We start from the raw sequence: 144,179 nt of genomic DNA on the forward strand, positions 1-144,179 counted from the left end.
AATACAGAGACCTGCCGTTTGCCCAGGGAACAAAGGCCAGATTTACATAACGGGTGCCCGTAGGCCCACTATGGGTATGGTATGGGTATGGTTGGTGCAGCATGCTGCCCCCTTAAATGCTGCCACACTAGGCACGGGCCTTGGTGGCCTTATCACAAATCAGGGCCTGCCAGGAACACAGTGCAGACTTAGTCAGAGCTTTATTGTTGAAATGTGGGAGAGACACTTAGGCATCCTCCCACCTCCCTTAACTTGTAGGGCATTCAGATGAGATATTTAAGAAAAAGCAGAGGGAGCATGTCGGTATTTTCTGGCTGCCTTATGACAGCTGGTAAAAACAGGTCTTGCCTGCACCTCCTGGTGCTGCTCTCTGGTTTGACACCAGAGTGCAGGGAGTTCCAAGCAAGGTTAGAGAAACCGCACACATTACATACCCAGTGACTTAATGATTTTCAAGGATGAGTTTTATCTACAGTTCCAAGGATGTGCCATGGGTGCTAACATGGCACCTGCATATGGCAACATTTACATGGACTACTTTGAAAATACTTTTATTTTTTCCAATACTGAATTTGCTCTGAACATCCATGCCAATATTCGATACATGGACAATTCTTCTGGTCTGGTACATTGGATAAGTTGAATGAGTTCCTTGTCTATTTGAACAATGTACACTCTACAATTAAATTTACCCTGGAGGTCAGTCGCACAGAGTTGCATTTTTTCGATGTAAGCATTAACTATACAGGGCATCATTTTACCACTTCAGTTTACACCAAGCCCACGGATAGAAATAATTTATTGAAACCCAAATCATATTATCCACCAGGTTTGTTCAAGGGTCTGTCCCGAAGTCAGTTTTTGCAGGTTAGGCGCATAGCATCTACAAATGAATTGTATGACAACACCTTAACACAGATGGTAGAGACATTTCTGGCAAAAGGGCATGACGAAAGTAACCTACAATGTCACAGGGAAGAGGTGCGGTCTATTCCCAGGCAACAATTGCTTGGAAAAAGGAACAAGAACACGAATAAGGCCTCAAGATTACCTTTTATTTCTTCCTTTGAATCTAACTCTAAGGCCTGCAGACAAATTATTCTGAAATATTAGGGTCTTATGAGCACGGATTCCAAGTATGGTCATGTGTTTCAGTCTCCCCCATTTTTTCATATAGATGGGGAAAAAGTATCAGTGACCTAGTGACTAGGCCAAAATGCCAATAGGACGGTCAATTCCCCATTAAATCACTTGGCACCTTTCCATGCAGGAATTGTGGGCACTATAATGGCATCATCTCTGGTGACCATGTCACAAACCCACTATAAGGTTCTAAACATCCTATCAAAGGCTTTTTTACATGTGACATCAGCAATGTTATTTATTGTTTGTCCCTGCGGTCTGGCTTACATAGGCCAGACAACTAGACTTATTAAAACCAGGTTATATGAACATACTGTAAATCCACAATAAGGAATTATTAACCGCCTGCAACATCCTTGACCCCTATTGGGACTTAAGAAACAAATAGATAAAAAGAGACGGTGAAAACAAAACGAAAAACTCTTTTAGCCAAACATTTTTTTTCACACACAGCCACCGGTTGGCGCAACTTCTTTGCCAGGTTCTGGAAAGAGTGGCAGGCAAACAAGGACAAGATGCTAAAAGGTTATTTTTACAGAGGGAGTGTTATTGGATCTAGTTGCTACAAACCAGTCCCCCAAGGATCTTAATGAGGAGTACAACATGTCCTGTTTTTTATGAAACAATATAACATATTAAGTATTTGCTAATTTTATTCATCTTCCTTTCAGATAACAAGCTTTGTTAGATTACCCTCCAGGGACAAGTACATTTCCCTTTTTCCCTTCCCTTATTACGTAGGGTTATCTTATCTCTAAGTACTTGATACTTTTTACCACTCATCTGTTAAGATTGTTATGTTCGTTTTTTTTAGTATTTTGTTATTTTTATTTCCTTCCTTAGGTACTTTGTTTCAATATTCAAATTTACCTCACTACACAAATATATCTCAAGGGATATGTGACCATGGACTGAATTTGACTAATTTCTATTGGTCTTTATGGACAAAACCCTTTTTCACTGCAATGATTGTTAATTATATGTTAATTTTGGCTTAATTGTACACCCTTTAAATGATGTCTGCACTACGTTGGCACTATACTTGACAAAGGGACGTGTCCCTGAAACTTTGTCCCTGAAAATTGCAAGGGCTTGCCCTGCTAACGCAATTCTTCTGTGCCAGTGAATTTCTTCATAGCTTGTTTAGTGAGCACTAAGGGCTATGCTCTTGTGCTCCATAGTGCCTTATTCCTAATGCCCCAGTGATCCCTAAATGAGTTATAAAGCAAAGGGAGCCTAAAATGGTTTTAGATTTACTTTTTCTTTTCTTGTGTTACAGCTCTTGGTTGCCAATATATGCTAAACATGTTTGGTAAGAAATCAAAAATATTTTATTCCTGAATAGAAACGGACTAGGTATTATGACACTTCTGGCTGATTATGATTATTGGTTTCAAGCTCTGAAGTCTTTGGGACTGGTGAATAACAAAAGAACATCTAGATAAATTATGTACTTGCACTGAACAGATGGTGAATCCATTATAGTGAATCATTTATTTATAATGCATAAAGCTTGTTCCAGAAATCTGCATCACAGTGGAATACCAACCATCTGGGTACTATATGACTTGTGTACCTGAAAATGTTTTAAATGTGTTGGTAGTGTGGACAATTTTCATGGTGTATCTACAATCAACAAGTCAAGTTGGTGTGACATGTTGGAGAACTGAGGATTTCTTAATGTGTAATGTAAGAACTAGGTGTAGCAACCCATAGTAACCAATCACCAAGTACCATTTACTGTTTGAAAGCAAATATCTACCTGGTTGTTATGATATTTAGTCCCAGTGCACCAATTTCCCTAATGTCAGGGGACTGGATCTTTCTCTTCACAGATGCATTGCCAATCAATATGATTTACAGTGTCTGCTGAAATTGTACACTCAATGCCATAGAAACATTGTTACTCTTTTGTCTAAGACCATGTGAACTTGGTTGCAATTAACTCAAAATTTAATATAATCCAGTTTTCTTACAATTAGTCCAGTCTAGAATTATCATGTACTGTTATTTTCTGTTTAACTTTGAATAAATAACAATACTACAACTGTCTTATTCCTTGGACAAGCGCAAGGGACTGCTTACTAGCCCCATGTTATAATCTGGTGATAGCCCCACCCCATAAGGGTATTAAGGTAGAAGCTGGAGGAATCCATTGTTTCTGCTCCCTAAATTTCAGGGTGGTGGGGAAGTGCAGTAGAATGCAAGGTTAGGAGACCGTAGTGACAGAGTCTTTATTGGTCTGAGGGATTGAACTAGGAATTAGCAACATTGGGCATCTTGGCAAAGAGAGATTATTGTAGTATGCACAGCAGTATTCTACTTAAATAACTCATAATTGGACCAGGTCAAAATCTTTCCTCACCATTCCTATGTCAGCTAGTCTGTGTCCAGCGCTAACTTTTCCACAAAAAGGCAACAGAACTGTTTGGCCAACCTCTGACTGGTCTTGAGACCATGTTGGAAACATTCTGGGAGCAAAAGAGAATGTCTTGATTAACATCAATCTAAGGGCTACAGTGGGGTAGGGAAGTTCAAGGAAAAGTTGAAGTTGCATGGATTTTCACATAATCCTTTTGTTGGACAGTTGCTGTATGAAACAAATGTAGATTTACATAAGGTGAAACCCAACAATTTACTGATCTTCCCATTCTGCTGGCTGGATATCCAGAGAAGGTGCTCAGATCCTGGTGACTCAAGACAGCATTGGGATCACTTTATAAGGCAATAACTTCTGCTGTGACTTTTGTGTGGTCAACAAAGTGCAGAGGATTTATTGAATTGTCTTCCGGTGTACTGTTACTTGAGTGGCAAGCTGGGCCAAAGACCAGCAACAAAGTCTTCTTTTTATGTCAGTTTTTGAGGATCCAATTTAGACGGGAGATGCCTGAATAGCAGACTCCAAATGATACAGGCTTAATTTACAAGTGCATCAAAATAATTTCTGGGCATAGCTTGTATACAAAATATACATTTCACTTCCTGACAAGCTGGCCATGGTCAATTTGGATCACAGAAATGCCTAAATTGTGGCAGTTTTCAATTTGAAAATGTTAGGAAGTATGTTTTTGGCAGTGTTGGCCACACCCTACCGCCCCCCCCCCCCCGTCACCAAGTACCTGCTTTTTCACATTCATCAATTGGAAGGACAAGGATGGGCAAAGATTCAGGCAGCAGCAGGGAGTGGGTCTGGGGTGTTTTTTCCTGGTGTCCCTTCGGGCCAGCTGGACCCTGGCTGTTGGCACAGGATATCTGAACTCAAGACATTTACGAATTTCAACACTGCAGTCTGTATTTATTGAGTTACTCAGGAGTTACTTGTGAATACGGGATATAGGCATTTCTTCATGGTCACTTATGTGGTATTTGTGGCTTCTGGACACTCAGGAATGTAATATTTATCATTGTGTAGAACAAAGAGCAGCTTCAAGTTGATATTTTTAAACTCGTGGGTATGGAAGGGTAGCAGAACAGAGAACAGCAAGAGCATCAGTAAATAATTGATCCAAATTAATGAGCAATAAACAAGACATCTCCTCAGCCAGTGGTATTTACGGGAAGTATCATCCATATTTCATGTCCCTGTGTTTCTCCCCTACTCTTGTCACTTTTTTATAGGCTTTATGATGCCAGCACATAAGAGAGTAGTGCCATGCTGATTGCAGGGATCAATTCTGCTTCTTTTTGTCCCCCCCCCCCGTTAAATATTCACTCCGGCACATTTTGTTTTCTCTGCTATTAATAAGAGCACTCTATCCTTAGACAGTATAAGTAAGAATATGTATCTTAACAATATAGGATTCCAAACACAGCTGGAAATGTGGAAATCAGACAGAAAAAAGAAGTTTATGATAATTGTACTATCATGAATTTGCAAATGTAAACTATTTCCTTTATTTATCATTCTTTGTATCTGCAAATTAGAATCAATATGCCTGTATGATTTTATTGATTGGATAAATTGGGGCATATTGAAAAACAGGGATTCTCTACTGGTAATATGTTTGGCATGAGCATTTTTACTGTATTTATGAATTTGGAAATACCACTGTGAATTTAAATTGTGTAATTTTCCTTAATGTAGAGAACCATTTCATATCAACAATTCAACAGGATTGTTTTGCAATTAATTCTAGCTTATTTAGCATCATATAGAAAGTACTGCATTATTACTACTTTGTATTACTACAGGTATGGGCTCCGTTATCCAGAAACCTATTATCCATAGACCACATTTTATCCAAATAATCCAAATGTATTTTTTCCCTTTTCTTTGTAATAATACCTTGATGCAAACTAAAATATAATCAATCCTTATAGGAAGCAAAACCAACCTATTGTGTTTATTTAATGTATAATTATTTTTGTAGTAGACTTATGGTATAAAGATCCAAATTAAAGAAAGATCCCTTATTGGTCCCAAGCATTGTGGATAACAGGTCACATACCTTAATTAATAACCATAATTATGTATTATATTCTTAAATTGGACAGTTCTGGGAAAGGTAATTCTTTATTTGAGAGCTTTCCAGAAAACAGATTTTCTTAAAAAGCTAGATGCTATACTTGTAGTAGTCTAGGCTTCCTTGGTAAAGGGAGAGGCGTGTTAGAAGGGCCCCTTTACTGTGCTTTTTATTTGTAAATACTGAACTATATATTTCAAATTAAATGGTTACATTTATTTAAGTATCTTTAAGCTGATTACGCGGCTACTAGAGCTTTGATGGATATTCACTATGTTGCCACAAGTGGTTGGCTGTGGTCACTGGAAAAAGATCAGATATAACTACTTTATTAAAGCAGCAGTATACACTCTCTTTCAACGTGAGTTCATGAAATCAGTCTTGAGCTGAACATACTTTGTGCAATTGTTCTTTCTTGAGCTAAACAGGGCAAACATGAATATTGAAGATACTTCATGTTTGGTCATTGCGAGGTATGTAATAAGATTACTATTATACACCCCCCACTCTTTGTTGTAACTGTTTTGTTAGCTGGGGTCTATTGTACAGGAATTATTATTTGTGCATTGGTATCTGATTATTTACCTTACAAGGACCAAACATAGCATAACTTTAAGTGGCATGAGCAGAAAGCAGCAGATGGGTGACTTCTGACTCTGTTGCAGATTGGCCCCATATGCATACCAAGTGGGGGCTGGGGTAGAAGTGGTTAGTAATCATGGAAAAGGTGGTCAGGCTTGGGGTCACTGCTCAGTGCTATACCTTTTGGGATTCTGTATCAGGCCAAGACCACCACAGCCCTTTAGCAGCAAAAGTTTCTCCTTCCAAAGATGCCTCTGTAGCTCCTAACTTTGTCTGTACTAATTCACAGCACCTCTAGATCTACAATTATGCCAACTGTGGGATGCTTGCTGAACTACAAATCCTACAGATCACCCACTATCATTACCACCTAGGTACTGTATAAAGGCTAAGGTTTGTGTCACACACAGGGTTTTCTGTATTATGCTTGACAGTATCATTATCATTTCTCTACATTGCACTCTCTGATGTTGTGCCCCCCTTATATTCTGTTTTTAGCATTGTTCTGCAGGGTGCCGCGTCTGAAGGCAGTGCCAACACACTGAGCCAGCCAGGATTTGGCCTCTGGGAGTTGTGGCACTGAGGAAGGAAGGAAGGAAAGAAGGAAGAGAGAAATGCAGAAAGGGAGAGACAGAAAGAAACCGGCTCTTCGCACATCACAGAAAGAAAGTGAATGATAAGACAAGTACTGGATGAACCCTAGAACTATGCGGCAGATAGAGCTGTGAGTCGGATCATCTATTAATGCCCTGTGTTTTCATGACAAAAGTCACCATGGATGTATGATTAGAGATACAAAGGTAAACTTTTTTCTGTCCGTAGCATTTTAAACAGGCTTTTCTGTTTGATGCATCAATACATGTCTTATTGGGCCATTTGTATAAAGTTCACCCCAAAATAGCACTGAATACTAGATTTTTTTCTTAAAAAAAATATTTTTTTAAATGTTTTTCTGTGACAAGAACTCCAGAATCTGAATCCTTGAATTTCTGCTAAGAACATGTTGGATGCATTTTCCTTCCAGTATAGAAAGTATGGAAATATGCATATGGACCAGGGAATGATCTTGTTGGGCAGGTGAATATTTTCTGTTTACTGCCCAGGCTTATGTCTGAGTCTGCTTTACCTCCGCTCTGCTGTGAGAAGGCTCAATACTTTCTGAAAATAGACCAAAGAAGCCACACCTGGAGGTTAAAGACATTTTGGAGGACACTGGGAAGACACAAGGCTAAATGGAAAATGGAGACTGCAGTGTCAGCATCACCAAATTAGCCACTAATACAAACTCTAACCTTTTAAAAATATTCCAATCTTAAACTTTGATTTAATGGACCCTCTGTTAAATATTTTAATTATTTTTCATGTCAACCTATCAGTTTTGTCAGTATTTGTTATTTACTTTTCAGTTTCTTTCTTGTATGGGTCACTATTCCTGTGTTACCCTCATGTTCTTGTATATCTTTCACATGTGTCCTATTGTATGCTTTGTGTTATAGGGTGTCAGCAGTGTGCTCTGGTCTTAGCTTTACAATGACTGTCAGACCATCCACGGGAGGATCGAGCAGAGAGTTTGTGCTTCACACAGAATCACGATCAAACTCCAACTCCAGGTCCCACTCAAGGGAAAGACCAAGACAAAGGCAAGATTATACTTTCCACTGCTATTTTCCTGCTTGGGGAACCATAGAAGGGCTCAGAGTGGTGGGGGAGAAATTATGGGTTTGCAAAACTGACAGTATATAATAGCTGTTATATTGCATATTTTGAAGAGCTGCTTGCATTGATATCTGCCATAGGCAATCCTGCATACTAGAGACAAAATCAGTGTGGTTTATATATAAATATATTCCTCTTCTTCTTATTTTAACAAGTCTGTCTTTTTATAATATTATTATAATATTATATTATGCCATCATAAAGCAGTCATAGAAAATGTTTTTTTTTTGTTTCTTGCACTCCCGTCTCCTCCTGTAAGCAGGGTCATTTTTAAAAGAGACATAATGAGCTCTGTATAAACCAACCCCATGCTGCAAACTTTGTCAGGCTTCCTTGTTTAGTGCAAGAAATTACAAACAAAAATATATTTTTATAGACAATTAAAACATCATAAATCATCATAAAAAGCTAAAAACTGTCCCTTTTTATCCTGTACTCTCAGTGATGTCTATTTACAGCTTTGGCTGCTCTCCATTATCTTATTATGCTGTACTTATGATTGCACCAGAGATAATTCTTCAGCATACACACTGGTCAGGAATTTATCCATCATAAAAGGAAATAGTATGAGACAGCAGTGAGAGTGCCTCTCTGACTTCAAGGGATGTAGCCATGTCTAGTTGAGAGATACTGTATTGTATCACTAATCTTAATACACGTTAGTAACTACATCCTTCCCTGAAACAAGGAATTGATTTGATAGGAATTGATCCCCAAATACCCTGTAAAGTATAGTACATCAGTGGCGTGAGATCATTCTTATTGATTTAACAGTAAGAACGATGCATTTAACTAAGGCTTTTCAAGTATCCCAGGGCAAATAGCAATATGATGTACATAGTATTTAATTGTAATAACATATTAACCTTAACATTGTTATGCCTGCAGGAGTTCTCTCATCATCTTCTGCTGCGATATAGCTGAAGTATTTAGCCTCATATGTGTTATCATATTATATCACTATTACATTACTATTTACCATAGCATTACCGATGTGGCTGACTGTCATGTGAATACTGGTGAGTATCAAAGTAGTGTGTAGATTTGGACCTCATAGGGTCTGTATGTAACAGTTAGACTGAGCTTTATTCCTCCTGTTTAATGTTAAACTGGCCATAGATGTTGAGATTTTTAAAAGATCCGATCCTCACCGTGAGACCATGATTTTCTCGGAACGATCGTACGATCGCATGAATTTACCATCAACTAAAAAGACCAATTTGCCAGGAAAACAAAGGGGAGCTGCCTGCTTGGCCCTGCAAACATAGATAGATTGCACTGGGGCCGACAAAGATTTTTTGACCTGGCCGATCAATTTCCTGACAGATGTCGGCCGAAAACTCATAAAATGTACGAATCCCACTAACCGCACGATAATTTACGAAGGATTGGTCGGACTTCTCTAAAATTGGTCGTTCGGCAAGAAGAATCGTCGCGTCTGTGGGGAGCTTTACTTTTCTCCCAGTTTTGGCTTCTATTGTATTAGAGGGATTCTTTTTTTCAAAAATTTAACACTTTTGCAAGTACCAGCTATAGCTAGGAGCATGACTCCAATCCACTTGGCCATTTGTGCCCCATGAAGGAAGACAATGGTCACAACACAACATAATCCTTTTCACAACATACCTGTCTCCTTTGTTAGACATTAGAGGGATTGTTTCTTCTTTTTATAGATTGTAGTCTGATTCTCTCTATTGTTTTGTTTCAGAACCCACCTTCAGTTTTCAGATATAAGACATACTAGACCATGGCCTGTTCCACCCAAATCAGTCCTAGGTACACTCGGACACTCCCCTGATTTGCTTTAACTCCACCTACTTAATCGAAAACCCTACTTTTGTCCCGCAAAACAATTGACCATTTCATAGCAATGTACTCCAATTGCTCCCCTAGGCAGGACTAGGGTTGCCACCTTTTCTGGAAAAAAATACCGGCCTTTCTATATATATTTATCTTTTTTTTACTATTAATAACATTGGGATCAACCATCATTTTTACCTGCCAGGCCGGTAAAATACCGGCCAGGTGGTAACCCTGGGCAAGACACTGTTACCTTGTTACTCTGTTTCTCAGTTAAGTGCCACACAAGTGTTTAGAGGGAGGGCAATGCATGTAAACTCTCTGTTATGTGACTGCCTTGAAACAAACATCCAAATAGACAAAATTAAGTACTTCCTTAGTACAACGATGATCCAAATATACTTAAAGGAAAAGGAATTCCAGCAGAGATTACTACAAACAAACTTTTATTCCGAGTTGTGTGTGTTTACCACTACTCGGAATAAAAGTTTGTTTGCAGTAATCTCTGCTGGAATTCCTTTTCCTTTAAGTATATTTGGATTGCATGTAGCAGTTGCAGCACAGAGCAACCATTAAGGAATCGGAGATAAAGGTGGCCATAGACGCACAGATAATCGTACAAAACTAATTTTCGTACGAAATCCGGTGCGTGTATTGTGGGAAAAGAGCCGACCAATATCGGCAGAAGACCTGAATATTGGTCGGCTCGTCGATCGGGCTGGACGGAAGATTTTGATCGGGTGCCTTTGAAGGCACCCAAACATTGTCCATTGTTAGTGCTGAATCGTCAGATACAGGTAGAATTCTATTGTTTCTACCTGTATATCTACCTGTATATCTGACGATTCTGCTCTACACGTGTGTATTGAAACGAACGATCTTTCTTGGAAAGATCTTTTCCAAGAAAGATTGTAATTGTTACGTCTATAGCCACCTTAAGTTGTGTGAATAATTTGTACTGACCACCATCCCCCTTCTCGACTAAAACAATGATGAGACATTTAGATACAGCAACACAAATATAACAGGCAATTTCACTTGTATTCGTACCACTGCCACATACTGTACTTCCCAGAATTTTAGAAAATGAAAAGCTAGTTGCCATGTTCAAGATAAACTTGTTCTCAGTTCAGTTGAAGAGGCAGGATGGACACAATGGTGTGTGGTGCCACTATACAGAAATGCAAGAGGCATATTTATATGCAGAAGTAATGAAAAACATATATAAATATAAGCCATGCCCATATACATCCACAAACAGTATAACATTGGCGTAATATGAAAGGGAAAGGGGTAAAGGTGACACTTGATTTTACCCATTTGCTTGTTTCACAAAAACTGTAGGAATACAATAATAAAAGTCTTATTGCTACTTGTAGAAAGTCCACAGCACTGCAGCACACTGACAAAGTGAATTTGTTATGTCTTGTGAAATTTATTTGGCTCCAATTCAAGTAGACAAAAGGCAACGTTTCGTGTGTGGGGGCACAATGTATCATGTCTTAGTAACAATGTAAATCTTTTTGCACTGTTTAGTTAAAGTGCACATATATACTGTAAATAATTATGTCATGATGAAGTAAAGACTGACCTTTATTGACTTCTCTTTGAGACTGCCTAGAAGAAGAAGTCATGTCCAGCAGCAGCCATAAGGGAACTACAGGAAGCTTGTTTATGATTGTTGAATAAAACTATCGTTTGCAGGCCATGCCAAATGAAATTCTCAATTTGAATTGTCACTTGCAGCACTAGAAGAAAGGGAAATGTCATACAAATGGGCTTAATATGTAAATGTGCCCAATGTGTAAAGGTCATAAACTTGGACACTTTAGGCTATGTGCCTATCCTGCCCAAACCATTTTCCAGCAAGCCTCACCCCATTGAAATGTATGGGAATATGGCTTAGAAATTGGCCTATCAAATCCAGCTCTTCCATATATATATATATATATATATATATATATATATATATATATATATATATATATATATATATATATATATATATATATATATATATATATATATATATATATATATATATACACATACCATGGCCCCAATCATGGGGTATATTTATCAAAGAGTGAAGTTAGAGATCGCCACAGTCCATTAGCGTGAAATTCCGCAACTCTCCATTTATTTTTTTAAAAGAGTATTTATCAATGGGTTAAAGTGAAAATCTACCTTTTGATAAATATGCTTTTCAAATGCCATAGAAATTAACAGAGAGTGGCAGAATTTCAACTGTGGTGATCGCTAACTTCACACTTTGATAAACGTACCGTATGTTTTATTACTATCCTTTTTATAGGAGAGACTGAATGAGATGCAGAGACATGTTATTAAGTTATTACATATACCTGTTATTATGTTATATTAGATTTCCATAATCTAAAGGCAATTCAGACTCCAGCATGGTACTCAGTTCTTTACCATGCCTCTGAACTTTCCACTAGGACTTACTGCACATGATACCCTCAAGGACATGTAAGATGCCAGATGTATTAGAGAAGGAGGTTATAGTTCAACAGGCTGGAACACACAACACAGGCAGTCAGCTTCTGGAACATGGATCAGTGTAGAAAGGATTCAGGGCAATTACTCAAGGAGCCTGCCCCGTGCCTGTAGAGGTAATGCCAGAAAGCCACAGAGCACAAGGGCCTCAAACTCAGTGGACAGTGAGCAGAGACGTTTACCATTTTGGGGTTCAAAAATAAGATTTTTATTATTATTATTTTCTGTTTTTCCCCTGTGTAAAATAATATATCTGCAGCTCATAAGTTACAGTATGGGACAGCAATATTCCATGAAAAAGTGACGACATCTAGACCCTGTACTTACTGCATAGACAGATGTCAGTTAGGGCACTTTTGCTGAGTTAGTATAGAACCCATGTGCCAGTATTGTTAGTATTAGCTCATTGTCTTTATAAACAGCTTGCACATGTTTGTAAACTGGAAATAAACTTACTTTATATAGTGGCACTCTAACTGGCTTTGTTAAATACTGCACTCCGGCCACAGACACTGAAGTTGTACAGCAGGCCTGGACTGAGAATCAAAATAGGTCCTGGCATTTCAGGTACACAGAGGCCCAAAAAGCCCCCCCCCCTCCACCAAATAGTGTCTATGGCATCTTACAGCAGCCCCTCTGGCATTTGCCAGAACCCACAGATAGCCAGTCCGGGCCTGCTGTACAGCCATTTTTTAGGGTTCAGAGGATATGACCACACATGCCTCAGCACACAATGCAAAGTACAATTTTTAGATACAAATCGCCAGTTTTTCCTAACTTATAAAGCATAATTGCAATCAATGTTGTTTTTCATCACATAATAATAATATATGGGCTGATGCTGAGTTCAGCCATTTCAATTGCTTGACCATATTTTCTGCCTCTCTATTTACTGTACTTAAAAACAAGTATAGAAATTACACGGTAAGTGCCAAACATTCATTGCGTAGATCTTTGTAATGCATAGTACATATACTATCCAATCAGACAGTCCTACAACAGTGATTTGTATGACACTTTTCTTCCTGCACTAAACAACCAGATTCCATTGTCTGGTGTATAGTTATTTATTGGTAAAGCCAAGGAAGCATTTTTACATTGCATTTATATTTTGTCTCTACTTTTGCATGCAAACTACCGTTAAATGAATGTGCATCACAGGTCACAGTACACCCACAACCCCCACCTTGCAGCACACTGGTGCCTATATAGAAAGCAATGGCTTAGCCTTGGTCAGAACTGGACATAAATAATGACTGTGCTTTGTAGCACAATGCACAAACTGGTGCTCCATAACTTGTATGTCTGAATAACATGCAAGTTAGGTGACTTGCATATCATTTACGGTACATTAAAGGAAAACTATACCCCCAAAATGAATACTTAAGCAACAGATAGTTTATATCAAATTGAATGACATATTAAAGAATCTTACCAAACTGGAATATATATTTACATAAATATTGCCCTTTTACATCTCTTGCCTTGAACCACCATTTCGTGACTCTATCTGTGCTGCCTCAGAGATCACCTGACCAGAAATACTACAACACTTGACTGTAACAGGAAGAAGTGAGGAAGCAAAAGGCAGAACTCTGTCTGTTAATTGGCTCATGTGACCTTACATGTGGTTTGTATGTGTGCACAGTGAATCTTACGATCTCAGGGGGCGGCCCTTATTTTTTAAAATGGCAATTTTCTATTTATGATTACCCAATGGCACATACTACTGAAAAAGTATATTATTATGATAATGGTTCATTTACATGAAGCAGGGTTTTACACATGAGCTGTTTTACTCAGTATCTTTTAATAGAGACTTACATTGTTTGGGGGGTATAGTTTTCCTTTAAGGGCAGAGACACATGAGCAGATTTGGGGAGATACAGTCGCCCGGCGACAAATCTCCTCGTCTTCGGGGCGACCAATCTCCCCGAACTGCCTTCCCTGCCTTCCCACCGGCTAGAATGAAAATCACCAGCGGGATGGCACTCGGAGCGCTTTGTTTTCCGAAGTCGCCTGAAGTTTCCTCGTGAGGCAACTTCGGGCGACTTCGGAAACGAAGCTCTCCGAGTGCCATCCCGCGTGATTTTCATTCTAGCCGGCCGGGAAGGCAGTTTGGGGAGATTAGTGATGGGATGAAAGCAGTGCTGCATTTATCGGGCAGACAAAAGTCTCTACACTCCATTTAAGCAGATACCTGTGGCCATTCAGCAGGGCAACGCTCATGTTTTTTTTGTGCACATTTCTTGCACTTGTCCTGCACTTGGTAAATCAACCCTCTTGTTTTTTTACATCCAGAGTGGAAAGCTGAAACACAGATGAGGATAACTGGTAGATAGGCAGCTAGGAGTAGGGTTTCCAGTGACAGAAAATTGCCTGGGCTAGTCATGCAGTCCCCAGATGCAAGCACTGTAGTTTTATGCTAAAAATAGGTTAATGGTGCTCTCAAGTTCTGGAATGTTTTATTATGCTGTCTGTGATCTTCCCATTTTCTAATGATGGGAGGTCAGAATAGAGGCGGAGACTCTGGCTTTAAACTAAAATGTGAATGTGCTACCTGTCTGAACATAGTCATCAGTCGTACTGAAGCCCACCAAAGGATCATTCTCATCTTTTACAGGTAGTGAATCCAACATGCATGCTTCTTTGCAAATCCTGCCTTCTAATGTGGTTTATAGATTTTTGTAACATAGTTTTTGGTGCTTGTTGATATAATCTGTTATATTGCCTTGTAACTTGCTTACTGTTTGATTATGAGTACTTAACTGTACTTGTGTGATTATGTATTTACACTGTATTTATGTATGCCCACAAATGTGTTATACAGTATGGTTCTTATGCATTACTGAATATTATTTACTTATGGAACAGTAACATCAAAAACTTAAAGTGTTTTAAAAAAATAAAAATATAATGTAGTGTTGCCCTGCACTGGCAAAACTGATGTGTTTGCTTCAGAAACACTACTATTGTTTATATAAATAAGCTGCTATGTATCAATAGGGGCAGCATTTAAAAGGAGAAAAGGCTCTTAGCTCATTTAAAAGCAGATAAGCTCTGTAGAATATAATGGTGTTATCTGTTATCCACTATTTAACCTGTGCCATATAGCGTTTTTTTTGCTACACAGCAGCTTGTTTGTATGAACTATAGTAATATTTCTGAAGCAAACAGATCCGTTTTACCAGTGCAGGGCAGCAGTACATGATATTTTCATTACTTCAAAACACTTTCGTTTTTTTGGTTACAAGGGTCCAAATAACCCTAGCAACCATGCACTGATTTTAATAAGAGACTGCAATATGAATAGTAGAGGGCTTGAATAGAAAGAACAATACATTTGTAGCCTTACAGAGCATTTATTTATAGATGGGGTCAGTGACCCCCATTTGAAAGATGGAAAGACACAGAACAAGAAGGAAATAATCAAAAAACTATAAAAAATAAATAATGAAGACCAATTGAAAAGTTACTTAGAATTGGCTATTCTATAACTAAAAGGTAAATATACTACTATAGTACTATACTATATAGTACTAAATATAGTTCTATATACGAAAAGTGAAACTAAAGGTGAACCACCCCTTTAAGGCCAATAGCACTCAGGGAATTTGGCCAATTATATATTTTCCTTCCTTTAAGAGTGGGCTATCAAAACTCAAGTAAAATCACCTTCCATTACATTCTATGAGAGCAATGTTAAAGCACAGGTACACTGTTGTATTTTCAGCTGAGAATCACCATTCAAGCACTTGGCAATTTTTATTGATTGTCATAGAAGGTGATGGAGAATGGTGTGGGGCTTTTTGAGCAAGGCAAAACACAGCAGGGAAAAAAGCCAAAACATCCCATTTACAATAAGTTGACTGGATTCATGTAAACAAAATGTTGAATGCTATCTTAACAAACATACTGGTGATGTAGACATCAAGACGCTATGCATAGAATTTTTCTTTATTATGACCTCGTTCAAGCCCTAAAATTCTTGTACATACATAGTGCCTTTTTGTAATTAACAAGAGCAGGAGAATAAAGTGAATCAAAAAACAAGTTTGGGAAAGAAAGGATTGTGGATTGGGGGGTGGCAGTAGGGACTTATGTCATTTTAAACATTGATGGATTTAAAGGTATTAAGACCTTTTTTTTTGTATATTAATCCAATTAATAATGGGTAATGTTACTAACACTAGGCCTTATGGTAGTTCTCTAAAACTAAGAATTTGAACCACTAATCAGTTTTATATGATTTCTCCTATTTTTATTACCCTTTGATACCCATAATAATGTGATAATCCACTTGGATAATGGTTTCATAATGTCAACTGCACTGTCTAAACTTTATGTTGACATAGCACTGATATGGGTTGTGCTTCAGTTCTGGATTGGCTTTAGCCTATAATGAATCCAAGACCAGAACCAAAGGACACAGACATCACTGTGCCTGTATCTTTTATTCTTTCTCACTCCTCCATGTCAATATATTTTTGTTATGACAGGCTTGTCGATGTCTCTTCGGATTTGATCAAAATGAGAAGTCGAAGAAGTGAGCGGCTGGAGAGCTCTAGGACTCTCTACTCAAGTTTCTCACGAAGCATCGAGTTGTCCCTGGATGAGATAGTAAGGCACATAGAGGGTCACTCAGCCCAACTTGCTTAATATTTCAGCAGCACCAGTGACAGACAGCAAGGGCCCCACTGAATGGGAGAGGCATTCATTTTGCCTCAGGTTGTAGTCCTGCAAGGGGAGATAATAGCTGCCGGTAAAGGTTACATAAGCAGAAAGCCTCTTTAGAAAGTATATGTTGTACAATTATGGAAGATCACAATGCACTTTCTTCATATGTCACCATCTAGCCCCCAGCATTCTAGATCCTCCGCAGAGGAAGGTTGATCTGAGAGGCTAGGCAACAGAGAATTATGAAGAGTCCAGATTCTGCTGCTTCTGGTGGCAGAATGGACTCCTCATATTATGCTCATACGCAATTTACTCCACAAAACTTTAAGTATTTCCTTTGTGGCTTTGAAATGAGCACCTCCAGTAAAAACAATCCAAATTCTATTATACATTTTCCACTGTCTGTTTACAGGATGCTGGCAAATTCATTCAAGAAAACTTCAAGAAGAGAGAATGCGTGACATACACAAAAGATCCCAGGTCACCGTAAGCACTGAGACGATACAGGAACCTGACACAATCTATCTCAGGAGAACAAGGGGGCATTCCTGCTACATAATAGAGACATAAAACATTACTCTTTGGACTGTACCATACAAGATTTTTTTTTGTATTGTGATACTGACTTGAAAAATGTAAATTTACAATTTTTAGACAAAGAAATAAGTATTCCAGTTAAGAGAGACTGACAGTAGCTGACACAAAAGACGTTTGATATGTAAGGTACATTTTTGGCCACTATATGACATCTGCATTATTCTCAATGTAGGGAGGGTGTCTGCAAATGTGGATATTCCCGGAGCCAGCACACTGAAGGCATACAGAGCAACCAGAATGAGAAGTGGAACTACAAGAAGAACACAAAAGATCTGCCCACAGATGCCTATGGGGATATCCAGTTTGAAACCTTTGGAAGAAGAGGAAAGGTGAGCCCTAATGAAATCAAAATATATTTTCTTTTGAGTAAAGCTTTGGTAACAAATCTTAATATACTGCAGCTGTATCCAAACATGCTCCATACTGCCTCTTCTGATAAATGGTGCACAACTACGCCTATTAATGCTGGAGAAACGTTGAGCTACTACCACCCTGGACTGGCCACCACAGCAGGTTGTGTCAACAGAATAGAATTAAAACGCACACTCCAGAAGTGAGGCAACCCACACTCTGAAAATGCTAACTGCAACTTGCACCTGAAATATGTTTGACACATTCGGTGCAATTTATACAGACTCAACTCGATTTGCAGCCGCAATTATTCTGAAATTCTAAAAAAAAAAAAAATCTTCTTTCTGGGTGAAACACATGTGAATTTGCATATCAATCAGCACTTTGCACACCAGTTCAGTAACAAATTATCTTTATTATATTAAAAATATAAAAATAAGCTTTCCCACAAAATCCCACCCTAATTAGTCCTGAAACTGAGCTTCAGTACCTTATTGCTGAGCCAGTGCCCTTTAACTGCTTGGAACCTCAATTGGAGCCTCTGTGTTAATTTGAAGTAACACAGGACTATTAAAACCTGCCTTAAAGTACATGGTATTAGAATGAACAGAGCTGTTTTGATGGCAGACAGAAAAATGTATTTTATCCCTGTGTTAAATAGAATTGAAGTTGCTTTTTACCACATCCGTATATGTCAACATATAATTCTTCCCCTTTCTTTAGTACATTCGCCTGTCCCGAGAAACTACTCCTGAAATTCTGTATGAGCTGATGACCAAATACTGGCAGCTGAAGACCCCAAACCTTATCATCTCTGTAACAGGAGGAGCCAAGAACTTCTCCCTGAAGCCACGAATGCGCAAAATCTTCAGCCGCCTCATTTACATTGCTCAGACCAAAGGTAACTCAAGGAAAGCTGAAGTACATAGTGGCCAGTAACATCAGTGTTACTAATTGAGCACAAGAGTGAACAAGCATGCACAAATAGAGTGTGGTCACATATGAACCATTTTTGTTACACCAACATCTGGATTGTATGATAAGGGGAAAGAAGTAACTGTTTGTGTTAACAGTTTATATGTTCAGTTAAAACATTCCTTCTTATCAAATATACCTTCTTCCTCTTGTCTACCAGGAGCCTGGATATTCACAGGAGGCACTCACTATGGTCTGATGAAGTACATTGGAGAAGTGGTCAGGGATAATACTATAAGCCAAAGCTCAGAAGAAAAAGTAATTGCTATTGGTATTACAGCTTGGGGAATGATCTCCAACCGAGAATCACTGATTCGTAGCTCCAATAATGAGGTTTGCACTCGGATATGTACGTTGTGTTTGACTTTTCGCTACTTATAATTAGATATAAGATATGTGATATAATTGTAGACATGTAATGCCTGCTTCAGTCCATGCTCATTGCTTAATGTAAGTGCTTAATACAGTGTAGTCATTGCCTTCCACTCTCTGTGAACAGATATTTCATGCGCTAGTGATGAGAAATACCTTGTCACATTTTCACAAGTTACTTTTTCATCATGTACCTTTTGTTCTAATAAATGATAGAGAAGGGGATGCCTGTTTTAATACAAATATGGTGTTACCTTCATGTAACTTTCCTTATAAAAAATAAAAAATAATTATCTTAGATGTTTCCATTTGTATTTAACACGTCTTACAGGGGAATGTAATAAAAGTCGCAAAGAGCAAAACAATTCGCACCAATAAGACTAAAAATCCACATCTCGCAATGTAATATTGTTCCTTAAACTGTTATTGCATTGCGAATTTTAATTGCGCATTGCGAATTTTAATTGCGCACTCATAAGAAGTGCTTGAAGGTGTCGTAATCTTTTGGAGCAAACATAACGACTTTTTCAGTAAGAAGTTTTATTACATTGACTGCGCATTGGCGCAAACTATAAAATTCGCAAACGGTCTTTCACTGTCGGAAGTGGTCGCTAAACAGTTTCCGGCCTCGCAAAAGCTATATTAAATTCGCACAAAGCAAAATTTGTTCGCGCAAAGGCATAACTTTTCGCATTGCGAATAGTTTTTCCATTAGCGATTTTTATTACATTCCCCCGTTATTGTTTAATCAAACTTTGCCTGTTTTATATACTACAGCTTTCTTGTGGAAGGATGGGACAAGAACAAAAGAACACGTTATGTCTTTTCTGCTTACACCACAATCATATAAATGTGTACTCGATAAGCAAGTGAAATATACTGATTTATACTAAAATATTTTCTTTACATTATAGGGTAATTATGTTGCTCAGTATGTCATGGATGAGCAGAAGAGAGATCCACTATACTGCCTGGACAACAACCACACTCATTTGATTCTTGTAGACAATGGCACCCATGGACAACCAACTACTGAGGCTGAGCTCCGTGCTTCCCTGGAGAAGTACATATCAGAACTCAATGTCCCAGGTAATTTTAGCCTTGTGGTGTAAACAGTGTCCAGTAATTATTTGTTGGTGCTATTACTCTTTGTAAATGTACACAATTCATTGCATTTTCTCTGTTATTGCATAAAAAATATCTGCTACATATTAAATCCTTTTCTTTCATAACTCCAAAACGACATTAAACCAGGGTCATAAAGGTCTACCAGGATTTCAATAACACTTTTGGTGGGCCCAACCATTAGTGCACAATGTAATGCACCCATCCCTTTTACTACCCTTGCCTTTCCCTAAAGCCACAATAAAAATTAGATTGACCCCCAGCCAAATCACAGCCTAGTGTCATATGTGGAGCTCAGTCAGTGGAGCTAGGCAGGCAAAAAAGAGAGAACCTAAGTGGAACAGCATTAAAAAAAATGGGATGCGGATAAGAATATAAAGGAGAGACAAAATGGGAACTGAAAATAAAAGAAATATAATAAAAAACAAATACATTTGAATACAGAAGTCTCCAAAGGTAACAGCACACGAAAGGAGACAAATAAAAGGAGAGAAAATAATAAGCATAACGGTAGACATAGAATTAAAGAATGGAGGAATATGCAGAAAAAGAGAGAATGGAGAAGAAAAGATACAGTATGTGGGAGCTTTAAGAAAAAGAAGTGAAGAGGTGGCGAGAAGGAGAGAACTACAGAAGCACAAGGCAGAAGAGAAAATAGGGGTAAAAAAAAGTTGGTGTGGCAAAATTTAAGAAGCATCACTCTAGGTTTTGCCATTATTAAAAAAAGATAGAGATCCCTGCTAGGTAACTAACAAAAGCTACACCATATACATAATTATCTGGTGCAGATCTAAATATGAGGTAGAAGGGTTAGTTCACACAAGGATATTCGGGGAGATTTTGTTGCCTGGCGACTAATTGCCTCTTCTTCTGGACGACAATTTCACGAACTGCCTCCATGTGTCTTCCCATCCGCTATGAGTTTTTAACAGGAATTCTGAAGAAAACAATTAAGGTAGAAATAAAGAGGGATATACCGAATCCTGAATTCAGTTTGGAATGTAGCCAAATACTAGCCTTTTTTGTCAGGATCCAGCTGAATCCAAGTACTTGGCGTAACCAAATCGAAACCCTTAAAATCAAAAGACTTCAGATCATATAATTATGTAAAGTGCATGCATTCCCCTAAATGTTGCTCATTTGCACATACAAATTAAGATTCAGTTTGATAATATTTTCTTATTTTCCTATTTATATAATTTCAGTGAAATGCTGATGAAGCATTTTTCTTACTTTTCCTTATTTACTGTGTGAAGAACTCAATGTGAAAAGTACTGAGGACATTTTATTGCAGTTTCTTAGTTTAGGAAATCCTTAAATTCTACTTGTCAAATGATGAAGGATATTTTTATAGCCAACCATTTTGTCAGAGTTGTTGAAATACCATTGAAAAAACAGTATTTTATTAACATTATTACTTGAACTAAAGTTTATTAATGTTATCCGCCAAGCTTTGTAAATGCTTGTAAAGGTTTAGAAAGAGGCAGTTCCAATTAACCTCTAAATGTTAGGTATAGGTAGGTATATAGTATGTTTATCCCAGGTAATTATCTAGATAAAATAAACAGAAATGCTTAATGTGGTTCATGCACATATAACACAGTTTCTCAATGGGATCCCTACAGATTCTAACTATGGTGGAAAAGTCCCTATTGTATGTTTTGCTCAGGGAGGAGGAAAGGAAACTCTCAAGGTATGTACCAGTGATAAAGATAAAACAACATAGTGAAAGATAGTATGTAGCAATGAAGTAGCGGAATGGCTTTCTTTCTCCTGTTCTATTTTTTATCAGGCAATAAATACAGCCATTAAAAGTAAGATTCCATGCGTGGTGGTAGAGGGCTCTGGACAAACAGCAGATGTGATTGCTAGCTTGGTGGAAGCAGAGGGTACCACACTCGCATCCTCAGTAATCAAAGAGCGGCTGCTTCGCTTTCTACCCCGCACAGTGTCTCGTCTGGCCGAGGATGAAATGGAATCCTGGATTCGATGGGTACAGCAGAACTGCTTTTATTAAATATTATTAGACCTGCTGAAGTAGTAAAAGAAATATATTCACACAAAATCGATGCAAGATGCTGGTTATAGTCATTTATCTCCATTTTGGCAACAAGATCTTATTTGCATTACCATTTCACTTGACTGCTATGTATTATGTATGCTATGTATTATTCTATAAAACCCGCTTTAATTGCAGATATAAATTCAGTCAATATATTTTAGTTCTTAATAACTCGTGGCACAAACAGTTTAATTAGGAAACCATTTAAAGGTAATTGTCTTGTCTTCCAGCTAAAGACCAGAAAGAGCAATGTATGTTCTATTCTAGGTGATGTAGAGCTGTAAAAGTTACAAAAAACGAAATGGTGCATTTACGTGATGTTAATGCTCATATGAATCAAATTGATTGGCATCTCTAGTTGGACAAACCTATAATAGAACATAGGAACGTGAAAAAATCCTCTTATTAGAAAAGGGTCATTTCAAACATCTGTACATGTAATGAAAAAATGCCCTAAAGCATTGTATACTGGATTGTATAATGGCTAACGTTAGAAAGAGAACAACCTGACATTCTCATTAGACAATATAATAATCTTAGCTATTTTGTACTCCGATGTTACTGGAAAACATCACATGATGGAAAAAAGTAATTTTGCAGAAATAATAAGCAGTGCAGATGGATACTGGCTAATATCTGCCCAAAACCTCAAGAGATGTTTCTCAATTCATCATTAATTAGATGAAAACTGGTATCTGTAAAAGCACAAGACTCTATAAAGTGTATGTGCACTCCCACAGCTATCTCTGTGAAAGGAAGACTTTATTAAAGAATGTTTTATCATCCAGACAGAGGCTACTTACATGTTTCCTGCAGGACATGCTGTTCTCACTATTTAGGAGAAATGATGATTATGAGTCAGGCGTCTAATGCTCATTACGTACATTGTTCCTTTGGCTTTCACTGAATATCAAAATAAGATCTTTACCCCTTAATGATTTTCAGCCCTGGGAGAGATCTAATATCTGCAAATGAATAATGTCTTAACTATAATTTCTTTGCATGGACCTGAATTTTGTTGATTTTCCAGGTAAAGGAGATTATGGAAAACCTACATCTTCTGACAGTCATCAAAATTGATCAAGCTGGGGATGAGATTGTGAGCAGCGCCATCTCTTTTGCTTTGTACAAAGGTGATTTTAAGGGATCAATACATATATTTATTTATTAAATAGACTGGTCAAATTATATCATATAGGATATGAACTCTACAGGTATGGGATCCCTTATCCAGAAACCTGTTATCAAGAAAGCTCTGAATTATGGGAAGGCCATCTACCATAGGGTCCATTTTAAGCAAATAATTATAATATTAAAAATGTTTTCCTTTTAATGTGTAATAGTAAAACAGTATCTTGTACATCATTGTAACAAAGTTTCATGAATCCGTATTTGTGGTAAAACAATCCTTTTGGGTTTATTTATATTTTCTGTAGCAGACTTATAGTATGGTAATCCAAATTATGAAAAACCCCAGGTCCCAAGCATTCATAATAACAGATATTATATCTGTACCTCAATACAATTACACTGTTCCCTCCCAATAGTGAAGCTATCTTCTGATGCAAAGTCTTCCTTCAATGCAGAGACAAAGATCCCTCATTTGAAAAACACCCCACTTCCATTGGATAGGGTAAATGTTTTGGAGGCAGCCTCTGGAAATCTATTTTTGATGTATGAACTTTTTATTATATAACCCCACTTAGTAATTTCTTTGCTAGCTGGAGAAGGGTTCTTCACTAAGGTGACTATAGGTGGCCATATACATAGAGATCTGCTCGTTTGAGGTGGGCAATATCGGACTGATCTGATTGTGGGCCCCAGGGCCCAATGATCAGGTCATAATGAAAGGAATACGGGCAGCTGGATAGCGGAACTGCATCAACGAACAGATGCAGTCCGCGATCCGACAGGATTTTTACCCCTGTCTGATTGACAATCTCGGCCTGATATCGATTGGGGAAGCCCATCGGAAGGGCCCCAAACATGGGCCAATAAGCTGCCGACTTGGACACCTTTAAGTTTTGTATAATGAGGCATGAGCTATGTTCATAGTTTCTGTTGTTCACAGCAGGTTGCATAAACAGGTATTATTGCAAGTTGCAAATGTTTCTTATGAAACTGAATGCTATCTGTTGTACAGTATATTAACTTGTACATGAATGTACTTCATTTCATATTAAAATAAGTAATTTAGACATGTATTTCTAAGTGCATGTTCCCTATCTATTTATCTCATTCCAGCTTACAGCACCAATGAGCAGGATAAAGATAACTGGAATGCACAACTGAAACTGCTCCTCGAGTGGAACCAACTGGAACTGGCTAGTGAGGAGATCTTTACTAATGACCGGCGTTGGGAGGTTTGATATATAACATATTACACATATTAGAAAGAAGTCTTTATGGAGGTACACTAGGGGGCCGATTCACTAAGGGGCAGATTCACTAAGCTCGAGTGAAGGATTCGAATGAAAAATACTTCGAATTTCGAAGTATTTTTTTGGTACTTCGACCATCGAATTGGTTAAATTCGTTCGAATTCGAACGAAATCGAACGAATCGAACGAAAAATCGTTCAACTATTCGACCATTCGATAGTCGAAGTACTTGCCCTTTAAAAAAAACTTCGACCCCCTACTTCGGCAGGTAAAACCTACCGAAGTCAATGTTAGCCTATGGGGAAGGTCCCCATAGGTTTGCTAACCTTTTTTTGATCGAAGGATTTTCCTTCGATCGTTGGATTAAAATCCTTCGAATCGTTCGATTCGAAGGATTTAATCGTTCGATCGAACGAAAAATCCTTCGATCGATCGATCGAAGGATTAGCGCTAAATCCTTCGACTTCGATATTCGAAGTCGAAGGATTTCAATTCGAGGGTCGAATTTCGAAGTATTTTTAACTTCGAAATTCGACCCTTAGTGAATCTGCCCCTTAATTCTTTAAACACCAGCACTATGTATTTAATAATTTGATTAAGCACTATAGACATTTTCAATTGAATGTAATACACAGCAGTTTTGCTGAGGTTTGCCAACAATTTGGCATATATTTAAAAAAAAATACAAATGCCAGTCAGAATGCTGGGGTGATGCTTGAAACATGGAGGTAGTGAAGTGCAGGGACTATACAGACTGGGGCAAAGGGACAGAGAAAAAGGTTACCTTACCTGCTCTGCATTTATAAAGTGATTCATATTGGTATAACACTAGATACGTGCTTATTATACACTTTATTTAATTTATTTTCATTATTTCAGGCATGTGTCACAATCACAAATTTCACAGCACTTATAGGATAAGCACAGTCAGGTACATAATAGATATCCCCAAGGCAGCACAAAATTAATGGGCATATATTTACAAATGTACCATATCACTACCAAGAGACTATATACCTGTATATATACAACCAAAATTAATCCCTAAAATTATATTTCTCAATACATAAATATGTTGATCAGGATGGACATAGAGCTTTAAATAATTTTCACCATCACCACTGATACAGTAAACAAGATTCCATTAATCCTAAGAAAATTATTCCGATGTGAATGGACACAAGGTATAAAGCACACCTCTTCTCTCTATAACCGCATTTTGTATGGTGTTTTGACATGTGCAGACTAGCATGCATTTTTGTGTGAAACAGTTGCGCCAGTAATAATACATGGGGTCCCTAAAGTCACAGAATATGACATATTATAATATTATTGCGGGTGCTTTCCTTTACATTTGAACATTATTAATTAATTAATTGTAGGCAAGTAACAATGCAGGAGGAGAAGAATACTTCCTTCGTGTTTTTAGCTGTTTCACTTTTTTTCTTTTGTACCTATAACACATTCATAGTCGGCTGACCTGGAAGACGCCATGTTTGCTGCACTGGTGAAGGATCGACCTAAATTTGTCCGTCTCCTATTAGAGAATGGCTTAAACCTGCGCAAATTCCTGACCAGTGAGATCCTTGGCGAGCTTTTCTCAGAACATTTCAGTACCCTTGTATTCCGCAATCTGCAGATTGCCAAGAATTCCTACAATGACTCTCTCCTTACCTTTGTTTGGAAGATGGTGCTGAACTACCAGCGTAGCCATAAGGAAGATAGGAACAGCCGTGATTATTCTGATATACAGGTCAGAGAAAAGGGCGGCTGCACATTCTTTTGCATTAAATCTGACATTGCCAAATAACATACCATATACAATATAATACCATCAAATGTACTATATTTCCTATCTAATCAAAGCGTGCCTTTTGAATGAAACTCTTCTTTTTTGCCAGGATCTTTCTCCAATCATAAAACACCCTATTCAAGTATTGTTCATATGGGCTATTCTGCAGAATAAAAGACACCTATCAAAGGTTATTTGGGAGCAGGTAATACTAGCTATTGTTATTGCAGCGCAGTACTGGTAACTGGTTATTTAGCCTTCTACTTTCTGAGATGGGCCATGCCCAATCCTTCTCCTGTACCCAGCCATGCCTCCATACTTAAATCACTTAAGAGTACACTCCCAGCTCTGTAAAGATCTGCTAGAATGATGCATATATAGGTACAATGTATAAAGATTATTATTTAATTTGATGTAGAATTTAGTCAGAATTCAGTTCCATATCTTACTCCCCTCAAATCTGATGCCTCCTTTTGTTTGAGATTTGTATGTTACTGGGATACATACATGTAAGCCCCTTACTCCCTTAATCATAACAATTAAAGCAAGCATTGGGATCCTTATATAAAATCTCTCCCTACTCCACTGTGTGCATTCAGATGTCTCTAATATATCGCCTCTATTAATCTACTCTCTAGACAAGAGGATGTACACTTGCTGCGTTGGGTGCCAGCAAACTCCTGAAAAGCCTGGCCAAAGTGAAAAATGATATCAATGCTGCTGGGGAGTCGGAGGAAATTGCAAATGAATATGAAACAAGAGCTGTTGGTAAGAGGGAGGCTTGGTATATTATTTGCAATGATGCATAATGATTTCAATTATTCTAAAGAAAAATAATCATCTGTTCCTTTTGCTTCATTGTAGAATTAAATTCTGCAGTAAAAAGTTATATTAACAGAAAACAAAATATGAGCTTTGGTAATACTTTAGCAAATGACTGAATGTCTGCATTTCAACAGGTATTGGAGTAGCTGAATATTAATAAGTAATTGCATGAGCACATAGTGGTTCATTTCACTAAATGCCTACCAGCAGTACAGTAGGCTTCACTGTGTGTATTTAATATAAGAATGGCAGAAGAAAGTTGTACCGTACTGTGCTCACTTCACTCCCTACTGCAAATCTATGCATCTCCAGAACTGCATGGAAGCACCCCTTAGTTTAACAAGAGTTTTCTTTATTTGTTTAATTACCTGTAAAGGCCCTCTAGTGGTAGAAATAACATGTTGCATTTTTATAAATATATTTCTCATCTTGGTCACTGTGTATCAATGCTACGCATAACAGGTTTGTGTTCTTGCCCCAGAACTGTTCACAGAATGCTACAGTAATGACGAGGACCTGGCAGAGATGTTGCTGGTTTGTTCCTGCGAGGCCTGGGGAATGAGTAACTGTCTGGAAATGGCAGTAGAGGCAAAGGATCAGCAGTTCATAGCACAACCGGGGGTGCAAGTGAGTAGCTTCAAAGGGGTGCCTTTTGGGGAAAAAATAGAAAAAAAGTGCCTAGGGTGGAAGCTTTGCATGCCAAGCAAGGTGTACCCTACTGTATATAGTACGTCACCCACAATCAAAGGGGGGTACACCCAGGGCCACTCCGGCCATGAGGCAAGGTGAGAATCTTGCCTCAAGCTGCACAGAGCAACCAGTTACCAGTAACTGCCTCTGATAACTTTAGGAGCCAAATTTCCGTTTTTAAGTGCAGCTAGCTCAATAGCACTCACTGCACTAGCAATGCGGCCCCTCCTCAACTCGCTCAGACACTACAAGTTAGAAGAGCAGAGCAAGAGGGGAGGGGCGGCGTCAGGGCTGCTGCCTCAGGTTGCAGCAGCCCCTTAAACACCTTTTAAAAGCAAAAAGAAAATTTGTCTCAAAACATTTCTAAATTATAATAATGGAGGAAGACAATGAGGGTGCAAATATATAATTTGTCCATGGAGTTCCACTAAAAGAGAAAATGAAAATGCTGGAATTTTTAATAAATCAAATGGAAGTTAGTGTAAGGCTGGCAATAGCACAGAGGATGCCCATGTTACTGGCCAAATTAACTATATTACAGTTAAGAGTTCATTGTCCATCTGGAGATCATGATTTACCTTTTGACCATGAATGAAATTAAAATTGCCCATAAGGGATACTAAGAAACTAAGATCATTTTATTGCAATACAAAAGTGCCTTTCATTTTCCACATACCTAAAATGTATATATTTATGGCCAAATATATCACAATATATGGTCAAACAAACCCTATTTTTTCTCAGTAGTTATATTATATATTGATAATATATTGAATTTCGTGGGCAAATTTTCACTTCCAATTCATAAGAAGAGACTTTGATAAATGTAGTGTAATACACAAGTGCATTTAGGTATTTAGATACCTATAATTTATATATTAAAATCCCTAAATAAACCACCATGGTATTGTGTGTAGATCGGAGCATTTTAGCAAAGCCAATACTATATATACATGAGAGTGAATGGTGGGTGTAAGTACAAATGAAGAACAATATACAATTATAAAGAAGGACATTTAGTACATAATGACCAGGTATCTTTGTCTGTTAATATATTTATCTGTCTGTACATTCCTCTTTCCATCTGTTAACATGTCTGTGTCTGCCTCTGCAGAACTTTCTTTCCAAGCAATGGTATGGAGAGATCTCTAGAGATACCAAAAACTGGAAGATATTATTCTCTCTCTTCTTCTTTCCTCTAATTAGCTGTGGATTCATCTCTTTCAGGTATATAACACTAAAACGATGACCAGTATCTCCATTAGGGCACCCCTCCATTAGAACATGAACAGTATCTACATTAGGGCACCCCTCCATTACACACTGGAGCATCCCTCCATAAATCTGGAAATAGATAACAGATTTTTATTGATATAGGATAGATAGAATTTTTTTTAACATATATTAGTGATTTCTTGTAATTCAAAAAAATCTACAACAAACTAATCTCTACACACAGTAAATGAATGCATCTGATATGCCTAAGAAGTTCCACTAATACTATTGCCTATAATGCAGGAAGAAACCATCAGACAAAAAGAGAAGCCATTTGTGGAAATACTTTGATTTCTTCACTTCGCCCTTTGTTGTCTTTTCCTGGACTGTCATTTTTTACATTGGGTTCCTCCTTGGTTTTGCCTACGTCCTTCTCATGGATTTCCAACCAGTCCCCACAGGCCTGGAGATAGCAGTCTACGTACTGGTGTTCATCTTACTCTGCGATGAAATAAGACAGGTATTTCCATAAATGTGAATCTAGAATCAATTATGCACAACATACAACAATTTTCCAAGGATTTTAAAATAAAAAAGTTGCTTAAAATTTTTGAGAAGATAGAAAATGTTTACAAGATGAAAAGAAGCTGCAATTCATTGCAATACTAATACAAATGGATTTCCATTGCAATAATGTGTGCTTTCTATATACTGACCTGCAGATGTACATGAGTGGAATAAAGTATTTTACAGACCTGTGGAACATCATGGATATTTTAGCCATCCTTTACTTCATTGCAGGGATTGTATTCAGGTGGGTTGATTTCAACAGTGTGGGAGCACGTTTAATTTTTCTATGTTGGATAGTCTAGTCTTTCATCTATTGCATATAACTAAAGTAAGAGGATTATGTGGTTGTAAAGCACCAATATTTATAGCACATTAGGCATCCCAAGGCCAGACCAGAGCAAAAATAAGTGTAAAATCCACTCATTCTAGAAAACATATGGGCTTATTTACAAACCACAATCACAATTGCAGTCATGCAAAATTGGACAGTCAAATTGACACTATATATTAAAGGTAACTGTATATGATCTGTTATCCGGAAACCCTTTATCCAGAAAGCTCCAAATTATGGGAATGACATCTCCCATAGAAACAATTTTAAGCAAAGAAACCTATTTTTAAAATGATTTCCTTTTTCTCTGTAATAATAAAACAGTACCTTGTACATGGTTGGCATGAATCCATGCTGGTTAGAAAAACAATCCTATTTGGTGTTTATATGATTTTAAGCAGACTTAAAGAATTTAAAGGATAAGTGATCCCCGCAATATTGTAGGCAATAATGAATAATATATGGTGCTGGTTGTACTTTAGGATAAAAATTAATATTAACTTTAAAAATGGCTTATTGGAGCTCCCTATAGGTCTGCTACAGTCCCTGTCCATGTTTCAAATGAAGGGTGGGTGTGTCCTATAGTCCCTGCCAAAACCACAGTAAGTTCAGAATAGCCAGTCATGGCCCTGTAGTCACAGTCACTGTCGTCAGTTCCCTCTCAAGTCAGCCTAGTTGCTCTACTAAAATTGGTTCCTATCCTACAGTGCAGTGTTCTGAGTGCTGCTTGCTCCCCTGTACAGCCTGGGAAAGGATGCAGAAGGAAGTGAAACAGATGGAAATTTCCAATAAATAATAGCGATGCACTGAATTCGCTATTTTAGGATTCAGCCGAATCTGGGCTAATACCGGACCGAATTGGAACCCTAATTTGTATATGTAAATTAGTAGGGAAAGGGAACCATGCACTAACATTTTTGATTTGTTTGTGTGATGAAAACTCACATGGATTTTTTGGATTCAGATTTGGTTCGGCCAAGCATTTGGATTCGGAAAATTTGAAACCTGCTAAATCCCGAGCTGAATCCTGGATTTGGTACATTCCTAATAAATAAGCCTGAAACACTACTTTTTAATGCACATTGAAAAGAGTATAATTTACTATCAAATTCTTATTTTTCACACGTCTCCTTTAAGGTATGAAGATCCAAATTACGATCCCTTATCTGGAAAACCTTTTGGATAATAAAGCCTTTTGGATAATAAATCCATATACCTGTACTTGCGTCCAAAGCCCCACCTAGCACCACCGTATAGTTGCACACTTCTTGTGCGCACCTCTGTATGCAGTGCTGCCTGCATTAAGCATTGCCATTATTTACAAAGAACTAGGCCAAAATGTGATATTCTATAATATATGTCATAAAGAGCAGAAACAAATGAGCAATTATTGTTTTTTTAAATAAAAATAAATACAAATAAAGGCTATAAGGATGTCTAAATTATAAAGTATAATTAAGAGCATTTTTATGCAATACTAACAACATCCTACATTTTATTCTGTAGACTGCACCGTTCTAATTCCAGTGCTCTTTACACGGGTAGAGTAATCTTCTGTCTGGACTACATCATCTTTACTGTGAGACTTATTCACATCTTTACCGTTAGCCGGAATTTAGGACCAAAGATCATTATGCTGCAAAGGATGGTAAGAAACTAAACTCTCAAAGCATAAAAATTTAAATATCTAAGTGGAAGGAGCTAGTGAATACAGCAATGTGGTGTCTCACAAAAGTTGGTTGGGTTTCAATGAAGAGCCTAACAAATGCTGTCGTCAGTTTTAATAGTAGAGTAGTGGAGACTTAATTGCTGAAGGGTATACGGTACACAAAGTCATATATTGCTGGTAATTGCAAATATGTCTGTAGGGGTCTGTTCTCACGATATCTAGACTTGTGACATTGAATAACACAATGACCAAAATGAATTTGTTGGCTATCTACTAGTTATATCAGTTAATAAATATGTTCCACTTTTTTAAAGGTAAAAAATACACATTCCCCTTTTTGACAGGAGCTTGTGCAATTGGATGTATGTAAAAAAGGTGCATAAACGCCTTCTGAACCTAGTTCCATTGTAAAGTGATGGATTGTAGGACTTGAGATCCCTTGCTTTCCATAGTGATGGTGCCCAGATTCTCTGAAAAGAATTAGGATTTCAAGTCCCAGAATCTATTCTTTCACAATGTATTAAGGCGAGGGAGGGGTTAAATAACTTGGCTTAATGCTGGGGGGAAATGCTCCCTATGAATCAGAGGCAGACTATGATGGTTTCATTTCCTTTATTTTAGCAAATTAGATTGCTTTTTTACATGAAGCTTAACTGAACAAACTTATATCAAAAAGAGCAACATAGTCATTGGTTTTTAAGAAGAGAAATCATGCAGTTGTATAATATGTGCTGCTAATGTTCTGCTGTTGTTTCTGTTCTCTCCTCAGCTGATAGATGTATTTTTCTTCCTCTTCCTCTTTGCTGTTTGGGTTATTGCTTTTGGTGTGGCCCGCCAAGGAATTCTGCGCCTCAACGAACATCGCTGGGAATGGATATTCCGCTCAGTTATATATGAGCCGTATCTAGCAGTGTTTGGACAATATATAGCTGATGTGGATGGTAAGAGTCCATCCTCTGTTGTTCTCTTTAAAGGAGAATGAACAAACCCTTTATAAACTTTGTATTTATATTATTGGGTATGCTCACTGTTTCCCTATGAAAAGTGAATTGACTTGTAAACTCTACATGATGTTATCACCTTTGAACACCATTTAACCTTTCCCCTTATAGGAACGACCTATGATTTTGACCATTGCACTGTAACTGGGAATGAGTCTAAACCACTTTGTGTGGAGATGGACAGTGACCATAACCCTCGATTCCCAGAATGGATCACCATCCCATTGGTCTGTGTCTACATGCTTTCTACCAACATTCTGCTTGTGAATCTGCTCATTGCCATGTTTGGGTGAGTTGTGTATAATTCATCTACTGTGGTATATATTTACATTGTATGTTTTAAATATTACACCAAAGTTCTGTTGATTAACAACATGTACCTTTTTCCCAGTATTGCTGTTATGGTTTATGATCAACTCTATGATTCACTGTTCCTGTACTGTTGACAGGTATACTGTGGGTTCAGTGCAGGAGAACAATGATCAGGTGTGGAAGTTCCAGCGATATTTTCTGGTTCAGGAATATTGCAGCAGACTCACCATCCCATTCCCGTTTGTCATCTTTGCTTACATCTATATGATTCTCAGAAAAATGTTTAGCTGCTGCTGCAAAGAGCAAGAGCCTGAACCCTCACACTGCTGTAAGTCACCACTATCACTTTTCTTTGTAGGCATGATATTTAAAGGAAAAGTAAGCCTTTTATTTTTAAATCTCCTAAAATTACTGTAAACGGTCCCCAGAATTCCACAATTTTTTTAGATGTATTTCTGTTCTCTATTACAGCCAGTTCAACTGCAGCTCCTTCAGTTACTTTCTTGTCTAGCGTGAAGCTCCATCCCTTTTTGCGTTCTGCACACTCCTTCTCTTTCTGACTATGAAAACCTCAAATTGGTGCCTACTGGGCATGCTCACTGTCTCTGCTGCAATGGAAATCAATCAGGCATCAATACATATATGTAATTTTGAAAAAAGTGCCTATATGTATTTCAGCTTTATTTCTTTTCTAATTTATTCTTAATTTGTCTAAAATAAGGGCAAGGCTGATATAGCAGACAACTCTTAATAATAACAAAACACTTTTAACCAGCTGATTTTTGCTTGTCATCAACCAGTTCTCTCCAGCTGCTGTAAAGAAATATGTTGTTTGGATCCTTATTGATTTCTAAATTCATCTTCAAATCTTTCAATTGTTCTCCAACAGGCTCCAAGAAAGAAGACAATGAAACTCTGGCATGGGAAGCTGTGATGAAGGAAAATTATCTAGTGAAACTTAGCAGCCAGAATAACAATAACATGGAGTAAGTTCACAAATAAAGATGGGGGATTTATATAGGTGGCTAGTCAGTAGGAAAGAATGTGTGAATAAGTAAGGTGGGCACAGCTGAAGAAATGAGAATGGTATGCTACAATGGGCATATATAGTAGGGAAAAGAGGAGGAACATTGACATTTAGTAGGGCCTGTAAATATGTATACTCAGAGAAAATAAGCCCAAAGTATAATAACAATAATAAGGAAATATGAAACAAGAAAAATAAGACATTTTAAGAAACAAGTGAGTTGTGTGGTAAAGGACATTTAAAAAAATGTACCACAGAAATCATAAAACTGCCCAACTACCTTTGGCTAACAATAAGTTTCACCTGTTATTTGATGACCACAAAGACATTTCTTCTTTACTGTAGATAAATGGAAGAGGGATTACAAACAGCAAATATCAGTTTCATACAATCAACCAGGTCCAGACTAATTCTAAAAATAGTCCCTGGCATTTCAAGAGGCCCACACATCCCCCCACCAACCCACTATATAGTGACTGTCTATGGAATCTAACAGTAGCTCCTCTGGCATTTGCCAGAATCCATAGATCAACATTACATCAAAAAGTTTATTTCCTAATGTCAAAGATTGATTTGTTATACCCTAAAGATATTTGTGAGAGACAAGAACAAGACAAAAATAAGAGTTCATTAACATCAAGGGGGTTATTTACTAAAACTCGATTTAATCTCAGTTTTTTATTAAAACAAAGTCAACTCCCATCCACGAATTGAACTCATTTATCAATCATTTTTCTTGAAAAAGCCAGAGAGAAAAAACGCTGCCACAAAATCGAGTGTCAATTAGAATAGTACAATTGATGCTCCGATAACTCAACTTTATCGAATTGTTGCCACGAAAACTCAAATTTATCTGTTGAAAACCCAGACTGATCCACGCGGATCACAATGTCAAGAAACAACTTCAGGGCTGTCTGCCATTGACTTCTATAGATTTGAGATTTTTGGATTTGGATTTGTAGCAGCTAAGGGGTATAATAAATCTCTAAAAATGTAGTTTTTTTAGATTAGATTTTTACCCTTTAAAAACCCGACCAGACTGCTGTCTGCTCTGCCAACACTCATACTCTATCACCTCTATTTGATATGCTTGCTAATGTGTATGCAAAGCTAAAAGTAAACAGAAGGCACCCACAAAGAATATTAAATAAACATATGAACACATGTATTTTCATACATTCTGGGGTTATTCATGGGACACTAGCTTTCAAATAAAATGCAAGTTACACATTTGTGAATAGGCATGCCTTTACCTGTACAGATATATAAGTACATTTTCAGTCCTTAAAGCCATAATGTATTTACAATAAAAATCCTTTTAAAAAAAAAGTACTTTATTTTGGAAAGGTTTTGTAACTTTGTATACAGTATGTATGTAAAGCTATCTCTTTCATGGTCCTCAAGTGACTATTTCTACTTCATTTCTGGCAAACAGCAGAAGCCCTGTCAGTTTACGGGAGTAAATAAACGTTCACTTTTAACATTTTATTCTTATTGGTCTTATTGAAAAACAATGTTATACTACAACAATGTATAAAAACGACATTATGTTATAGAGCATATCCAGGTGAATCAAATAAGAGGTCTTCCATTTTTGGTGGAAGACAAAGTTCTACTGGTGGGCCCACTGTTCTGGTGGTCCCTAGGCAAGTAAACCTGTACTGGGAAATTGAAACTGAATAGCACAATGTTCATGCACTCGTGTGCTCAGATCTGACATTGTCTGTTTTCACTAACAGGACGGAACAAAGGTTCAAGCTGCTGGAAGGAAAGGTAAATGTCCTTATGTATTATACTAAAGAGAATCTGTCTTTTTGTTCCTATTCTAATAACACATACTTTTCTACAGCTGAGTGAGTTGAAAGGGATGATAAAGGAAATCAGAAGCAAGATAAAGTGACAGCTGACAGCAAGTAAGTCTGTTGTTATGTGTTTCATACACCCCAGTAATTTCCTAAATGAAGTTCTCTGTCTGCATAAGCAGATTTTAAGTGCAAGCTTCTCCCTGAAAGGGCAAATAATGTTGGTTGCTCCAAGGAAGAGAAGAGAAGAAGCAGTCCCTTTATGCAGTTAGCCCAAACAAATTGAACAACCTAAAAGTGGTCACACACACCTACATGTCCAATACAGTATCTGTCCAATCAGTTGGAGTACCTTATGGGATGACCATGTACTGTATGGCCTCCTTTGCTCATGGAGTCTTCTTTGAGTGAGTTGGGTTAGACTCAGTTAGACTGAGAATTACAGAGAAATAAATGATTGCAGATATATTTTTTTCAGCACATCCATGGTTCCCTGAACAAAACCAAACACTTTTTACTGATTGTAGCATTGATATAACAAAGCTTTGGATTAAGCTCCCCATAGACGCGACGATTCTTCTTGCCGAACGACCGATTTTAGGGAAGCCGGACTAATCCTTTGAAATTATCGTGCGGTTAGTGGGATTCGAACGATCGTACATCTTACGATTTTTCGTCCCACATCTGTCAGGAAATTGATCGGCCAGATCAAAAAATCTTTGTCAGTCCCAGTGCAATCTCTCTATGTTTGCAGGGCCAAGCAGGCAGCTCCCCTTTGTTTTCCTGACAAATTGGTCGTTTTAGTTGATGGTCAATTCGTACGATCGTACAATCGATCTGAGAAGATCGATCAGGATCTGATCTTTTAAAAATCTCAACATCTATGGTCAGCTTTAGCTGTTCTTGCACATGTGAGCAACTCCTGCTTTATCTTAAATTTTATTTTATTTTTCTGTTTCCCCAGACCATTAACTGGAACTGAGACCATTGACCCTACATGGAGAACCCTGGGAAACTGTTTCTTCACATAACCTCTTCCATCCAGAAGCCTTTATACATTTCCTGATTCCTCCATTCATTTGCACACTTTTTTATTTACCATCAAAGGGCATTCATCATTCAGTGAGGAACCTACAGTATGCAGGTGGCAGATGCTGAAGCCATAAATAAGAAGCATCTGTCCATGCATTCTGTAGCTTCCGTGCTCTGCCAAGGCTGATTGTTCATACACATGCTGCTGTTTTTGTTTATTTTATTGAATATTTGTATTTGTTTTGCATTCACTTGTGTTCAGAGGATAAATAACATAAAAGCAATATTTGTTGACTCTTCAATCAGTATAAATCCATGTGCATTCCACTAGTGTTCAAGTGTTTCATATGGATTTTTATCAATAGTGTTGCTTAAAAAAATACTCACAGGCCTTTGCAAGTTAAAAAGCTGTAGAAACATCTTCACAATCTGTGTTTACCAGGTTCCACCCTATATGCTTAAATCTACAGATTGATGCCTACTTATAGGTTTATGTCTGTAGGCCTCTGTGCCTTAAACATACAGTATAACTTGGTGCCTATTGCAATTCAATTTCCATTTGCCCTCGATACACACTCTCAGTCATGGCACTGCTTTCTCCTCCCAATATGGGGCATATGCACCTGTCCTCCTCCTTTATTGAACTAATTTGGAATTAGTGGCAGAAAACAGGCTCTTTTATCTTCCAGCAGGTTTAACATCTTTAATTGTTAAATACTGGCACAATCATATCCAATAGAAAAGAGATGCACAATCTTATTTGAATTATATGGATTTGACAAACATCTTTCAAAATCACGTACAATTTCACAATATACCTGTTATAAGAACTTAAATATCTTCCTTGCCATTCCTGAGGTTTTTTTTATTCAACGCCTACATATATTTCCCATAGGTTACATTTGATACTGTGACAATCCTAAGCACCATCTCATCGGGTCTATGTGTTTTGTAATATTGTGTCTTGCACTTGTAATAAAAACAAATAAAGTAACCTTGTAATTAAAGAGATTTCTCAGTTGCCTTTTTCTAATGACATTTCTATGTGGCCAAGAAAAGTCACCTGGCACAAGAGGGAGAAAGGGTCTTATTGGCTACCTTACTGAGGTATATGAAAATATGTCCTACTTCTTTCTTGGTCTATAAAACATTAAAAAAAAACATATAGACGTTACCATAAGTCATGAAGAGCAAAGTAATAACAGGTGTACATTTTGCTCCAGATCAAAAAAACTCATACTCCTTATAATAAGGCATACAATTATGAAAGCTATATGTCCATTACACTTGGTCATACAGTTTTAGTTACACAGACTGAAGGAGGACTATACAGTTTGTGTTGACTATAGGTACTGGGAATATCACCATAGCTAGAGAGCTTGTGCAGTGATCCCCAACCAGTGACTCATGTTGCTCACCAACCCCGTGGATGTTGCTCTCAGTGGCCTCAAAGCAAGAGTTTATTTTTGAATCCCTGGCTTGGAGGCAAGTTTTGGTTGCATATAAACCAGGTGTCCTGCCAAACAGAATCTCTTGTAGGCTGCCAGTCCTCATAGGGGCTATTAAAGGAAAACTATACCCCCCAAACAATGTAGGTCTCTATTAAAAGATACTGAGTAAAACAGCTCATGTGTAAAACCCTGCTTCATGTAAATGAACCATTATCACAATAATATACTTTTTTAGTAGTATGTGCCATTGGGTAATCATAAATAGAAAATTGCCATTTTAAAAAATAAGGGCCGCCCCCTGAGATCGTAAGATTCACTGTGTACACCTACAAACCACATGTTCGGTCACATGAGCCAATTAACAGACAGGGTTCTGCCTTTTGCTTCCTCACTTCTTCCTGTTACAGTTAGTGTTGTAGTATTTCTGGTCAGGTGATCTCTGAGGCAGCACAGATAGAGTCACGAAATGGTGGTTCAAGGCAAGAGATGTAAAAGGGCAATATTTATGTAAATATATATTCCAGTTTGGTAAGATTCTTTAATATGTCATTCAATTTGATATAAACTATCTGTTGCTTAAGTATTCATTTTGGGGGTATAGTTTTCCTTTAAATAGCCAACCACTATCCATATTTGGCATCCCCGTGGACATTTTTCTTGCTTGTGTTGTTCCCCAACTCTTTTTACATTTGAATGTGGCTCAATAGTAAAAAAAAGGTTGGGGACCCCTGATCTAGTAGGAGAACACAATATTGGTCAAATGCATAAAGTCCAGTCATATTCACTTCTTTGCTAAACCCCATATAGCCTGACAAATGATACAGCTCTGCATACTGTTCTGACATGCTGTATGAACTAGCCTCAGGCTTTGCCCTGTATTACCGCGGCTGCAACATTCCACAAGTTTGCAAGACTTGCTAAACCTGTATGCTTTGCCTTTGCCTAATATATATTTTTTTTAGCATTATTACAAAAATACATAGTATTCATACTATGAATTATGTTTTGAACTGTGTATTACAAGTCATCCATCCTTTATAGCTAGGGAGAACACGTGAGCACCTACAAGTTTTTATTTAACATTTTCACAACAATTACATAACAAAACAAGAGTAAAATAAAGAAAGGAAAGGAAGACAAGAAGAAGTGAGTCCAGTTAGTCATATTAAGCCCCATCACTCAGGATCTAATTGGGTATAATTGACTGATCAGGCTCTGAAGTACTATGTTCTAGCCAAGCGCCCCATATCCCTTCAAATTTTCCAGGACACCCCTGTGCTATATATACCAGTTTTTGCTTGACAAGGGTTCCATTTACCATTTTTTTCCAGAAACCCAGTGTTGGTGGAGACACCGATTTTTACTGCAGCAGAACCGCTTTTTTTTTTGCAAAGTAGAGCACAGACTGGGGGAGAGAATATTAGAAACATCGAGTGCCTGCTGTATTTATGTCAACACTTCCCTCCAATAACCTCATATCTATGGACAGTCCAAAAATACATGATAGTAGGTTCCCACTCCGGCTAGACATTTTGGGCATGTGTCTGACACACCTTGATATATTTTGGCTATCTTATGGGGAGTAAGATATACTCTGTGGGGGAATTTTACCTGAACGTATCTGTCTCTAGCAGAGATTGTAAGCTGGGGTATTAAGTCCAATGCCTCTTCCACATTTCCTCATCCAGCTCTGGGATGTTTTCAGTCCACTTTTATTTTTATTTGGGTTGGTCCTCATCAATTATATATAGGGATGTAGCGAACGTCGGAAAAAAAGTTCGCGAACATATTCGCGAACTTGCGCAAAAATGCGAGCGGTTCGCGAACGGTTCGCGAACCCCATAGACTTCAATGGGAAGGCGAACTTTAACATCTAAAAAAAAAATTTCTGGCCAGAAAAATTATTTTAAAGTTGTTTAAAGGGTGCAACGACCTGGACAGTGGCATGCCAGAGGGGGATCAAGGGCAAAAATGTATCTGAAAAATCTGCCTGTGTGTGCTTGGAAGAGATAGTGTAGGGGGAGAGCTGTTAGTGATTTCAGGGACAGATGATAGTAAGTTTGCTGGCTAGTAATCTGCTTGATACTGCTCTGTATTGGAGGGACAGAAGTCTGCAGGGATTTGAGGGACATTTTAGCTTAGGTAGCTTTGCTGGCTAGTAATCTACTGTTCTCTTTAAACAACTGCCATACGTTGACCTTGTAGGCATTGTTTGCCCAGTTTTTTTGGACGCAGCCACTGAAGCACAGTTGCCATAAAAAATATGCCATATAAATGCTGAAAATAGTAATTTTTCGCCATACGTTGACCTTGTAGACATTGTTTGCCCAGTTTTTTTGGTTGCAGCCACTGAAGCACAGTTGCCAGAAAAAATATGCCATATAAATGCTGAAAATAGTCATTTTTTGCCATACGTTGACCTTGTAGGCATTGTTTGCCCAGTTTTTTTGGTTGCAGCCACTGAAGCACAGAGGCCAGAAAAAATTAAACCAGTAGGGTTTGCACCCTAGTTTGTAACGGTGGCGGAGGGAGGAGGACGCTAAAGGACAGCTGTGTGTGGAGTCATGAGGCTTGAAGAGAAGGACAGCTGCATAGAAGTCAGAACAAGTCTTCCGGCGTGCAGTAACCCTCCGAGATCCACCCCTCATTCATTTTAATAAAGGTCAGGTAATCGACACTTTTGTGACCTAGGCGAGTTCTCTTCTCAGTTACAATCCCTCCTGCTGCACTGAAGGTCCTTTCTGAGAGCACACTTGAGGCTGGGCAAGACAAGAGGTTCATGGCAAATTGTGACAGCTCTGGCCACAGATCAAGCCTGCACACCCAGTAGTCCAGGGGTTCATCGCTCCTCAGAGTGTCGATATCTGCAGTTAATGCCAGGTAGTCCGCTACCTGCCGGTCGAGGCGTTCTTTGAGGGTGGATCCAGAAGGGTTGTGGCGCTGCCTTGGACAGAAAAACATTTGCATGTCTGACGTTACAGACTGGCCAAAGGGCTTTGTCCTTGCAGGTGCGCTCGTGGCAGGATTACTGGCACCTCTGCCCCTGGAATGTTGATGAGTTCCTGAAGTGACATCACCCTTAAAAGCATTGTACAACATGTTTTGCAGGCTGGTTTGTAAATGCCGCATCTTTTCGGACTTGTGGTATGTTGGTAACATTTCTGACACTTTATGCTTGTACCGAGGGTCTAGTAGCGTTGCGACCCAGTACAGGTCCTTCTCCTTAAGCCTCTTGATACGGGGGTCCTTCAACAGGCATGACAGCATGAAAGACCCCATTCTCACAAGGTTGGATGCAGAGCTATCCATCTCCGCTTCCTCATTATCAAGGACTGCATCATCCACGGTCTCCTCCCCCCCAGCCACGTACAAGACCAGGGGTCCCCAAAAGGTCACCACTAGCCCCCTGGGAAGCCTGCTCCTGTTGGTCCTCCTCCTCCTCCTCCACAAAGCCACCTTCCTCCTCTGACTCCACTTCTGGCACCTCTCCCTGCGTTGCAGCAGGTGCCTGGGTTCGTTCTGGTGATTCCGACCAGAAATCGCGCGCTTCCAGCTCCTCGTCACGCTGGTCTACAGCCTCATCTGTCACTCGTCACACGGCACGCTCCAGGAAGAAAGCGAAGGGTATTAGGTCGCTGATGGTGCCTTCGGTGCGACTGACCATATTTGTCACCTCTTCAAAAGGTCGCATGAGCCTGCAGGCATCGCGCATAAGCACCCAGTAACGGGGGAAAAAAATCCCCAGCTCTGCAGATCCAGTCCTACCACCCAGTTCAAAAAGGTACTCGTTGACGGCCCTTTGTTGTTGCAGCAGACGTTCCAACATAAGGAGCGTTGAATTCCAGCGAGTCTGGCTGTCAGAAATCAAACGCCTGACTGGCATGTTGTAGCGCTGCTGAATGTCAGCAAGGCGTGCCATGGCTGTGTAGGAACGTCTGAAATGGGCCGACACCTTTCTGGACTGGGTGAGAACGTCCTGGAATCCTGGGTACTTGGAGACAAAACGTTGGACTATTAAATTTAACACATGTGCCATGCAGGGCACATGTGTTAAATTGCCCAGTCTCAACGCTGCCAACAGATTGCTTCCATTGTCACACACCACTTTTCCGATCTGCAGTTGGTGTGGGGTCAGCCACCGATCGGCCTGTGACTGCAGAGATGACAGGAGTACAGATCCGGTATGGTTTTTGCTTTCCAGGCACGTCATCCCCAAGACAGCGTGACAACGGCGTACCTGGCACGTCGAATAGCCTAGGGGGAGCTGGGGGTGCACAGGTGTGGAGGAGGAGAAGGAGGACCCAGCAGCAGAGTAAGAAGAAGAAGAGGAAGAAGACGAGGTAGAGAGCGATGGAGGAGTAGAGGTGGTGGCAGAACCGCGTGCAATCCGTGGCGGTGACACCAACTCCACTGTTGTTGTTGAGCTACCCATTCCCTGCTTCCCAGCCATTACCAAGTTCACCCAGTGGGCAGTGTAGGTGACATACCTGCCCTGACCATGCTTGGAGGACCATGCGTCAGTAGTCATATGGACCTTTGGCCCAACACTAAGTGACAGAGATGCGGTAACTTGGCTCTGCACATGTTGGTACAGGTGTGGTATTCCCTTTTTAGAAAAAAATTGCGGCTGGGTACCTTCCACTGCGGTGTCCCAATTGCTACAAATTTGCGGAAGGCCTCAGAGTCCACCAGCTGGTATGGTAAAAGCTGGCGGGCTAAGAGTGCAGACAAGCCAGCTGTCAGACGCCGGGCAAGGGGGTGACAGTCAGACATTGGCTTCTTACGCTCAAACATGGCCTTCACAGAAACTTGGCTGGTGGCAGATGACTGGGAATGGGAACAGGTGGTCAAGGTGGAAGGCGGAGTGGAGGGTGGTTCAGACGGGTCAAGGAGAGCAGAGGTAGAGCAGTAAGATGCTGGACCAGAAGGAGTGTGGCTTTTAGTTTGCCTGTTGCCTTTGAGGTGTTGCTCCCAAAGTGCTTTGTGCTTGCCGCTCATGTGCCTTCGCATAGAAGTTGTACCTATGTGGCTGTTGGGCTTACCAAGGCTCAGTTTCTGACTGCACTCATTGCAAATTACAATGCTTTTGTCAGAGGCACACACATTAAAAAAATCCCACACTGCTGACTTTTTGGAAGTGTGCGATCTGGCGGTAACAGTAGAAGTTGGCGGCATTGGCGGCAATGGCGGGTGCGTTGGCCGGCTGAACACAGGTGCCGATACATGTTGTTGCCCTACTGATCCCTGCGGGCTGTCCTCCCTGCTTCTTCTAAGTCTTATTCTCCTACTGCCTCTCTGACTCTCCGTCTCTCCATCTGAACTACCCTCCTCTTGCTCTCTTCTACTAGGCACCCACAAAACATCAATCTCCTCATCATCATTCTCCTCAGATGCATCAATTTCTTCTGACACATCACAGAAGGAAGCAGCAGCGGGGACCTCCTCCTCATCACTCATTATGTCCATCTCTATCGTGTTCTCTGCCAGAATTAAATCTGGTGTAAGGTCCTCATCTCCTTCATCTTCTTCTGGCAATAATGGTTGCGCATTACTCAGTTCAAGAAACTCATGGGAAAATAACTCCTCTGACTCCAGTGAAGAAGGGGCACCGGTGGTGGAGGAAGTGTTACGTGGGGTGGCCATAGCAGTGGAGGATGAGGAGGATGTTGTGGTAAAGTTAGAAACGGTAGAGGATGGGGTGTGCTGTGTAAGCCAGTCAACTACCTCTTCAGCATTTTGGGAGTTCAGGGTCATTGGCTTTTTAAAACTGGGGCAATTTGCTAGGGCCACAGGATTGCATAGCAGCACGGCCCCTAGCACGGCCTCTGCGTGGCGGCCTGCCTTTGCCTGGCATTATTTTTAAAAAAACAACAACAACAAAAACTCAGTTGGTTTTTCTGGAAACGATAATACACACAGCTAGATGGCAGTTTGAAGAAAACAGTGTGCAAATAATGCCTACAAGGTCAACGTATACACTACTACAGTGGTGGATACGGATTACGTAAAATATATGAATGCTGCTTGAAAAAAAGTAACTCAAGTGGTTTTTCTAGAGACGATAATATTATCAATATTTAGACAAAATGTGAACAAGCTCACACAGCTAGATGGCGGGTTGAAGAAAACAGTGTGCAAATAATGCCTACAAGGTCAACGTATACACTACTACAGCGGTGGATACGGATTACGTAAAATATATGAATGCTGCTTGAAAAAAGTAACTCAAGTGGTTTTTCTAGAGACGATAATATTATCAATATTTAGACAAAATGTGAACAAGCTCACACAGCTAGATGGCGGGTTGAAGAAAACACTGTGCAAATAATGCCTACAAGGTCAACGTATACACTACTACAGCGGTGGATACGGATTACGTAAAATATATTATGGCTGCTTGAAAAAGTCACTCCGGTGTTTTTTCTGGAGACGGTAATATTATGGATATTTAGACAGAATGTGAACAAGGTCACACAGCTAGATGGCGGGTTGAAGAAAACAGTGTGCAAATAATGCCTACAAGGTCAACGTATACACTACTACAGCGGTGGATACGGATTACGTAAAATATATGAATGCTGCTTGAAAAAAAGTAACTCAAGTGGTTTTTCTAGAGACGATAATATTATCAATATTTAGACAAAATGTGAACAAGCTCACACAGCTAGATGGCGGGTTGAAGAAAACACTGTGCAAATAATGCCTACAAGGTCAACGTATACACTACTACAGCGGTGGATACGGATTACGTAAAATATATTATGGCTGCTTGAAAAAAGTCACTCCGGTGTTTTTTCTGGAGACGGTAATATTATGGATATTTAGACAGAATGTGAACAAGGTCACACAGCTAGATGGCGGGTTGAAGAAAACAGTGTGCAAATAATGCCTACAAGGTCAACGTATACACTACTACAGCGGTGGATACGGATTACGTAAAATATATGAATGCTGCTTGAAAAAAAGTAACTCAAGTGGTTTTTCTAGAGACGATAATATTATCAATATTTAGACAAAATGTGAACAAGCTCACACAGCTAGATGGCGGGTTGAAGAAAACACTGTGCAAATAATGCCTACAAGGTCAACGTATACACTACTACAGCGGTGGATACGGATTACGTAAAATATATTATGGCTGCTTGAAAAAAGTCACTCCGGTGTTTTTTCTGGAGACGGTAATATTATGGATATTTAGACAGAATGTGAACAAGGTCACACAGCTAGATGGCAGTTGGTTGAATAACACACTGGGCAAAAAATGCCTACAGGGCAAATAATGCCTAAAAGGTCAACTTATACACTACTACAGCGGTAGTAAAATAAAAAAAAGTAATATAAAAAAAAACTGAATATTAAAAAAAAAAAATTAAAGTTGGTGCTGCTGAACTACTAGGAGCAGCAGATTAGCACACCAGTCCCACTCCCCAACACTAGTAGTAGTAGTAGTAGTAGTAAAACAACAAAAAAATAAATAAAAGCAGTCCTTACAAGGACTACTGTTATTGCAGCAGTCAGCAGATGAGATCAGAAGCAGGACAGCTGCCCACAGCAGCTACATACAGAGCACTGCAGTAGAAGGTAGATTACTAGCCAGCAAAGCTACCTAAGCTTAAATGTCCCTCAAACCCCTGCAGACTTCTGTCCCTCCAATAACAGAGCAGTATCAAAACGATTACTAGCCAGCAAACTTTCAACTGTCCCTGAAATCACTAACAGGCAGCAGCTCTCTCCCTACACTATCTCTTCAGCACACACAGGCAGAGTGAAAAAACGCTGCAGGGCTTCGGTTTTTATAGGGAAGGGGAGTGGTCCAGGGGAGAGCTTCCTGATTGGCTGCCATGTACCTGCTGGTCTGGGGTGAGAGGGCAAAAAAAAGCGCCAACAATGGCGAACCCAAAATGGCGAACGTCACGCGACGTTCGCGAACTTCCGGCGAGCGCGAACACCCGATGTTCGCGCGAACAAGTTCGCCGGCGAACAGTTCGCGACATCTCTAATTATATATACATATAAGTTAATATCTTTTGTAGGTCCTGCCTCCTTAGATATTTCTCTAACCCAGTTTCCATAAGTTGAACCGATCTTAGGTGGAATTATGCTCTAAAGGCGTGCTGCAGTTGTATGTATGAGTAATATAGTCTAGGGGGAATGGGAAAGTCTTCCCTAATTGTCTGGAATTGCATATATTTGCCATAGGTGGTAATATCTGCAAGCGTTTTTACTCCAGCTGTCGCCCATGTTGCTATATCTGACACTGACTTTAGATGTGGTAGGTATTTGTTGCCCCACAGGGGGGTCCATTTTGACCAGGTCTGCTTATTCCCCTGGAGCCCCTAAATTTAAACCTTGTGAATGCCAGATTTGAGTGTATTTATATTTGCCAGAGGGTTGAACATCAGGTAAAAAGGAGGTTGGAAATAAATGAAGTTCTGATATGTACAACACTATGTATAAAAGCATGCTTGGATACATACATACATCTGCATCTGAATTGTTTTGGATTTCATTTTCATATGAAGAGAGGTCAGGCTGGAGGCGGAGATTTGTGCTGTTAGGTGAGATACATATAGAGCAGTTGGAGCTGAGACTGCAGATATTGTTACTCTCCTGTCTCCAGGTAAGATCACCTATTTACTTGATCTTTTGCACGTCCCAGCATGCTAACTCTCCTCTAAACTTTGTAAAACTGTCCTGTTGTGTGACAAATACTGCATGTTTACTTTTAACAAGTACAGTATACATATGAACATCAGCGTTCTTCTTGATAAATGAATTCCTCCACCTGCAGTATATCTTAATACTGTATATACTATATGTATGGGATATTGAAGATCCACAACTGGCCTCTATGAAGGAAATATGGCACTATAAGGGTACTTTTTGTAACTATGGAACACATGGTTACTAAACAATGGTTGTCCAAACTGTAAACCCAACTTTTCACCAACAGTCAAAGGTAATTTCATTTTCATTGTACTCCTTTAAATCTTCCTTAACCCATTTTAATTTGTTTATGTAAATCTTCCACCCTTGTTTCTATCACTTTGTTTGTTTTCATCTGAAAAATATGTACATGGTTTAGTCAATGAGTAGCACTGGATAAAAAACGTATATTCCTGACGCACAGGGGTATGCCTGCTTTCTTCCAGTGATGGAGTTCTAGCTCAGTCTCACCAGGCAAAGAGTCAGAAGGTTTGAAATCCCTTTATCTACTACAATTGTGAAAAGTGGTGAAGTAAACAAAAGTATAATGTTTAGCGTCTCTTTTAGGCTTTTGTTATGTAATGATTTCTCCACCAAAAAGTGGTGGAGAAAATGCCATCACCTTATCATCCTAATGGCACTGACTATAAGGCTATATGTGTGCACACATATATAATATTTGTGACTGATACTCTACTTAATATATTCTATATCTATGATTGTTTATTTGATTGCTCAGCATTTTATCAGAGAATACCCAAATACACTGCAGCAACTGCACAAAGAGAAAATGGTTGTGGAGGGGATGTTATGTGTTTCCCTAGGTCCTCAGTATCCAGACTGTGTCCTTTTTATTGTCTGCACTTTCTTGTGGCATTTTGTAAGTGCAGTTTCCTGCATGACTAGTATATCTAAACAACAGATCTATTGTTGTGACTTTACCTGGAAAATGTGAGACTGATCCGGGTTCTTACAAAAAGTCACGCATGCTTATATACACAGATGAACCTGATACATGCCAAATGAAACACCCAAACTCAGGCATTGTATGATAAGTAAAAAATAAACATATACACACAGAAACTCATTATAGATATAACATGAATTTTTACTTATTCTCTTTGCTCTCTGAATACTCTATTACTACTCACTCTACTCTATGCTGCGTGGTACAATATTGACACCAAGGGGCAGATTTTTCAAGGGTTGAATTTCGAAGTGAGAAATACTTAGAAATTCAGCCATTGAATGGCATTACTTCGAATTTCGAAGGCAAAGTTTTTTTTTCACCGAATTTGATCGTTTTGCTGTCGAAGTAAAACTGTTCGATTGCATCCATCGATCGAACGATTTTTCTTCGACTTCAAAAAACATAGAAAACTGCTCTAGGAGGTCCGCCTAGGCTAACATAGCACTTCGGAAGGTTTAATTTGGCGAAGTATTGAAGTCGAAGTTTTTTTAAAGAGACAGTACTTCAATTATCGAATGGTCGAGTATTCGAACTATTTTACTTACTAATTCAAAGTCGAAGTCGTAGTATCCTATTCGATGGTCGAAGTATCCAAAAAATTACTTTGAATTTCGAATTTTTTTACTTCGAAAATTCCCTCGAATTCACTTCGACCCTTGATAAATCTGCCCCATACAAAGAATTTTAAAGCAACTTTTTGATGGAGTGGACCACTTTTCCATACCCCATGTTAGTGGGGTTACAGTAAAATTACAATGAATTACAATAAAATATAATACAAATTCGGTTGAGATGAAATGAAACAGAGCTACGCAAATTAGTATTTTCTTCCCATATGCTAAAAAGTTATTTAAATGCATGTTAGTCATTTATATAAGGCATAGAGCATTTAGAAGCCTGTACTTCTGTATGTTTGCCTTATTATTTGCTGGCGGTCTATGGAGGTGGAGCTACAATCTTTGGGCGATACATTTGGACATTGGGGCACTGTTATAGACCAGGAAACTTCAGCAGCAAAATGTAAATCCTACAATTTCTATTTTAACTAGACTATAGCCTGAGGCTGTGCTGTGCAATGGGAGGCTGCAGCTTGTTTTTCAGAACTTTAACAATAAAAGTTATGCCCTTTGTTTGCTAAAGGTTTTTGTTTCAATAAAGAACTTGTAGCACAGGTTGCTAAGACAAGAAAAGGTAAGACTAATGCCACAGATGAGACACACACAACTGCATACTGCTATCTAATGTCTGCTGGTCTGTGTCTGGAGTAATGTAATGCACACAGCTAGGTCATGTCCTGCTTGTTGGTTTGTATGGAGTAAAATAATGCACACAGTCATGGCATCCACAGAATGCTGGCCTGATATGTATAGTGTAAAGACATATTATATAGTTACTGTTGCTCTTACTGGGATCTACACAATACAAAGAGCTTGTCCATTGTATTATATTCTGTTCTGTATCTGGTAAATAAAGTACAAAACATATTTCTTCCTAGCAAATGAAATGCCATTGAAAGTGGTCACTAAATTGCAAGTGTGCCAAATTTACTCAACCTCATTCTCTTCCCAGACTTTCAAGCAGTTGCACCTTATTTCATCAAAGTGCAAACACAACTGCAGAAAGCTACCACAACCAGTCAAAGCCTTGCTTTCATTGCTTTTGTTACTGTAGTTGACTGATTAGAACAAATACTTCAGGATTAGCAGGCTGGCACAAGACTGGACCGTTAGAACTAAAGTGATAAAAAAAGGTTTATTTAAACATCTCACCCCTTTGGTTTCAATGGTCCAGTCGTGTGTCAGCCTGCTAATCACAGGTAAAAGTTTCTGCAACCCCCCTCGTGTTGAAGGTCTGTGGCATGTACACCTGCCCCCCGCCCCCCCATAATTAGGTTAGTTCACCCCATTGAGTGCAACTGGATTCTCTTCATGCATGAGAAGGACTAATAGCTGTTATGGCTTAGTATTCATCAATAAAATTACACCAGTTTTTGTCCCCCCAACTTACATACAGTATTTTACTAGCAGGCCATGGTACTCAATAGTACAAGTACAGCAGCAACAAAAAACATGAGAAAATGAGGTACAACAAGGGGCAGATTTACTAAGCTCGAGTGAAGAATTAGAATTTAAAAAAATTCGAATTTTGAAGTATTTTTTTGGGTACTTCGACCATCGAATGGGTCAAATTCGATTGAATTGAATGATTCGAACGATTCGAAGTAAAAATCGTTTGACCATTCGACCATTCGATAGTCGAAGTACTGTCTCTTTAAAAAATACTTTGACTTCATACTTCGCCACTTTAAACCTACCGAGCTGCAATGTTAGCCTATGGGGGCCTTCCCCAGCACTTTTGTAAGCTTTTTTTTTTTATCGAAAAAAATCCTTCGATCGATCGCTTAAAATCTTTCGAATCGTTTGTTTCTAACGATTTTATTGTTCGATCAAACGATTTTTATTCAATCGTTCGATCAAACCATTTGCGCTAAATCCTTCTAATTCGGAATTCGAAGGATTTTAACCCTCGAAATTCGACCCTTGATAAATCTGCCCCCAAGTGTCACCAAGTTATTCTTGCATTTTACTCTTTGGCAAAGGTTTGCATTGCAAATTTCTCATGGTAGCAAAATAACTTTGGTTTCTTATTGTAGAATAACACCACCCACAACTCAATTTAGCAGAACTCAGTTCTCCTTCAGGTCTGTTGATTATCTGTCTTCATTGTTTCCTGGGTCAGAATCAGTAGAGCAGGCAATATATACAGGCAGAAAGATATTGTTTTCAATAATGATTATATATACCACAAAAAATATATTCCAACAAATTGGAGTTTGCTGGAAAGTTGCTTAGAATGTCCTTTTCTACTTTTGTCCAAAAAGGGTGCAGTTCCTCTTTAAGATAAATCAGCTATCACCTGGGAATTGCCAGATCCCTGACCATAATAAAAGCTTTGCATGCACACATACTCTGTAGTAGTCCCTAAATTGAATATAACACCCTTGTCAAATAGTACGGAGTTGCATTTCTTTCTTCAGTTGCATTTGGGTAGAAATTGCTGAAGGCGATTTTGAGATTTTACAGTACAGGTATGGAACATGTAATCCAGAATGCGCGGGACCTGGGGTTTTCTGTATAATGGGTCTTTCCGTAATTTGTATCTTCATACCTCAAGTCTACTAGAAAATTATGTAAACATTAAATAAACCCAATATTCTGTTTTTGCTTCTAATTTATATTAATTATATCTTAGTTTGGATCAGTACAATCTACTGTTTTATTATTACAGAGAAAAAGGAAATCATTTTTAAAAATCTGGAATATTTGGATAAAATTGAGTCTGTGGGAGATGGCCTTTCTATAATTCGGCGCTTTCTGGATAGTGGGTTTTCGGATTACAGTTCCTTTACCTTTGCTAAAACCTGTTTATAGTGTGTTCAGTGCTACAAGGTGTGCCTGCTGGTGGATATTAGGGACACAACTTAAAATGAGTCAAGTCCGATGGAATATGTTGGATTAAGTGGAGTTAAGTGAACAATGTGCACAAATCTTGGCTACACAGCACTGGCACTGATCCAAAGTCATCTGTTTTTAAGTAAATACATTCATGCAATTGCATAATTTTATGCAGAGAACAATACCCTGCAAACCAATTCATAGATGCCATCTTTAATTTTATTTCCAAGCAGCTTGCCGTCATAAATTGCCCAGGTAAACCTGTGTATGCAACCTTGGAACTGCTTTATTATGTAATTCCTGGATTATTAAGGGGAGTTCGGAATGGAATGGAGTTTTGGTTGGAGTGATTAGGGGCAGGATCTTGCCCTCATCTGTAGGCGCGGCACTGTACCAAACTAGCATTCCTCTTTACAATAAACACAAATGGGTCCTCATGCTGCTTAGGGTGGATCTCTGTAATTCCCTTTCATAAAGTGATGTGTTTTATACAACAAAAAATAATATATTAATAATAAGGTGCGTAACTGGTTCTGCACAAAGTTTTGGGCGGTGATGCCAATTCACTGATATAATTTGGGTCTCCTGAGAATAAACTTAAGAAACACTGCTTTATACAATGAACCAAATTGAGCCCTTGTAGGAAGACTTTCACTGTAAGGAAAAATGTCCTACAAACTTCTTGTTTCTCTGGGAAGAGCTACAGAATTAAAACTGACAGCTATAATGCCACTGGTCCACTAAGTGCTGCAAATGGAGGATTCTCTGAAGAACTAAAAGTTTGACGGAACATTTGAATGGAACAAGTCAACACAAATATATTTTAATCTCTCAACAGTTAAATGCTACCTCGCTGAATAAAAGTATCAATTTCTGCCAATAACATGAACATTTCTGTTTGATCAAACTTTTGAACCCTCTTGCCTTGTATTTGTCATGGAAAAGATTAAATATGTTTTAATTCAATGTGGTATTTATTTATTGCCACAGTTCTACATAGTCTATGAGTAGAAATGGTGCCAGAACAAAATGGCCATAAGTAGGATAAGAGGTTTGGAGAAGCAGCTTTATCTGCCTCTGTGCTAGGGGCAATGGTACTCAGGGCTTTCTCGCTTATAGTCCTTTTAACAATTCAAATTCCTTCTGTGGCAGTGCTCTGTCTATATGAGAACATTATGAGAGAGAAAGTGGACTTATCTGCTCTTTTGGGATACTAACACAATACCCTCTGCTTATTGCCACAAGAGGCATGATACCTATAAAATGTTATGGGAAAAGGCTGATGGCCAGTCCTGCTAAGGGTAGCACCAAGGGTGTATTTTTCTACATTAAAATAGAAGGTGATTTTCTTCCTCTTGAGAAGAGAAGGGCACTATTCTGTAGTCCCCAATCTGGATTAAGAATGACCTGTAGTGAACTTTAGATAATTTATTTTGAGCTAAAGTTCGTAGACATGAACTATAGATCATCTTTCTGTATCACTGATAATTCTCACAGGGTCATGCTCGCCAGCAGGTTTTTAGGATCAGTCATTTACTCTCTTCCCTATTCATGGTCTGTAAATTTCTGCAGTCACAAGTTCCTCAGTTGTGGTTAGATCTTCTTCTTCTTCCGCAGTCTTCTGTCATAAGTTTCCTGTCTCTAGGATTCTACTCGTATATGGATATAAATCGTCTCTTTAACTTTGTTTTGTAGATTTTATAGTGTTGGAGATCCCATCCCTGGGAAACCAAATATCTGGCTGATGTAAGTGCACCACTTAATATTTTTCTTGTATTGTATTTGTGACTTTGGGGGAGAGTCTGTCAGTGCTCATCTCTTGAAGGTTGACATTCTTAAAAAAAGACAACAAAAAGATAGTTATACCTGCTCCTCAATGAGAGAAAAGTGCAATATTACACTACATTCAATACAGCAAATACTCATTAAAGAAATGTGGAATAGAAACTCTCAAGCAATTAATCAATATTTAAGGGCAGGGTGTATTTGTTTTGCAGCCACGTATATCTAATGATATATCATGCCATGAACAGTATAAAAGAGTTTCTTGTATATAAAACAAGCCTTTTGCATATTGTCACATATTGCTTATTATGTATTTGGTTATGCAGCAAAATATGTGCCACATGTTTACTCTGTCTGGCCTTATCCATTTATGCTGAAAGTGACTTGCCACAAACAAACAAACAATAAGTATTTTGGCTGTTCCGCTAAAACTGAACCATAAGTTTCCTTCCAGGCTTTCCACAAGATAGTGGTAATTTTACCTTTTATAAAGAATGAGTACAGCCAGTATAGTTGGATTATAACAAAAGGTAATGCCACTATATTTCACAAGCTTCTCCATGATCAGATCAGTGTAAAGCACTGCAATTTTTAAAGTAAGTTAGTTTGAGATCAAGGCTTAAAAGCTGAGCATATGCATGCATCCAAATAAAGTATTATTATTAGTACTGGAGAGAAAAGCTAGAGGGAAATAAATTCATAGGGAAAAGGGCACCATATAAATCTGTTTTAGCAGTCACATGTATTTTAACTTTGAGTGATCATTTGTACCATTATTGGTTTAGAGACATCTTGGATACTTCAGGAATGACTTGCCAATATGATCTGGAAGGATCCCAGAAACTATACTCAAGTATTGAGCTGTCACCAGCAGAGCAGCTATCCGGGGTAGGCAATGACAATAATTCCTTATGGTAGTACCGAATAAGAGTTGACCTACACGTTATAGTAATAGCCTTAATGTTTCGATAAGAGTACAGGCTGGGATTAAGCAAATGAGTGTAAAGTGCAAACATTTAATATTTGGTTGCTGTGTTGTATGAGTTGGTCAGAAGTGTCTAAGCACATTAGAAGTGGTCATCAGCGGATCTCTCCAAAGGGAATATTTAAATATGTCTATAAACCTTCACTTCATCTCTGGGCTTTATGGTATTGGAAGGAGTAAATATAAAGTCTGTAGGTACATAGACCCTGAGCCTATGTATCAGGGAGATTTCAAGATTTACTGCTCTCACCCATTAATTCTAGTTGGTGGCATAATGTACATGTGTTCAGGGCAATGGAAACTGTATAACCATATGATGCTCCTGCTCCAGGCTTCTGTCCTTCACCATCTTTTAAATAAAGGTGACTGTACATACATAGTCAAAACTGGTCTAATCTCTCATTGTGGGTTTACTGAATAATACAGTTACCAGATCACTTAAAAAGTCTAATAATCAAAATGTCTAATAAATGCATGTTACTAATTACTAATTTAAACTACTGTCCAATCAGTTGACTAGCTGGATTTCCTAGCAGTGTCCTTGATTTTTCACAAAGCATTTTGTCTTTTCAAAGGAATTATGTTGCAGAAAAAAGTCAATACCATTGATTTATGTTATGTGTGAAGGGCTTGGTGTGTAGTGTTTTTAGTCAGTCTGCTATTTTATACACTGATTTATGCTGAGTTGATACATGTAGTTCTGCTATACACTGCATTAGGAGATGCATTATCAGAATACCGTTTTCTATAAATCCTCTTTTGCATGTTTACAGAATGTTGAAAGATACAGTATTATAAAGGATATTAAGAAGAGAGAATGCGTGGTGTTCACAAAGGACTCCAGTTCACAGTAAGAAATAGAAATGTTATACAGTATATCTCCAAACTAGTGGTAAAACAAAGATGTCAGGCCAGATTCAATTTCACAAGTGTCATTGTCAATAGCAACAAAAACAATCAGAAATTAGTGTTGAACATTGTCCTACAAGTTGGAAAATGAATGCAAAGACCTGTCTGGGTGTCCACTGTCAACTGTGTTTCTACATCTTAGTACTTGCGTTGACCTGAAGACATATGACTGCTTTAAGGCATGAACTGTGGTGTCTAGCACATTACACTATAGATTATATTCTCAGTAATACTTTTGATAATTCCACAGAGATTAGGAGGAAACATAACATTGCTGTGAGTATATAATATTGTATTTTATTTCTTAATGAAATGGAGAAATTGATGCCCCACCACAACCTCTAAGCACAAAATCAATACATAAAATTCAGACATGCAGTCATTATCCAAAACATTCATGTTTAGGAATATGAATGACCTTGAAATGCATCTTTTTTCAAAGTGGTGGAGTATTCTTTCTTGTTGTCTCAGGGAGAGTCTATGCAAATGCGGATATCTCAAGAGACAACACACTGAAGGTGTACAGACCAATCAGAATGATAAGTGGAACTACAAGAGGCACACCAAAGAAGTATCCACAGATGCATATGGGGAAATTCAATTTGAGACCTTTGGAAGAAGAGCAAAAGTTAGTATTCACAGAAAGAATGGAGTGAGATAAGAAAAGAGAATGAGCAGTATTTCTTCCCAATACTATTGAAATACATAAATATATTTTTATACAGGTGTTTGGTCGCTAACCTTTTTGTGTGTGTGCTCTCCATACAATTATCTCTTGTTGCTTTCTCCTACTGTTACTGAATGCCTCTAAAGGAGAAGGAAAGGCTTGGTGCGCTTGGGGTGCACCAAGGCACCCCCAAGTGGTTGCATTGACTTACCTGAAACCCCAGGCTGATGCTCCTATCAGCAGAAAACTGCACGGGCCCAGGGTTATACCAGTGAGCATCATGGGGCGATCCACTTCCACCTTCTTCTGTCTTCAAATTTCCCGGGCAAACACATGTGCAGTTGAATGAAATAGCAGACTTTTTAGTTAAAGTTGGGCTTTTTGTTCTACTGCACATTCACAGCCGCGTGAAGAAAGAGGAAGACGGAAGAGGATCGCTCTGTGGTACTCACTTTTATAACCACGGCCTGGTGCAGTTTTCTGCTGATAGGAGCACTGACTCTGAGTTTTAAGTAAGTCAATAAAATCACTTGGGGGTGCCTAACATTTGGCACCCCCAAGTGCACAAATCTTTTCCTTCTCCTTTAAGGTATCTGTTTACACAGACAAGTGTAGCTGTCAAATATATTAGGTTCTTTCATCCTATAGAAAGCAACCTATAAATAGTTTGTTAGAAGAAGTTAGAAGACTTGGGCCAAGATTACTTCAATGACTTGTGCCATGGTTACTTCAGGAAGAATACAGACATTAGATATGGAGAGGCAGAATATGTTAGAATATACTAGATCACGCTCATGTTTAGCATGGTTATGTTTTCTCTGTACAATACATGCACTTAACACAAAAACGTCCACTTCTGTCTCCTTAGTACATTCGTATGTCCAGAGACACAACCCCTGAGATTCTATATAAGCTTATGACCAGTTACTGGCAGCTGAGGACCCCAAACCTTATAATTTCTGTGACTGGAGGTGCCAGAAACTTCTCTCTGAAACCAAGAATACGCAAAATCATCAGACGCCTGGTTTATATTGCTCAGAGCAAGGGTAATCCAACTGAAGTTAAGAATCAGTGAGATGATGAGTGTGCCCTGAAGTACAAAAGGTGTTGTGTGCGAAATAGAAATGAGAAAGAAAGTGGTGTATTCAGGTGAGGGAGTAGAGACACTGAATTGTATGACTTGAGTCTATACAGTATTACTACCAGGCCAGGAATTGTGGGCAGCAAAGATCTGGGGGTGGCATGCTGCCCGCATCTGAATCAGGGACTCTTGAATCTCCTGCCCATTCAGCCCCAACTGTCAGCCATCATTGAGAGGCACCAGCAGCAATGGGGAGTAGTTGAGGGAGTAGGGAATGCAAGTGGGGAGGGGGTGTGAGTGTGGGTGGGTGGGTGCGAGGGGGGTGGTAGTGTGCAAGTAGTGGTGGGTATGAGTGGCCTAGGGGTGCTTCAGGTTGAAATATGGCCCTGATGACTACAATCATCAGGAGCACTCTTGGGTGTCTGATTACTAACTATAATGTTACAAAATAATAAATAAAATGTCTATAGCTTATTGTCCATGAGTATTCCTGAATGGCACTCTCATGTTTACCAAAGTGTGATGAAATGAATTCGTTTTGCGCACTTGTGTTATTTATGCCAACGTAGCAGTTCATTTTAGTGTTATTTCTTATGATTCACACATTTTTTGGCACTCATTTAGGTCAATTGCACAGTAAATCTTGCCATTTTTTATGGCACCACTGCAAATGACCACACTGAGTAGCTGATATAAAATAGTATTTTTTAGCAATGTATACATGCATTATTAAATGTAATTAAGGCCTGTTCCCTTACATCTCAGGAGCGTGGATTTTCACAGGAGGCACTCACCATGGCTTGATGAAATACATTGGAGAAGTGGTCAGGGATAACACGATAAGTCGAAGCTCAGAAGGAAAAGTGGTGGCAATTGGTATTGCAGCCTGGGGAATGATTTCCAACCGTAACTCTTTAATTCGGAGCCCAGATGCTGAGGTTTGCACATGTATCTGACATAGACAGCTGTCAAACAGATAGAAGATCCTCCTTTCATTGCTACAAATTAATATTTGCTACAGCTCATAGAGAAATTGTAGAGAAACTGTCATAAGATGATCATTTAATTGTAATAAGATCATTATTTAGGTTACCAGTGGACTGTAGTCTAATGTGAATACAGATGCGCATAAGTGCTGAAATGCAAGAGTGCTCATACAGAAGGCTAAACTGGTCAATGAACAGTGTTTTTAATGACTATTGACTAATCTTAAATTCCATGTAACAGGGGAATTACATTGCCCATTATGACATGGATGGGCAGAAGGAAGATGGTCTCTACTTTCTGGACAACAACCACACTCACTTTATTCTTGTAGACAATGGATCCCATAAACATCCAACAATTGAAGCAGGACTCCGTGCTTCACTGGAGAAGTGTATATCTGAGCTCACGGCACCAGGTGAGTGACAAACCATGAGTTGCCAATAGTAGAAAATCAGGGGAAATACACCACACATCAACAGACATTGGCATGGAAACAATGGTGTACTTATCAAGCTGTGTTTGCATGTTCTGTGACTGTGTAAAAGTCAGCAGCCGCTTGAAAATGCTATGAGAAAATATGGTGTTCATCTTATTTTTTTCCACAGAGATTTCCACCAGAACTTACTTGATGCTTAAAAGTCTAAAGCGGTGTAAAATAGTGCCAAATCCGGCGTTCAAGCAGCGTAAAATAAAACACACGCTTTTATAAAATCGCCACTTTTCTTACACCACATATAATGTGGAAAATCTGTTGTAAAATAGCTTATACGCTATAATAAATAAGCCCCTATGTGTAGAGTTGCCCAGGAAGACACAATGGTGTTATATTTGCAGTATATCATATTATCTGTGACAAATTCTGTTTTTTTTTTAACCCGAGTTTTTTAAGAAATCAAAATTAGTTATTATTTTTATGTATCTTAGAAACCAAAGAGAAAGATAGTCTCCAGTGTTACCAGTAGGAAGAAATCAGTTTATAATGTGCATGTGTATTCACAACACTCTTTCCAGTGAGCTACAGGCCAAGTTGTTCCCATTAAAAATAACAAGAAATGACAAACCTCAACCCCCCACAAAATATTCGCTTTTGAGAGTTGTGATGATAGCAGGGGCGTAACTACAGACTAATCAGACCCAGGAGTGTAGTGAGGCCCTAATTAATGAGTAAGGCTAGGTCAACCTATCAATATTTTGGGGCTCTAAATTGAATTTGCTGCATTTATTTACACCACTGGATGATAGAATAGCAGTATGTACCAAATTTTTAGAATGAAAAAATTCAGTTCAGCCCTACTTTTTAATTGGAATTTTACAGATTCTGATTACAGTGGGAAAATTCCAATTGTATGCTTTGCTCATTCAGGAGGGAAGGAGACGCTCAAGGTAAGCAGAAAATATGGAAAAGCCACGTTGCCCATGCTTTCAGTTATATTATTATTAGATGCAGATAATGATGCATTATTATTTATATCTCTATGACAGTAATTCTACAACTTTGTGGTGTGAGCAATGGCAAGCAGTCATCCCAACATTTCTTAACCGTGTGACTGTAAACCATACTGAAATGCAAATAAGGGCTGTGATTGGTTAATTGGCAGTTCTATGTGATGTGCTAGCCTGCAGGATGCTTTGTTAGAAACTGTAACGGGCCCGAAGGCACAGTAATAGTAAGGACCAAAGAGGAGACCAGACCAGGTTCGCAGTACAGAAAGGGTTTATCCAGAAGAATCGTCAAATACAAGCAAAAGGGTCAGTTCAGGCGGCAATCAGCAAAGTCCAGGAAACAGGCAATAAACGGTACACAGGAAAATATAGCAGAATGATAACACCCAGGAACACAGTAAAGGAACCTATAATCGGGCAATGAAGAAAAGGGGAATGGGGTTAAAATAGTCCTGGGCTTGGCGCCAAAAACTGACGCACTGGCGTCAGACGCAGACGCCAGCGTCCCCACGCTGACGTCCTGACGCCGGCGCCCGATTCTGACGCCGGCGTCCGTTCCGTCGCCGGCGACCAATCCCATGGCGACTCGATCTTGACGTTGATGGCCTGCGACCAGCAGGGACCACATGGTGGAGCAGGGGGACGCCATCTTGGTCGCCATCTTGGACGCCATGCAGGTAAGAACCTTCGGATTCCATTACAGTACCCCCCTCCTTAGGGGGGGCCTCAGGACCACCGAGACTGGGGGAAGAAGGGAACAGTCTGTGGAACTTACGGACCAGGGTAGGTGCATGGACATCCGAGTTTTTTACCCAGGAACACTCCTCTGGACCGAAACCCTTCCATTCGATTAAATATTGAAGAGTGCCCCTGGAAAAGCGAGAATCCAGAATCCTCTTGACCTCGAACTCTTGGTGACCATCAACCAGGACAGGAGCTGGGGGGGAAGAAGAAGAGGAACAAGACATGGCACGCTTAAGTAAAGAAACATGAAAGACATTAGGAATCCGCATCTCGGGAGGAAGTTGAAGATGGACCGCCACCGGATTGATAACTTCGATGATAGGATAAGGACCAATGAATTTAGGACCAAGCTTGGGAGTGGGAATCTTGAGGCGAATGTTGCGGGTGGAAAGAAAAACCTTGTCCCCAGGAGCATATGGTGGAGAAGGAACTCTCTTCTTATCGGCGAACCTCTTCTGAACCAAAGAACTCTTTTCCAAATTAGAGGAAGTAGCCTGCCAGATAGCCGACATGTGAGCAGCTTGGTCGTTGGCCGCAGGAACGTTGGTAAGGAGAAGATCCTGAGGGAAGGCCAACGGGTTCCGACCATATACACAGAAGAATGGAGATTTCAAAGAAGAGGAATGCAAAGCGTTATTATGAGCGAACTCAGCCCAGGGAAGAAGATCCGACCAATCATCCTGGCACAGGGACACGTGGCACCGAAGAAACTGCTCCAAGGCCTGGTTGACCCGTTCAGCGGCACCATTAGACTGTGGGTGATAAGCTGAGGAAAACTGAAGAGAAATATTAAGAACCTTGCACAGAGCTCTCCAGAACTTAGAGACAAATTGAGAACCTCGATCTGACACAATCTCGGCAGGGAAACCATGTAAACGAAAAATGTGTTTAATAAACAGTTCAGCGAGTTCAGGAGCAGAAGGCAATTTTCGAAGAGGAGTGAAATGGGCCATCTTGCTAAATCTATCGATCACCACCCAGATGACAGTGTGGCCGGAGGATAAGGGCAGGTCGACAATGAAATCCATCGCCAAATGAGTCCAAGGGCGAGATGGGATGGGTAATGGCAAGAGAAGACCCTTGGGGGAGGAATGTCCAGATTTAGAGACAGCACAGGTGGCACAGGAAGAAACAAAGTCTCTGACGTCCTTTCTCATGGATGGCCACCACACCAGGCGTGAAAGTAGTTCCGTGGTTTTTTCAATTCCCGGATGACCGGCTTGCTTAGAGGTGTGGACTTGGGACAAAATGGACTGACGACAATCTGGAGGAACAAAAGCAACCCCCAAGGGGGCATTTCCAGGAGCCGAGGTCTGGGCAGAGAGGAGTTGCGAAGCCAAGGACGGAAATAAGGCAGCGATAATCTTGGAAGAAGGCACAATGGGTTCAGGAACCTCGGAACTAGGCATTTCGGAAATGAAACTTCTGGACAGGGCATCAGCCTTTCTGTTTCTAGAGCCAGGACGAAAGGTGATGATGAAGTTGAAACGGGAAAAGAATAAAGACCATCTGGCTTGTCGTGGATTGAGACGTTTGAGGGACTGGATGAATTCGAGGTTTTTGTGGTCGGTAAAGATGGTTACAGGAACAGAAGACCCTTCCAGTAGATGCCTCCACTCCTCCAGGGCCAACTTGACAGCAAGTAGTTCACGATTCCCAACATCATAGTTTTGCTCAGAAGAAGAGAATTTCTTGGAAAAGAAAGCACAGGGATGTAATTTACCGTCGGAAGAGGACCTTTGAGACAAAACTGCTCCCGCTCCCACATCAGAGGCATCGACTTCGAGGAAGAAGGGTAGAAGAGGTTCCGGGTGCCTGAGAATTGGTGCAGATGAAAAGGCTTCTTTAAGGGATTCAAAAGCTTCCAGAGCCTGAGGGGGCCAGTGTTGAGGTCTACCCCCTTTACGGATTAGAGCAAGAATTGGAGAAATCTTGGAAGAAAAACCTTTAATGAACTGTCTATAATAATTGGCGAAGCCAATAAACCTCTGAATGGCCTTGACACAGGTGGGAAGAGGCCAATCAATAATTGCCGAGACTTTGGCGGGATCCATCTTGAAACCCTGCTGGGAGATGATATAACCAAGGAAGGGAATGGTAGGCACTTCGAAAGAGCATTTCTCCAATTTGGCGAACAGATTATTCCTCCTAAGACGAAGAAGAACTTCTTTGACTTGAGAACGGTGTTCCTGGAGATTTTTGGAAAAGATAAGGATGTCATCCAAGTAAACGACCACACTTTGCCCCAATAAGTCCCTGAAAATGTCATTTACAAACTCTTGGAAGACCGCAGGGGCATTACAGAGACCGAATGGCATTACTAGGTACTCGTAATGCCCGTCACGAGTATTAAAAGCGGTCTTCCACTCATCCCCCTCACGGATCCGAATGAGGTTGTAGGCGCCCCGAAGATCTAACTTGGTGAAGAGACTGGCGCCCCTCAACTGGTCAAAAAGTTCAGAAATTAACGGGAGGGGATAGCGGTTTTTAATGGTAATTTTATTAAGCCCCCGGTAATCAATGCAAGGTCGCAGACTTCCATCTTTCTTTTCAACGAAGAAAAACCCTGCTCCCGCAGGGGAAGAAGAAGGGCGGATAAAACCTCTTTGAAGATTTTCCTGAATATAGGTCTTCATGGCGGCAGTCTCAGAGGGAGAAAGTGGATAGGTGCGACCACGAGGAGGCATGGAACCAGGAAGAAGCTCGACTGGGCAGTCGTAAGGACGGTGAGGAGGGAGAGTCTCAGCAGAGCCTTTGTTGAAGACATCGGAGAAGGTCTGATAAACGGGAGGAAGAGAAGGATTCGAAGACACAGAAGAAACTTTGACAAGGGGCGCAGCAGGCAAACAATTCTGCTGGCAATAAGGACTCCAATGGGAGACTTGTGAGGAGGTCCAATCAATGACTGGGTTATGGGTACACAACCATGGAAGCCCCAGAACTATTGGAGTGGAAGGGCAGTCAATAATAAGAAAGGACAGTCTCTCCAAGTGCATAGTGCCCACCTTAAGCGAAAGTTCTTGTGTAGACAAGGAAATGATTGCAGAAGACAGAGGACGGTCATCGATGGCAAGGACTCGAAGAGGATTCGCCATGGGCTGAAGAGGAATAGCGTGATTAGCAGCGAAGACCTTGTCCATAAAGTTTCCAGCGGCCCCAGAGTCAAGGAAGGCTTGCAGGGAGACTTTCCGGGGGCCCCATTGGATTTGCACAGGAAGAAGAAATCGATGGGCAGAAGACTGTGGAGAGGGGACAATTCCTCCCAGAATAGTTTCCCCAACCTTGGCTCTGGCGTTTCCAGGCTTAATGGGGCATTCCAGAGCGAAGTGAGCCTTGCCCCCACAATATAAACAAAGTCCAGTAGCCTTTCTACGAAGTTTCTCCTGATCAGACAGATGAGAGCGACCAATCTGTACTTGCTTCTTGGCGGGCAGAGGAGGAGAAACAGAAGAAGTAGAAGTAGACTGGGGAGGTAGTATGGGTCTCTGGAAGCGAGGAGCTAAAGCTGGTTGAGACCTCTGCGATTTCCAGACCCGCTCACAGTCAGCAAGATGTTCCCTCTGCCGGGTATCGACTCTTACAGCCAAGGAAACCAAGTCTTCCCAAGAAGAAGGGATCTCGCGGGACACTAGGTCATTCTTGATACGCATTGCCAGGCCGTTGTAGAAGGCAGCGTGATAACTGTCGTTGTTCCAGGATGTTTCTGCCAGCAAGGTACGAAACTCTATGGCGTATTCCGGCACAGAGCGAGTTCCCTGCTGTAACTGGAACAACCGAGCAGAAGCCGAGGCAGACCGACCTGGCGCGTCAAACACAGTGCGGAGATCCCGGATGAAGGCTTTTGCATCGTCAATGGCTGGATCTTGCTTTTCCCAGAGTGGTGATGCCCATTCCAGAGCCTTCCCTTGTAACCGGGAGATGATGAAGCCCACCTTAGCACGCTCTGAGACATACTGGCCGGGAAGCAGAGCAAATTGGATTTCACACTGGATGATGAATCCGCGACATGCTTCCGGATCGCCGAAATACAGAGGGGGTGCAGGTATGCGGGGCTCAGGGACACATACCGGTGTAGCAGGTCTTGGAACAGGGGCGTGGGCCGCTGACGGGAATGCGGACAGCTTCTCCTGAATCGCCAGAAGGACTTGGCTGAACTGAGATTGCTGGTTCTCGTAAGAGAGAAGACGAGAAGACAATCCTCGGACAGCTTGGTAGACATCGGGCGTAACTTGCGTCTCCTCCGCAGGGTCCATGGCCCGATTATACTGTAACGGGCCCGAAGGCACAGTAATAGTAAGGACCAAAGAGGAGACCAGACCAGGTTCGCAGTACAGAAAGGGTTTATCCAGAAAAATCGTCAAATACAAGCAAAAGGGTCAGTTCAGGCGGCAATCAGCAAAGTCCAGGAAACAGGCAATAAACGGTACACAGGAAAATATAGCAGAATGATAACACCCAGGAACACAGTAAAGGAACCTATAATCGGGCAATGAAGAAAAGGGGAATGGGGTTAAAATAGTCCTGGGCTTGGCGCCAAAAACTGACGCACTGGCGTCAGACGCAGACGCCAGCGTCCCCACGCTGACGTCCTGACGCCGGCGCCCGATTCTGACGCCGGCGTCCGTTCCGTCGCCGGCGACCAATCCCTGGGCGACTCGATCTTGACGTTGATGGCCTGCGACCAGCAGGGACCACATGGTGGAGCAGGGGGACGCCATCTTGGTCGCCATCTTGGACGCCATGCAGGTAAGAACCTTCGGATTCCATTACAGAAACATCAAGCAAACATCAATGGAATTGGCAACATGCTGCTGGTGAGAGCACTATTATAGAAGTACAGGTATGGGATCAGTTGTACAGAAACCCATTTATCCAGAAAGCTTAATTATAATCAAATAATCCCAATTTTTCTCTATAATAATAAAACTTTACCATGTACTTGATCCCAACTAAAACATAATTAATCCTTATTGAAGACAAAACCAGCCTGTTGGGTTTATTTAATGTTTACATGATTTTCTAGGAGATTTAAGGTATGAAGATCCAAATTACAGATACATTATCCGGAAAACCCCTGGTCCTGAGTATTCTGGATAACAGGTCTCATAATATGATATTATGAGGACAGGCCTTTCCCTCATTAACTTTGGCTGTGCTGGGGCCTGTCCACCCCTAGTTCTAAGTCATACCACAAGAAATGGAAAGGAAGGAAGAAGACAAAAGGGGTAATTTATGAATGCAAGTTCAGTGAGCATAATCTTGAATGTAAATAATTATGCTTTTACACAAAATGCAACATTCCCCATATACCCAGTGTAGTTTCTACCATATGTCAAAACAGACACCATTGCTCTGGGTTTTTCATCAAGCAACTAGGAGCTGTGTTGCTTCTATTGTGCATGTTCAAAATGGAATTTGTATCCAATTTACTGGGCACAGATTTGGTGTTCCTATTAATGTGGGAACCCAGACCAAGAGTTATCGCCAGGTCCAAGGTGGCAGTAGATCCAGAGTTCCCCAGCATCAATAGGTACAGTTTTATTATTAATGTTTTTATTATAATTAACACATATTTATAAAACACCAACATATCACTCAGTGTTGTACAATAAATAGGTGTACACTTTAAACATACAAGAAAACATTCAAATAACCAACTACTACAAGAGGTAATTAGGGCCCTGCCTAAAAGAGCTTAGGATGGAAAAGTTGTGCACCATTCATCAGAAGAGGGGGATGGATACAGTGGTAACCATGTGGAAGTTCAGGAGAGTGTTTAGACACAAGTATGAACTGCATCAACAACTGCTCTCCAATGCATCAGTCTTAGAGCTCATGCTCTTCTAGTGCATTCACATATATACCCTATAATCTCCATCTATTGGGGTTTGTAAAACTAGCCAGTCACATTGGTATAAAATGCTCCTGGACATTAAGTCCAATCCAAATGTCAATGTTGCACCATTTATTGTTATTGTGTATTAGCAGTGTTTATCTCAATTGAATTAAACCTCTTTATTCTTCCTCCTGCCAGGCAATAAATAGAGCTTTAAAAAGTAATATCCCATGCATTGTGGTTGAAGGATCTGGGCAAATAGCAGATGTTATTGCCAGCTTGGTGGAAGCAGAGGGTACACCAGTTACATCCACAGTAATCAAAGAGAAGATGCTTCAGTTCCTAAAATATTCTGTGTCTTGTCTCACAGAGAATGAATTGGAGGCCTGGATTCAATGGGTATGTTAGCACTTGTTTATAGTATTAAATATTCTGATAATTTGCATTAATGCTTAATATATATATCCTATCCTAACCTAGACTGGAAATATATTACAAGAAGTTACAATATTTTTCCACAAAAAAGGCAGAAGAGGAATGTGCCTAAATTGCAAAAAACAGTTTTTTACTGATTATATTAATTTTGATCATCTGCTTTGAATTTTTATTTTTAAGCAGAGTGCACATATTATTTCATCAATATTTCCCATAAGTACCTGATGCTAATTTTCAAGTGCTGGAGATTCATGGGTTGAAAAATGGCCGACCATTGTAGGTTATGTGCATGTCAGACTGGGGAAGTATGCTCCTCCACTGCTCATGAACTTTCCCTGTCATGGAACCAGAGGCGAGCACATAATAGTGAGTGAGAGGTTGTGGGTGTGGATCGAGTGCATATACTACAATGGCAGTAACACAAGACTGGTACTAGGGGCAAGCAGAATGGGCATGTGTCGAGGGCACAATGGTGGAGGGTGCTAGGCATGTACTGCTTTTTTCTGTCTACCCAGTCTGGGCCTGGAGGATTTAGACTGGATAGGAGACTCCTAAGCATCATGTGAAAAAATTGCTGGTGCTGACTCTGGACAATCCTTTTGATCATGCCCCACGGCCCAGACTGGGTAGACAGGCAGAATACCTACATGCCCAGCATCCCCAACCATTGCAACCTAGGCTCGTTCCTCTTCAGCTCTTGTTTGTCAGTGTCTGTAACACAGGGCCAGCCCCTGTGTTACCGACACTGACAAACAAGAGATGATTTTTATGTTCAACTTTCATTCTGAGTACCAGGTATTCAAGTTAAGTGATGTAATTTTTGGATTTTGTTTCATTTGCAGGTAAAAGAGATAATGGAAAGCCCACATCTTCTAACTGTCATCACAATTGATGAAGCTGGGGATGAAACTGTGAGCAATGCCATTTCCTCTGCCTTGTACAAAGGTGATTTGGGCAAAATGCATAAACTGACCTCACATACATGTTATCTCCTTTACATAATAATGAATGTGTTAGTGCTAATGTCATCACATGTAGACAATGTAATCAATAATTCTTGCCCTCTACACAATTCCCTATCCCCCCCCTGAGAATAATGGGTTTATCCTCCACTGTCCTCTCTTATACCTTATGCAAAAAATTCTTATGGTTCTCTTTCCAGTTCCATCCTCTATACCAGTGCTGACTAACTGGCGACCTACGAGTCGTGTGGTCCCCCACACAAAAGTTTGCCTGTGGTGCCTGTTTACCTTTTAAAAGGTATCAGTACAGAGATTACCCTGCATTTTTACACCTCAAATTCAGACTGTAATCCACTGTATTGTTCACCCATGTCACCCCCCCCTGCATTATTCCCACCTGTAAAAGCTCTATTATTCATACCCCTAAAGCCCTGTACTGTTCACATCTCAGCAGGGTCAGACTGGAACATTGGGGACCCACTGGGGCTGCAACCCAAAGGGCCCTCCTGACTTCGAAACTCTGCCCCCGATACACGCAAATGTCAATGTGCCATGTGCATGCATCCCTGCTGACTTGCCGCGGTGCAGCTGATCGGGGAGCAGGTCCTGGCCGACCTGCACCTCAGACCCATACCACATTATTCACCTGTTCACACCTCATACAAAGTGCTGGAGGGGCACCAGCATTGTATCACTGCATGTAGCACAGTATGAACTGGTCTTGAAAGGTCTCCCTGCCTTTTGCCGTATTCTGCCTGCCCTATATTCCCTGTGTGTGAAATACTCTGCCTGCCCTGTGCTCCCTATGTCTTAATTTTTCATATATGAGTAATGAGTGATATACCTGCACCAGCCATTATGTTTTTTGGGTATGCTACCGTCATTAATGTGGACATGGTCTTAAAAGTGGTAATGTGGTTGTGGTTTAATGTGGGTGTGGTTTAAAAACAGGGAGTGATCAACACTGGCTTTCATTATCATCACGTCGGTACCATAGAAGTTGCACAGCACTGCTCTATAACCTTGATGCCATGAAGTTAGTGTCACATGGGGTGAAATTACCTCCCACATGGGTGACAAAACAACAAAAATGCCCTTCCAATTTAGAAATTCCCATGTCCCTTGAGCATCAGGAGCCACTGATATTCAAAGATAGGGTAACACGAAGTTTTGTTTATTGGTTAGGCTATGCTGCTGTTAAATCTTAAAAAATTAAACACAAAGTGCTTTCTTTTGTGTTTTCTTCCATGTAGTGTTAATCACCCATTCTACCTATGCCTGTGAATTAAGCACAAGGAAAACCCTGCAGTTTACACCTGACATTGACCCGTAATGGTGTCTGTGAGTCCATATTAGCCAATTTGGCGACACATAACTTGAGCCCTGATGTTCATTTTAACAAAAATTTAATTGTTTTATGGTAAACCATTTGTATTGCGTTGATACTTAGGATCCAAAGTATTCTATTCTGTCATGTACTCTCATCCAGCTTACAGTACTAGCAAACAGGACAAGGGTAACTGGAATGCACAACTGAAGCTTCTCCTGGACTGGAACCAGCTGGAACTGGCCAGCAATGAGCTGTTTGCTAATGGACAACGTTGGAAGGTGAGATGTGCACAAAACCATGTAGCACTGTAATAGACCTAAAGCATAGTGATGTTCTGCATGCAAACAAACCTTAGAAGTCACTAGGAAATGTCTGACTGTTACAAACACTCGTAGAAGAAGATCACAGAGGATAGTTAGTGATTTGGGGGCCCTACAACCACTGAGGTTTAAAAAGATAGTAAACCCCCTTTTTTAAAATTAGGGCAGAGAATAGGGCTTGTAATGAACATACCCTTTGTCTATTCTTTTAATTAGGAAATATCTGTTTTTTGTTATTTCTTGCTCTAAACAGGGCAACATTTAGAATTTAAACTAAAGCCAAATTCTACTTCCTGATCCCAAAGAGCAACGGCAAACAAACCAGTAGTCTCCTCAAAAGCTTATATAATAAGCTGTCCTTTATCTAAAAAAAATAACAGTCTGTTGCTGGGGGAAGAGAGGGGTTTATAGAGGCTTTTCATTGGACTCAGGAGTGTACACTTATGCACTTTTGATTTTGTGTTTCAGTAAGTGCAGCATTGAGCATTTTCATACTGGACCAGCACAATACTTTTTGCATCTCATATATCACTGTAGGGCACCGCTGAAAAATTGGTACATTTGCTAAAATACATTCTGCATGTAGGTGCAAGCACATTGTATATCAGCTCATTTTTGTATCTATCATAAATGAGCCATAATATCCTTTTTCATAGACTGCTGATCTGGAAGATGCCATGTTTTCTGCAATTGTGAAGGATAGGCCTGAATTTGTACGTCTCTTACTAGAGAATGGGCTTGACCTGGATAACTTTGCGAGCAGTGAGATCCTTAGACAGCTCTTCTCGGAGCATTTCAGCACCCATGCCTTTAAGAGTTTGGAGGTGGCAGACAAATCCTACAGTCCTTTGCTCACCTTTGTTTGGAGAATAGTGCTATTCTACCAGCCCAGCAATAAGGAAAAGTGCAACAGCAGTGACTATAAGATCCAGGTAACGGAAAAAGGATTCTGCAGATTGGTGCAGCTACTTATCAGCAGTAACCAGTAATAGACTTGTTGCTTGCACAGTTTAGCATTTGAGGATTATATTTATATATAGTAGTTTAGGAAGGATCCGCACTCCAGTCCTTTTAGTGAAGAATCAGTGTTTGTTCAAACTTGTGCATCACACAGATTCCCATATAATATTCATAAGTAGGGAATATCCACATAAAATACAAGTAAAATATGTACTCATTAAGTCATAAAACAATTATTATTATTGGTTATATGCCAATATAGAAGATGTGTTTACTTGCTGGCAGTCAGGCAAACCTGGTAACCACAGTTGTAGTGGGAGAGACATGGTACTGTACATATATATTGAGTACCCCCAACTATACGTTTCCAAAGGATAATATGGTGCACCATTAGAAATAAAAATACTAACAAACCAATACAGACATGTACAATTTTTTTAATTTGATACCTAGGAAATGCACATCTTTCATTGTTTTAACTGAAGAATATTTCAGTTGTACTTGATCAGACTTTTATGGATAATAGCTAAGTGTGGGAGAGATATTTGTATATGTTGCTTAAAAACAAACTAGATATTTGTTGGCAGACATCTGCAGAAAAAACTGTAGTACTGTATTTATTTTTTTATTAAAAACAGATCAAGAGAATTTCTTCCACATCAGCCATGTGTTTTGTTGATAGCATCAATTGCTATATTAAATTGCATTGGGGCCTAGTAAGGGCACTTACTTTCAGAATATGTTTATGAAAAAAGTTATTCTCACGATTAGAGGGGCCCTGAAATTATTTTAATATGGGGCCCATTAAGCTCTAGTTACTCCACTGTTTGGTTACTAGGTGCTCCAACTAGAAAAGGTGTGATCACAAAAAGATTATTGCATAAGTTCAAGTATCTGAAGATCTTGGTAGTACATGTTACAAAAAAAGGACAGTACAATACACTATACATTAGTTCATAAAGGTTTGTGGTAAATAAGTTTCCCTGTATCATAATATAATTTCCTGTAAAATAACAAAACAATTGTTTTTCTTGCCAGAATATTTCTTCACTAATAAAAAGACATCCAACCCATATACTGTTTCTATGGGCTATTCTCCAGAATAAAAAAGAGCTGTCTACAGTTATTTGGGAGCAGGTAATACTATACTTTGCTACTGTTATTATTGTCATCATAGTTCAGTGACATTATGTAATTACCACACATCCTTCTTATGTCCAAAGTCACTGTGCATTTTATGTTACATATTTGGCCTTTCAAGCATTACCATAGTCCTACTGCAAACTCACACACTATGGGGCAAATTTACTAAAGGGCGAGACAGCGACTGCTTCACCACACTTCGCTCCACTTTGGCAGGCACAAATTTGTTACCACTATGCTAATTCACTAAAATGCAAAGTTGCGTCTCAGCAGCCGAATTCTGGCGAATTTTCGCTAGCGTTACTTTGGCAGTGCGAGCATTTCATAGCAACTTTTTGATAGTGTTCATTTCTGCTAAGTGAAACTTCGTTAGTACTCTTACACTTCAATTTGAATAGGGAAGGTACATAAAAGTCGTATGGACGTCTATATTAGTGATGTTGATGCAAATGCTTGAAGTGACCATTTTGTATTACAAATGTCCAATGAACCATAATCAAGACATAAAAGATCCTCTAATGCCCTAGACCAGTGCTGTCCAACTTCTGAGGTACAGAGGGCCGGAATTTTTCTGGCCTACATGATGGAGAGCTGATAATGGAAGCCAGTGTTGACCACTCCCTGTTTTTAAACCGCACCCACTTTAAACCATACCCATGTCCACATTAAGGGTGGTAACACACCAAAAAACCAAATGGTTGGTGCTCACTGCAGGGATATCACTCATCACTCATATGTGAAGTCATTTTAAGACATAACCTTAAATCCATATGCCTCATCCTCCCATGTGGATAACACAGCACCCCCCAGCACATGATTAAACACCTTAGGGGCCCCTAAAAATAATTTCCAAATGCGAACAAACCCCAGAACAAATACCAGGCTCATGTACCACAGGCAGAGCAGGGCACACACAGGGAACATAGGAAAGGCAGAGTATGGCACGCACAGAGAGCATAGGGCAAGCAGAGTATGGCACACACAGGGAGCATAAGGCAAGCAGAGTATGGCACACATAGGGCAGACAGAGTATGGCACACACAGGGAGCATAGTGCAGGCAGAGTATGGCACACAGGTAGCATAAGGCAGGCAGAATATGGCACATACAGAGAGCATAGGGCAAGCAGAGCATGGCACACACAGGGAGCATAGGGCAAGCAGAGTATGGCACACATAGGGAGCATAGGGCAGGCAGAGTATGGCACACACAGGGAGCATAGGGCAAGCAGAGTATGGCACACACAGGGAGCATAGTGCAGACAGAGTACGGCACACACAGGGAGCATAAGGCAGGCAGAGTATGGCACACCCAGGCAGAGTAGTACAGGCAAAGTATGGCACACACAGGGAGCATAGAGCAGGTAGAATAGATAAGACAGAGAAACCTATCAGGACCACTATACAGTGACACAGTGCTGGTGCCCCTCCAGCAGTTTGTATGAGTGGGCAGTTTCAGTCTGGGTCTCAGGTGTGAACAGTACAGGGTTTGAGGGTTGTGAACAACAGAAGAGTCACAGGCGTGAACATTGCAGGGGGGATTACATGTGTGAACAATACAGGGGATTACAGTGTGAATTTGAGGTGTAAACAATGCAGGGGCCAGTTAATCTCTGTGGTGATAATTTTTAAAGTTTACACATGATAAGCGGACACAGCAGGCAGACTTTCATGTAGGGAGCCACACAAGGGGGTCTCCAGTTGGACAGCCCTAGACATAAGCCCACCCTAAAACAAATGTGGCATGCTCCTCAAATGTCTGGAAAAAAATGTTAACACAAATATTTTTAGTAGTTAGGACTTTTGAAGGCAATCCCGCTTTAAAAAAGTAAAAGTCGCCAGCATTTTTTACAGCTTTTATGAATTTCTGGCATACAGGATATGATATCACTGACATAAGATTGAGGAAGATGTTGCTTCGTTTTATCAGTTTGCCTGGTCTGAGGTGACGCCCGGTGATAGAGTGAAAACGTACACTAGCAACGGTATCTTTTGCTAGCGAATTGTCATCTACGCCTGTTAGAAATTTGGCAATGTCTCTGCAGATGGGATTTCTGGTGAATTGTCGCTAGTGTTGGCCACTTCACCCTTTAGTGAATCTGCCCCTATGTGTCACAGCCCATTTTGCTTACAATAGTATTTTGCCTCATGGTTTGGTTAATAACAAAACATGGAAAAACCAGAGGTTAGGTATGGTTAGGGTCAAATTGGCCTGCCAGAGTTCCTAGGAGAATAGCCATCAGCCCATTCTTGTTTTCACTAGTGGCTTATGAAATACCTGTACCATTCCACACTATAAGTCTAATCATAAGAATGTTCTTTGGTGGGCCTTAGTAGTCCCGGCCTGATGGTGGATAAGGTTCTTTCACCTGCCTAAGACAAGACATTAAGTACAAATAAACTGGTGAACTGGAACAAGCTCAAAGCTCCTTGTAAATTAAAGCCTGACAATTTATTCCTGTACCCTATTCCTCCAAAGGCTAAGGGATGCACTCTTGCTGCCCTGGGTGCTAGCAAACTTCTGAAACACTTGGCTAAAGGGAACAAAGACGCTAGTGCTGCTCAGGAGTCAGAGGAAATGGCAAATGACTATGTAACAAGAGCTATAGGTAAGAACTGCCACGTATATGCTGTTTGTTTGGATAGGCACATAGATGTCAGATAAATTAATATATATAGATAGATATTATAGTGATTAACAGTGGATTGTGATGTGTCAGTGAGAGCTGAATATACAGATGCATGATATGAATGATGATGCACACAAACATACATGGTTTGCTGTTTAATACCATTCAAGCATGCCAGAATATTAGCAGGTACATAAAGCACTTGTGGCTCAGTCCAGCTAATTACTATTATTTATGTGTGCGTGAATTGAATCTTTAGTGTTTTTCTCTGTGATTTGCGGAGCAGACAGTTGTTGAATGCTGTGGATAACAAGCTCATGTTATTGCCCCAGAGTTATTCACAGAATGCTACAGTAATGACAAGAAAATAGCAGAAATGGTATTGGTTCATCCCTGTGAGGCCTGGGGGAAGAGTAACTGCCTGGAAATGGCAGTAGGAGCAAATGACCAGCGGTTCATAGCACAACCAGGAGTGCAGGTGAGCAGCTTAAAGAACCAACACATCCTCAGAATTGCATAGGATAGAATAAAATACAGGCAAAGTGTCAGTTACAGTACCATCATATTATGTCCCTATAACCATCAGTCCCTGCTGCCTTCTTATAATTACATTTTAAATACATTAAAGCCCAGTGGAACATGGAATTATAATTGGCCTGCTCACTTCTTGCATCCAGGCTCAGGCTGTGGTAGTAATGCCAGCTTCCAGAATGGAGGGAACCGACGCACACCCTTCAGTCGATCAGCCTGGTGCTCGATTCTAGAGGATCCGGCAACCTCCCTTGAACAGCAAACGAAAAAGGATCGGCACACAGGCATTCAATTTGCAGTGTTACCTGCTCGTTTAATGTGTAGACTGCAACGTTTCGGGGTCACGCCCCTTTGTCAAGCATGTGCAAACCATAGTGCAGACATTAGAAATAGGGTGATCAATTAGCAAATTAGCATAAATAAATATTAAAATATTCAAATTACACCATATATAAAGTGCATTCAATTCTCGATTTTCTCAGTGAAAATTAGTGCAAATTAGTGTCCATAGTGTCCATAATGATGAAAATCCAATATTCATACAAAAATCCGTTTAAAAGTTCGAAATCATCCAGTGTGTTAAAACATCCTAAAATAAAAACATTCTTTATAGCAATTGACATACCAATTAAAAACTTTTTCATTGACAAACCGAAGTGACAACTCATAGGCAACAAAATATCCAATCTTTCTGTCCCTAATCAGAATATGTTAGCAACATTTAACATCATAAAAGATTACAAAATAACTACTCCCTTACCATTGAAGGAAGGGAAATTTTTCTATCCCTGGGTAGATATCAAGCTGTTTTCTTATCTGTTAAAAAAGAAGAGAAATTTAACCACAAGATAGATACTACTTCATAAATAACAGGACAAATTGTACTCCTCATTTAGGCCCTTAGGGTTTTTTGTTTGGAGTACCCAGATCCAAAAACATTCTCTCTGGAGTAATTCACGTTTTATATCGCTACCCTGTCGTGCCTTTACTTTCTCCAATATCTGCCAACGTAGCTGGGATACCCGATGTCCTTGTGTATAGAAATGTCGGGCTAATAAAGTTTCATTTCTCCCTTTCTCTTGCCTTATTTTTCCTATAGGGACCACCGTTGGAGAAGAAGGCTTATAGTTACGTATATTGGACTTGTGCTCGTTTAGTCTCACTTTAATGGATCTGGACGTTTGGCCAACATAAGCCAAGCCACATGGGCATTTAATGCAATAAATCACAGAATTAGTATCACACGTAAAGAACCCTTTTATGTTATGTTTAGAGCCTTTATGCGGATGTGTGACTATGTTACCTGGAATTATCCCTGTGCAATGGCCACAATTCCTGCAGGGGAATGTACCATTAGACTTGGTCCCCATTAGGCCTTGCTCACCAATCCCACAACTTTGTTTCGTTTTAATCAATTCACCTATGTTCTTACCCCTTCTATATGAAAAGAGCGGGGGTGTTTGGAACAAATGACCATATTTCGGGTCACCACTTACGATGGCCCAATATTTCAGTATAACCTTACGGATAGCCTTAGAGTTACTATCATACGTGGATACGAACGGGATTCTGGATGGTCTAGTACAGTTAATTGTCTTTTTCTTCAACAACTCTTTCCTCGGAATCTCCCCTACACTCTTTCTGATAGCTTCTAGGCTATTACTCTCATATCCCTTTTCAATAAATTTATTACACATCTCTCTAGACTCCTTTTCGTAAAGTTCCTCAGTAGAGGTGATACGTCTCACACGTGTTAACTGACTCTTTGGAAGGCCGCTGCACAATCCTGGAGGATGATATGATGTGGGTCTAAGTAGATTGTTTACATCAGTGGGTTTGGTATATAGCGAAGTACTAAATGTGGTACCCTCAACCTTCACGTTGACATCCAAAAAATGTATAGCAGAAGAACTAGCTTCTAATGTAAACTTAATGGTTGAGTGTACCCCATTTAAGTACGTAAGGAACCCGTCAAGCTCTGCTTTAGTCCCAGTCCACAAGAAAAACGTATCATCGACATAACGCATGTATGCCTGGATGAAAGAAGAAAAGTGATTGTTAGCAAAAATGAAATTCTTCTCAAAATAATCCATGAAAATATTCGCATAGGCAGGTGCCATGTTGGCACCCATGGCACAGCCTTGTAACTGTAAAAAATAATCATCTTTAAACTGAAAATAATTTTTCTGTAAAACAAAATCAAGTAAATCGCATACAAAATTAACCATATGATTGGGTAAGGACCCTTGTCCCAAGTATGTGCGAATACATTCAATTCCTTCTTGGTGTGGAATTGAAGTAAAAAGGTCCTTTACATCCAATGAGCACAAAAAAAATTGTCCAGAGGGAATGTTGATATTATCCAGCCTGTTCAAAAATTCAGCAGTATCATTCAAACATGGTTTTAAAGAAGGTAAGATTTCTTGAAGATGCGTGTCAATGTACATTGCCAACGGTTGCCAAATTGATCCTATATTGGAAACAATCGGTCGCCCCGGGGGTCTAATCAATTGCTTATGTATCTTCGGAAGAAAATATACATGGGGGGCCTTAGGGTGTTCCATAATAAGTAGCTGACACAGTTCATCAGTAATTATTCCCTCCAACACTGCGGCATGCAAAAAAATTTTGATCTCGTTTCTGTATTTAAAGGTGGGATCATTAGCCAATTTTTTGTAATGGAGGGCATTCTTTAATTGACGTTCTGCCTCGGCATTATAATCCACAGTATTCAACACTACTGTCCCTCCACCCTTATCGGCCTTAGTGATGGTAACAGACGTGTTCTCCTTTAATGATTTTATAGCAGCTCTCTCCCCTATAGACATATTAGTGCATTTATGTTTAGAGTGATTATGTTGCATTTTATTTATCTCAGCTGAAACAACGGATTCAAAGGCCTCAACACTCGAAAAATTCCCAGGAGGAACAAACTTAGACTTAGATCCCAATTTGCTCTTTAAATTAACCAGGGTCGGATCCTTCAAATTAGCATTTTGCTGTTCCGAAAAATATATTTTCAATTTTAAAGCTCTTGTAAATCTAAATATGTCCACATTGATCGGAAAATCCGGGGATGTAAACGAGGGAATAAACCCCAACCCTTTGCCTAGCACAGATAGTTCAGTATGTGACAAATCATAGTCAGATAAATTAAATATATTCGTTACCTGCGCTGTTGCTTCTTGCGCTTGTAAGGCTGGCTGGCCCCTGGGTTTGCGTATCCCCCTTCTGGTCCTCCGTTTCGTCTTGTCTGGCTTCCTCCTAAAAAAGGAACCGCAGCCCTGTGTGATGTTGCTGCAGGCCTTTGCGATGTTACTGGGGAGCCCTGTGATGTATCCACGGATGACCTCTCAACGGAGCTCACAGAGGAAGCGCGTGTTTCCCGATAGAATCTTCTACCCTCCTTCCACGTATACACTTCACCTCTCTCATAGTCCCTGGTGTCCCGTGTGAATTTCCTGAGCTTGACTTGTAGGATTTCACTTTGTAATTGCTTCATCTTTTCTTCCAAGTCGCGCAACACAGTTGCCTCCGTGTCAGGAAAGGTCTTTACTTCCTCCTCCGCAATATGCAGTTGCTGTTTTAATTCCTTTGTTCCGACTTGTAATTGCTGCACTGTCAACGTAATCAGGTCGAGGCTGCATCGGTTCAAGATGCCGCGCCATTTTGTTAGAAACTCCTGGTCGTCCTTAAACAGAGCTGGTTGCAGCATAAGCCTCAGTCCACGTGGAATACGCTGAGCTTTAGCGTATTCAGCGAGTGATGCCAGATGCATGGCCCATGAAACCTCCCGGCGCTTTAGCTTCTCCAGATTTCGCAGAGACTCGGCTCCGCTCCGTGTCACTGTGGTAGGTAAGCTGTGCGCTGCATTAAGGATTTTCTTCCGCTCAGCTTCTGTGAAGCTGAAAGTGTCCGCCCGACGGTCTGTAGTGGCAGCAATGTCCGCGAAAGACATCTTAAGATGGAATATAGTTGGGGTGCAGAGGGTTCGTGCCGAAGCAGTTTAACTCACAGAATGGAGGGAACCGACGCACACCCTTCAGTCGATCAGCCTGGTGCTCGATTCTAGAGGATCCGGCAACCTCCCTTGAACAGCAAACGAAAAAGGATCGGCACACAGGCATTCAATTTGCAGTGTTACCTGCTCGTTTAATGTGTAGACTGCAACGTTTCGGGGTCACGCCCCTTTGTCAAGCATGTGCAAACCATAGTGCAGACATTAGAAATAGGGTGATCAATTAGCAAATTAGCATAAATAAATATTAAAATATTCAAATTACACCATATATAAAGTGCATTCAATTCTCGATTTTCTCAGTGAAAATTAGTGCAAATTAGTGTCCATAGTGTCCATAATGATGAAAATCCAATATTCATACAAAAATCCGTTTAAAAGTTCGAAATCATCCAGTGTGTTAAAACATCCTAAAATAAAAACATTCTTTATAGCAATTGACATACCAATTAAAAACTTTTTCATTGACAATTGCTATAAAGAATGTTTTTATTTTAGGATGTTTTAACACACTGGATGATTTCGAACTTTTAAACGGATTTTTGTATGAATATTGGATTTTCATCATTATGGACACTATGGACACTAATTTGCACTAATTTTCACTGAGAAAATCGAGAATTGAATGCACTTTATATATGGTGTAATTTGAATATTTTAATATTTATTTATGCTAATTTGCTAATTGATCACCCTATTTCTAATGTCTGCACTATGGTTTGCACATGCTTGACAAAGGGGCGTGACCCCGAAACGTTGCAGTCTACACATTAAACGAGCAGGTAACACTGCAAATTGAATGCCTGTGTGCCGATCCTTTTTAGTAATGCCAGCTTGCCATCTATGCCCAACTTGTTTTATGTTCTCTACTTTCTTCTGCAGAACTTTATCTCCAAACAATGGTATGGATGGATATCCAGAGATACCAAGACCTGGAAGATTCTGTTGTCTCTCTTCTTTTTCCCCCTCATCAGCTGTGGATTTATCACTTTCAGGTATATGCCACTATGTCACTAGTATGGGTCACCACACAACATCTCTGGGCCACCACACATTAAATTATTACCCATCTACTTTCTAGGGATTTACAGAATCCTAAATTTGCCCAAATTCCAAATTTTTTTTTTTTTTTTTAGCACAAATCAAATTTGGCTAAACTGAACTTTAAAGTACTGATCAAGTGAAGATGATAAACATTGGTTCATGATAGATGGTGAATATGCAAACTGGGCTACCAGTCAAATCATTTATGAGGAATTTTGTATGCAGCTGAAATCCAATGAAAGTTACGAAATGAACTTACATTTAATTAATACAAAAAGTACTGTATACAGTATATATAATGCCATTGTGTTATGATGTTTTTATTTCAGAAAAGATTCAAACAGAAAGAAAGGCCACCTATGGAAATACTTCCTTTTCTTTACTTCGCCCTTTGCTGTATTTTCCTGGACTGTTATATTTTACATTGGCTTCCTCTTCCTCTTTGCCTACGTCCTTCTCATGGATTTCCAGCCAATCCCCACAGGCCTGGAGATAGTAGTCTACTTGTTGGTTTTTATCTTGCTGTGTACTGAGATAAGACAGGTACTCAAATATATAGAGATTAAGTAAATTGATAGAGTTGGGGGCTGTGGTCCATCATGTGATAAAAACAATTTGTTGACTGCTTTTTCTAATGTATATGCACAAATCTAAAATTCTTTTTGGGGGAGGTGATTACGATGGTTGAAATTCAAAGGGTCCACTTGTGTATGGAACACTTTATCTATAATTCATGTTTTATGTTACCAGTTCTTATTACTTATTTATATTTTTTGCAGATGACAATAGGCAAAGCCAAGTATTCTAGAGACAGGTGGAACATTATGGATTGCATGGCCATCCTGTATTTTATTGTGGGAGTGTTATTTAGGTGAGATTTGCTTCTGTGCACGCCAAACTTCAGTAATTATTTCTATATTTAAAAATAGCAGTGGAAATGCATCTTGATCAAAAGCATAATGCCAACAGAAAAGTATGGTGAAAGAGGAATAATAGGGGGATTTTCCATGGTTTGACCTTGGGCCCCTGGTTCTATTGAAAACTAACCTCAAGACTACATTATACAATGATATTTTTAACAATTCCATGATTCCTACATTGTGACAACTGTACAATAGTAATACCCCAGGCACAAAAGAAAGGTCTAGAATGGGCTTGCTGAAATGGGAGTTGAAAAACTGGACTGGTCTACACAAAGCTTTGCCTTAAAGGAATTGTTCAGTGTAAAAATAAAAACTGGGTAAATAGATAGGCTGTGCAAAATAAAAAATGTTTCTAATATAGTTAGTTAGCCAAAAATGTAATGTATAAAGGCTGGAGTGATTTGATGTATAACATGTCAGTCTGAACACTACTTCCTGCTTTTCAGCTCTCTTGGTTTACACTGACTGGTTACCCTGGCTACCAGGCAGTAACCAATCAGAGACTTGAAGGGGGGGCACATGGGTCATTTCTGTTGCTTTTGAATCTGAGCTGAATGCTGAGGATCAATTACAAACTCACTGAACAGATATGTACCATGTGGCCCCCCCTTATAGTCACTGACTAACTCAGAGTTATAGAGCTGAAAAGCAGGAAGTTGGATTCTGGCTGTTTTATTAGACATCTGTTCACTCCAGCCTTTATACATTACATTTTTGCCTAACTAACTATATTAGAAATATTTTATATTTTGCACAGCCTATCTATTTACCCAGTTTTTATTTTCACACTGAACTGTTCTTTTAAACCCAACTGAATACCATGGTAAATAGAATGATGAATATAGGTCAGGAAGGATCCCCCAACATTAGTGTCCAAACCTCACCACTGCTCTTGTGAATGAATGGAAGCAAATACAGGTATGGCATCCATTATCTGGAAACCTGTTAACCAGAAAGCCCATCTCCCTTATACTCCATTTTATCTATATAATTCAATTTTTAAAAAATTATTTCCTTTTTCTCTGTGATAATAAAATAGTACAGGTACGGATCCATTATGCATAAACCAGTTATCTAAAAAGCTCCGAATGATGGAAAGGCTGTCTCCCATTGACTCTGTTTTATCCAAATTTTAAAGAAATATTTCCTTTTTCTGTGTAATAATAAAACAGTACCTTGCACTTGATCCAAACTAAGATATAATTAATCCTAATTTGAAGCAAAATCAGCCTATTGGATTTATTTCATGTTTACAAAACTTTCTAGTAGACTTAGGGGGTTATTTATTAAAGTCAAGTTTGTTTTACTATAACATCTGAATTTCTAATGGAAAAAAAAACTAGAATGTTTTGAGATTTATTATACCCCGAGGATGGAAAAAGTCAGAAACAGAAAATCCGGCATCTCAAACCTGCCGAGGTTGTATAAAAGTCAATGGGAGAGGTCCCTCTCCTATTTGGAAGTTTGTGTGGTATGCGCTGAAATTAACCCAATTTTGGGTTTTTTGGGAAAAAGTCAGAAAAAAATGTACAGTTTGGATTTTCACTAAATATTTTCGTGTTTGTCTCTGATCTGAAAAAATCTTGACTTTTTAATAATAAATAAGGTTCAATCTAGTTTGGCTTGACTTTTTTTTAATTTATATACTCATATAAATTCGGGCTTTGATAAATAAGGCCTTTAATGTATGAAGATCCAAATTATGGAAAGATTTGGTATTCAGAAAAGCCCAGGTCCCGAGCATTCTGGATAACAGGCCCCATACCTGTACCTTGTACTTGATCCAAACTAAGAAAACATTCATCCTTATTGGAAGCAAAACCAGCCTATTGGGTTTATTTAATGTTAAATAATTTTCTAGTTGACTTAAGATATGAAGATCCAAATTATGGAAAGATCCATTATCCTGGAAAACCCCAGGTCCGTAGCATTCTGAGTAACAGGTTCCATACCTGTACCAATCTACTGAAAGTATTTCTAGAAGAGTACAGGCTCTCTCTCAGCAAAGACAAGACAAACTTCACATTAAAACCCTTGATTTAGGAATAAGATGTTGGACAGACACTTTTGACCATATTGTGTATTTACTGCATATCTATTTCATTTTATAATACAAGTGAAATTGAAGAACATGCATTTTTCTCTAATATTTCTTCTTGGTTCAGAAGAGAAATTATCAGTGAATGAGTCTATTAAAATATGTCTTTGCTTATTTAAAAACCTGATACACTGTTAGCAATAAATAAATAAAATCAGAATTTACATACAATATCCTCTAATACGCACATCTATTATGTATTTACATCCATATGTGTCTTCACCCACATAATATTTATGTGGCTGAATATTGTATTTGAGCACCCAGTATTTGACATTTTAAAATTTTGTACAGTTTTTTACAATAAATTATAATTTACCTAATTATTAGATTACTGTCTTGAAGAAGCTGCTATGGACTCACTATCCAGACTGTCACAAACAGAGATCATAGAGTTATGGAGGTATTTTTACCAAAGGTTGAAAGGCTTGCCACACTCCACCAGAGGAAAACTCAGTTTCTTTTCACTTAGATAGGATTTGGTGAACTGTCCTTTCACCGTGTGATAATTAATCATGTTTGATAATCATGTACAGCCATTAGCAACAAGAATTCCGATATGTTAACAGCCCCCGTAACTTTTCTCTGCTAATAACAACTATGATTTTGTGTGCGTAAAATAGCACCGGTAACTTATGTGTCCCTCCACTGTAGGCTACAGAACTCTAGCCCCAGCGCTCTGTACATTGGAAGAGTGATCCTGTGTCTGGATTACATTATCTTCACATTGAGGCTTATTCACATCTTCACCATCAGCCAGAACCTTGGACCAAAAATAATTATGCTACAAAGAATGGTAAGAAAATATATGGGTAGAATTTGACTTGGAATGGAACTGGGAAACATAGGCTGTTGAATATAAATACTATACTGAATATTAAAACCCAAGTTTATGCCTCCATCCCTCTTTTGTTTCCTCAGTTTGTTGATGTATTCTTCTTCCTCTTTCTCTTTGCTGTTTGGATTGTTGCTTTTGGTGTGGCCCACCAAGGAATTCTGCGTCTGAATGAACATCGATGGGAGTGGATTTTCCGCTCCGTTATATACCAGCCATATTTAGCAATGTTTGGAGAACCTTTTTCTGATGTGGATGGTAATGACACAATAATATGTATAAAGGACTAGTGCACATAACAAATAGAGAGTTGATCTCTTTGTCTATTCATCTCTTTTCTGCAGCAACCTATGATTTTGACAAATGCACCATCACTGGAAATGAGTCTAAACCGATGTGTGTAGAGATGGACAGCGAGAACAACCCTCGATTCCCAGAATGGATCACCATCCCACTGGTGTGTGTCTACATGCTTTCCACCAACATCCTGCTAGTGAACCTGCTCATTGCCATGTTTGGGTGAGTTGTAATAACTTGCAGTTTACTAGAACTATCTGCAAATAATAAGACTCAAAATACCCTTCTTCAGGATAATTATTGATAAAAAAAAGATGAAAGCCTTCTTTTAAGGTAAAATGCTTACAGACGCAATTGTTTTGGACTTGAACTTGATTTAATAGTTGGATACTATATATCTTATTCTATTGTACTTAAAGTAATCTAGTAACCTGAAAGCATATGCAATATTGTATTACTTATCTTGAATGGATGCTGTTCAAACTTTTGTTGTAGTTGCCTTAAACCGTTTAATAACATTTTAAAAAAAAATAGATGTCACTGTTGTGCCTGTTCTTTTAGTAGGGCCTTAGAAACACAATTCAAATATACACATATTATTTTTACGTGAAGTCTTATAATTTACTATCCCTTTATCCTCTTGACAGCTATACAGTTGGATCAGTGCAAGATAACAATGAACAGGTGTGGAAGTTCCAGAGATATTTTCTGGTCCAGGAGTATTGTAACCAACTCACTATTCCATTCCCTTTTGTCATCTTTGGGTACATCTATGTGATAATCAGGAACATGATCAATTGCTGCAGCAAAAAACATGAGCCTCCATCCTCACCTTGCTGTAAGTAATCAAACATATATAACATGCCGTCATTCAACCATGCAGAATATATATTTTAAGTACCTTCTTTTTGTATGATGGAGCTTCATGATGTTCTGCAGGTTGTGGCTCGATTTGTAAATATTTAGGCCACTATATGATATGTATCAAATATATTTCCCTACAGGCTCCAACGCGGAGCATAACAAAACTTTGGCCTGGGAAGCTGTAATGAAGGAAAACTACCTGGTAAAAAAGACCAGTGAGGCCCAAAACAACATGGAGTAAGTAAAAATATAACTAGGGATTCATCCCTAAAGAATAAGTAGTGGTGTGGCAAAAAGAAGATACTGTAAAAAATAAAAAGACTAATGGTAGACACTGGGAAGATACACAATACAGACAATGTTGGGGCAGATTTATAAACTTCATGCACATCTGGGATTCTTACAGAGGTTTTAGCATATTTTGGGGAAGTATATCTTTACACTGCTGGGGTGTAGTTAATCTGTACCTTAAAAAATATCTAAACTCTTGTAGACTATGTTTATAAAGGGTTATTGTAATAATTTATTAGGAGGGAGATAAAGAGAAATTAGAAGACACTACAATAATGTGTAATGTATAAAATACAAAGCTGAAGACTTCAAGAAGCTGAAACAAGTGCAAAGGCTGCATATCATTATGTACATCTAGTCACATGATCTCTTTGTCCATGTCCCCTAACAGGATGGAGCATAGGTTCAAGCAGCTGGAAGGAAAGGTAAATATCTATGACTCACTTTAAAAAAACTTGAGACTATTTTCTGTTTCTTCCCTGGACCTCACTAATACATGCTTTGCTTGATGTTCTGTTCCTTATTTCATTTTAGCTGAATGACTTGCAAAGTTTAGTGATGAACCTGACAGTCAAAATAAAGTGACCACTATTCCTGGAGCGGGATAGATGGTAAGTATAGATTCTACCTGAGAGATAGCTCATTCTAACTGTAACGTCTTAACCGTCAGATGTGTTTTCCTGATTACAGAATATCACCTCAGACTGGGACGCCAGTCTTCCTACAACCCCCTGGGCCCCATTATCTTCTCAGTAATACAGGAGCCTTCGAAAATTCAGTTCTTCTCAGAGAGGCTCAACAGACACTCTTACAGCTTCCCATCCAACATTATCTGCCGAACATCATCAGCCAATATAGGGCATTTAATGATGGCTGAAGCAGCGAGATCCCATCTTACAAATTGCTCAGCTTAGGCAGAATATTTGGTTCTATTAGTTCTATTCTGTATGTTGTACATCTCCCCCACCCTATTATGTTGCACACTATACATATGGTTTTAGACACATTATACTTTGTAGAACAGAATCATGGATGATTTCACTACAGTATCTAAACCATTATATAAACCTCATTGTGATTGATGTACTATATACCTCTTAACAATGTATATTATTAATCTCCCAGAAGTGCCAAAATACAAGCATTCGTCATGCCCCAACCAAAAACCATAAGATATAAGGCATGCCACTCTTTTGAATGAGGCGCTAGTCAGAAATTGATACCAGGGACATACTAGAGCTGTGGCATTCAATGGGTGAAACACCTGTGCTGAATCATGAATTGTGATGTAATTGTGTACTGTGGCCGGCGTTGGGTGCGTGCGATGCTTTCTCAAGGCTTCTACCCTGAGCTTATAGCGCTGGTTTATTCTACACAAATTCTATTGCTGCTTATCCGAAGGAGAACGTCTGAACCGGCAAGGGGAGTGAACTACAGAAATCTTGGATTTTTCTTTTTCATTGGAGGTATAAAGACCATATGTATTGCCAAACAGACCCCCCTGTAGTCTGTCAATCCACCTTTGGGCAACTAAATTACCAATTACAGCCATTATTGTGCACCCCCAGGCCTGGACTGGTAATCTATGGGTAATCTAAGGCACAACTATTGAGGAAGCAGACCCTGCAGTTGCAGGTGGGGTTCAGGAGTGCAAGGCTCAAATCAAAGAGCTGTTTCAATATATCTTGATAGAATAGGTCAACTTACCAAGAGTTGAATTTGCTGTGGGGCCCAGTTTCATCTGTTCACATTACTGATCCCAGCCCAGATCTGGCCACCCCTCCAGGAACTTTTTTCATGTTTGTGTTGTTCCCCAATTTTTTATATTAAAATGTGGCTCACGGATAAAAAAAAATTTGACACTTGTAATGATGAATTGTAATATTGAGATATGTGAGTTCTGTTCCTCACTCACAATCTCTTGTGTCAGTATAAAGGCTGTTTAATTATACATGTCGGTGTCATTTTCTATTGAATTTACTCTAATCAGTCATTACAGAATCACAGGGGAGACTCTGAGCTGTTGCCAATGAAGGCAGCGAGTTTAGGATGCAGAACTCTGCTGAAATTTTGGTCAAAAACTCATCTGGTCCGGAAAATCCCAGGTCCCAGGTTCTGGTTAATAGATCTTATACCTGTACTTGTTTGATATGGAGATGGATTTCCCAAAATTCTGAACTTGCTGGATATTGTGTTTCCGGTTAAAGGAGAAGGAAGCCCTAAAAATGAATGGGACTAAATATGTCATATTTTATATACTGAACTTATTGCACCAGCCTACAGTTTCAGCTTGTCAATAGCAGCAATGATCCAGGACATCAAACTTGTCACAGGGGGTCACCATCTTGGAAAGTGTCTGTGACACTCACATACTCAGTGGGCTCTGAGCAGCTGTTGAGAAGCTAAGCTTAGGGGTTGTCACAAATCATCAAGCAGAAAAGGAGGTTGGACTGTAATATAAGCTGATGCTACAGGGCTGATTATTACATTTTTATGCTAGTTGCACTGGTTTCTGTGTTGCCATGTAGTAATTATCCATATTAATTACTAATCAGTCTTATATTGTGACATTTATATTCAATGTGTACTGTATATTGTGAGTGGGTCCGTAAGCTCAGTAAGTGACAGCAGCTCCGAGCATGTGCAGTGAATCAGCAGAAAAGAAGATGGGGAGCTACTGGGGCATATTTGATGGCACAGATCTTTACTGCTAAAGGGCTGTGTTTGCCTTGGGCTGATACAGAAGCACAAAACATCATGTACAACATTTCTATCTACTTCTTTAGTTTAACTTCCCTTGTTCTCTAAGCAATCCTGTATCTGTAGAATACAATACAATATATACTGTACAATATTCACATTCTAAAAAAAGCCATATTTTATTGCAGCCTTAATAAAAGATGATAATGCATATCTGATTCAAATTGTGGACATAGCTATTATTTGCAGCTGCATAAAATGTACCTATTCCCAAAGTAGTTCCAACAGAAACATCATTACAATATTTTTGTAAGACAGAGCATCCCGAGCAATGGAAATACCCTGACAGCTGCAGCATCTTCCATCACTGGTTCTCTGGTGAATACTACTGAACCATATTTGTGAAATCCATACCAAATGATAGAATCACAACAATTTTACACAATCTTTTTTTTTAAATAAAAATAATGAGACTGATTACATATATTAGTTCCAGGCAGAATTAACTCTTTCAATAGCAGCTGATTTCACAAATGTTCACAATATGTGCATAGCAGATGTTCAAAATTTACCGGTCTTCCATTTATGGAGCATTTTTTTGGGATAAACAATGATAAATATAGGGACATGTTTACTAATACGAGGGTTTTGCAACTTTCCATGTTTTTTGCACTTTTGCACTGGGCCCTGCATTTACTATTCTTTGTCCTCATTCAAAGAGCGCTTTTGCCTGGGGTCTGGTTGCAATCTGTACCTCAATGCAGATAAATAACCCAGTGAGAGGTGCAGAGAGATTAGTGGGTGCAAGTCAGTCCTGTCCTTATGACAGGTGGTAAGTACAGAATACCTCCCTGTAAGGGGCACTCACCCTGATGGTCCAGTGGGCCGGCGGTGATGCCCGCGTGTGGTGCTTCCTCCTCGGTGTCCTGCAATACTCTGTCTTAGGTAGGGTTGCCACCCGGCTGGTATTTTACTGGCCTAGCCGGTAAAATACATGCCAAGGCCGGGGCCGGTATTACAAATTTGCCAGCAATGTAGCTGCCGGTAAATTTGTAATACGATTAAAAGGAGCCCTCGGCCTGCTCCCAATCCCCTGGAACATCCCCTGGAACTTACCTTTTCTCTTACTTCTTCTAGTGTCCGAGGTGTCCGTGTTGTGGCCCGCCCCTTTTGACATCATGACACGCCCCTTTTGACATCACGGCCCGCCCCTTTGTGCCCCCGCCCCCCAGCAGCCGGTAAAAGATTTTTAAAAAGGTGGCAACCCTAGTCTTAGTGCGCACGCGGCGCACACTTCAGTTTTTTATATGCGCAATCACGCTGGCGTTAAATTCAAATGGATTTAAAGGGACTCTGGTGCTGTGATCATTGCCCGTTATTGGTTCATCTTTGTGAGTTCCTGGGTGCTATTCCTACATTATCCTGTTATCTGCTGTTTTGACTCTTGCCTGATTGACTATTCTGACTTCTGTGATCAGGGGCGTAACTATAGAGGAAGCAGACCCTGCGGTTGCAGGGGGGCCCAGGAGTGTAGGGGGCCCAGTGAGACCCTAATTAATTAGCAATTTTAATATATAAAATAGGCCAACTTATAAATATTTTGGGGCCCTAAATTGAATTTGCTATGGGGCCCAGTAACAACTAGTTACGCCACTGTCTGTGATCCTGACCCCTGCCTGGTAACCCGACCCGTGCCTGTTTGGACAACTCTTGATTGATCTCCCCGCTTTGACTCTTGCCTGTCTGATGCCGCTAGAATTCTGCCTGCACTGACCCGGCCTGTTTGACTACGATTTCGTCTTATGCTTGAACTGTGACTTTTACTTAACAATCGTGCCCCACTTGCTTGTCCAGAACCCTCGCTTGGCTCCTCTCTTAATAAGACCTGGCGGCATCCAATTAGCCGAGGGCTCCTCCCAAGGTGAAAGGCGGAAGGAGCCGACAACAGGGAGCTTAGCATTGGTTCTGGATTTTGGGTGCCGATTCATGACACTCCCAACATTTTAGAAATAGAAAGAGGGACAAATTGATCTGCTGCACATAGCTTGGCGGCATTTTTCGACCATGCCCATTTTTGTGGCCACAGCCCCTAATTACCATGTTCATTTTACAAAATTTGGCAGGTTATGAAAGCTTGAAAACATTTCTGTGTTTTTTATGTGTTATTACAGTTTTGCTAATAAAGATGAATTGCCCTGTAAGCTCCAAGTCACAGTTTTCCAAAGATATCCGCTTATCTTAAATTGTTACGATTGCTTATCTTAAATTGTTACAATGCTTCTTTGCTTATCTTAAATTGTAACAATTGTTTCTTTGGTTATCTTAAATTGTTACAAAAGTATCAAAGTGCACCTGCTGAGTGTTATGGGCTCTCTGCCAAAAGCCAATTAAGTTTCAGAAACTTTGTATCTTTTTTTTTTTTGGCTGTTCAGTGCAGGAGATCACAGAGAAAGTTGAGACATTTCAGTAACAATCCGGAACTGCGGGTTGAGCTGTCAAAATTGGTACTGTCCCGGAAAAAACGAGACAATTGGGAGGTATGAGTACAGACGCCTTTGTTCACTCTCTAACTTCCACTTCTGAATAATGCTCAAGTTTAGGAATAGGTGGAAGGTCTGGACTGAGAATCAAAATAGGCCCTGGCATTTCAGTCACACAAAGGGCCAAACAGCCCCTACCAGCCCATTAAATAGTGACTTTCTATGGCAACTTACAGCAGCCCCTCTGGCATTTTCCAGAACTCACAGATTGCCAGTCCAGGTCTGATGGGTGGTATGGAGCCTGGAGTATTATGTAAATTGTTTGCACTTACTGCACATAGTAAATGAGCTGTTATGTTTCCTTATTATGATGGTTCAGTAAACTTCAGACAAAGAGGGTGGTTTCTATGGATGTTTTACCACATTCTATCACAAGATGGCAGACTAGTACAAGGAATTTCCATCCTGTGAGACCTGTATGTGAACTTGTAGCCTGTGAATAATTTATGGCTGCAGATGAGATGTGTGTGTGAGGGCTGGGAGGAAGGTTCCAGGAAGCTCAGCAGCCTGCAGGGTTTACACAAATCAATAGAAGCTAAGAGTCCAAAAGCTGCATTGTGCCAGTGGAATAACCCATTGCTTCCTGCATGGTGACGAAAACCAAATGCTTTGTATTGATTCCAACCTGTTGTAATGCTATAAATGTATTTATAATGTATCCACATTCTGAGATAAATGTACTGAACTGAATGTGCAACAGGGATATCTTTTGGCAGGGTTATACGACAGACTGCAGAATTCACTGATCTTAATGCCTATTATTTTTATATCTGTCTGTTTCATGATTTATTGCCCCCACAGAATGGATATGTGGGAGTTGGAGGGGGGGGCTTATATAAATGTTGAGTTGTTTAAATAAATAATTATGAATGATGGTGTCAGGGCAAGGGGTGCATTAGTAGGATTGTAACTGTGTGACTGTATATATTCAGGGGAGTTGGCATCAGGGAGGGGATTGCAGCTGTGCAATAGTGTAAAGCTTTGTTTGAACAACAACTCAATACGACAAGGAAAGGCTGATGGACCACGTGAGAGTTGTAATTTATCAGCAGCTGCAGGTAGGACAGAGGCCCAATAATGGATATGCTGCTCAAGGCCCCACTATGCCCTAAGGGCAGCCCCAGTCACAGCTGGAATGTGGAAGATATCTTAGCTCTATAAGACACGGTAGCATGGTACATACAGTGAGTTTAACAAGGAAAGCCCATTGGGAGACTATTGTGCTGTTTCACTATTTACAGGTGCAAAATGAATTAGCCCAAGGTTTTCTCTTTATTCCGGTGCCTGATGAGTATTACATGTGTGACTGTACTCGGAGGATTAATAATCCTACTGACAGTTTGGAAGCATAAGAATAAATGCTTTGTAGCAATCCCAGGCCTTTCAGTGAAGATGCACAAACCTCCACCAGAATGACAATTTATGGTGCTGCACCTGTTGTTTTTCAGCAGAGCAGGAAGCAATTTTCCTTACACAATATCCAGCTGCGAATGAACTGCAGAGACCTCAGGAATATATGTCCCTCTGGACATTATTATCTTTATTCTTTATCATGGACAGAAGAACAGTAGCCTTAATCATGCTTTAGGGCTCTTACACATGAGCGTTCTGACCTGCGCTCCCCTGCGTTCCGTTTTTTGGCGTTCAGCCACAGGGGAGCGCAGGAATAGATGCAAGTCATTATTTGAAATGGGGCTGTACTCACTCAGGCGCGTGTAGGCGCCGAACGCAGGAAAAATGCAGCATGTTGCCTACACGCGCCTGAGTGAGTACAGCCCCATTTCAAATAATGACTTGCGTCTATTCCTGCGCTCCCCTGCGGCTGAACGCCAAAAAAAGGGACGCAGGGGAGCGCAGTTCAGAACGCTCATGTGTAAGAGCCCTTATACATTGTCAATTGGGGGTTACAGTTTTGGTTTTTAAGATTCTAGGCCAGCTGAAAAGAAAGCCAGCAAATCAGTGGCACATGTTATGCCAATAATGAAGTTTTACATAATGCCATAGGAGTTTTAATCACTACTATATGGCTACTACATGTATCTAAATGCAAAATATAGTTACATATGATACAGTGAGACCTGGAGCCAGCGAAACATGCCCAGATTTGGTAGACACTGTTCATGTTGGTCACCTCACTGACCTTCCAATTTAATGAATGTTTCTTCCAGTTTATTTACATTGGCATTGTATCATTTTTGCCAACTGGGTCAGTAAGATTCCGGCTGGGTAGCAAACTTAAGATGCACCATATGTAGCTCAGGACTTATGTCAACCTACAATGTGCTAGTCTTTGTGATAGACAATAAAAGTGGGTTCTGAATTTTCCTTGTATGAGGCAAAGAGCAATCGAACCTTACTGAAACTATGGTGCTAACATCTTATAGAGGTTGCTCACCTTTGAGTTAACTTTTAGTATGATGTAGAGAGCGATACAGTGGCTGAACTACAGGGGGTGTAGAAAGTGCAGTGGCACAAGGGTGCATGCACCTGCATCCCCGATAGGGCCTGTATCCCTGAAGATAAACTATGAAAGTAACCAGCTTTCATGTGTGTAAAATGGGAAAGGCACTAAAGAGAGTGGTCTGCAGCTACAGTGCGCACCTGCCCTGGGGCCCGACAGGAAGGAGGTGGAGCAGAGGGAACACAGAAGGGATATAGCAGGGAAGGTGGCATGAATCCCCATGGGAGCTGACACTGGGCTGGGGGAGGACTATAGGTCCAGCTCGTTGCCAGCAAAGCAGAATTTTCCTCCTCCGGTTTTTTTTTACGTTTTTTTTTTCGTGTTCTTTGTGTGCGCAATCATCTAGTCACATGAGTGCACATGCATGCACCCAGCCCGCGCCGAAAACTTTGGCGGTGACCAAAACTTCAAGCAAAATGAGTCTGCTGGCATAAGAGAGGAAACAAGGATTGATGAAGTACTGTGTGGTGGGCTGCGGATCAGTGGGGGCAAACCCGGAAATCTCTCCATCACTTCTCAGCTGCTGTGTGTTCTGTGATGTGAGCGTATGCCATCCTGCTATGGGTCCTGGGGGGTATTTATATTTGGAATTGCACTGTGCCATCCTACTATCAATTCTGGGGGTATTGATGCATGGAATTGCACCTGTACCATCTTATCAACAATTCTGGGGGTATTTATACAGGGAATTGCACTGTGCCATCCTACTATCAATTCTGGGGGTATTTATACATCGAGTTGCGCCTGTGCCATCCTACTATCAATTCTGGGAGAATTTATACATGGAATTGCCACTGTGCCATCTTGATATAGTTCTGGGGGTATTTATATTTGGAATTGCCATTCTGTTTTGAATTCTGGGGGATATTTATAAATAAAGTTGCCATTCCGCTATGATTCTTAGTGGTATTTATACATGGAATTCTACTGTGCCATCTTGCTTTCTGGTGGGGGGGGGGGGGTATACAGAAAATACAGGGTTAAAGATCTTAGTACAAAGTTATTCCAGAAAATGGTCCAATTGCATCTTGGAGTCTGTAATTTGGATCTTCATAATTTTGATAAATAACCCCCTTAATACAGTACTTGGTCAGCTAGGGAAAGCTGTTATTATTGCTTTTCTGGGCCCCAGGTATGAGCAGGCCTAATACAGACAGGGCCGGCCTTAGGCCAATTGGACCAATTGGGCCCAATTGGGCCCCGCACCTCTGGGGGGCCCCGCACCACAGGGCAGCACAGATAATATTTCCCTCAGCACATGATGCTGCCTGGCCTGCCCCCAACTTTGAGAGTCCAGCCCATCCCCAAATCTATAGGTCTAGCCTGCCCCCAACTCTCATAAGCCCAGCTTTCTTCCAATCTTGATAGGCCCTGCCTGCCCCCAATCCAACCAAGCCTGCTCCCAAGCTGAATCGGCCCAGCCCCAAACTAATTGGCCCAGTCCACTCTCCTATTTCCTCCCTCTCTCTCTTACCCTGTGTGCCCCTATTATGTTACCTTGTCTGCCCCTTTCCTTTCTATTTTGTGCCTGTATGCCCTTATTTTCCTAAATACTTGGTGTGTCAGTAGCCAGCAACACTTTGTCTAGGGGCCCCGCCAACATGGTCCCAATTGGGCCCCACATTTGATAGGACCAGCCCTGAATACAGATGTACCTATAGTTGGCTAATAGCTAATGTCTGACAGCTTGCCAGGGACCACTCACTCTTGGCCTCATTCCCAACATTGGCCATATGTGCACCTATGACTAAGTGCCGGTGGGTACAAAACGTGTAAGGTGGACCGTGTGGGGTCAGTATGTATCAAAACTTTTTATGCAACTTTAAATAAAATTATATTTTTTTACCAATGAAAAAGCCTGGGGACACATATCTTTGGATATAACTGTGTTTATGCTGATTGCCTGTGAACTGGGGCAAGTCCCTTTGGCTTGGGATACATAGAAATCAGGTGTGGACTCCCAACTAAATATAGACATATGTGCCCCTAGCCCAGTAACACAGAGGAACTAATCAGGAACTGGCTTTGAGCTGTTAGCAATAAAACATTTGCTTATACAGGTATGGGACTTGTTATTCAGATTGCTCAAGACCTGATGCTTTCCGGATAACGGATCTTTCGGAAATTTGGTCTTCATACCTTAAGTCTACTAGAAAATCATGTAAACATTAAATAAACCCTATAGGCTGGTTTTCCAATAAGGATTAATTATATCTTAGTTGGGATCAAGTACAAGCTACTGTCTTATTATTACAGAGAAAAAGGAAAACATTTTTAAAAAGTTGGATTTTTTATTATAATGGAGTCTATGGGAGACGGCCTTTCCATAATTCGTAGCTTTCTGGATAAAGGGTTTCTGGATCCCATACCTGTACTCAAAGACTAGTTGTTTTTCTCAGATTGATTTCTTTTTCTCTGTCCCTATAAACCAGCAGCATCATATGTGTGTGTGTGTATATAGTGGACCAGAACAGGAACATTATTCATATATATTCTAGACAGAAATATTATCACTGTGCCATCCACGGGTGCCACTATTTACAGTTCAAATCTGCATGAAGTCATTCTTTTCATAAGAGTAATTTTGCTGTGGACTTATATGATGGAGAACATAAATGAACTATTATTCTGAATAGGTAAATATGTATGTGAAGAGCAACCATATTGATCATATTAGTGTTAGTTTTACAGGAATAGTTTAACTGCTTCTATGATATTAGGTCAGTAATGCTGTGTTCCAGCCCAATGCATAAGGGTCGGGGGTCCCAGGCGTCAAATTATGTACCAGGGCCCTTAGGGGTCTAGTTACGCAACTGGAGCGATATTCTGAGACACTTTGCACTGGTTTTCATTTTCTATTATTTGTGGTTTTTGAGATATTTAGCTTTTTATTCAGTAGCTCTCCGGTTTGCAATTTCAGCAATCTGGTGGCTAGGGTCCAAATTACCCTAGCAACCATGCACTGGGATGTTTAAAAAAAAAAAAAGAAGGTAAATAATTAAAAAACTATAAGAAAATAAATAATGAAGACCAATTGAAAAGTTGCTTAGAATTGGGCATTCTATAAAATAATAAAAGTTAAAGGCAAACCACCCCTATGATTGAGAACTGCACCAAAGATACTACAGCACTTTTACTTTCCGAAAACAAATGTACTCATGTGAAGGCAAATAAGCCTGTGCCTGTGCCGTCCTACTATCAATGCTGGGGGTATTTATACATGGAATTGCCACTGTGCCATCTTGATATAAGTTCTGGGGGTATTTATATTTGGAATTGCCATGATTACAGTGGGTAAGCATATCATATGAGCATGGTAGAAAGGCCTCAGAAGTAGGAAGGCACATAGGCCCCCTTCCCTGCACCGTCTCTCATGCGCTTATTTGCACTTTCCATTTCGCACTGCGAGGTGACAATGTGACAATGAATTCTCTACACTCCGCTCGAATATTATGGAAGGAAAAGGTGTAAATTCTCTATGGCAGATTTATTTGCAGCTGTGAAGTCAAGAAATCCTAACAACTACATAAAACGCAATTTAACTTGAATCCGACAGTTGCCCACTGGCAGTTAATTTAGAATGTAAGCCAGAGAGATAGTGTGTATGTATAGGGAATGGCAATGCAGGCAGTGACAAGTCAGCTTTGTGTGGCTTTGCTGGACAGGCAATGGTGGGAATTGATATTCCAGAGGTTGCCTTTCCCTGCGTGGCTGCAACAGCAGGAGGGTCACAGTTTTTAAATCTTATTACTGCTCTTGATATGATGGCATAAAGGAATCACATCTTCACAACTGATATATTCCTCCCACATACAGCAAAGTCATGTTAACTGCAGACTATTCCACTTATGTTATAGCAAAGTACATGATGTATGGTGCTGAGTGAGTGTCTCATCTAGAGGAAAAACATGCTTAGCGTGTGCCAGTAGCTGTAGGCTGCCTGGATTGAGCAGAGGAAGATGCTCATTGTCCCCATCATTCTCCAGGATGGGTGTTCCTGATGCATGCTAATCACTGACGTTTCCTTGGTGACAAAGTGAAGAGATGGGAAGGGTAGCGAGGTCTGACCCTGCACTGAGAGAATGGTGCATGTATAATACTGGGATCTGTTACCCTCAGCAACTGGGAAATTAAACACGAAGTTGGGAGCAGAGCTAATGCCACTCAGTTGGGAGACAGCATAAGTCAATATATTTCCCATAAGGTGCTTATATGTGCTTGTATGCATGAAAATATACATATATACAGAGTAAAGAATGTCCTTCCTATCAAGAATTTAATGTATTACTTCTAAATAGCTGGACCATATTTAAGATTAAAGGGGTAAAACAATATGTCTAAACTGTGACAGTTTTGGCAAATCTAAAATGCAACCCTGTGAGGTCTGTCGCTGTAATTTCTTTGCAGGGAGCAAATAGCTGGTATGTCTGTCATGTAATCTTCTTGGTTCTTATCAATAATAATCATTATATGTACAAATGGATTTGGAGAAGACTCATTATTCTGACTAATGAGAATGTAGTAAAAATCCAAGAAACCCACCAGACCACCGGGCAACTTAATAACAGATAGAGGAGGGGGAAGCGTTGGAATTTCATTTCCATCTTTTTGATCTCTGCATGTGGGAAGAGCAGAATCATTATCGTATGCAGGACACGTCTCTCGAGATTCCGCAACCCCGCAGACACAATTACTGGATAACTCCTAATGTTTGGAACTGTGCTAAAAACAGAGTTAGGCAAAACTAAACTCTATCCTTTCCGAATGTGTGTATTGGATAAGATACATTAATATAGTGCATGAGATGTTCTAGTAAAGAAACCCCCATTGTGCTTTATAGTTGTATCTGTAGAAGGGTAAAGACTTTACTCACCTTTACTTTGGACCATCCCAATAAGGGTTAATCCAGCTAGGGCTGGGCCTGTTTCAAAGTTGCGAGGGGGAATTGTTTCCATTTCCAGGATAAAGTGTTTCATGGCAGTTCTGTAATTGGCCAGGGGTGTGAGGTGTCCCCACTTGCTGGAGCCTGAGAGACTGAGATAGAAAGCCACAGTAGTAGTAGTTAGTATCAGATATATTCTGTTTATTATAAGTAGTGGCATAAGCAGATGTTACAGGGCCCCACAGCAAATTTATTTTAGGGCCCCAAAAATATCCAGAGGTTGTCCTGTTTTACCTCCTGGGCCCCCCAGCCACAGGGTGCTTCCTTTGTAGTTATGCCCCTGATTCTAAGAGTGAGTCAGGCTGAGAGTAGTTAGTAGAGCACCTACAGGCTCCAGAGAGGGATAATACCCCACAGGAGCAACTGCCAGCAAAGGGCTTCAAGCAATCAGGGTCAGAAATAGAAAGATCAGCTAAAGAGCACCACTGTGAGTACCAATTTGAATGATGCACAAATTAGGGATGGGTAGGGTACAAGGTAGCATAGGAACCAGCTACGTGCCTCCCTCTGTCGACCCCCCATAAACAGTGTCGGATTGGGATGCCAGGAGCCTACATGAAAACCTAAGGCTGAGGGCCTACTTTCCAAACTATTATACCTCTTCTCCTCACTCAACCTCTTTATTCTCCTAGTCTCTTTTCTCTATATACTATACTATATTCTTCCATTATTACGCCTCTTTGTTCTCATAAAGAAATAGGGAATGACCATCAAATAGGCCAAATGTTTAGAAGCAAGAGGCCCACTGACACCTGGGCCCACCAGGAGTTTTCCTGGTATCCCTGTGGGTCAGTCCGACACTGCCCATAAATACAGTGTTCCTGAATGCAGTGCCCATTTTTTGTTCTTTGCACCCTGTCCTGTACCTTGTGAAAGAGTCTCTAGGTCTCTATGAAATGTGTTTATTTTGAACTGGTTTCTTTTGTATGTTTTTTATACATGTGCACACTTAGGTCCCAAAATACTGAAAAAGACTTGGCACTGGAGTGCACCTTTATTTGTGAGCAAGCATAATTCAAACAAATACAAAGCAATATACATATTTAGGCACATCCATTGCACAGTGGCTGAAAACATTACTTTTTATTCTTTAAAATCACCCATTAAAAACTGTTATCATTTTTTTAATTTTTTGCAGTATCAGGTAAAATTTGATACCACTTCAGGAGTGCATTTTTTATCCAGCACTGCAGAGAGCAGGGGCCCCCGGGGGCTCAAGTGCTCTGTAGATGAGCATTAAGGAGCATACCCTTGCACCCCTTAGTGCTGTGCACTCTATGGGGCAAATTCACTAAGATTCGAAGTTGCACAAGGCGCACTTTGCCGCACTTCGCCAGGCGTAGTTTCGCCAGCGCTCCGCAAATTCACTAAAATCCGAAGTTGCGCTCAGGGGTAGCGTAAGGTTGCGAAGTTGCGCTAGCGTTGATTCGCTATGTAAAGCGAAGTTACGCTAGCGAAGGCTAATTTGCATACAGCGCCAAATTCAAATTTCAATGGAGGAATACGTATCAGCACTACAAATGCCTAGAAAACCTTCAAATCAGCAAATAAAAATTTTATTTTGCCCTACACATGTGCCCACTGCCTAGGTAAGTTGCCATGAGTCAGGAAATGTAGGGGGGGGAAGGAGGGGAGCCCCAAAAAATGTTTCGATCTTTTTCAGCCTATCACCCATAATGTAGAAAACACACCAGCGTTTTTTGGGACTTAGAAAAAATTTGGACTTTTTTTGAAACAATCCCTATCTACTCTATTGTGCTTCGCCAGGTCTGAGGTGGCGAAGGAAGTCTAGCGTAAAAGGTAGCGTTCAGTACACTGCGCAAGTTAGTAAATTTGCGTAGTCACGTCCCTAGCGAAAATTCGCCAGGCGTAAGGGTGCGAAGTAACACTAGCGAAACTACGCCAGCGTTCGTTAGTGAATTTGCGCAGTAACGAAAATGACAAACGCTAGCGAACTAACGCTAGCGTTCGGCGCTTCGGCGTTTGGCGCTTAGGGAATTTGCCCCTATATTTCAGATTTTTTTATTTGTGTTACATCATTGTTTATATTGTAACATGTGGTAAAGACCAAAGGATCCAAAGGATCCAATGCTCAACAGTTGAAAACAGTTTAAATATATGGATGCAGGATAAACAACATTAAAAGATAAATCTTGTCAGTAGGCATTTAGGCACAACTATCAGGCCTCAATGGACAAGCAATTGTATAAGATATTTTGGGATTTCCCAAGGATACAAATCGAGTGGAGGATTTAAACAGATGCAACTCACAGGAAATATTATAAGCAGGTGCAATTAGTTCACAATAATATTGTTTTCAGACTGATTTGCCTATTGGGGACAATATTAGATTTTTTGAGTCATACAGAAGAGCATTAAAAGGGTTGCTCGCCTTCCAACACTTTTTCAACTCAGTTGTTTTCAGATATTTCACCAGAAATACAGACTTACGTTGTCAATTATTTTCTATTTACTATTTGTGATTGTTTTTCTAATATTGCCATTTAAAGTTTCATTTCTCACCTTCTTATGTCTTTCTAAAGCATCTCTGGGGGGGAAAGTGGTTCACCGACACTGTAAGCTGTTCTAAATTGATACAATTAGTTGATACGTCTTATCTTTGGCCCTGTTGAGCAGAATCCCTGAGTTTCAGTAAAGGAGACATATTGGATAAATGAAATCCCCCTTAATTTTGAAGGTAATAATGTATACTACATGGCGTTGGTGTTACTTTTGGCTGTAAATTAACATTATCTTGCAATAAAAGACCCTTGCCATGGTTTACTGCAGCTGGGAAAACTAAGTTCCTTTTATAACATATGGGAGGTAAGACTTGTAGTTCAACAAAATCAGCAGGGCCAAAACACTTTAAAGCCTGAAGATGAGAGGATAGCTGCAAGAAGGCAGTATTAGAGTGAAATTGCACATGCACAAAGGGGACTCAAAGGTGAAGGCTGTAGTACAGTAAGGCTATGGACACACAGATGGTTGTCAGAGGCTGCTCATTGCCCCTGCTCCATTGATTTGAATCTGATCAGCCTGTGTGCAGTCAAATACACAAGTTGACAACAGCTGCTGACAACAGCCTGGTCATCCATTCCCTAATTGTTTCAGTATATCTTCCTCGTCTAAGTAGCACTATTGAAAAATAATGGTTAGTGAGAGTATAAGCAGGACATACATTGGGATATGTATATTACTACTTTTCATTCTCCCAATTTCATATTGGTGTCATTTATGCTGTGGTTCTGACATTTACATAAAGCCCCAACATTCAGCCAGAATAGATAACTTGAATGCTATTGAAAATGTTAAAAAACCTTTTACAATATCGGACACAGAACAGTGTTATAGAGTTGAGGCAGAAGGAGAAGAAGGTCCATGCATACATGATATGGGAACAAGCCAAGTCATGTGCTATGATTAAGGGAGTCATTCCCAAAACGTGTTAGGTGTATCCTATCCGCTGTCTACTGCAATAAATCCATTTTAACCAGAGTGCAGTCCAGTTGCTTGTATTTAGTATATGGTTACAGTGGGGATGCTGAGGACTGAGCACATGGCCTTGGGAGCTGCTTTTAATTAAAGGTGAGCTTGGAGCGGTCTTTCCTTGTTTGTTTGCTAGAAGAAGAAGAGGCCCCATGCATGGCTGCTACAGGATGCGGGTCAAGCTGTGTTCTGTGACCTATTGAATATCTGTCAAGGTCACACTTACCCCCTTTGGAGACAAAGTCTCATTTGAATACGACCCAGAGCCCCTTTAATTAACCTTCACATAATTACAAAGCTCAGATTTAGTTCGTGACACATGATTTAGAAGGAGAGCCACTAATCAAACCTACAAACCTACAAAGGAAATATAGTTGTGACTAGTGAAGGTACACCATATTGATTTTAAGTCTTGTCACATAAGAAACATTTTGGATTTGCTGGACGATAAATAGGCAAGAAGATTTTGTAACACATAACCCTTGAAACATTTACAGCAGTGCAGTAACCCATAGCAACCTGCAAAAAGCTTGCTTCTTTAAGGGATAATGTCTTCAGTTCAGTCTGTACTTGTATTTGCAAGCAAGAAGATGTTAATATGTTACTAGAATGTAGAAATAAAATACTATGGAGAAACATGTGAACTAGGTATTATGACATTACAGAAATGCATGGGAAGGCTGTTATGTGTGCATGTTCTATAAATGAGCTTTGTTTTCTTGATGAAAAGTTAAAGCTTTTTTCACATTTTATCTGTGATGCAATTAGACTCCTTTCCTGCAGAGGGAGCCAGAGATCCTCTTCCTGTAGTTTTGGCCTTTGGATGATGCAAACCAAGAGAGAGAAAAAAACAAGAGAAAAAAACCCCAGAGAATTAAGGCCTTTTAACTGTGGAATTTTACATTATGTATGGCCAGGGCCACCATCAGGGGGGCACATGGGGTACAACTGTACTGGGCCTGGGCCTGACGGGGGGCCCGGCTGTGCTGCGCTTTTCAAAAGAGCCTGGCCCTGCTTGACAGTGACGAAACTGTGCTGCCCTTCCGAATTCCCTAAGCGACGAAAAAACGAACAGCCGAAGTCACGAAGCGGCAAAAGGACCTGAAGTCACGAAAACAGCCGAAATGGAAGTCCTGAAGCATCAAAAAGACCTGAAGTGAAGAAAACAGCCAAAATTGAAGTCCCGAAGCAACAAAAATACCCAAACTCACGAAAGAAGGCAAAGTTGAAGTCCTGAAGCAACGAGTATAGGTCCCTGCCACCGATGTTTTTTTAAAAAATATTCTCTGGGGCTCCAATTTTTGTAAAGGGGGCCCTGGCACCAATATTTTTTTTTTTTTTAAAAAAACTTTTATGAGGGGCCCTGGTGCCAATGTTTTTTTTTTAACTTATAGGGGGGCCCTGGCCACCAATTTTTTAAAAAAACTTTTATGGGGGGGCCAAAGTTTTTTTTAACTTATAAGGGTCTTTGACCATCAATAGTTTTCCATAACTTGTGTGGGGGGGCTACCTTTTTTAGCACTGATGTCTGTGTGGTCTTTTAAATGTGGTGTGGGCGGGATCTGGGTGGGGCTTGGGGGCTGAGTGGGTGGGGCTGGGGTGGGCGGGGCCCAGAAAGTTTTGTTGTATGGGGCCCCGTGATTTTTTACAGCTTTAGGATTTGTTTTATTTTCAATTGAGCAAACTTTGCTTACATACAAACATACATAACTGAATCAGATTATTACTTTTACAGTTCAACCTGCAGCTGGCTGAAAAAAGCAAATCACTCATTGGTTGCTATGGGTTACTGCCCAAGTACAAATTTGCTCACTGTTTATAAATGAGCCCAGTAAATAGTATTGGTCTGCAATAAACATGGGGTGTACTAGGGGCAGTGGCACCAGTGGGTCTCATGTACTGAGACCCAACTGGTTTAATAATACCGTATATACTCGAGTATAAGCCGAGTTTTTCAGCATCCAAAATGTGCTGAAAAAGTCTACCTCGGCTTATACTCGGGTCAGCAATACCCGACCCAAGTAGCTGAGATTGCAGTCACTTTTAATCATTCCTATACCAACAGTTTACTTGGGGAGAGACTGCAATATCCCACAATGCCCTCTGTTGGTTATATGAAAGAATAACAGTGCGCCCTCTGTTGGTTATATGAAAGAATAACAGTGCGCCCTCTGTTGGTTATATGAAAGAATAACAGTGACTGCAATATCACACAGCGCCATCTGTTGGTTATATGAAGGATTAACAGTGATGGCAATATCACACAGCGCCCTCTGTTGGTTATATGAAGGATTAACAGTGATGGCAATATCACACAGCGCCCTCTGTTGGTTATATGAAGGATTAACAGTGATGGCAATATCACACAGCGCCCTCTGTTGGTTATATGAAGGATTAACAGTGATGGCAATATCACACAGCGCCCTCTGTTGTTTATATGAAAGAATAACAGTGACTGCAATATCACACAGCGCCCTCTGTTGGTTATACAAAAGATTAACAGTGATGGCAATATCACACAGCACCCTCTGCACATGGTAGTGGGACAGTGGGACAATGCACACAGTAATCCGTTTGGCAATTCTCTGTCACCATCAACTTTGCAAAGAAGTCCGGTTGATCGCTGGGGGGGTCGCTTTGGCAGAATGTGCGCTGCTGGGAGACAGGGCTGTAGTTGTGTCTAGGCTTATACTAGAGTCAATAAGTTTTCCCAGTTTTCGTAGGTAAAATGAGGTACCTCGGCTTATACTCGGGTCGGCTTATACTCTAGTATATACGGTACTTCTTTTAAAAAAGAGTTTGCATAACTTCCAACATTTGAAAAATAGAAATAGTGACAAAAAGATTGCAGGGGGTAGCAGCAAAAATTTGACCACGCCCATCTTATGACCAAACTCCCTAAATACCATATCCATTTTACAAAATTTGGCATGTTATGGAAAGTCTGAACACACGTCTGGGGGTTTTAGGGACAGGTTTCATGTGTTGTTACAGTTTTGCTAATGAAGGCGATTTGCCCTTAAAGCTCTGATCGTACGAATCGAGGATTTGTACGATTTTCGGACCGTGTGTGGAGAGTCCCTACATTTTTCGTCCGGCAGAGACTGGTAGTTTGTTCGATCGGACAGGTCAAAAGATTTCTGTCGGCTGTCGATAATATCTGTTCTTTATCTGTTCTTTACTACTTTATTTGATCGGAATCAGTGTCGGACTGGCCCGGCGGGACACCGGGAAAATACCCGGTGGGCCCCGACCCCCACTCCCAAACAGTTTTTCGGCACATCGCAGCGACATTTGCGCATGCACGCCTAGTGATCGTTGCGCATGCGCGATGCGCTGCCTGGGCAAGTATGCCGAGCGGTGCTTTGCCTCACAGTAGGCAGCGGGGGGCCTGAGGGGGGCCCTGGACAGCAGTCCCGGTGGGCCCCGGGCCCCCCAGTCCGACCCTGATCGGAATGGTTAGTGGCAGGTCGGGTGATGGAAAAGTCCGATCGTACGATGATGCATACGATCGGATCTTTGCGTCTATGGCCAGCTTTAAGCTGCCATACCAGATATACCAGATTATCTTTGCTTATCTTAAATAGTTACAAATATATCTACGTGCAAGTGCCACATATTCTGGGCTCTCTGCCAAAAGCCTCTTATTTAATCACATTTCAGAAACTTCCAGGAAACAATCTGGGACTGAGGGCTGAGCTGTCAAAATTTGGACTGTCCCGCGAAAAACTGGACAGTTGGGAGGTATAATTTGTGTAAAACGGAACAGGAGGTTAATAGAACCTACACCCCACAGAACACAGAGCAACAGAAAATACCATAAAAAGTAGGTACTGTATTTATATCTAGCTTTGCACTATTCCAGAAAGTTTATGATGCTGTAAGTATATTTTGGGAGCTTTATAGCTGACAAGGGTGTAACAACAGAAACTGCAGACTTAGTGGATATCTTTATAAAAGAACATGAATAATGAAAGACACATGGCAGCATGCCTTATCTTGAAGACACCAGAATTCTGCTGTATTATAGAAGGGTTATCCCTCCACACTTCAGCTAATGCTGCTTATTATACACAAATAGATTAGGCATTTGTGGGCATCTTTCCTACACTTTTCTTAATAACTCTTGCTCTGTGGGAACTCGGCCTATCCCAGAGCAGTCAATACCCTAAAGACAGCCCTGGAATAGCCCATGGTCTGTAAAGACGCCATTGGTGGTAATTAGGTTTGCCACCTTTTTTTGAAAAAAAATACCTGCCTTCCTAATTTTTATGTTTTTTCCCTATTAATAACATTGGTTTTAAGCAACATTTTTACCAGCTAGGCCAGTAGATTACTATGTGGCAACCCTAGTTGTAATCCTATTGTCCATTAAGTGCAGCCCCTCTCTTCTTTATCATCTAGCAATGGAGCCCATAGCATGTTACAATGTACTCCTTATAATATGGTTCTTTCTGCGAAATATGGTTAGGGGTATAACCTCTAAAACCTCTTCCTTTAGGCTAGGATCAGCCTGCTGAATTACAGTATACAGGCCAAAAATCAGCCCCTCTTTAGCCTCCTCTCGGGCCTGCACCTGGAACCATTTTGTTGGCTTGGGTGCAGGTACATGCAGCTGATTTTGGGGAAAGAATGCAAAGTTTTGTGCTTCTTTTGCCGAAATTAGCCTGGTGAGCCTGCACCCTAACTAACACAATGGTTCCAGGTGCAGGCAGGCCTGGAATTGTGGCCAGGCCACAAATGCCTGGGCCTAGGGCAGTAGAAATCTGGGGGCGGCATGCTGACTGAACTGCACTGGGGACTGAAAGTACGATTTTGAGAGATATTTAAATCTCCCACCCTGTGAAGGAGATTGCCTAGAAGTAGGTGGCAGCAGCGGTGGTTGGAGGGTGGTGCAAGCAGCCAGGTGGCCAGAAGTGGGTGCAAGCAGGTCAGGAGTGGAGGCTAATGCTCACATAGGGGCTAATGTTCTGCCTGTGTAATTCAGCAGGCCCATTGCGTGTGTCACTAACCTTAAAGGGTGATTTTTTAGACACTGCTGGGCTCATGGGGGCTCTTTATATCTCATTAGAATATGAAAATAGCCCATTGTTGTTGAATTTGTGACTTGTCACTCTTTCCAAAAATAATATTTCACCGAAAACTAGTGCATATCTAATTTTTATCATTTCCAATGAATCAGTTCAATTGTCACAAGAAATGTTTGATGCACAACTTTCTTGCTGAACATGTGTTTTTGGGGAAATAAATATGTGGTATGATATAGGGCATAAAACGGTTTAAAGCAATGGAATTTCAGAAACATTGTCCTGTGTTGATGTTTTTCATTATAACAAATATTTCTCTTTCTGCTATTATTTATGGGGCACCCCTTGATGCGATATGATTAAACATTTTAATGTCCGGGGAAATAGAATTCAGTTCAGAGGCTTAATATTTAGTAATAGTGTCACTGTTTCTGGATTTCTTCCATGAAGTGCAACTCCTCACTTATTCGAACATGAAAAACAAGTACTTTCATAATCCCACTCTCTGCCCCAGGTTCATTCCACAAATGTTGCTCTTTGCATGAATGTGCTACAATAATATGGAAATAAAAATCATTGCACTGAACTGCCATTTGCCCTGTACTGATTGAAATGTGGTTGTTCAGGTTGCAGGGGTTGGGCAGGATTAACCATTTCAGGGCTCAGTGTTATATGCTTTGCATATTTTTTAGGCCCTAAATGGAATGTACAGTTCCAGCCAACACTGGGGTGAGAGTGAGAGACACAGGGTCTATTTATGTCACTAATGAAATCCATAGACTCATTTCTCCTAATGCCTATGAACAAAGCAAGCACTAAATACATGGTGAACTACCACACAAACTACATAAACACCAAACAAGAAATAAAGTAATATTTACTTGGAGTTGTATGAAAGATAACTAGTCATCAAAAAGTTATATAAGAAATATAGCTCAATTATCCAGTGTATAAGTGTCATTAAACAGCATACTGTAGCAAGTGCAAATCACTAAAATATATGAAATTGAGAGCGGTTTTCATAAAAGTGCTGGCACCTATACACGCTCATACTGTATGTACCTGTTAGATGCAGCCTGTGCACCTGATCATTTAATAGTTCATGAGTTGTGCCTACAATCACAGTGCTAATGCTTTTTCTGGTGCTGCAGAACAGACGTGACACCATTTTGTACACAAATACTGTTATAAAATCATGTGCTGCAACTTGGAGGCTAATTTGGACTACAACTGACAAAATGCACACTATTTAGTGGGCGTTTACAAACATAGTGGAATTCTTAGGGGGGAAAACATAGTGGGTAAAAAACATGTTACGTTTCAGCTGCACTATGCACAAAGCCATGTGTTGGTAAATGAGCCTCAATATCTCACATCCTCCCAAAAGAAAGGGCTTTTTCAAATGCATACTTTATTTGTGCAATGTTTTAATGTTTCTTCTCTCAGCATAATGGGACCTATATATCACCTTATGGCCTTAAATTAATTTTGGTTGTATAAAGTGTGCAAAAGACAAAGATTTGCCCAAATGCTATTCAACTTAAAGGGATCCTGTCATTGGAAAACATGTTTTTTTCAAAACGCATCAGTCAATAGTGCTACTCCAGCAGAATTCTGCACTGAAATCCATTTCTCAAAAGAGCAAACAGATTTTTTTATATTCAATTTTGAAACCTGACATGGGGCTAGACATTTTGTCAATTTCCCAGCTGCCCCCAGTCATGTGACTTGTGCCTGCACTTTAGGAGAAAAATGCTTTCTGGCAGGCTTCTCAATGTAACTGAATGTGTCTCAGTGGGACATGGGTTTTTGGGTTATCTTGTGTTAGGGAGCAGCTATCTGGTTACCTTCCCATTGTTCTTTTGTTTGGCTGTTGGGGGGGGGGACAAGGGAGGGGGTGATATCACTCTAAAGATGGCCATAGACGCAAAGATCCGATCGTACGAATCAACGTACGATCGGACTTTCCCATCTCCCGACCCTCCACTAACCATTCAGATAAAAGTCTTTACCATTCCGATCAAATAAGAACAGATCACCCAATGTTCTGCCCCTGAAAGCAATCGTACGATACTTATGTCTGACAACACTAGTGACAGTCTCCCTCTGAAAATCGTACGATCGGCAATACACGCAGAGATATTATCGGCAGGCGACAGAAATTTTCTAACCTGTCCGATCGACCAAACGACCGATCTCCGACGGACGAAAAATGTCGGGACTCTCCACACATGGTCTGAAAATGCGTCTATGGCCAGCTTTACTTGCAGTACAGCAGTAAAGATTGATTGAAGTTTATCAGTGACAAGTCACATGACTTGGGGCAGCTGGGAAATTGACAATATGTCTAGCCCCATGTCAGATTTCAAAATTGAATATAAAAAAATCTGTTTGCTCTTTTGAGAAATGGATTTCAGTATAGAATTCTGCTAGAGCAGCACTATTAACTGATTCATTTTGAAAAAAAAAAAATTCCCATGATAGTATCCCTTTAATGTAATTTTCAGCTCAGCAGATATCCAAAAAACACTTGAATCAGTTAGCTTTCATTTCAGCAGCATTACTTAAACCAACTGGGCCCAGGGTCTGCTTCCTCTATAATTACATTAATGCTTCTATCCAGTTAATGTTTGCTGAAAGTATAAAAAGACTTGATTGTATTGCAGTGTGTGTTTTTCTTTCTGGCATCCATGGATTGATACTATGGCTTGTGTCACAGGAGCAGCGGGGATCCAGAAATACTCTTCCATAGGGGCCGTCTATTTATTAACTTATTCTGCCACCACAGTGCTGTTTCCTTTCCAATATTTCACATTGAAAGTAATGTATTCTGACTTTGGCTATTTACCAGAATCCAAATATAGAAGTCCTATTTAATAATGTGAGAAATCCTTCCCTTCTTAGTCAAAGTGAATCAAAATCAAACGCAGATAAAATGCAATAGAGTCTGTAAAATCTGCGCTGTTTTCTGATCACCGTTGGTAAACACTTCTGCTCACTTATAAGTTCTGCCCGAAAACATAAAAAAGTTTTATGTTACAAATTAAATGAATATGCATTTTAAAATATAATTCTTGATCATTTTTACTGGTCAGGCTAGTAAAATACCAGCCAGGTGGCAACCCTAGCTAAATCTCAGTTACTGTATAACTATCTCACTAACTAACAATTAAATATTATTTGTATTACTATTATTAGTATTATTATCATTACCATACATTATTAATTGCCTAAATATTCTATTTTGCTATACAAGAGGTAAAGAGGGACCTTATTAGTATGTTTATTACAGAGGTTCTTAAAGGAAAACTATACCCCCCAAACAATGTAGGTCTCTATTAAAAGATACTGAGTAAAACAGCTCATGTGTAAAACCCTGCTTCATGTAAATGAACCATTATCATAATAACATACTTTTTTAGTAGTATGTGCCATTGGGTAATCATAAATAGAAAATTGCCATTTTAAAAAATAAGGGCCGCCTCCTGAGATCGTAAGATTCACTGTGCACACATACAAACCACATGTAAGGTCACATGAGCCAATTAACAGACAGAGTTGTGCCTTTTGCTTCCTCACTTCTTCCTGTTACAGTTAGTGTTGTAGTATTTCTGGTCAGGTGATCTCTGAGGCAGCACAGATAGAGTCACGAAATGGTGGTTCAAGGCAAGAGATGTAAAAGGGCAATATTTATGTAAATCTATATTCCAGTTTGGTAAGATTCTTTAATATGTCATTCAATTTGATATAAACTATCTGTTGCTTAAGTATTCATTTTGGGGGTATAGTTTTCCTTTAATAAAGGATTGCCATGCTTATCATAGCCAAAGTCCATAAACATACATACAGCAGTGTGCCAAACCGGCACCGGGCCCCCTAGCAAAAACATCTTTAAAAGGGCACAGCAAAACCATGCTCAAGGGTACATCCTCATGTGTCTGCTTGCACAGGGACCAAGCACAGTCACACAAATTCTTGGTTAATATGTTTGCTAGAGAGAAAGCTGACCCTGTCCCCATAGTACAAAGGCCACACAGACACTAGCACTAAAACAGTAAATAAAATACTTTTGGTCATGAGATTCCTAACAGATTAGAAAAGCACTGTTGGCCAGTACTCTTACCTAACTAAAGATCATTGGTGGACACTGGACAGGGCTCCTACAAGAAAAAATAAAACATTGGTGTCCACGGCACCCTACCTTTGTTGATTGCTGGACAAGGGCAGGGCCCCTACCTAACTAAAGTTCATTGGTAGATAGGGCCCCTACTGTAAGGTGAAGACATGGTTGGCCAGTATCTTCTAGTACAGTGCTGTCCAACTGGCGCCCCAAGACCCCTCCTTGTGTGGCCCCCCACATGAAAATCAGACTGCTGTGACTGCTTACCTTGTGTAAGCTTTAAAATGTATCAGTTCTGAGATTAACTGGTCCCTGAATTGTTGTGTCAAATTCAGACAGTAAACTCCTGCCGTGTTCCCATCTGTAATCCCCCCAACATAGTTCACACCCCTAAAACCCTATACTGTTCACATCTCAGACCCAGACTGAAAGTGTCCCTAAGGTTATCCACAGGGGATATGGATCTAAGGGTATGTTTTAGTATGACTTTCATTTTGCTACCATCATGAATTTGGACATGGTTTTGTGGTAATATATGTGTGGTTTAAAGTGGGTGCGGTTTAATAACACTGGCTTCCATTATCTGCCCTCTGACACATAGGCCATAAAAATTCTGGCCCTCAGTACCACAGAAGTTGGACAGTACTGTTCTAGTGCAATCAACTTAATCTAAGGTCAGTCAGGGCAGAAAGCAGCCTGCCAAAATCCTCAGACAGATTTCAGCCCATGACCGCTAGCAAGCCCAGATTTGTCAAAACGCCACCAAGGCCCGGGCCTAGGGCGGCAGGATTTTAGAGGGACAGCATGCTGCCCAACCACACCCACATTGGTACAGAAACACTGGGGATGTAATTTTAAATTTCCTATGCGCTAATCCACATTGTTCAGTCTCGATGAAGAAAATATGTACTAATAAAAGGGAGGGAAAGGGGGCGATGAATGGCAGTGGGCCTATGGACGCCTCCTATGTAAATCCGGCTCTGACCGCTAGCAGAGTCTTTTTGTATGCTTGCATCCGGAAACTTTGTTTCAGCTCTAGCGTGAACAGACTAGGAGGATTTTGCCTTAAAAATGCGTTTGGGTGCTGAAATTAGCCTGCGGATTTTGGCAAGCTGATTTCTGCCCCGTCTGGCCCTAGCCTTAAGCAGTGAATTTCACAACTCTTAGGGGCAGATTTATAAAGGTCAAAGTTCGTAGTTAAAAAAAACTTCGAACTTTGAATTCAAAAAGACCAATCGAATGGAGGTCGAAGTTCAAATCGTACAATCGTAATTCAATCGTACCTCGATCAAAGTTTTTCTAACTTCGGCCTTCGATCTCCCAAACTCCCCCAATTGCCTCCATACAGGTTCTAGGAGGTCCCCCATAGGCTAACACAGCACTTCAGCAGTTTTCAAGTGGCGAATGGTCGAAGTCGAAGTTTTAAAGAGTACTTTAAAAAAATGAGATGTTCGAATTTCGAAGTTTTTTCAAATTCGAATCGAAGTTGGACTATTCTATGGTCGAAGTACCCAAAAATTACTACGCAATTCAAAGTTTTTTACTTCGAAAATTCACTTCGACCTTTGATAAATCTGCCCCTTAGTGTCTCAGGGCGCAATCTGTTATTGTCTGGCCCTGGCCTTAAGCACCTCTTCTCCAGCGTAAACAACCCAAACTTGGTCAGCCTTGCCTCATAATTGAGACCTCTGATATCCTTTATCAGTTTAGGCTTAAGGTGGCCATACATGATAAGATCTGCTCGTTTGGTGAGGTTGCCACAAAAGGCAGGGCGATATCAGGTTAATTCAATAATTCGGCTCTAGGGCCAAACAATTGGATTATAAGAAAGGAAATGGGTGCTGACAGGTTGTAGGACCGCATCAACCCGATTGATAGGCAGATATTTTGGATTAGGTAGACTGGTCGGAAGCCCACACATGGGCAGCTTCCGAATCGGTCTAAAGGACCAATATCGCTAGCTATAATCTGCCCTGTGTATGGCCACCTTTAGACTTCAGGGACTTCAATTATTATTATCCCTTTTAAGCACTGAAAACCAAAATTCCATTTACTGGATGGAGCCTTATCATTGTTTTGGTTTTGAGGAACAAATTTCACAATGGCCTCGCAGGGGCATGGCACAAGGCTACTCTTACCTGTGCCCCCCACAAGCGTAGGTCTGCTTCCTCTACAGGTACGCCAGTGTTATTACATATCTGCCGCCTGAGACTGGCAAATGTATTACATGTTTCAGAAAACAACAACAAAGTGTTGGTACAAGATAACACTATGTAATTGGAGAATATGTGCATACATACAGTACAAGTGATCCCACAAAAGTGTGAAGTGATACCAGCAATCAAGGAATTGATACAAAGACAAGTTCTAGCACATGATTAAAGCTCAATTTTGTGGGGCTGTAGCTCCCTAGATAGGGTGGCATCAACACAAATAGGAGTCACACACAGACTCTGACAAGGGAGGGATTATGCCTGCCTGAAATTATACAACTCTGTGGTTATTAATAAATGGGTTCAGCACCCCACAGAATTCTGTGTGACTTGTATCTGTCTATCTGTTACAAGCAATCGAAGGACATGTGTTTGGCTAGTTACACCTGGGCACGGGCCTCACCAAATGGAGCCGTAATTCATAGCCATGTGGCACTGCTATAGCGCTGAGACATACAGGACTGTGTGCTACAGATACCATTTGCTTTAACAGACACACTCTGTTAGGTATGTGCACTGCTGTGGGCGTCTGTCACTTCCATCTGTGTTGTATAAGCTTCTCTCTGGCAGGGCTCTGATTACCTCTCTGTTTGGTGACAATGTGACAGCAGTCTGTTCTACTGGCACACACACTGCTCTGCTGCCTGGAACAGATGTCCCGATTAACTCCATTATTTGTGTGTGTGTGTTGGGGGGGGGTCTTAAATAGAGTTTTACATGTAAAAACAAATCCTTCCATTCCTCAGCACCAGTAACAGCATATATTTTAGGATATCCTCACAAATACAATCTTTAGCACTATAGGTGCCACAGAGCCACATTTTCCAGCCTCTCTATATCAATATGATTAGGGTGCTACAGAAACAAAGCATTTTAAGGCTATATCTGTCATGCAATATGTATAGGTTGGCCCAGGACACCCACCATTTCCTACTGTTACTTCCAGTGCACAGACTGGGGCAAGAGAGGTTTTAATGGTTTGGGTAGAGAGTGCAGTTGTGATCCATTTAATTTTTAATGTTGTATTGGGGAGCAGTATTAGGCATCTACAAAGATATAATGGCTTATTTATTATAGATAACAAGGAATGCATTAAATTCACTATTTTGGATTCGTCTGAACCGCCAAATCCTTTGCAAAAGATTCGCTAGAATTTAAAACCGAATCCGATTCCTAATTGCATATTCAAATTAGGGGTGGGAAACGGAAAACATTTTTTACTTCCTTGTTTTGTGACAAAAAGTCATGCGATTTCCCTCCCCACCCATAATTTGCATATGCAAATTCAGATTTGGTTCAGCCGGGAAAAGGATTCTGGCGAATCCAAATCCTGCTGAAATGGCCGAATCCTGAACCAAATCCTGGATTTGGTGCATACCTATAGATAATGGCAGCATTGGATGCAATAGTGGGCCCAAAATTGTACCTCTTAGCTGATGTGATATCTGCCTAAGATCGCTTCTCTGCATTTTGGCTAAGATCAAGTGTAGTGCTAGGCCTTTTGGCTAGGTACACCTTCTGTGAAGAAGGCAAAACACTTGGTCCTCTGGCTGGCAAGATCAAGGAGGAGTATCTGTTCTTATGATCCTATGTGAAGAACGGAGAAACACTTGGTCCTCTGGACTAGGCTGGCAAGCGGAAGCTTGATGAAAGCTGGGTTGCTGTGCTCCCATGAGGGAGGCACCTGATTTGGTTTTGACTCAGGGGCTATGCACATGCACCTTTGCCTAATCATGCTTCACTTACTGTCCCTGGCCATTAGGTGGGTGGGAAGTTTATTCTTTTTCTGGCTGCCAGCTGGAGCCTTACCAAGGCAATCAATGGCATTGCACCCGCACACCCCAGCACCTTTGTTGTGTTTGGTTTGAGCACCCTGGATGGGTGTCATCAGAAACGTAACTAGAGGGGGGCGGGCCCTGGCGCAGGACGCCCAGCCGGGCCCCCCGCCCCCCCTCCGTACACCCGGAACTGGCCGGGAATATGCGGCGCAAATCGGTGCGCGGACTGCCGGGGGGCACTGAGGAGGTGCGGGCCCTGGCCAGCTCGCACCCCCTGCTCCCCCGGTAGTTCCGCCACTGGGTGTCATAGTCCTTTGGGCTTGACCCCAGGCCAAGACTTGCGCCCTGGGGGAAGCTTCAGCAGAACCCAGGGTAGACGGGACTCCCCCTAGCTTCAGCGAAGGGGAATCCAAATGGCCCTCAACCCCTTCGGGGGGCAGGGATGGTAGGCCCTCCCTAGCTTCGGCGAAGGGGGACCCACCCGCTCAAGATGTCTGCAGGCGGAGCCTGGGACACTTGGGCAATGGAGCCCATGCCTTCGGGTAGGACTCGGAAGGATGATTCAATATCATCTGCCTAAAGTGTGTACCTTTTCTATCGACTTCAGTTGGTTCTGGTAACTATTTACATTGGGGAATGGTGACCTATAGTATTATTAATCTCAGTTGGGTGTATTTCATTTATATTAAGTTGCAGGACCAGATTTAAACTAAGACCAGCTAACAATCCATTCTAAAATATGGCATTAAGATACCATAGACCCCAATAAACAATGTCCTTTGGATTGTTATTGGTTATTAACTCCCTAATGCTTCTTCACAAATAACTTTCACTTTAGAGCAGTGTTAAACCCTAACTCATCTGCGATCAATCTAAGGGCAAAACATTTAGCACACCTGGTAGATATTTGCTGAGTTATGTCACTGTTCTTCACCATGTAGGACCTTGTGAGCATGGGTCTAATCCTCTATCTGCAGTTGGATGTCTATAATAAAATTATTGCAAAGTGCTATGTTTAGTGCAGGCACTATATAAGTGAATGATGATCTAGACTAGAGACAACCAGAAAGCTGCTCCTAAATAGAATGTGTAAACAGGGGATAATAACCAGTAAAAAGTTTCCAAATGTCACAAGATTGCATGGACAGTCCCTATTTTTGTCTCAGGGCCAGTGAATTTTGTTAAATCTGTGAATAGCCCTCATTTACCGAATTAGTTTTAGCAGATTTAACTGGGATACATTACACATAGGAGTTTTGGAGTCTAAGTGCTTAAATGCCAACAACTCCTAAATTAGTGTACATGTGTTATCAGTCCTAAGGAATTTTGAGTACTACAACCCTCACAAAGCAGACCAGATTCTATTACAGTGAGACAGTGCTGACCAGCTTCTCAGAGAAAGTGAGCGAAACTTAGATTTCCATTGGCATTTTCTGCCAAAAGACCACACACCTTTTTTTCTGCCACATGTTTATCTATAAAACCTTAGTAACAACAAGATCATTACAGATGCACCCAATTCATACTTGTATACTTCATAAAGAATTTAGCTGAATACCAAACTAGATCTGAACCATAGTTCTCAGGCTATTTTCCTTTTTACTTCTCTCCTAGGGTCACATTTTTCACTACTTTTTACCATTTTTAATGTGTACAATTTTCTTACCATCTCTCACCCATTGTCTTTGGCTCAGTGCTCTCAATTCATCTTTTCCTTTCAGTTTCCCCTTCTTCCTCATCACTCCCCCTGTTCCTCTTATATTCTGCTTTCATTCTTCACGTTTAATTTCACTCCTATTTCAAGTTCTTTTTTGCCCTTTCTTTGTCATAATTCTCTTCTTCTGACTCTTTCTCCCCTGCAGCAATCACACTTGACTCATGAGCTGAGCACATTTTTTATTTGCTGATATGCAATTGCTTAATTTATTAAAGATGCAGCAGCAAATAATCCACTTAGGAGGCAAGTTTGATGGGTACATGAGTTTTTAGTAGGGAAGGTAACATCACCCATAAACAAAATCAGCGGCAAGACACAACAGGTGTGCCTGTGGGTTGTATATAGCCTACAGGGCAGTTGAATAGCCCTGATTTAAGATAATTATAGAGTTTAAGACACCCAGGGATGAGCAGGAATTGAGTATCAAGAATGTCTATATAACAGTTATTAGTTAAGGATACTTTGATTTTTTTATCTTTCCTGAGAATGTTATTGCAATGAAGACGCCAACTCTTGCATTAGAGGCTACTTGCAGTTGTCTTCGGATCTCTGTCTTTGTTTTCTATGGGGCAAGCAACATAAGTCAACAAAGCCATACCTGTTTGTAGCCAGCTGCAATTTGAGATTAGCACAACAGGAATGGATGGGTAAACCAGTATGGCTCCAACTAGTACCTCTGTTTAGGTCCTTGGGACAATATTCTTAACTGTTCCTTAAGCTCACCTCTATTGGGTCTTATAATTATATTTGGCCTAAGCAGGTAAAATTTGGAGGTAGAGTTTGTGGGGCACAATTTTCCTCTATTTAAGAAAGTTGTATGCATAACAAAATGGAGTTCGATAAGCACCCATGTAGTAACTTGATTTAGTAAATTACCCCTAATACCTGTGTCATTTTAAGTTACATGTAAAACATTTAAAGTTGGGCAAATACAATATTTACATTTCTTATGCCAATTTCCTAAGCAACAGGCACTGAAAACTGTTCAGTATTGTAATACTGGATCTTACTGTATATAACAGCCTTCACTTTCTAATTTGTCCTTTGTATTTTATAAATCAATTCACTACTTTTCTCAGTAGTCATTACTTTCTTCAGTAGTTCTCTCCGTGTGTCATATCACAGAACAAATATTTCACACTCACTATCCCGCAGGGTAAGGGAGGCAGGGATAGGGTTTGAGTCACACAGGATATAAAGGAGTGGCTGTGAGTCACACAGGATTAACTAAAGCTAAAACCACTTCCAAAATGTTCTGTACACCTTGTAAGGTCACCTTGTCCCGGGGGGAGGGAGGAGGGTAAGGTAAATCAATACAGGCCAGCAGATCAGTGATGGATAATGTGGCACCCCTGCTGGTGGGTGCTGCGAATTTTACCTCTGAACTCAGCAGGCATTCCACAGGTAAGCCCTTAGAAATTAAGCTCAGTGTATACAAATCTGCCCATTTCAGCATCAGTCAGTGAAGTCATTTGTACACACCTAAAAAAAATTGAAAAACCCTATTATATAAAGAACACACTATAGAGCTCATTTATAAAAACAAGAGCAAATGCAAAGACTGGATGAAAACCTGGACTTTAATTGATGCATTCACAGTGGCTAACCAATGCCTGTTTAGCCTGCTTTGATGACATTGTGCAGTTGTGTGCATTGCATGCTAGGAATCTTGGAGAACCTGGACCATCTGGTTGCCCTAATGGATTGCCTTCATGGACCCAACTGTTGTACAAAGCATGCTGTTATTACTGCCATGTGCATTCAATGTTCTCTCTAATTCCGTCTCGGCTATGTGCGCAAAAACATTATTTTGTGCACACATTTTAAACTTGCATGTACAGTTTTTAAAAACTGTGTGCTCAGGTCAGAATTAATACAAAATGTTGTATTTTTTACACAAAATTCTTTGTGCGCACCACAATTTGTTGTGTGCAATGGTCTCAAAGCGTGAGTGTGCACACACCTTAGTGCGAGTTTGGAAGTGACACTATTCTCATAGTCTGGAACCTGTTTGAATTCCAGAAAAGGCATATATTAATTTGATCCCAGCGTCGGACTGGGACGGGAGCCCCCCAACCACAGCCACAAAGCAGGCCCGGACTGGGAATCTGTGAGTTCTGGCAAATGCCAGAGGGGCTGCTATAAGGTCCCATAGAAAGTCAGTATTTAGTGGACTGGTGGGAGCTGTTTGGGCCTCTATGTGGGCTGATTGGGCCTCTGTGTACCTGAAATGCCAGGGCTTGTTTTAATTCTCAGTCCGGACCTGCCACAAAGGCTTCCTCTAGTGCCCTTCCTGAGCTGCAACCCCCTTCTGCCCCCCCCGCATGTACATTTTTCTTTTTGCCAGGTAGGGAAGCGAGAAGCAGATGCAGGGTCATTGTACAGGGAGCCCACGAAGGCTGGTGCCCACTGAGTTTTTACCCGGTGTCCCGTCAACAAAGTACGTTTCTGTTTGCTCCGATCATGGTAGATACTGTTGTCAGTATCCTTGGGTATCCAGAAGATAAGAGAAAGTTGTATTGCTCTAAAAGGGCTTAGTGCTGTTGCCAGTGACATAAGCCCTTTGCCCTAAACAAAACAAGGGTAATTCTGATCTCTCCTTGTTCTTTAAAAACTTCTTATGCCCAACAAACTGTGAATAACAGAGTACACGACATCTGTGTTTCCTCCAGGGTACTTCTACGGGTGGCAGAGGAGCTGGGAGATTTGACCCTTGTACTGCCCAGAAAAGCCTGAGGCAAAGTTACTAAAAGCTTGTCACAGTTGTCATATTTGACTCTAAGGAGCATAGTATGTTATGTGAATGCATTATGGAAAGGTATATTCCAGCTGTTTAGCACAGTAATGTGTCACTGGGGAGCAAGTTGTTCTACCCTGGCAGAGGAAATTCTTTCTCTTTAATCCCTTTAAACCTAAATGCCTATTTAATTGAACACCTGAGTCGTGCCCAACGGAATAAAATATCTGCACATTTGTGACTTTCTCATTTTTCACAGATGTACATGCAGGTTTGCAGAATGTTGTACCTTGATCAGGGATTTCGAATTCTCAGCAATTAGTTGTGAACTGCTGTAACTCCAGCCCCCCACCCCCTTTACACAAACACTGTGCTTTCTCTCTTCCACTATCTCTATGTTTTTCTTTCCCCATCGATAAGTCAAATTGTTGGTCATTACAAGACTGTTAAATATGTATGTCCAGGGTTACAGGTCAGACATCCCTGAATTGAATATGTATTCCTTCAGACTGGCACCCTAGCCTTCCTGCAGTCGGGCTAACAGTTGTGAGTGCAGTTGTGCTGCACAAGTTTCCAGTTGACAATTTGATCAAATGTAATCTGACTAAAGTATATAGACATTGGGATTATGGGTGCTGAATCTCCCAACCCTTGAATTGCTTGAGAACATTTGCCCACAGAAGTGCTTTCCAGTGCCATCAACAGAAATGACAACTAAATACAATCACATTAGATCAGAGGTTCCCAAACTATAAGTCTGGCTCTTCCCTTGGAAACGAGTCCAGTTAAGGGGAGATTTGGAGAAAATCACTTTTGTTTTGTTTGTAAATACCCCTGTAAGTATAGCATAAAGGTAAAATACAATGGGATTGTATATTCTTGTATATATGGTTAATATAGCAGTGTTATTATACCTGTAATCTTGTAGTGGGGCTTGAGCTGTCAGACAACCATTGCATAAGGGTGATAATTACCATTGAGTGTGAAGTGGAATAAAGCTTAAAGACAATCCAGGACTGGATCATTATCACTCTAATGGCATGTGGATTGTTGTTGTCTCTGAGTTCATGTTATGGCAGTATTGCTGTTCTCACAGCTTCTTATTAACCAGACAACTGGGCCTCTCTTTGTGAAACCAACCATTCCCATCTTGCACCTGATTGGGATAAGGTTACTATTGTAGACAGAACAATGGAGTTACATTAAAGGAATGTCAGTGCACAAGAAAATGACATGCCATGTTTCCCAAAGGAGGCTTTTGTGTGACTGGATCCATGGGGTATCCTTAATTACAGGTATTTATTGGGAGGCTGTAATGTATAATTATGCATTAACATCATCTTGTAAGTGATGAAATGCACAAGGGGAAACCAGTTTTACAACCTTTCCCACCATCCTTCAGGGCAAGTGTGTTGTTTTTAACCTAGTCAATAGAAAACCAGCTAAAAGCATAATTAGCTCATTATGAGATCAATAGGGCATATGAAGTATTCACACACAAAGGCATGCACACATGCACACATGCAAAGGTGAAGCACAGGAAAGCCATGTATTTAGAATTTTATTTAAGGCATATGTGTACATTGCAGAAAATCCTACTTATTGATCTATTTTCCTTTAATAAAAAAACACTGCTGCATAATGATTACATCAGATTCAAGATTCTGAGTACCAGTTATCTCTTTATCTTCCTTGCCAATTTAAACCACTCTCCCAGCAGATTTCACTAGTTTTAAAGAATAAAGCTTGAAATAATATTATTCAAGGAAGAGCAGGACATAGAATGTACAATTATTCTTTTTGGATTTAGCTCACCGAGATATAGATTGTAGTGGGGCTGGAATATGTTAAAGGAAAACAATTACCATAATTATTAAATTTGGTGCTATATGGATGGGGAACTGTCTGGGCTTTACATAATGTAACATCTAAAATTTATATTTTTCTAGTAATTATTTGACTATATGGGTTTTAGCAAAATCACTGGTTGAGCCATGACCATTAACCTGTGACATCTCAACTATTGATGGTCGACAACTTCATATCAGCAACAACTCATATCAGCAAAATCTGGAGTTCCCAGATCAATCAATGGGGACATTTGGGGCACAACTGTGCGGTTTATACAGCTGCTTCATAGCATGGCCTTTCACTCAGGTGATGGCAGACGGGTAGATTTGTCGCCCACTATTAAATCTGAGCATAAAGAGCGTTGTCGCCGCTGCTCTCAACCTGCTTTTGTGTTTTTTGTCCAAAAAGACATTGCATAGATGGCTATCAAAAAACTCCAAACAAGTGCATGTACAGGTACTATCCCTGGTGCATTATGGTGCACACTTTTCTGAGACTGCCCCTATACACTGACCTTAGTAGATTAACTGGAACATAAACTCAATCAAAACAAATCAGTAGTCAGAACTGGGTTAGGGCTCTTACTCACTGGCGTTTTGACCTGCGCTCCCCTGCGTTCCGTTTTTTGGCGTTCAGCCGCAGGGGAGCGCAGGAATAGACGCAAGTCATTATTTCAAATGGGGCTGTACTCACTCAGGCGCGTGTAGGCGCCGAACGCAGGTTCAGACGCAACATGCTGCATTTTTCCTGCGTTCGGCGCCTACACGCGCCTGAGTGAGTACAGCCCCATTTGAAATAATGACCCTGCGGCTGAACGCCAAAAAACGGAACGCAGGGGAGCGCAGGTCAAAACGCCAGTGAGTAAGAGCCCTAAGAGTCAGGCTAGAATAAGGAAATACAAATTAGGAAATGCAAATAAAACACAGGAATAAAATCTAGAGATCAATTATATATGTTAAGTGTATGTTTTGATCACTTTTTTTGCTGAAGGTAAATCTTTTAATTTTGACACTGGTAAAACAACCCCCTTCCCTGCATCCAGTACCTTTAGGTTTTGGGTAAACACGCAGATCTTTTCATGCATTGCTACCTTACCCTCTATGGCAGTGATCCCCAACCAGTGGCTCGTGAGCAACATGTTGCTCACCAACCCCTTGGATGTTGCTCTCAGTGGCCTCAAAGCAGGTGCTTATTTTTGAATTCCAGGCTTGGAGGCAAGTTTTGGTTGCATAAAAACTAGGTGTCCTACCAAACAGTCTCCTGTAGGCTACCAGTCCACATAGAGGCTATCAATAGCCAATTACAACACTTATTTGGCACTACCCAGGAACATGTTTCATGCTTGTGTTGCTCCCCAACTCTTTTTACATCTGAATGTTGCTCACAGGTGAAAAAGGTTGGGGATCACTGCTCTATGGGGAAGGGATTAATTTTGTCTGAAACATGTAAAAACATGATGCTGTGTATAATTAGCATTGATTAGCAAGACTGACAATAACGAGATCAATATCTTGATGCACCACAATTATTATTTTTAGATTTTAGACTATGTTAGTAATTGGAGTTCAGCAACAGATGAAAGGATGCCCTCACAAGCTTCAAAATGCATTGAAATTCCTTTTGAATATCTGGATGTGTTTTTTCTCACCTCCTGGGAATCATTGACAGGCCCCTCAAATCCATTTGTGGCATGGGGGATGGAGCAGTAGAGCGTAACCCTAATGGAATTCCCAGAACAAACACTAGTTATCAGAACACTGACCTGTGCTTTAGATCTGCCTGCACCCGGCCAGAGGTTTTGTTCTATATTTCATGATAACCTTTTTTTAACCAGCCCCATTTAACCCCATTTTGTTCTTTTAACCAGTTTAGGCTGTAATCTCTTATGAGCTACATCATTCTGCCATATTGAATTGTATGCAGTGAACCCTTGTCTGTATTTTTATATGTCAGGTAAAATGTACTTCATAGTATCAATGTCCTTCATAGTATCAATGTACTTCATAGTATCAGAGTACTTTTTTTTTGATACTTTGTTTTCTCCGCTGGATTTACACCAATGGAGTAAATGCAATCCCCTGCCTACGGTAGAGTCCTGCAGCGGGTCGGTGCTGATGCTTGCATGCAAAATTTCGTTGGGAGCAGCTTGCTGTGGTCGGCCTTTTGAACGATACTGCTCATAAGTGGCACCACTGTGCTGGATCCCAGAAAAAGATGTTTATGAACAACTCCTGCTGTCTTATTTCCTTGGGACAGTCCTGGTTTCTGGTTTCATGGCCAAAAATTCATGGGATACAAAAGTTTGCCTATATTGGTCTTGGGCCAGGGGAAAACTGCAAGATGATAGTTCAACATCAATTAACAATACCAGTAACAGGGTTTTATGCTGAGAGCCTATTTTAAGTTGCCATTTACCAAGCCAAGCACCTCTCTGTAACAGTGTAAATGCAATGAAGGGTTAACATTCCTCCATTAATAGGTGCCTCCTTTAACATTATCTAGGGAGGCTAGGGATCCTGTTACCGCATGAGTCAGATTAAGCGGAATGAATAACCCTCCTTATTTCTGGAATCAGCTGCTGGATGAGACACAGTCCTTCTCCCCCACTCTGTATGCTGAATTATTTATGATATATTATACATCACATTAGACAAATACTAATTGGTAGTAACAGGTATACTCTCTAAGCTCAGTATTGTATATACTGAAGGGAAAAGATGATCATTTTTCTAACTATAGCAACATCTATAGGCAAGCATATACAGTACAAAGGGTCAAAGTCGTCACATCTGGCAAAACCAATGACATGCATTTAACAACAAGGTAAATGTATGCAGTTATCAGACTTTCATCCAACATCAAATAAAAAGTCAATGAAGCAAAAAAATATCCAAAACACACAACTCTTAATCCGCACAAACAGTGAGTGATTATAAGGCACCGTAAACTCATGGTATAGTTAAAACGTAAAGTGTCACTGTAAATTTGAATTATATACTGCAGAATAATGATAAATACAGGAACATATTTTTTCTATTCTTTTGTACAGGCTATGAGAACACTGTTAGTGATGCCCCTGCTGCAGAAAATGCCATATACAACATACCTCCCAACTGTCCTATTATTCGCTGGACAGTCCCAATTTTGTCAGCTCAGCCCACAGTCCCGGGTTTCTTATTGAAATGTCGAGAGTTTCTCTTTGATCTCCTGCATTGAACAGCCAGAAAAAGATGCAAAGTTTCTGAAACTTAATAAAATAAGATACTTTTGGCACATAGCCCAGCATGCTCTACACCTGCACTTAGATACAAATGTAAATATTTAAAGGAACAGTAACACCAAAAAATTAAAGCATTTTAAAGTAATGAAAATATCATGTACTATTGCCCTGCACTGGTAAAACTGATCTGTTTGCTTCAGAAACACGACTATAGTTCATATAAACAAGCTGCTGTGTAGCAATGGTGGAAATTGAAAAAAGGCTATATGGCACAGGTTAAATAGTGGATAACAGATAACACCATTATGTTCTACAGAGACTATCTGCTATCTGCTGTGTAACCTGGGACTTTTCTCATTTGAAACAAAGTAGTTTTTCTGAAACAAACACAGCTGTTTTACCAGTGCAGGACAACACTGCATTATATTTTTATTACTTTAAAACTTTCATTTTTGATGATACTGTTCCTTTAACATAAGCTGGTCTCTTGGGAGAACTGAGACTTTCAACTTAAAGGCAATTCCTTCATAAAAGCTGTAACAATCCACAAAACATGGCCCTAAAACTCCTATAAATGTGTTTTCCATAACCTGCCAAATTTTGGAAAAGAGACATGGTATTTAGGGGGTGTGGCCATAAAATGGGCATGGTCAAAAATGTTACCTCACTGCACACAGCAGATCTTTTTGTCACTCTTTCCATTTTTTAACTGTTGGGAGGTATGATACACCACATTTGCGGTTGGCCTTGTCCCTAATAATATCATACCATGCCCCTGGGGTTGGTAGGCACAGCCAATTCAATTCTGGTTTGTTTTTAGAAGGTTATAAGAAGAGCTAGAAGCTGCATGATACTGTATCCTAAAAGTAATAAGCATATTTTCCATAATAGCCCAGTTGTCCTCTTAAAGCAATTGTTTCCCTGCCATATATGTGTATCTTTAAGAGGAACAGTATGATAACTCCCTGTAATATTGATAATTCCCTTGAAAGGAATGCCTTATGGACACCTTGCTTTTAAAGGGAAAATCTGTCCACTATTACTGCGAATCACCCCTAGCAGTGGCCCAAGCTTTGGAGAGCAAACGTTTGTTTGTTGCTTATTTAGCACTTAATTGCTGTTTGTGCACAATTTGTCTCACATACTTACTGCCAAATTGAGGCAGATGATTCATTCAATCAACACATATGTGAGGGTCAACAATTGGGTTCTCTGTTGAGAGAAAGGCATGATGGGTAAATAATGCACAAAAATGTAATATGCCAAACTTTAGTCTACTAGTTTTGCTCTTGAGAAAAACTGTGAACCAAGACATATGAAGAAGCCATCTCTAGGAGCTGGAGGTACATATCACTTACATCTTCCCCATGCCAAAGCCTTAATATATTAGCTTGCATGATATTACAGAATTGCTTTATCATTTTATATTTTATATTAAAAGTTGGAAAACAAAAAAGAAAATATGTTAGTGTGTACATATTGCAGAAACTGTGATACCCTATTCGGTAGGTAAAGGCCCCCTTGATCAAGGCCCCAAAGTTCCCCGAAACATTGGAGACACTGTGATATTATAATAAATTACTGAATTTTTTGGAAAACGGAGTGCTGGTCCTTTCTACAATTTAATATACCATTTTGACCAAGCACCCGGTAAAACGAAGGAGTGCGGGTATCATCTGCATTTTCGTTATATATATATATATATATATATATATCCAGTCATATCCAGTCACTTATTAAATCTTGTCACTTCCACCTAAGGAACATATCCAAAATACGATCATTTATCACCCAAGACGCTGCCAAAATTCTTATTCACTCTCTCATCATATCGCGTCTAGACTACTGTAACTCTCTTTTAATTGGCCTCCCCCTCCAGAGACTGTCACCTCTCCAGTCCATAATGAACACTGCTGCGAGGCTCATACACCTCAGCAACCGCTCCTCCTCTGCCTCGCCATTCTGTCAATCCCTGCACTGGCTTCCGTTACCTTTCAGAATCAAATTCAAATTAATGACACTGACTTTCAAAGCACTTCATAACTCTGCCCCACCCTACATCTCTAAACTCATCTCTATATACTCACCCACTCGCTTACTACGCTCCTCTACTGACCTGCTACTCAACTCTTCTCTCATTACCTCCTCACACGCTCGCATTCAAGACTTTGCAAGGGCTGCACCCCTCCTCTGGAACGCTCTCCCACGGTCTGTCCGACTTTCTCCCAACCTTTCTACTTTCAAGAAATCTCTGAAAACGCACTTCTTTCGAGAAGCCTACCCTCACTCTGCTTAACTACCAAACGCAATACCACATTTCTCACCCACTTAATTCGATCTTGCCCACTCCCACACCTTGTGTATTACTCCCTTCCCTTTAGACTGCATGCCTATGCATAGGGCCTTCCTCACCTTTTTGTACCTGTATTGATTGTGATGTTTGTTACTCCATATATTCTATGTATGTAATTCATGTGATGTAGTTGTATAATCACATTTACTTTACAGTGCTACGCAATATGTTGGCGCTATATAAATACATGTTAATAATAATAATAATAAAATATATATATATATATATATATATATATAGGTGTGAGTGTGTAATATAAAGATGTGTATTTATCTATTGATCCAATTTAGTATCTATATTGTCTGTCAAATTCCAGAAGTGCTGATTTAGACTGCCATAGCCTTTACTTTGGACCTATAGACAGCCACTGGGTTTTGGGCCTAGTTTAAATCTCATCCCAACCTTGTATCTATACATATATTTAGAACAGGATGTGCAGCCAATTAAAGTGTCATTATATCCCCAAATGGGTCCACAGGAACACAATACTTGTCAAGAGATGAAAGTGCCTGGCAGGTAGCCATGAGGTGTAACCAAGACTCCTAAACCAGTTCTGGAGGAAAGACCTCATATAGAATAGTAAGGCAGCATAAAAACACACATTCAGCAAGTACATATAGGAGAGGCTGCATCCGCTCCCAAACCCTTTAAAGCAAGCTGTTATATGCCAAAATGCTTTGGTAAACCATTTATTTGGATGCCTGTAAACATAGATACAAAACAATAGTCCTGATACAGTGAAACTCATGACACTATAGGCTTGGTGCTGCCATAAATATAAGGTCCAATAAAAATCTTTTAGTTCTAAAACAAAAAAGAACAGCAATACCAAAAATAAATATGATTGATTTGATTCAGTGGGCTATTTAGATTAATCCAGTACATGTAAATGTGTTCTTATTTAAACTGGAGTCTTATTTTGTGTTCAGCCATCTATTGTATTCATTAGTGCCTTGGATAATACATATTCATGCTGCCCAAAAAAGCCTTGCAGAAAAATGTACAGCTATTGTTAAATGAAAAAACCATGCTTCACAGAAATGATGTGGAACTGTGGAAAGTGCAGACCAGGTAACCATTATGTATATAAATGTATTTAGGGCATTAATTACTACTGGACTGACCCCTGATCAGGCTAAGAATGTGATAGGCTTTTCTAAATACAGTCAGCAGACTTCTCCATTTATCCTGCATGTCAAGTTTATTTTGAGTCCACAATGTTAAATTTAGGTTAGGTTAGCAGAACCTGTGGTTAATTGCTAAGTGAGTAAGGGGAGCTGAGAAACGGCAACTTGGATTCTGTGAGTTATAGTTCAACAACAGCTGCAAGGTGGGATATTTGCCATCCACTGTTATGGAAAGACATGTTTTATTTCAAAACGCATCATTTAATAGTGTTTCTCCAGCAAAATCCTGCATTGAAATCTGTTTTTCAAAAGAAGAGATAGATTTTTTCAATATTTAGTTTAGAAATTGTTTGTCTCAAGGTGGGGCACAGCATTCTTACACTTCAGGTTCCCTTCTTTTATCTCCGGACTATGTGTAGGTATGATTAAGTGGGGGGTTGGGATTTGTGTGTGCATTATACCTGCCCAAGGTGAATGCAGGAATTGTCTATAGAAAGGTAGTGTGTAGTTAAACAAACCTTCCATTGAAAAGGGATCCCCTCCACTGGTTCATTCCACACAATGCTGCATTATTTCAGTTGAGACAAAAGGTATGAATAGGCGGTAGTTTCATGAATTAATCCTAAAGGAGAGCAGAGGTGAATTAAAGTTTTAATATTTGTCCTGGGCACCCAGCACCTGAGGGGCCCTCATAATGAAGAAACATTTGTGAAATGTGCTAAAGACATTTGAGGGTGCATATTTCAACTTGACAGGTACAAATGCAGGAGCGTACACTTGCACCTGTATTACCACTGAAAGTGCAAAATTTCAGTGGTTTCACAAGCACAGGGTGCACAGTGCAGTGTTGTCAGGCCTAAAGCTGCCATATTTCTTGCCTCCTAGCCTCTTATAGTCCCTAGAGATCTCCAGGGGTGTTCTGGGATATGTCCATGCAGTGTTGGACTGGGACACGAGGGACCCATCCAAAAACCTTAGACCAGGGGCACACCAAAAGACCTTAGATCAGGGGTCCACTCTCAGTACTATTACAATTCCTCTCCTCACTAAACCTCTATTCTCTTTTCTTTACATACTATAATTTATTATTCAATCTATTTAGTCTCTTTGTTCTCATAGAAATAGGTAATGACCATGAAATATACCAAATGTTTCGAAGCAGGAGGGCCCACTGACACCTGGGCCCAACGGGAGTTTTCCTGGTATCCCTATGGGCCAGTCCGACACTGTGTCCATGTACTGCTGACCTCTCAGTTCCAGGCCTGGACTGAGATTTAAAATAGGCCCTGGCATTTCAGGTACACAGAGGCCCAAACAGTCTCCCACCAGCCCAATATACAGTGACCTTCTATGGAAACTTACAGCAGCCCCTCTGGCATTTGCCAGAACCCACATATTGCCAGTCTGGGCCTGCTCATGTCTCCTTAATGCAGTGCTCTAATGCATATCCATTGTTTACTAACATTAAAGCAGGCATTTTCAAGCTGACCTCCGCTCTGTGTGTGTCTGCACGTAAGCGGAAGATGTTTCAGTGCAGATCTGCGGAACTGAGGAAAGTAGCAGATCTGCTTCTCTAAGGCTGCAGAAAAAAACCGCAGGCTTAGAGCAGCAGGGCCAATGCTCCGTGTGCCCTCAGCTAACACATTATGGTAGAACAAAATTTCACCCTTTTGCTGCTGTGATGCAAAGGGGCAACAAAGGTGTGTAAAGGTGTGCTAAAGCTGCATTGTGCATTCTGCTATAATTGACAATGCAGTTATTTCCCCTTAAGCTGCATTAGAAAATGATTCTATAAAGGTACATAACATATGCAAATATTATAAAAGTCAGTTCAAGGTGCCGTCATGGGATATTTACAAAGCTCAAAGGGTTTTTTTCTTGAGATAAGAGGGATCCATGTTTCACCTTCAGGAAAGTTTCTCTCAGTAAAAGCCAGAAGCATACTACCAGTAGCTTGCTTAGACCTACGCTTTAGCAGGGTTGCCTTTCACTTAGTGACAGGGCCACCATTACTGGCCCCAGACAACTACCAATGGGCAAAAGACAATTATCTTTATCCACCACTGAACAATGCATGGGAGATATAGTTTGGGTAAGAGTAAGGTGCAGAAGTATGTCCTTTTAGCAGTATGTTCTTCCAGTAGAGTCTCAGTTCCTTGAAACGTGGCACTGTCTTAATATTTAACACACTCATTAAACGGGTCATTGAGGTTAGTCACAAGCATAAAAAAGTATCCCTGAACCAGTAATTATTTTCATTATTATTACATAATAACTTAGGTTGAAATAATGACACCCGTTTGTCAAGTTCAACTATTTCTGTCTTTATTAAACTTGCCTAACTGCTAGTTGATCCAGAGGAAGGCAAAGCTCCCTTCTCAAGCTTCTTCAATTTGCCTTTCGAGGGGGAATTACAGTGAATACAGTGAAACCTAAATTTTACATATCCTTGTTTTAAGTGTTCCCTCGTTTTACACCATTATTTTCTGGCTTCCAAAAAACATATAATGGGGGCTCTACTGTATTTATAAAGCACCAACATATTCAATAGTGCTGAAATGCCCTCCCAGCCTGCCCAAAACCTATTAATTCCTCCAATTTTACAGCTAGGGTGGCAAGGCCTTGCCCAACATGTGATTGCCTTGGAGTCTGCTGAGGCTATCACACCAGTGCTGACAAAGGCAAAATTGATTCAATGACACTGGAGTCATAGGATACAAGTTTTACCTAAGGTGGCCTTTAAATTGTAAGATTTATTAACTGCAGCATAAATTGTTGGCGATATATAAAAAAATGAAGACAAGGAGCTGACAAAGGCTTTAATAGTAACGAAAATTTCAGAAAGACCCTGGGCTCAAATGTCCTTTCTATGGAATACAATTGTGTTCTATTCTAAGCTATCTATTTTTTATACTGACACTGTTTTAAAAACCATCCTCAGAATCTGATTTCCTGTCGTATTTTTGACCCCAATTAAGAGAAGTGGAACTCATTAAGGGGCACATTTACTAAGCTCTAGTGAAGGATTCGAAGTAAAAAAAACTTTGAATTTCGAAGTTTTTTTGGGTACTTCGACCATCGAATAGGCTACTACGACCTTCGACTTTGATTTGAACGATTCGATCTAAAAATTGTTCGACTATTCCACCATTGGATAGTCGAAGTACTGTCTCTTTAAAAAAACTTAAACTTTATACTTCGGCAGTTTAAACCTACCGAGGTACAATGTTAGCCTATGGGGACCTTCCCCATCAGTTTTCTAAGGTTTTTTTGATCGAAGAAAAATCCTTCGATCAATCGATTAAAATCCTTCTAATCATTCGATTGTAGGATTTGCGGTAAATCCTTCGAATTCGATATTCAAATTCGTAGGATTTTACTTCGAGGGTCGAATTCAAGGGTTTATTAACCCTCAATATTCGACCCTTAGTAAATGTGCCCCTAAGTGTCACGTGTATAAAAGCTGCATTCAAACCTGTAAGCAGATAGAAATCCATACTTTTTCATAGTTTGGGTGATTCACAGAAACATGAACAATTCTGATCTGACATGATCTGACCTTCTGCCTTTAATGTTCCTGTTTTCTCCTTGCTTCAGTGTTTTATATGTGATGATTCTTGCCTTTTTTTATACAGCCAGTTCTTGACTTCCAGCTATGGCAGTAAACTAAACCGGATAAGAAATGTTGACTTTTGCAATAAAAATGTCAAAAAAGTGTGTATCAGATTCCTGTACAGAACCCACTTCTGAGCTTCTCTGATTTAAATTTTTCAAGAGATGGTGAAAATGGTTTCACATTAGACATTAGTGTAGTTGCAAAATCTATTTTAATATAGGCAAATGACCTGTTATCTAGAATGCTTGGGATCTGGGCTTTTCTGTATAATGATCTCTCTGTAATTTGGATATTCATACCTCGTCTACTAGAAAGTCGTGTAAACATTAAATAAACCCAACAGGCTGGTTTTGCTTCCAGTATGGGTTAAAGGGGCTGTTCAGCTTTGAGATAACTTTTAGTATGATGTAGAGTGATATTCAAAAACAATTAGTTTTCATTTTTTATTATTGAAGGTTTTTGAGTTATTTCGCTTTTTATTTAGCAGCTCTTCAATTTGCATCCTAACCAATCTGGTAACTAGGGTCCAAATTCCCCTAGCAACCATGCATTGATTTGAACCTGAATAGAAGGATCAGGAATAAAAGTAACAATAACAATACATTTGTAGCCTTACAGAGCATTTGTTTGTTAGAAGGGAATCAGTGATGCCCATTTGAAAGCTGCAAAGAGTCAGAAGAAAAAGGCAAATATCTATAAAACAATAAAAAATAAATAATGAAAACCAATTGAAACCACCCCTTTAATGATATCTTAGTTTGGATCAAGTACAAGGTACTGTTTATTATTATTATTATTTAATTACTATTACAGAGAAAAAGGAAATAATTTTCTAAAATTTGGGTTATTTGTATAAAATAAAGTCTATAGCATACAGCCTTTCAGTAAATCAGAGTTTTCTGGATAACTGGTTTCCAGATAACGCATCCGATACCTGTAGTTGGGCATTCTTAACAGGTGATGGAAAAGTCAGCATTCTTTTAGATACTGTCAATTCCGATCTTCAATGTCTGAATCTTTTGAGATTTGGAATTCTCAAGTTAGATTGCATGCCCTCCATTTAATCATCCCTAATTAATTCAGCAATTTTCGAGTGAAATTATTCATCTGCTGTATTTGGGTGTGGTGTTTCTGAAGCCAGAATTGTCTATTAGAAACTTGTACTACTTATACTTAAGGACAGCACAATACAATGCCCTTACATCACAATAAAAATTGTTGGTGCAACATTGATCTTTATGGGCTTGTAGGACAGAAAATCCAATGATAAAGGTGTAGCATAATAACTGTGAAGGAATTAAATGTTTGGAACATTCATAATGTCTTTGTAAAGCAGCACTGCTAATATGGATCCCCCCATCCTTCAAGCTATTCTCAGATGCATTAGCTCAGCCTGCAACTACCATCCGGAGTCTTAATTCGTGATCAGTGAATTAACGTGGAAACCTTAATAGGTTTGTGGTTTAAAAAAATCATGCATCTATTAATTTGAATATAAATCCTTTCACGTGGTTGGAAGAGTACAGAGCCATGTTAGGAGGACTATGTATTAAGGCAATATATGAAGCAACTTCAAATCTTCATTTCCAGTTCTGGTATTTGCGTTGAGTGTATGCACAACAGCATGAAAAGCTAGATTACTGTTACTCTGATGTTCTCTGTTAATATGATAAGCTACTGCTAGATCTGTATAAACTGATTTGTAGTTTTACCCACATACTTTTAACAACATGGTCACTCCATGAAACAGCCTTGCTATTAATGAAGCTATTAATATGATATTCCTTATATTATGTTGACTTTAGTGCTCTCTGTTATACATTTATATGGCTATTATGGCCATAGAATATATAGGATAAGGGTCTCCAAGTATGTAAATAATACCTCACCACATATGGGAAGTGGCCCAGGTGCACTGCCCTGAGCCCTCAGCATAGGGAGCGGACAACCGGAATTTCTTAGAAGCAGGCAGTAGGCACTCCAAAAAAGGCAAACTTCCACCAGGCATAGTTTTCAAAGTGAAAAAGTCGTTTATTGTGTCCACAGCCTTACGCTTTTCGTGTTAACAAACATCATAGATTTTATGGTTATTATGGCCATAGGCTCTAGAGAAAGAGTCTGGCTTGATCCCTGGAACTCTTCAGCTGTTCTGCACACTCTCCAAACATTGACCTGCCAAATTTTTACCTTTGGATGATGACTCTTTGCATGTATCAAGCTTCTGCAGTTGTGGTCTTCCAGAATACAGAGTACACACATACTCCTTGCTGTTACTGACATTGCATCAAAGAGATTAGGTTGCCTTGCAGTTGAGTAAATGATTTAATCTATATCCCTCTCATATGTCAGACAAAGGTTTTTGTTTTGATTTTTAAATAAAGATCAAATCCATCAGTTTCTACTTCTATAGCTGCCATTTATGTTCTTATTCAACCCTGCACTCATTTTTGGCACATTATAATGACAATGTAGCAACATGTATTTCACATTCCCAGTGTGTCGATATGCAATTATTGGTGATATCAACGTCCTGTCTCAAAATGTGCCAACACTTGTTAATAATATTGTCACCTGATGCTCAGAATGAAAGGACCTACTTCTCTTATAGCATTTTATTTGGCTGGTGTAGCATTGTGAGGGTTACGTGTTGATCGCTTTCAGCCTTCAGTGCTCTACATATGTGTTTTTCTAGTTCTCGAAATCTATCATATAATTATCTGACTTGTCTCTTATACTCCTTAGTTTTGTAATATATTCTACATCCTTAAATAATGATGATTCAGTAAACTTCATACGGATATCAACTCTTTCCATATGGCAAGCTGTTAATAGCCATTAATAACAGCCTCAGTTTGGTTATAAATTCCTTGCCATATGAATATATCCAAGAACATTATTTTATTTAAGACACTCCTATATTAAAATTACTCTTTAGGTATAAAATTGGTACAGCAAAAATTAGACGAATATACTAAGAATTAATTACTTCCAGTATTTTACCTGTCTGACCGGTAAAAATTATTTTAAATGCCCACTTTATTTATATGGAAAAAAAATCTAAAAAGATAGAGGGCTGATATTTCTTTTCAGAAAAAGTAGCCTATCTCTAGCCAGATGATCATCTTTCCTTGAGCAAAATCTTCAACTGGTCACTCCCCTTTTCATAGCAAGACCATCAATGCATGTCTCCATCTATCCTATCGTCTTACATTAATTTTCCCATATTTTATACCCATACAAACAGCAAACAATCTCCCACACTGCTGGCACATTGTCAGAGCACACACAATCACTTCTCCCTCTTTCTTGGTCCAGAGGAGGTTTCCTGGATCAGATCATCAAATAAAAACACATACTCTGGCAATGGCAGCATGAACCAATTAGTGGGCCCAGAGTTAGCCACACACAGCTAGCCTTTCCATTACTATAGCACATTCTGATGACAAATAAATGAAGGGTGCAGATAACTTCAAAATGATGCACTTTGCCTTTGCATCAAAGCTTGGTACACAAAGGATTGTTCTTGACGGTGTCAACTCCTAGGAAATACCCAATTCCCTGACTATCTGAAAGTTGAATCCTATGGCAACTAGAGCACAACCTAGGTGTTAAGTGTTATATCATCTTATCTTACTAACCTACATACTAAGCATGTTCATTGTTTTTACTGTTCACTTTGGGTCTGTTTATACATAAAATGGATAGTTTGCTGCTGTGTGCAGTGCTTTGCACATCTGCTAGCTGTTACTGGAAATGAAAAGACCTTTAAACATTTTGTATTATAAAGCTGAAGTTTCGGAACATGTCCAGGCTTCTGCGCAGCTTTTCTGGATGTTCTCCAAAAGCCCTTATGATCAATAACCACATGAGTAATTCTGGCAGGTTCCCCTGGCCTGCACATTGATCTGCCTGCACTATTGATTGGCGCTCCTAAGAGGAGGATAGCCTAAAAGCATTTAATATTGGGGGAGGATCTAGGGTGCCACAAACCTCATCTATAATGACTTGGGACCCATAGTGCACCGATGTATGAATCCAGAGCTGTGTGCTCTCAATGTATTTTAGCCTCTAGTGTGTGTATATATTCAGAGATGTTTATTAGATAGGAATTGTTGGCCTTGAGAAAGGTCCCATGGAGAACTGAAATATCTACCTAATAAATTTGCACTTTTATTTTTCATTAGCACTCATGAGTGCTCCTTTTTCTTACTGTACCAAATGTGTTCAGGTAGCCAGGGAAATCATATTCTTTGTTTCTTTTCAGGTTGGTTTTAATGCCTAGTATTAGGCAGGTTTTAATGCCTGTATTTGTAGGAGATGTTACCCAACCACATGACAGAGATTTCTCTTAGACTTAGACTACTCTACAGCACAATGTGCACTAATGTATAGCCAGGAGAATGCATACATTGAAACAGTTTTAGATGTAGTTTACTTTGCATTAGATTAGCAGTTGTGAGGTCATGTCTACCACTAGAGAAATTATGTAGCATTCCCCTGTAGATTAATTCTGCTGACCCTGTTATTATAAAACACTTAAATTTGGAGCTGTCCCTACTGGAACAAAATATAAACGGCTTTCTTAATATATATATTGTATATAATATATATATATATATATATATATATATATATATATATATATATATATATATATATATATATATATATATATATATATATATATATATATATATATATATATATATATATATATATATATATATATATATATATATATAAACAGCAAAAAGGGTCCGCACTCTCAGGTCTTAAAAATGTAGAAAAGTTTTATTGTAAATGCCAGACTAACGTTTTTTGCTGTTTGTACATTGAAATTTTGGACACTGCACCCAGGCAATTTAAACCATTTATCGCGAGTTCTGGCTTCTTCGTGGACTGTTACTTGTAATTTTAGCCGTGCACCCGTGATACTTTTGACATATTAATAATTTAATTAACTGAATGTTTTTTCAAGATTGGCATTGCAAGATGCCAATATTGTTGGCTGACGTTGTGGACAGGCCTATTATGGTCTGGAGTGGAGACCGCTAACCCGTAACCGAGAAGGTTGGCCGCGGTTTTGGCGTTCGTATTGGACTCCATCTGCCCACTACCCTCAACAAATAAGGAATGATAGATGGAGTGGCCTAGCATGATAATCATAAAGATATATCCAGCCAATAAAGACAGCTACATACGAAGGTGTTTCCTGAGACAGCGGTGGAGACTGGTGTCTGGAGAGGCTGGTCGCATGTGAGGTTTGGCGCTCCTTGCCGGCAGTGATCCGGTGTCTGATTGTTCATGCACCGTGCGCGGTCACTACTGTGGTTGCCTCCCGTGTTCCAAAGGTCTGTGACTCACCGGTTAACAACATAAATATTCGTTGGGGTGAGCGCCCTCTAACTACGGGGAATGTATGATCGACATGGAAAATATATTTTAACTTTCCGCAGTTTGCCCTGTACCTGCACCATATCACTGCGCTGTGTATACAAGCGGGAGATCGATCAGGAGGGACGGTGACAGGCGTGTTTGTCCTGCAGTGAAGGTAAAACTTTCTGTGGTGCTTATTACGGGCACAGGCGCTTGGGGCAGATATTTGATGTTCCCAACTATCTAGCCAAGAGTCGGTGTATATGGGACTGTGAAAGGCATACTTTCGACATCTTCTATATCCTCTCCACCAACACCTGCTGTCGATTGAATTGGGCGGATTTTTTGAACATTTAGTGGAGGTTGGGCCAACCTGAGTTGTGAGATGATTAATAACTGAAATGGGGTGTGATACTGACTCTTTGAACACTATTGATACTATATATTTTATATATTGATTTAAGATTTCATTATTCATATTTTTTGAATATTTTTTGAATATTTTTTGAATATTTTTTTAATGTTTTTGCATTTTTTGTGTTTTTTAGCAACGTGGATTATATCTTATTTTTTGTTTTTCGGTGGGGCCGATCTAAGCTCATACACTTATTGATTATGGTTTCTTGGGGAGATTTCTTATTAAGTACTTATATATGTGAGACACAGTGGTTTGGGAAACTGGGTGGCTAACACACAATACTGAGCTATGGGTACTGGGGGTGTATTTATTTATTTATTTATTTATTTATGGGTTGATACACATGGTTTAGATATCTTTAATATTCACATACATTATAGGTTTATGGGCTCAAGGGACACATACACCTAGAGATAACTTTGAATGATTGTGTCAGTGCAGTGGAGATGTCACGGATCCACGACGGGGGTATGAATAAACACACTATGGTGAGCCACACAGGTGGGCGATATTATATTTGGACGTCCCTCCCACAGAGGCTGGGCTTGGATTTTACATCCCGAGGATAGAAATAGCTGCAGGGGCCCACTCAGTTTAATTTGATGAATATATGATAATCTGCAGGTTGCCACTTACCGTTAATTGAGAGGTAGCTTTTATACTTGACACATATTGGATATATTAATCAGCATATCAGATGGACAGAACTTCAGAGCAGGCCTGTTATCTTAACTCATTTTTTGACACATCTTTTGTAACATTTGTGCAACACTGTTTTATTCTGATATAAGGAAATGAATACTAGCAAAGGTTACTTTATTTCGTGCTTTTAGCAATAGTTTGGTTTTACTGTTTAAAAAAGTTGAGATTATGTATAAATGCTTTCTGTGGATGTACTATGTATTTTTAACACATATATATGCATGGCAATTACATTTCAGTGATGCAACAATACGTCAGTTCCAATTTGTCTATGTTCCCGCCAACTCTTGTATTTAAGGCATTCATGTAATCCTTTAGACACTTTGAGAAAGGCCTCGGAGGAGGCCGAAACGTTAGTCTGGCATTTACAATAAAACTTTTCTACATTTTTAAGACCTGAGAGTGCGGACCCTTTTTGCTGTTTGTACATTGAATATATATATAGATATAGTTTTTTTAAAACAAAACAAGCTGAAATGCCGCTCCTCACCTTTCTTATTGGGTGCACGTGGGCAAGGCTTAATTTACATACTAAACAAGTTAGCCCCAGCACTCTCAGAGTGCTGGAGCTAACTTGTTTAGTATATATATATATTTGACACCGAATGACAACTGCTTGTTGACCATTCCAGAAAAGCTGGCCATACAAAAAAGATGGATTTTCAGATATCCTTCTGATCACCATATATTATATGGTTGGCCAAACGCAGGGACTAGCAAAGTGCAGTGACTTGCTAAATGAATACTGGTTGAAACGCACAGCCTGTGCATTTCTAGGTAGGCTGATGAAGAATATGCATACAGGCACTAGGTAATAGTTAAACCTGCTGATCAACTTTAGAGCAATTGAACCAGAGCATACACACCAAGAAGACACTGATCCAAATTACTTTTTACCTTATTAAGCAAATTCACACACCAATATACCACCATGCACAAGTGTTCTATAACAATAATGACTAATAAGGAGAAAGGGCTCTCACCCAACAGGTATAATGGCTAAATGTCAAAGGTTCCCCCTTAGGGTAGTGGCAGACGGCCAGCGACAAATCTTCTCTACTTCGAGCAACCAATCTCCCCCGAAATGCCTTCCCAGATGTCCGAAGTCATCCGAAGTTTCCTCGTGAGGCAACTTTGGGCGTTTGGGGAGAGAAGTCTCCTGAAGTAGAGAAGATCTGTCCCTGGGCGACTAATCTCCCCGTCTGCCACCACCCTTAGAAACTTATAAAGGCATTCAGCACTAGAATATCTGCTGTACTGAGGGTCCTCATTCATGCAGTTGTACCAGCAGTTGTTAATTTAATTAGTTTATTTTTAGGGCAACACACATAGATCCTTATACAACCAAAGTGCGTGTATGGATCACAACAGCATTCAGACTAACACAAGCAGTACTTCGCTGACTGACCAACAGATCAAACTGCTAGACCCAAGCTGAGTATGAATGTGCATGCAGCACATTGCTCCCAGACACCTGGAGGATTGAGGAGAGTACACCTGGCATGTGTGGCTCTTTGATATGCACTTTGGCTAAGGCTTCATAGGGTAGGCAGGCTTGGAGAAGAAACTGGTCTCCTATTGGCCTCCCGACAGAATGGACAAGCTCTATAAACTCTATGACCCTAAAATAAAAAGAAGGAACTCCAGGTGCATGGCTCTGGGTAATGCTCTGCCAAAAATACTTATGCGTAACATATATGCCCACTCAGGAGCCCATATAAGGAGGACTTGCTGGTTTACAGAATCCAACTAAATATGCTAGTGGGGCAATCAGAAATGACAGAGACAAATACAGTTCTATCCTCCCTGAAGGGTATTGGGTTAGTCAGTGTGGCTTTGGTGCATTTGGGCTTATTGCTGTTGGAAGTCAGTGTGGCCAGCTTTAGTGTGATCCAGTTTGGTCCAAATATGTAAGGTTGTCTGGGATCAACACAGTAGCAAGAATACACAGTAGTACCTTACACTCCTTGTACCCATGGCATTAGGATCCTGCCACATGGTGTGTTTTCTCCACTAGCGTAGATACACCAGAGCCTTCAATAACATGGCATCAGCCTGCCACTGAACAAACAGGACAACATTTGGCACAAAATGGGAAAGTGTGCATTTTTTTGTGCCAAAATCAACCCTGTGTGTGCTGACAGGTCATGTCTGTCAGTGCATTTTATGATATGGGGTGGAAGGCAGTAGATTGCATTTCTACGCCAGAAGAGAAAATGTACAATGTACGTGTAAACCGTAGGGAATAAAAGAGAGGACATTTGTACTGGGCCCCTGGCATCACAGGAACCCCTTCAGGGAGAAATGTTGATAAAAGAATACAAGAAAATCGTGCTCTATATATATTATTTTGTGTACATCTGAAATCCCCATCTTGCTGCCAGGTCTGAATTGGGAGTCAAAATAGACTCTGGCATTCCAAGTACAGAGGCCGGAACAACAAGTATATGACATCTTACAGCAGCCTCTCTGGCATTTGCCAGAGCCCACAGATTGCCAGTCCAGACCTGCCTGCTGCCATCAATTTGTAATTGAACTGCAACCCCCAGAAACTCACATACAGATAAAGCCTGCTTACAGGTTCGGGATGCTGACTAAGGTTGTATATTCAGGATTTGGGTACCTCATCATTCTGCCAGAGCTCCTTAATCACCAAGTCAGAGCTCTGTTCGACAGAAGACAAGAAGAAATAATTCAAAATCAACAATCATATTAGTATTGGGTGCAAACTATATGCAGGATCAGAGAATGCAGAAATTACAGACAGTCCTAACAGAATGTAATAAGTATAGGAAGATATTATGACACATTCCCCAAGCTCCTTGTGTGCAGGATCAGCCCTGCCCCTGCTTGTTAGGCTTGCAATGTATTCACAAGACTTTCCAGCATGGAAGGGGTTACATTTAGAAGTCTGGGCTGTGAATCCCTGGGCCGGAGGAGGGGCATGAGTGGGGAGGAGACGGATGGCTGGAGATGCACATTCATTATCATGTGAAGAGCTGGAGGAGGGAGAGAGATAGACAAGGAGCCATAGGAGAAGGGAGGCACAGGAGGTGGCAGACACAACAGTCCTCTCTCAGTCAGGGGATTCCAACAACACACGGCACAGTCCTCTCAGGCACAGGAGCATCGAGGACAACACTCTGCGGTGCATGTGGCTCTCAGACATGTACCTCAGCTGAGGCTGTAAGAGGGTGGGCAAGCTTGGGGAGGTGTCTGGGCTTTCCTATTGGGGTTTCACCTCCAGACAAGAAACTCACTCCCCTGCAAGGAGAGCTCCGCCCCACAGCTGGCACCATCAGGGCATGCCCAGGGTGGGCACGGCGAGCTGGCCAGCATTTTCCCTTGCTGTCTGAACATGGGCAACATTTCCTCTAACATCTCCTCCTTCCAGTCACTGCACATTGTTATGCTGGGTTTGGACTCTGCCGGGAAGACCACTGTACTATACCGCCTCAAGTTCAATGAATTTGTGAACACCGTGCCCACCATCGGCTTCAACACAGAGCGGATCCGGCTGAGCAATGGTGCTGCAAAAGGCATCAGCTGCCACTTCTGGGATGTGGGGGGTCAGGAGAAGCTGCGACCACTCTGGAAGTCGTACAGTCGCTGCACGGATGGGATCATTTATGTAGTGGACTCAGTGGATTCAGACCGGCTGGAAGAAGCCAAAACTGAACTGCACAAGGTGACCAAGTTCGCAGAGAACCTGGGCACCCCCCTCTTGGTTATTGCAAACAAGCAGGATCTGCCCAAATCCCTGGCTGTGACTGAGATTGAGAGGCAGTTGGCATTGCAAGAACTGAGCCCTTCTACCCCTTATCATGTGCAGCCAGCTTGTGCAATCATTGGAGAGGGGCTGACTGAGGGCATGGACAAGCTTTACGAGATGATCCTAAAGAGGAGAAAGACCCTCAAACAAAAGAAGAAACAGCGATAATGACAGGTACTGAGCTCTGGGTGATACTCCACCAAAGATGCCTGTGCATACATATGCCCACATAATAATGGCTACTAGGCTGCCAACACATCTGAAATCTAGATGGCCCCCAGGGGCCCCATATTAGGAGGACTTGTGAACCTCTGTTGCTGGTTTATTGAACAGAACTATGTATTGCTTCACGGGCCATCAGGAATGACTGGGCCCAGTACAGTTCTACTGTCCCCAAAGGCTGCTGTGTTGGTCAACATGGCTTGGGCATATTTGGGCTAATTTCCAATGGATTATTAAGGATTAAACTTGATGGACTCATGTTTTTCTTTTCCAGCCCAATGAACAATATTAAAGAATGAAAGAACAATCTCCTTGCACTGAGTGATATGAGCTGGACCTTGTTTCACCAGTGGGACTTGATTTAACCCTTAGCAGGGCAGGACCCTGCTGTTTAACCCCTTTTGTGCTAAGGGAGACTCATTATTGCAGTGCAATATGCTGACAACTCCCCCAGCTCCAATTATGGATTAAAACCTTTACTATATATATATATATATATATATATATATATATATATATATATATATATATATATATATATATATATATATATGTGTGTGTGTATATATATATATATATATATATATATATATATACAAGGATGACCTGCTGTAAGGACAGGAACATTGGAACGAATTGAAGAGGGACAAATACTACTGTATTTTGGATGACAAGGGGCAAACATGATGCATTCTATTCATTTTCATGCCAAATTGAAACTTGAAAATGGCCATTGTATGGTGGTCATACATTTAATGGGGACAGATACTTGTGTCTCTATCTTTCTGTCCCCTGTCCAATGCTTGAGCTATACAGAATATTGCTTTCTAGTCTGAGCTGTTTTAGTCGCCCCTATCTCCTTATGGCATCTGTGGCTGGTGTTCATGTGGCTATGGATTGTCTTCCTGTCTTCTCTTATTCCTTCCCCCTCCTTCTCTCTCTCTTTCTCTCTGCAGGCCAAAGATTCACAGCCAAGACTTCTAAATGTAACCCCTTCCATGCTGAAAAGTCTTGTGAATACAGTGTAAGCCTAGCAAACAGGGACAGGGCTGATCCTGCACAGAAGGAGCTTGGGGGATGTGTCCTAATATCTTCCTATACTTATTTCTGTTGCATGGGATTAACATTAGGACTGTCTGTTATTTCTGCATTGTCTGATCCTGCATATAGTTTGCACCCAATACTAATATGGTTGTTGATTTTGAATAATTTCTGCTCGTCTTGCCTGTGTTTTATTATTCTTATTTTACACCCGTTCAGCATAGTGTGTTGAACAGAGCGAATTACTAGCATACTGTTTAGTTACCGACAATGCCAACAGGTTTTATTATAGAGATATGTTCAGGGTCTGAGTTGATGATCAAGGGGCCCAACATAAATTCTGGGGCCCAAGTACAAGGGAGCAAAAACGACTGTGACTCAGGAAGATCCAATCTCAGAAAGCTCCCAGCCCCCATCAACAGGCTTTGTTTCTTGGTGACTTTCTGGGAGTTGCAGCTCAATAACAAGTTGATAGCCGCAGGTTGGGGATTCTGGGAGTACTAAATTATATCTATAGAATATAATTTGCATGTTGCTCCTTTATCAGCATTTCTCCCTCAAGGTGCCCTGGTGGTGCCCTCTCTGTCCTACTCTACAGCTACAGGCATTTTCTCAAATCTGCTGCCTTCTGCCCCACGCCTGCAAATGCAATGACAGGCTCAGCGCCAGCCTGTCAATGCACACCTGGTGCAGATACGTTTCTGTGCTGAAATCTTCCCAGTGTGTGCGCTGACAGGCTGAAGCTGTACTGCAATAAGCACTGATATATCTGTGCCAGCGGAGAAAACACACCATGGGGGTTATGTAATAAAAAGGCACTACGTTTGCCCAGGTGCAGTAACCCATATAAAGCAATCAGCAGGTATAAACATCTTATTGGTTGCTATGAGTTACTGCTACTAAGCAAACTTAGTGCTTTATATTACATATGGGGGCATGTGGCAGTAGTCTAAAGCCAAATCTGCTGCATCTGCACTAACCCAGTTTCCACCTTTAGCCCTTCACATTCCTACATTTCACTGGGTCGAGACTTCGGGGGAGATTTATTATGTGTTGTAAAAAACTGTGAAATAATTTGCCACACATCACTGTGTAAAAATTGTCGTAAAAATGGCGTAATATTTTCATGCTTTTTGTTTGAGCAACTTCCGCCAGAACTTACTTACAAAGGTTTGAAGCAGTGTAAAATAACTGTGGAAAATCTGGCAAACACCTTGATAAGTTTGCTATTTATTTTACAGAGCTTTTTACACTTTTTTTTCCCGGTGAATTTTGTTTCTACATAGCATAATAAATAGACCCCTTCTTGTATGCAGGTGAATGTAGCAGTCTGTCTGCTGTGCCCCCCATCAGTTCAGCTAATTTAGGTGATGTCAATAATCTGTCTGCTTGTCTCCGTTTGTCCCGACTCCAATAAGACAGTGTCAGTGGTCAGTCTACTGTGTTCCCATTTCCATATGTCCAACTGCGTTTACACTTTTACTGATGGTAAATAAAGAAATAAATGCATTTTACAGTAACAAAGCAAAATCCTTTGTGTGAGTGGTTGCTCTGATACCAGGTGAGCACATAAAATGGCTGACAACTGTTGCAAATTATTCTGTTTACCCGGTGGTGTTAAATTGATGCTGAAAATATTACAACTTTTATTTTAGATCAGTGCCCAGAGCATGCAATACAGATCAGCTAAAAACACACAAAGTACTGGGTACTGCTGTTTATGCTTAAAAATGAATGATCCTTTTGCAGTGTTCAGTAAAACAGCACACATATTATCTATAAACAAGAGGCACACCTATGCTTAATATATGCAGATTACAGATATAGGGCAAGTGCACACAGGGCTTGTTGTTGCCCATGGGTGACAACACATTACAGGTTAATTTGATACATTAATCATCATTATTTCATGCAGGAAATAAGGGCATATAAGACACATTTATAAATTCTGCTGAGAACAGACAGTAATGTGCACAGATTTCTTGCTTGTGTATATGTATCTATACATATGAACTGGAGTTGCCACGTGGCT

The 144,179-nt window shown here is 40.2% G+C and overlaps 3 protein-coding genes across 6 annotated transcripts; all 3 read left to right on the forward strand.

The window, feature by feature from the left end:
• The first annotated feature begins 6,848 nt into the window (after positions 1-6,848).
• trpm8.L (transient receptor potential cation channel, subfamily M, member 8 L homeolog) lies at positions 6,849-38,028 on the forward strand. 2 transcript variants are annotated; one of them, NM_001161594.2, is given in 26 exon segments: positions 6,849-6,988; positions 7,685-7,828; positions 16,721-16,841; positions 17,311-17,384; positions 17,668-17,824; positions 18,570-18,747; positions 18,982-19,154; positions 20,108-20,282; positions 21,944-22,011; positions 22,111-22,311; positions 23,411-23,513; positions 24,625-24,743; positions 26,233-26,514; positions 26,663-26,758; positions 27,192-27,321; positions 27,860-28,005; positions 29,183-29,295; positions 29,587-29,803; positions 30,006-30,097; positions 31,691-31,832; positions 32,623-32,794; positions 32,966-33,143; positions 33,304-33,494; positions 34,056-34,152; positions 35,933-35,966; positions 36,043-36,093. In NM_001161594.2, coding segments are annotated over 25 exon segments (3,420 nt in total). In that variant the 5' UTR covers positions 6,849-6,988; positions 7,685-7,718.
• Positions 38,029-47,057: 9,029 nt separating this feature from the next.
• trpm8b.L (transient receptor potential cation channel subfamily M member 8b L homeolog) lies at positions 47,058-86,676 on the forward strand. Of its 3 annotated transcripts, XM_041575448.1 has the most exons (27): positions 47,058-47,098; positions 53,305-53,355; positions 54,180-54,282; positions 55,153-55,229; positions 55,760-55,916; positions 56,824-57,001; positions 57,802-57,974; positions 58,264-58,438; positions 59,339-59,406; positions 66,245-66,445; positions 67,324-67,426; positions 68,933-69,051; positions 69,750-70,025; positions 71,092-71,190; positions 73,674-73,803; positions 74,157-74,302; positions 79,256-79,368; positions 79,747-79,960; positions 80,197-80,288; positions 83,093-83,234; positions 83,360-83,531; positions 83,618-83,792; positions 84,218-84,408; positions 84,575-84,671; positions 85,117-85,150; positions 85,260-85,336; positions 85,416-86,676. In XM_041575448.1, exons 3-26 carry the CDS (start codon positions 54,202-54,204, stop codon positions 85,308-85,310), a joined length of 3,264 nt encoding a protein of 1,087 aa, XP_041431382.1. In that variant the 5' UTR covers positions 47,058-47,098; positions 53,305-53,355; positions 54,180-54,201; the 3' UTR covers positions 85,311-85,336; positions 85,416-86,676.
• Positions 86,677-140,041: 53,365 nt separating this feature from the next.
• On the forward strand, positions 140,042-141,607 carry arl4c.L (ADP ribosylation factor like GTPase 4C L homeolog). Its single transcript, XM_018236075.2, has one exon. It carries the CDS (start codon positions 140,471-140,473, stop codon positions 141,050-141,052), a length of 582 nt encoding a protein of 193 aa, XP_018091564.1. The 5' UTR covers positions 140,042-140,470; the 3' UTR covers positions 141,053-141,607.
• Positions 141,608-144,179: the final 2,572 nt, after the last annotated feature.

Source organism: Xenopus laevis, chromosome 9_10L, assembly GCF_017654675.1.
Source record: "Xenopus laevis strain J_2021 chromosome 9_10L, Xenopus_laevis_v10.1, whole genome shotgun sequence".
Taxonomy (NCBI): Eukaryota; Metazoa; Chordata; class Amphibia; order Anura; family Pipidae; genus Xenopus; species Xenopus laevis.

Bases quoted from the DNA above. Each gene is read 5' to 3' on its own strand.
- trpm8.L (XM_018233964.2), top strand. From the start codon at position 7,719: ATGACTGTCAGACCATCCACGGGAGGATCGAGCAGAGAGTTTGTGCTT. The intron at 23,514-24,624 runs GTGATTTTAAGG...ATCTCATTCCAG, and splicing joins CTCTTTTGCTTTGTACAAAG to CTTACAGCACCAATGAGCAG. The intron at 26,515-26,662 runs GTCAGAGAAAAG...CTTTTTTGCCAG, and splicing joins GTGATTATTCTGATATACAG to GATCTTTCTCCAATCATAAA.
- trpm8b.L (XM_041575448.1), top strand. From the start codon at position 54,202: ATGACTTGCCAATATGATCTGGAAGGATCCCAGAAACTATACTCAAGT. The intron at 59,407-66,244 runs GTAAGCAGAAAA...TCCTCCTGCCAG, and splicing joins GAGGGAAGGAGACGCTCAAG to GCAATAAATAGAGCTTTAAA. The intron at 73,804-74,156 runs GTAAGAACTGCC...TTATTGCCCCAG, and splicing joins CTATGTAACAAGAGCTATAG to AGTTATTCACAGAATGCTAC.
- arl4c.L (XM_018236075.2), top strand. From the start codon at position 140,471: ATGGGCAACATTTCCTCTAACATCTCCTCCTTCCAGTCACTGCACATT.